Source organism: Limanda limanda, chromosome 16 (genome assembly GCF_963576545.1).
Source record: "Limanda limanda chromosome 16, fLimLim1.1, whole genome shotgun sequence".
Lineage (NCBI taxonomy): Eukaryota > Metazoa > Chordata > Actinopteri > Pleuronectiformes > Pleuronectidae > Limanda > Limanda limanda.
The window spans coordinates 12,755,877-12,886,216 of record NC_083651.1 but is presented as its reverse complement, the minus strand read 5'-3'; the positions used below and the strand labels follow the sequence as shown (position 1 = coordinate 12,886,216).

The following is a 130,340-nucleotide window of genomic DNA, read 5'->3' as shown; positions in this document are numbered from 1 at the left end:
AAGATTTCTGAGGTCATGGTTAAGGTATAAGGGAATGTGAATGATGGTTGGCTTAGGGTGAGACATGAATTGGTCATGGTTTAGGTTAAGGCTAAGGTTTTGGTTAAGCTGTCCACAATGGATGAAATTCTTTTTAAATTCCTATCAAGGATAACTGAGCAACAGGTGTGTGTGTGGTCCAGGTATTACTTATGTTGTGGAGACCTAACCTTTTAAAGTTTAGGTTAGGCTGAGGGGCTAGGGAATACAGGCCTATGAGTGTCCTCACAACTATAAGGAGACGAGTGTGTGGGTTATGTAATAATACCTTAGTTGCCACCTGACATTTAAATCCTTTTACAGTAAATGCAACATTGGTCACAGAGGTAAAGGCCATGTTATAGCCACCTTATTATACATAATGAGTCCACACTTTAATCTATCAGCTTTGGAAACATAGCAAGAACAAATGAAAGGCAATACAACTTTAGAGAGATTTGTTTGGGTCGTCTCAATTTAGAAAGGCTTTTTTTCCTCCTACTTTTAACTCTCCGAGTTTTTAAACACAAGGGACAAAATTCTCTCATCCCATGCTGACAGAGAGCACAGGCAACAACAGAAGAAACCCCAGTTTGAGTCATGCATTGACACGGCATTCAAATAATAATAATTTACCAGTGAGGTTATCTTGCTGGATAACATACTGTTCTGCTGCAGAAACAGAAGCCATGTTCTGTTTTATTTACAAATAAACAGAAAATAACGACAACAGTGTGTGACCTTCTCCGAGGGGGCCAATTTGCCTAAAGCGAAAATAAAGGACAAAATTAGATTAGATCAATACATGCCACCCCCCTGTCATGTATTGACTGCGCAATATATAAGCTCAGGCCTAACTGATCACAATTGATTATCCTTGATGATCATTTTGAATAAAAAATAAGTGTGCTTGTGGTAACTTTAAATAGGAATGTAATATGTTTGCTATTCCAAATCAACAGTGTTAGAAAATTTAAAGTATGCAAGCTCCACTTCCTTAAAGAAGCAGTATCTTTTGATGTTGAGGATCTCTCAAAGCACAATCTGAACATGTCTTAGCGAAGAATCCAGGTTAAGCACTACAGGGCAGGGATCAGCAACCTGGAGCTCCAGAAGCCGCATGTGGCTCTTCAGCCCCTCTGCAGTGGCTGCCTGTACAGTCTCAACAGGCTCATATTTTTCGTGAACGATGAACTGTTCATTTTTTTTAATCATTATCCTATCAGGCCATCATGTAAAATACCATTAGCACGAGGAAATGTGTGTGTGTGTGCTCCCAATCAGCGGACATTTTCACTGTTAAAATGAGCGGAGTGACAGGCAGACATGATCCGACACCCTCGATTAATAACTTAACACATGATCGTAAGTTTGTCACCTAAATCATCCCAATAAAAAATACAACAAATGAACGTGAACTAGTTCATTTTCATCTGCGTGAAGAAGGTGAGCTTTGTTCTCCCCCAATCGTAATGCAAGCTACATTTGAATCTTCAAACTAGTGTGTTGTTGTAGAACATTTCACATTATCACAGTTTTTTCATAACCCTTTGTTTTCTTCTTCTGACCTAGTTTACTCCAAAGGAAATTTACTCTATTCTGACATCACATCACTATGGAAGCCCCATTCCGCCCTGTGATGAAAAAAAATAGAAATCCTGTATCTCATTATTATGAGATAGTGTCTCATAATTATACTCTGTTATGGCTCCACCGACATACGGTTTTATTAAGATAAACAATAAAGGTTTGTTTTAAATTGATGACGTGTGAGTGAGACCTGTGCGAGACAATGGCTGACTTAGAGAAAAGATAAACCACAAAAAATAGTTGTATGATAGTGATCCAGCATCATACACCTGCTGGGGTGCCATCTCCATTGAGCTGAGGTCGGGTGATGACATCTTGGACGGTGGCTGAGAGAGCTCAAGCCTCTGCAAATTAAGAAAATGTACATATGCGAATAGAAAAAAACATGTGCAAAAACAGTTTGATGACACATTCAATTTACAAAAAGTCACAACACATGCTAATAGAGAAATGTTTATTCTGATATTGATCATGCTCCATATATATCGTCATCTGTGAGGATGCTTTTGTTTTATTCTTGTCTCTGTCATGTCTCTTGTCATTCTGTTTTCCTGCAGTCTAATCCGGTGTTTTTTTTCTAATTTGAGTCACTTTCTGTTTATTATGATAAAGAGCTACGTCTATTCCACACGTCTCTCAGGCCTAACAATGTCTTCATTCATTCTACACCTTTTTTTCGCAGCAAGAGAGATTTGGGTTGATTTTTACACATTTATCTAAACAAATGTGTGTGTTTTTTGCCTTACTGCACTGTTTTCACGTTTTTCTTTGCTTTTTCTCTGTCTCAACCCTCAAATATCATCATATTTACAAAAGTGAAAAATGTAAACAAAGATATTTTACAAAAGAATTTCAGAAATGAATCAAAATGAATCAAGATGCCCTGACTTGGCTCTTTATATAGTATCTACCTGACTCTATTTTTCAATTTGTGTAAATCAATTTTATTAATTTATTCAATATCTATCATTAATCCTGTTTCATTACAATACACATGGAGATCCCGTTGTTGATAATTGATTGATGTTCATTTATGCATTTTCACTCTCAGCAGTTGTCAGTTTAGTTCCCCACAGAAGCTCTGTGTTGTCTGTTTTCATGTTGTTACCCACAATTAACATGTCAGACGGTTCATTTAACACCTCTCCTGACAGACGGGTTATTCTGGAAATGCTTTAATGAAGGTAGATTGTTTTTATGTGCGCAACTTGTTATTCTGTTAATTTAGCTTGCAGTACGTCAGTGATGCAGGATTATTTCAGCTAGATCCAAGGAATAAGGTCTGATTTAGATGGTGGTAATTGTTTTACAGTGGATGGCATTTACTGAGCATGTTTACGTCTTCAAATGAAACAGTCAACTTGGAAACAACATGTTTCATCACTGCGAATATTGCTCTTTCATGTCTTCTCAGGGAGTTAAAGTGAGCAGCTGCAAACCAGATGAAATAGATCGATGAGCAATATGACATTATGGAATATTTCCAGCTGAGTGCTTCTGTACCTTCTTTTCAAGATTGAAGTACAAAGACAGAGCGGAAATTAACTTGAGTTCATTGCATTGTGATTATCCACAGGTCATATTTATATAGCTTCCCACCTATAATGCATCGACATAAGGCTCGTGGGACTGTTTGATACTGACGTCATTCTACTGACCATTAAACTGTCTGTCTCTGCTCATTGGCTGTGAAGACAATAATGTTGTATTTTATTTTTGGTGATGCAACCACTGCTCTGGTTTTATAAAATATGTAGTGTCCATCCATTCATTATCCATAACGCCTATCCTTTGAGAGTCAGGATGGGAAAGAAGAAAGAAACCATTATGTTGAAATAAAAATAAATCCAATCTTAAGAATGAATGATGCGGACGACCATGGGAAAATAATTATGGCATGTTGAATAATATTATCCGGTTATATCATATGTAAGAAGAATAAGCTGATAATATAAAATCACTTGAATATGGATTGGCTTTGTTTATTCCTCAGTTGTCTGCGTTATTCAATATCTATAGAGTCTTTGGATATTGTTTTGCTGTATTTACATCTGCCTCACTGACGACCATCTGCTGGATAAGCCAGAGCTTCTGTCCTCCATCGTAAAACAGGAAAGACAAACCTCATTTGGAACGAATCTTTCTATTGCTTCTTCAGGGTTGAGTGTTTTTTCTTGCAAGGTCTTTGTTAATTATAAATTGCACTCACTCCTGACAACGTGCATTTAAATGTGTGATGCTCTAGTCTCTGTCTCCAAGTTTCAGAATAAGCTGTCACCCCAATATGAAGAAAGTGAATGGAGTTTTTAATGTTGTTGTTGTATTATTGTTATGGGTTTGAATGAACAGCACAGAGGTACAATTAATGCTAAGTCAAGGCATCAGATATTACAGTTTCTCCAAAAGAAAACATTGATGCTTGTGCCAAATTTAACAGCAATTCATCCTACACTTCTCAAGACATAGATTAATCTGCCAGACAGCACTTGAAATCAATTATTATCATTTATATTTTTATTGTTATAAATAATTGGATTAATAAGTAGTTTTTGGCGTAACAGTGCAGTCGTCTCACAGTTAGAAGGCTCCCAGCTTGGTCGGGGTCTTTCTGTGTCGCGTTTGCATCTATCCGTGTCTACGTACATTCTCTACGGTTACTCCAGCTTCCTCTCACAGTCCAGAAAAATGCAGATTGCCATTAGGTTAGTTGGAGACTCTCAACTGTCCTGAATGTGAGTCTGAATAGTTGTTTGTCTCTATTTTCCAGCCCTGTGATACTCTGGCGGCCTTTCGTCTGGGAATTCTGGTCCTTCCTTACTCCTCTCTACACTCAATATGTTTACACATCACTATTTTTAATATTAAAACTATTAGAATTGTATCATTCTCTGTGCCTGTAACTTTGAAGCCAGATCTGGCAGAATTATTTTCTTCAGGATTAATAAATCTTTATCTTATTATATACTATTTGATTCTGGAGTCTGTGATAATTCTGAGAAGAGGGAAGTGAGGAAATGGACTGTCTTACTATCATGGCCACCAGGTGTGCTGTGCTTTGCAGTAATGTTTGAACGTCACATCTCACTTAATCTTAGGATTACACATTTATTTGCGTTAGTCACGTCACCATCGGATGAATTCACAGCCAGCTGGGAGTTAAACCGTAAGAATATTTACCAAGTGGGTTGATTGTCTTCATGTTTATTAGTTATTGTGTGTTGTCCTACAGTGGAGATTATACATTTACAGGAAAAACATTTGTTTGCTGCCTGACTACCCTCTTGCAAACTTCCCTCTAACTTCAGATAATGAAGCATGAAAATCTGAAAATGTTTAGTTCAACGTTTTGATTTATCAGCGAAACCCACACAGTCCCTTTCAGCATAAATGTGCCTGGTTCTCTTTGGTCCTAAAGCTGGTGATGAACTTGCCGTGCTGTTTAAAAGGAGTCTCAGAAGCCTCCAGCTCTAAACAAACATTTAATATCGCCCTTTGGATCAAATTTAATTTAATCAACACCTTGACAAAAAGGACACCGCAGCTTTAGAAGTAGATTTCAAGTCAAATCTCACCAGTGCTCACTAGCAGGTTATTAATAGGGCTCAAGATATGATAGGTCATCACCATAATAAACATCTGGGATATACCCTTTATAAGAAATTCAGATATCAGTTTGGACCATTTGAGCAGTTCGAAAAAAAAAAAATCTTGTAACCTTTCCATCCCTGTTTATCTTCCAGTCCGTGCGGTGTTTGTGATGATGTCTTTTTGAATTTGTTCACACAGTACCTTCAGAGTATATATGAAGATATTAACAATCTGAAAGGTGAATTATAGAACTGAAGTCAACAGCTATGCTAGAGTTCTAGCCACAACAATTTAGAATCAACAGTTCCTACTCTGGTTTAGTTATAAATTGTTTTATCGTGTATATAAAACATATAAATATGTTTTATTTTGTCGTCAATGCTGAGATTTTGGGTAAAATGCTGGTATAATCATCAAATCAGCTTTTAGTTTTTATATATAAAGTATTTCCCAATGAATGTTGAGCTGAAGTATAGGGTATAAAGACACATGCAAGTTGAGTACAATTAATTCAAAATTGTAGTGAAAGTATGGGATGAAATTAGGGTTGCTAATATTTGGTAGTTGTGAAATGATGTAGTTGTCCATCACCTTTTGTGTGAGTGTAAAAGTATTTTGTCGCTGTTTAGATATTTTGTGCATGTTTGACATTTTGGTGCTTATTTCTACACCTCCAATTAGTTTTACACATTTTTTCACGCACGTACAAAATGCCACTACTGCTAAAAAACACATTAAAAAAAGTATTTCTGCTGCTTAATTGTTTTTCCACATGCAAAAAAGCATTTTTTTACACATTTACAAAATATGTCTACAGCAACAATTTCGTTACACATGTACTAACTAGATATGTGTGCACAAAATCTTCACACATGCTGAAATATGTCCACAGCGTCAACTTTATTACATGCACAAAAAGGTTAATGTTCAAGAACAACATTATTTCACAGGCACAAAATACCAGTGACTATGATTTGATCCTATATTATGGAAGACAAACATGTTTGCGCTGAGATTCATCGAGAGGATCTGATTACTTTATCCTGAACATGAAGCCCTGCAGTCCAGATTCCTCTGGTTATAAATAATCTCAGCAGGAATAGAACATGCTGTGCACATTTAGCAAACACAAACACACTTCAGAAGACAAAGCGTTTACAGTGTCAGGCTGAAGTGGGAAAATCAACAAGGTGCGTTCACTGCACCGTGGAAAGTTTCGCTGCGCAGGAATGAATGAACCATTGTGTCAGTGTCGAAAATCCTTCTGGGACTTGAAGAAAAAAGAATATAGACGAAACAGAATGACTGCAACGTTATATCACCCTATTAAAACTACACGTGGCAATACGTTCGATGGTGGGTGGAATATAACTGTTAATATTATTATTACCATTATTATTATTGTTGTTAGAGGTTCGCCAAGGCGTCACAGCGGCGCTGCAGGAGAAGTCAGGCTGCTAAATCGAGCACTGACTCATCGCTCATGTGATGTTCCCCGGCCCGACACAGACCGGAGCAAACCCCGATATGCGTGTCGCTGACAGGCGAGATGTTTACGTGTTTCCCCTGAAGCTTCACTGGGTGTTTTTCCGCCTGACAGAATTAGCCTGTGTTCAGTTTCCAGCAGCCGCCATGAAGGGAAGAAGGACGCGGTTGTAGCCGCTCGCTAGCTGGCTCTAGCTACCTGCTAACGTGCTGCTAACGGCTTTGGGTTCCGCGGCGTCAACACGGTTTCCTAATGTGCCTTTCACATATCAATAAGAAAGAAGTGGTGTATTTTCAAGCTGTCTTCTCGGTGGGAGGAGGAGTGAAGCTGATAAGTACGTTCAGGAGCGGTTGTGAGTGTTGACGGTGACAGTGTAGCTCGCCAGCTGATAGTGTTTTGCTACCTGTGTGCGCCGCTAGCCACGTAAACTGCCCCTGCCGGTGTTGACGTAGCAGCAGCAGCAGCTAGCTCGTCTGTCCGGTGTGCCAGGTGAGCTAGCCGGGTCGGGACTGAGCTAGAACCACGCCGAGCTCCACGGAGTGGGGGGACATGAGCGGTGGCAGCTCAACATGCGTTAACTGGACCTGAACGTGTGGCTCGTTTGGTTTCCTGGATGATGAAGCGGGTCATCTGGCTCATATCAGGATTAAATCGAAGAATGATGAAGCTTCTCTTTGCCCTCGCCTTGATCGCCTACATTGCCTGTAAGTACATCGGTTTGTCCATGTGAGTGTATTTTAATTTGTTAAACTGTCACATTCCCTGTGACGTTATTATTATAAGTTCTAACACATCCAAACTGTGAACTCGTGATAGAATTTGGCTTTTAAAATCTTTACGTGAATCACAGTAAAACAGTTTATAAATCGGTAGATTCCTTATGTGCTGTGTTTGCACAATGCACAAGTTCAATATATTAGTCCTATTACTATTGATGAAAATTGTTCTAATACTATTTTACTAAATTATACTACTAATTGATATAGTTGTATGACCCACCAGTAACTTCTGAGTGAGTAGTTTAATGTGTTACTGGATAAAACATATTTTGTAGTTAAATCCTTGCAGTGTACCCTGCAAAACTGGTTGGGCATGAAATGATGGATGAGTCACTGCTGAAGGGAGCAGGCTGATGGTTTGAACAAAAATGTAAAAAGAAAACTGTGAAATCCACAGATGCAGGTTTCAGTTTCCCAAATAACAGCATTTGTTTATGTAAATTGAGTAAACTTAAATTTACGTTTAACCAGTGCTTCGCTCACTCTAACCTTTTATATGACTTAAAGGACCCCTCGTATGCCCATTTTACCACAGTCGATATGGTTCCTTGGGGTCTTAAGGAAATGTCTGTAACATATTTTGGTCAAAATACCACAATGATCATTTAAAACAGCACCCTTTTTACCCTGTCTAAAACAGCCCTCCTTAGATTGACCTGTTTTGAGTTTCACATTCCCTGTGACGTTATGACAGGGAGCCATCTGCCCCGGAGCTCACCCCGGAGCTCGCCATCATCACCATCATCTCACCAGCCCCGGGGAGTTGTCTCCCCGGAGCCCCCGGAGCTAGTGTTAGCTTGCGAGCTCCGCCATCATCTCACCGGTGGGGGGTCACCGGTGAGTTGATGGTGACCCCCACCATGATGACAATGGTGGTCCAAGGCCATGTAGCGAGACTCCCTAGTCCCTACATGGGCATGGTTGGAAAATGACGTACACAACGGTCGTAATCCAATTCGACGCACTCTGGCGTATCGTTTCTGACATAGAGGAACCACAACAAATCGCGGGAGTAGAAGCACTACAAAAATGGAATTTTCATAATATGTGCCCTTTAAGAACTCGACCAAAAGTGATACTGAATTTATGGAGTACATTTTTTTCAATATGTCCACCATTACTTATTTTACATCTGTGTGTTCATTGGACTGCAGACAGTGGAGTTGGAGAAGGCCCTGGTGGGCAAACTATGTGACCATCAACAGTTTAATCAAATTGTTTATTGCAGCTATGTTGTCAGTAGACGTGAAATAAAAGGACATCGCTATGCACTGCAAAATTATCAAACTACACATTGTCCATCCAAATGTTTTACTTCTCTGCTTTGCCGAAGAATGGTTGTATTGAGGACAATGCACAGTGAACATGTTGTCTGTTAAACCCATGTTGTCTTCAAAATGGCACAGTGGCAGGTTATTTGATCAAAAAGATAATCACAATTTGTGTGATTTGTATTTTACAAAGAATTGATGTTGAATGGACTTTCTAACTGTGGAAAAGTGGCTCATTTGTAAGAATAATACATTTATTTCACAGGACTGTCATCAATATCTGTACTTGGTATAAGACCAGTCAAATACAAGTTTAGGCCCTTTTACACTTTCGGGTTGTCTGAGAAACAAATTAGTGGTCGTCAATCTCAATCATTGGTATAAGATCACACTGTGAGTCCAATGGAGGCAGATTTGAAGGATTTGAAAAGAGCAATTTTGCATCCTGTGCTGCAGTGTCAGATATTACGGATTTCATTCTCAGTTACTGCTGCTGCAAAGACTCTTATCTAAAAACCAAGGCAACAGAATAAATCATGAAACGACACAGAGTAGAATTTTATCAGACAGTCTGGTATCGCTAGATGTCACACTGCTCTATACTTTGCATTTACTTTGTATTCACGATCCTGCCATTTTCATCACAAGGTTTCTCTTTCTCTCTTCCAGCTGTCTGGGGAACATACACAAACATGAGGTACAGTAATGAATTTCTCTATTACCTAATGCTTTTTTAGATATATAATTTTATTTAATTATGCCTAAGAGCTAAAGCTGATTGCTAGATTCTCATGATTAACTCTGACAGGGTCTCACTCTCTTCCTGACCAGGTACTCGCAAATGACTGGATTGTAATTACACATCCCCATCCATCCATTATATATAATAGGGGTTAGGCTAGGTTTATTCTTTAAGAGTCGGAGGGGCTGGAGCTTGTAACATACTGTACGTACAGTGTATACCTTATACAGCTCAGTGCAGTTGTACTCTCTGGGAAAGCTGAGCTGTGACAACCGTTGTGGCGTTGAAATCCGGAAAAAAAGCAACAAGTTGAAAAATTAGATTTTCAAAGATGACAAATGCACTTCAAAGTCACTACAATGAATAGGGTAAAAATTAAAAAGTATCTGTGAAACTTCCCCAGTAGATAACAGCAACTAATGTTCATGTAGATACATGCAAATTAATATATTTGTATTAAATATGTTTTTTCAATGCCTTTTATGAATGAAATTGTTGTCCCTTATATAGCCTGTTATTGAAAGTTACAAATCAGTGAGAATGTAGATATTTTATATTATCTAGCGTTACTGTTTTTCAGTAACTGAGTTAGCAAAAAGCAAACATTCCTCTCTGGTTATTTTATCCATTAACAGCAAACAGTAAATCAACTGTTGGGAGCCATAAGAAAATAAATATTGTGATGTAAAATTGTATCCATACATCCCTCTGGATTTCAAGTGGTGGGTCATTTGTTGCTACATAACGATGTTCTTGATGTTAAGTGCTGTTTTATTTCTTGCCTTGTGATAATGCCTGCCACCGCCACCATATTATAACCCTCTCCTTGTCTTTGCACTTCTCAGATCAATACAAGAACACGGAGAAATGAAGATTGAGCAGAGAATCGATGAGGTGAGTTTAACCAAGATAACAGTCGTCACCCTGTAAAGCTTTCTGAAGAGCCTTTGTAAAGACATGCATGTCAGGATATTTTGAAGCTGCAAAAACTAGGTTTTGGATTGGTTTTAAATGATCTGCTATAGGTTGCCCTAAATCGCTCTGTGGCCTATGTGTACTGTATGTGTTAACATTGCCATCAGAGACACTATAGGATCCATTTGATATTTTCTAAGCATGGACCTGTGTTCTTATCTTACATACAGTATCACCAACTTTTTATCTCCCTTTAGGCTGTGGCGCCTCTCAGAGAGAAGATTCGTGATCTTGAACAAAGGTGTGTACCTGTGTTTTATTCTTACATAGATGAACATTGATGGATTCATTTGCATGTCTTTTTTCCTTCTTTGTTGACAGATGTTTGAAAATCGATCTAATAAAACATACAGGTGTTTACATACAAATCACATGGTCCTTGTGATCGTTTGACAGTAAATGAAGCAAATAGTGACCTTTCCATTGCAGCTCCTGCTGAAACCTTGTGCTTTAAAATGTTAATTATGTCTGTAACCTTCTATGCCCTGAATGCTAATGAGGGATCAGTAGAAGGGCAGATGATTTCATCCAAGTGAGCATAGGGATGGGAATCAAAAACCTCTTCAGACGGAGAAGTGGTTTCAAAATTGTCAGAGCCTTCTGAATCATATACCTGGTATACACATCGGTGCCAGGATTGTTTTCTGACAATTACTTGTTACAAAAAGAAGTACTGGAATCTAGAACTCGACTGAGTCTTGGCAGAGAGGAAGAAATTGTGAGAAATGTCTTTATTTCAAGAAGAAAGATGATGACAGTGCTAGTTGTAATGCAGTGTTAAACTAATATCGTATTGCACTTTCTCAAGCAATTGTTTGTCCACAAAGCTGTCTGAGCTGCATATGTTGTAGCAACCGAGCTGGGACTGCAGCCTTCTCTTTGCACATCTGCCTAGCCAGTAGCCAGCATCTACCGATTGCCTGAATTTTGGGTGTTTTGCGAACAAGTGTAAAAACAAAGACAAATGTTCTTAATGTACACAAATAACTACACTCACCTCCCCCGCAGAATTAACCAGGTGATCTGACTACAAAAGCGAGTGATAAGAACAGGTGGTAATCCACCAAAAATGCAAAGACGCAGTGGTCTGGCCCAAAACAACAGACCTATCAGTTTGGTGTCTTCATTGTGGCCCAGGACCCATTTACGATAGTGATCGAGATCTCAAATATTTTCTCAGTGCATCTTGGTGGCATTCATACCTGAATTTAGAGCCTTCTAATTGTGATTTGATCACCGGGTTGATGCTGTAGACCTTCAGGCAGTTTAGTTTAGCTGTGATCAGATCACCAGAGACCGATGTTGATACCTGGTCTGACCAGGGCCTACCTTGCAACAAATAGCTTTCATGCTAAAACCTTTTTATGAACATGGAACATGCCACATACTCTTTTCAATGTCACTCTTCTGAAAAGCAACTGTGGAGAGTTAAAGGTGTATTCCGCGGAACATTGTGGATAGGCGTAGGCTTATTGCTGAATGAAGCCCTGGATTTTCTGTACTGAAACAGCTGCTGATGTTGCACAAATTTCCCTTTCAGAGGTTGAGACATGTTTGACCATTTGAATGCTGATGAGGCAAGAGTATAGTTATGATATTAGTGATTTAAAAAAACAAGTCTGGTTGAATACAACTTTATTTTCATAAGTTTAGCCATGCTTAATAATATTTTTCTCACAATTGTCCATTTCTGAAATGTATGTCTCTATATCATCCCTCAGTCCAAATCTTTAATTAGATTTTCTGATTGTATTCAAATAAAGTTAATTTCAATATATAGTTAGAAACACTTAATTCAGTAAGTCCATTTCTTTAAGTTAAACATAGATACAGTAAGAGACCATGTTTCCTCAGTGCATTTTAACCAGACTTAAGTTCTTAAAGACGTCGTAGACATAATTCTGTTCTGTTTTCATTTAGTATTTCCTCCAGATGTTCAACACTAAAGCATTCGTCTTCTCTCTCCCAGTTTTTCTCAGAAATACCCTCCTGTCAAATTCCTGTCAGAAAAGGATCGGAAGAGAATTCTGGTAAGAAACGTCTTATTTAAAATTCGTAGTCATTCAAGATAATCATGAAATCTTTCAGCTGAGGCCCTTTGGCCATATGTGCAGTTCACTTACCATTTAGACATTTTTTAAGTGAAGCACATCAAGTGGTACACTCAAAGGTAAAGGCTGCTGAGAGGGTCAGTTCTGGACTAGAAAGACCTTCAGGTATCCTTGAGACACTTTCCATTCTTTCACACAATTTAAAATCGAAATCAGGTTTTCTACAAACTGGATTTATTTTACCAATCATCTGACCATAGATGCACAGAACACTGCTCTGTCTGCCCATTACTGACAGTCTACATATTATTTGTTTTTACTTATTTTTTAATTGGTTTTCAACAACAAAACAACATGCCTTTTCAGACAGTTATTTTCTTTGTCCATTTTTCAACTGTATATAGTATTGCTATACATGATATTCAGGTGCAGTGTGCAATACCAATCTACATTTTGACATTTTGCGAAATCATCACATTGACAAACAGTAAGTATTCATATCCTTTCCTAAATGCGTAGTTGAACACATTTGGCATTGATCATAGCCTCAACTCTTGCTTTGTACGATGCAGCACATTATGCACACATTTATTTGTTGATTTTGTGTTATTCTTTTCTACGGATCCTCTAAGGCTCTATAGAGATTTTCAGTTGGGTTTAAGTCAGTGCTCTAGCTGGACATTCACACAGTGTTCTGTCAGCCATTTCCATGTCTGTCCTCCTTAACTCTCTTATATTGCTAAAAAACATGTGATCTCCCTCCAGATTACTGGAGGTGCTGGTTTTGTTGGTTCCCACCTGACTGACAAACTGATGATGGACGGCCATGAAGTGACTGTGGTGGACAACTTCTTCACAGGGAGGAAAAGAAATGTAGAGCACTGGATTGGCCATGAGAACTTTGAGCTCATCAATCATGATGTAGTGGAGCCTCTCTATATAGAAGGTGAGCAACAGAATAAGAATTGGGGTTGATGACATTTTTTTTTTATTAGTGTTAGAGTAGAGAGTGTCAAAGCACAGCCAGCCTGACCAGAGAACTGCATCACATTGTCTTTGTCAGAATCTAGCTTCTTATTGTTGGGCACAAGAACTGTACTCCAGAGTGTTAATCTTATCTAAGCACATTTGTCCTCAAAACTCATTTAGTTTACGGTTGATTTTCCAGCTTTAATTACACTAGAGTTTGCCCTTTTTCATCACAGTGAGCACTTCCTCAAAACTAGGCACACTGGTTTGTATTTTACCTCAATAAAAAAATGTGTTCTAGTCGTCTTGGAAAACACGCAATTCAACTTCTACTATCTTTCACACTTGTTCTGATGGATATCATCAATTAAATGTAACTACTTTCTTGCATGTTGACAGTTTTACAGCCAGAGGTAATAGTCTTTGAACTGTCTTGAGAATTTCTTTGGATTTCTGAAAAATTAGTTTTTTATTCATAAATTGCCCCATGGTATGGATCAAACCGTCTTGTTGGCCTCATATGGCCCAGAGGTTATATGTCTCCCACCTTTGCCATAGTTTGTAAGAATATTTTTTTTCAGCTCAGAAATAATCATCATTTAATCTGAATGTGATGAGTAACACACCATTGTTAAGCAAATTATGAGTCTCTGCTTGTGGAAAGTGTAGGACAAAGCAGTCATTGTACAAATTGCCATTCGGTGGATCTAATCTAGTTGCATGGGTCAGTAAATTAACATTTTTTGCTCAAGGAAACATTAGGTTATGGGTTGTTTGGCCTTTTTAATAGATATTAAATAAACTATATGGACAAAAGTATTGGGTCAAACCTCTTATTCTTCAAATTCAGGTGTTAAAGGGATAGTTCACCGAAATATTTTAATTCACTCATTATATACTCACCACTGGGCCGATGGAGTGGTGGGTTGAGTGTTTGAGTCCACAAAACACTTCTGGAGTCTAAGAGGTAAACTTTGTTGCAGCCAAATCCAAAACAATTTAAGTCAGTTGTGTCCTCCTTCAGACGTAGTAAAACAACAGAAAAAACACAACATGCCTCCCTACTGCTCGTGTGGTAGGAAGATATCGGAGGATAAATGGGTTTTTGAAAGGCGTACTTGTTAATATAGAAAATATTTCAGATTCACAAATTTACTCATCTTATAGTTAGAAGCTATTTTTGCTGCTCTTCCTCTACTTGCCTAATCTACTGGACAACAGGCTATTCTTGTATATGGTCATCTAATCGAATAATTTTCCAGCCGGTGCTCACAGTAAGTGTTTGCTCTGGAGCGGGCCCAATAATGCTCAGAATGTCATGGGCCAATTCCAGCATTTTTGTAATGGATGCATTTTAAAGCCTGATCCATTTCTGATCTTTTATATTTTCAAGTATTCAAGCTGTCAAAAACACCCTGTTGAGTTCAGTAAGAATTTGAAATTACATTATTATGAGGGGGTGGAAGTGTAGTTCCTAAAACACTGTATAAACAGCATTGGCAGAAATAATTACAGCAGAGTTTTCAGATCAGAAGCAGCAGGCACAGCAGACTAAAAGAGCCATGCACTTCCACCCCTCATCCACCTGCAGTGTTCACGTCTTAGAGAGCTCAAAGGGGTGCAATGTCTTGGTTTGTTGACATAATCAATCATCAATCAATTAAATTTTATTTGTATAGCCCATATTCACAAATCACAATTCGTTTCATAGGGCTTTAACATGGTGTGACATCCTCTGTCCTTAACCCTCAGCAAGAGTAAGGAAAAACTACTAAAAACCCTTTTAACTGGTAAAAATACGTAGAAACCTCAGCGAGAGCCACATGTGAGGGATCCCTCTCCCAGGACGGACAGAAGTGCAATAGATGTCAAGTGTAGGAAAACATCATCATGATAAAAGTTTTTAGCAGCATCGATGAGGGTAAACATTTTGTCAATACTATATGTCAAGCAGTCCTGCTGCAATCATAGTCTCTGGTCAGCAGCCAGCAAGATCATGATCCAGCATCAAGATCGGATCCAGCAATAACGGCTGTGTTGAATAAAGATGTTGTAGTAAGAACAAGACATTCACTTCACCCACCCAATAGTGATGAGATGAGAAAGATGGTGATGACGGCTATTTTTAGATGATTATTTAACAACCACAGGTAAATTGACCTCAATAGATTTCTGTATTTATTAGTAGGATGAAGTGCATGGACAATGCCAGAGATGCACTGATGTTATGTGATTGATTGGGATCATTCACCCATGTCCAGTTCACATTATTTTAAATCAAGTCACTGATGTAAAATTCGGTTTCAGATAATCTGAGATGCCAGCTGCATATTGATTCGCACAGACAGCGACAAGCTGTGAAAACCCAAGACCCTAGTGAACATGTGGCTCTTAAACATGTGCGTTTGTCAATAATGAGGATTTTGTAGTTTTGTGCATTGAAGAAGAATTAAGGTAAAAGTAGTCTCAATTTTATTTAAGTAACTGGCCACCGATGTTCCATGTCTGTCCTCAAGAGTTTTGTCCGTTAGGTTGTTAGACAAGACATTTTGAAATATAAAATTAAAAATGTGAATCACCACCAAACAAATGCTAGAATAGACACCAGACAAAACATTTAAGACAGCAGGAGATTTCCTGCTGTCTTGCTATTTCATGAGAACCTGACGTCAGTGTCTCTCAATTTCATGGCAGAAATTAGGCATTACAAAGAATAGAGAAAGGCTTCTTTTCAGAACACCTGGAAGGAGCCATGAATGTGACAATGTTTTGAGCCATGAGTCATGAGGTCAAGACTGCAAAAGCTCTCCTTGAAAAGATGAGAAATGAATTGAATGATTTAGAAAATGGGACAATAAAGAAGAGTTGCAGAGAATAAGTCACAGGTAGCGGAAGACAAAATTACTGATGACACGCAGTACTGTGAGATTTGACTTAGTTGAAGACGAGGTAAAAGCTTGTGAGCCTGACCCAAACTTTATTGTTAAAAAAAAAAGGTTCCTCAATCTAATGATTAGTTTTATCTGTGCTAAAAAATACATGATTTTTGGTAGTGTAGCGGAAGCCAGAGCCAGATAAATATCTGCAATTTGGCCATATTTAACTTTGAAAAGTCCAATAAGTAAAACAGTGATATTTACCATATGCACCACTTGTGTTGTGTATTCCTAGATTTAGTCATTGGTATTATTTTTTACTTATGACTTTCAAACTAGATAATAAAACAATTGTATGACATTAACTCTCTATATATTTGGTTGTCTATGGGTTTAGCCAGGGCATACAGCAATGATTGCAAAGCATCACTTCTATACAGAGTTAGTAGCATACAGCTATTTAATATATTAGATGAGTTATTTTTAAATATACTAGTATCGGATCAGTAATTGCTATTAGCCGATGCGCAAAGTCCAGCTATTGGAATCTGCAGCGGGAAGGTAGAAATGGTATTGGAACATCTCTTATTGAGTGTACAAGGAGAGAAGTTTCACATTTCTGAGCTACATTAAAGTGTAGATTAGTTGGCTCTGGCTTTTGACTTGACATGGGTCACAGTAGACAGGCACATCCTTCAGCTTGAATTTGCTCTATTCAACATTTCTATTTTAAATTTCAAATGTCTGTTCTCATTATGCTGCACTTTGCATCTCCAAGGCTGTTTATGAGCGATACAAGGCTAAGTGTCCAAAAAGCAGCAACATTGAGCAAATATAAACAAAGGAAATCAGTCAGTTGCACTGTCATTACATTCAATTATAGATATTTTTTCAAGGTAAGATGATTTATTTTTCTCCTGTTTTTTACACAGTGGACCAAATCTATCACCTGGCATCTCCAGCCTCTCCCCCAAACTACATGTACAATCCCATCAAAACCCTCAAGACCAACACCATCGGCACTCTGAACATGCTTGGTAAGTATGGAGGATCATATTAATTGATTTAGCAGTTTCTTTCGAGGTTTTTCGTGACCGACCAGTTAATCGCAGTTGACCTCTTGGTTACCTCTGAACTACAGGATAAATAAATTTGGCGTGGTTTATCAGATTTATAAACCACGACTTAATGTGAGTAAGTTGGTTTCAAGCACAGACTGTAAATAAAGTGAAGCCAATGTGTTTCGATCGCCATTTGGTGGCCGGCTGCAGTATAGACCATAAATCCTCCCCCATGTTAATGGATCGGATTGCGACCAAACTAAAAAGTCAGATGTGATGGAAATTCATCTTGAGTTTTGAAATAATGAAATTCTCAGACTGGAGTTGCTTTTGAGTCTTTATAATAATAAGCTCTGCAGAGTTCGTACAACAAGCACGGGTGCTCAAAATGGAACTGGCCGCAAGTTCACAAAAGCCAGAACTTATACAAAGAGGCGTTACATAAGACACAATATGAAAAAAAGAAAACATGAAAGACATGAGATCATCATCTGTGTCTTATCTGCTGTGTCCGTCCGTCCGCGGTACCAGTTGGAAGAAAAACATCACCATATACGGGTTCCATCCTGTCAGGTAGACCGTATCATAGCAGTGAGACACCTAGTCAGGGGATTTCCACTACTTAAGACACTGGTCAGTGGAATTTTCCTCCACACTGACTTGACATTAACCCCAAAAAATTCAAAGATGGTTTCTGTCATTTAAATATTTCTTATCACACTGATGTACTGCATGTCCAACTGATACATTTGGTTTAAATTTTTATTTGATGCTTTAGAAATCGAGTGAGACATCACTCCAAAAATGTATGATAGTGGCATTCGTATGCAGGATATTTTGACTTAATTTCTGGATACTCAGAGATATCCTTATATAATGTCTATGTCAATGAGATTATTTGGATCTTTTAGATTTGGTCTGTAAAGATTTTTAATCATTAATTGTTTTTCTTCACCTTGTCGTTTGGGGCAAGAAGAGTAGTAAAAGCGATTCTTAACAGACCATTTTTCTTCCCTTTTCCTCTCACTTGTCACATTTTCAGACAACTGTGTAAAGTGTAAAAACCCAGCAAAATATATTGTTGTTTTATCTTGGTGCTGGAAGAATATTCAGAGTTAGGCAGTAGAATCTTACTGAAATTGATGTGAGGATATAGTGATAAGCGAAAACATTCTTCCATCTCACTTAAAATGGTCATTAAGCTTTCAACAGCAAAACAATCTTTAAAATCTATAATTTATACCATCTGAGAAAATGGAAAACTCTCTGCTTCCTTTGTGTTTTTATTTTACAGCACCCCATTTTTTTAGGAGTGCTGTTGTGTTCCAGATAGAGCCATTGTCTAAGAGATCTGTTTAAAAAATAGTAATCCATAATACCAGATGGATGAAGCCAACAGCTTTAAAGATTCCATGTGTGAACTGCAGTGTTCATTAATTTCTTCAGTCAGTGATAACAATTTTAAAGTATTTCCAAACCACTGTGTGAATATTGACATAAATTAAGATTATATTCAGAGCATTATGTGATCGACAATACAATCAGGTGCACTGTTTGTATTTACAAAAGAGACACTATTTGTGGATTGTGTGAGCTCAGCAGTGGCTCAGTCTATTCCCAGGCAAGTTAGTGAACTTTGGGTAATTTATATAACAATAGAATCTAAGTTACATTTATGAACAAACACTATCCGATTATCTTACCTGAATCCTTGTGTTGTTCTTTTCCAATTCGAAAAAACATCACTCAAACATTCAGTCTCGGTTGGAAAAAGTATTTTAACTGTTCACCTTCCTTCCTCATTTCTTTTTGACTGTATAATTTGCTCAAAATATATTTTATCATGTAAAGGCCGCATGTCTCTGGAGGGGCACTGCAAAAATATATCTCTCCACAGTTTGACAAACTCCATAATGGAAACAAGACAATTTAGTCTTGTCAGACTCTCCCTAGACCAGGATGCCCAGCTTAGATGACTCCAAAGGCACACATTTAATTCTCAGTGAGGTTAAAAACAACCCAGTGAGAGGCTTAAAGGTATCTCTGCAGTATAGAAGCCTGTTTCCGCAACTGTGATGAAGAAAATAAAAATCCTCTTTCTCATTATTATGAGATGCTATCTCATTATATTGACGCAGTATCTCAATATTATGACTTAGTATCTCATTATACTCATCTCATTGACTGATACTTTGACAGCAACAGAGCAGGGAAGCCATGGCTGAGAGTCTTCCGTCAAGCAAGCCGCCTCTCATGTTTGCCTTTTTCCGGACAGCCGAAGCAGAAAACCTGGTAGTTTCACAGGGTTCACACTATGTGCTGTTTCACTTTCGTATGGGTGTATTTTCTCAGGTCTAAGGCCAAGGTTATTTTTTTGTTAAAAGAAGACTGATCTGATTGTGTTGTTTGGCTTTTAGGTCTTGCCAAACGTGTGGGCGCCAGACTTCTCCTTGCTTCGACCTCTGAGGTTTATGGAGGTAAGAAAGATGCCTCGCACTCATATCGAAGTGTTCTTTAAGTGAACAGATGACTTTCTGTGTAAAAGGTCAACTTTAAGAACGTCTTTGCAAATAGAACTCAATGGACGTGTGAACAGAAATATTTTTTATGATTTTATGATCCAGCAAGAAAATACAATCTTATTTTTTATAACACTGAGTATATATCATATGCCAAACCTTTCACAAACATGGCCTTCATTACATTTTTACACTATGTCTTTTAGAGCAAGCTGTCTGCTCCATTAAGCCCTGTTTTTTGTTTGTGTATTACTGGATCCAGTCACAACTGAATCTTATTTTAGCAGAAAAAACATTTCCGATTAAATTTTTTTAAGAGGTAGCATTTATGATCACTCAGTCCCTCTGAATAGTCTGACAATGCAAATTGAATATTTTTGCCAAGCAATCGCACACACAGAGTGTCAGAAATGACTAAAGAGAGCTGTTTCCTGAGAAACCAATTATGTGATTGAACTTAGCCCTGCAGCTTTGTATCGTACCAGCGGAGGAGTTGAAGTCACAGAAATCCAGTGAAGGTTTTAACTAAGCAAGATCGGAAGCATGCTATTCCAAATTAACCCTGCCTGATTTTCTTCGTTTTAAAAATGTGTCTGAAAGTTTACTGAAATCTTGGTTGTCTAGATCCAGAGGTGCATCCACAAAATGAGGAGTACTGGGGTCATGTCAACCCTATTGGTCCTCGAGCGTGCTACGATGAGGGGAAACGAGTAGCAGAGACCATGTGTTATGCCTACATGAAGCAGGTATTATCACTAAAACTCTACAGCACACACACTGACACACACACACACACACACACCTCCTTTGAGGGGGTGGAAATGTCTTACTCAACCTCGGGTCTGGGAGTTTGACGGTTCTGTGAAGTATCTTAGCTGTTCCTAGGACCACGCTCTTGACGCGCATGAAATTTGAACACATCCTACTTCATTATTCAGACCCAATAAACTGAATAAAAATGAGTCAGGGAAGAATTCATTACACTTTGGTGAGGATTTGCATCAGGAGGTGGAGGTAGGACGGTCTTTTCCGGTCCTACCTCCACCTCCTGATGCAAATCCTCACCGAAGTGTAATGAATTCTTCCCTGACTCATACAACATCCTTCCACCAAGCTTCATTGTACTGTGTTCAGTAGTTTTGTGTAATCCTTAATACAAACTAACAGACCGGGAAAAGGTTAATAAATCTATTGATGGGCCTTATTTTAGATTTGTCCAACATTATCAGTAAGAAGATGTGTTTATTGGGTCTGAATAATGAAGTAGGATGTGCTAACGTTTCCAGCTTTTCTCATCAGGTCTCTAACGGTATGGGTTCACATGCTGCTCAGTGACCTCCCCTGAGAGGATAATTTAGTATAAGACATAAGTCATGTCAGTGAATATTGTGTTGAGTCTGGGTTGAGTTTTGTGCTGGGATGTGAAGCCCTTGAAAATGTCACCCGTTTCCATTAATATCCAAATGATGTTTAGACTGTGATAATTCCCCCCCCCCGTTACGCTTTGATTGACACCAGCCTTTGATGATCAGATATGATTGACTCCTCTTGCCTTTCCTTCAGGCAGGTGATATTTATTTATCTGCCTCGTCCCCACAGCTGCCCATTATTTTTTTCACACTTACAGGGAGAATTCGGGGAAATGGCAGCCTTTCGATATCCAGCTGTCAGTTGTTTGTGCAGAGGAACAAAAATATCTCGTATTACATCTGTTGCCCAGTCATGTAATCAAATTTCATTAACCTTTAAAAAGTGATGAGTGGAGGTTATGCAGTGGATGAAAAAGCATTTCGTACCTACTTTTCAGACAGAGGGCAAACATTATAAACTGTGTATCAGTGGATTTCTGATGCATTGATTTACATGATGCTTTTAAGCATACATTTTATCTGATCTTGCTCATTTAAAAGATTAGCATGCTCCTCCATTTTATCATTAGGATGTATGTCATGTATGGGCAGTGTTGGGGAGTAACGGAATACATGTAACGGCGTTACGTATTTAGAATACAAATTATGAGTAACTGTATTCCGTTACAGTTACAAATTAAATAGATGGTATTCAGAATACAGTTACATTGTTGAAATCAGTGGATTACATGACGGTACTTCTCGAGTTTATTCACTCTCTCGTAAATCCACCGGAGGCAAAGCCCCCAGGAAGCAGCTGGAGACCAGGGCTGCCGTAAGAGCGCCCGGGCCCCCGGCGGCGTGAAGGAGCCTCACCGCTACCCGCTCGGGACCGTTACAGGCCCGGGACCGAGGCTCTGAGAGAGTTCCGTCGCTACCAGAAATCTACGGAGTTGCTGATTCGCAAGCTGCCCTTCCAGCGCCTGGTGAGAGAAGACCGACCTGCGCTTCCAGAGCTCCGCTGTCATGGCTCTGCAGGAGGCCAGCGAGGCACGCCGGGTTCACACCGGACGCTGAAGCGCCGGGCAGCTCTAATAATATCACCCGTTGACCCAGTTGTATAAAAGCATATGTTCACTTGTTGCTCCAACATTAACTGCAACAGCGTCCCAATTTAATGTCATCCATCTTCAAGAACTTCTCCGCTGTTTGCTCCGTTCAATGTCGGGTGTCGAGGGTAAATTACGTATTCTCCACTCAAGCCAATGGGGAGGCCCCCCCCCTCTCTTTTTATCTTTATGACTGCTTGTGTGTATGGAGGGGCAGAGGGGGGCATGTAATAATGTGATTGGTAATATTGGTAAAATTAAAACTCCAGGACAACAGAAGGGGAATTTAAACTATGGGATGCATACTTTATCATTTATATCATATAAAATATGTCATCAATATCGTTTAAAATCATTTTTCAGTGTGTTTCCTGGAGCGATACGGTCGCGTCAAGCGCAAACAAAAATAGACTCGACGCCGAAACGATCGCTGCACGACGCGAGGCAGCCTTGCTGTGGCGCTGCACTTCAGCCTCCTTTGGGACCGGCACAGAGGTGGGAGTGGATGGGAGCCGGACATCCAGCTCGCCCGCCGCATCGGCGGAGAGAGAGTTTAAACTGCTGCTGCTCCACTGACTATAACAACGCCGCAATCATACACTTAAAAAAATGCAATACAAACCGGAAGTATTCCAAGTATTCAGAATACGTTACTCAGATTAGTTAATGTAATGGAATACGTTACAGATTACATTTTTGGGCATGTATTCTGTATTCTGTAACGGAATACGTTTTGAAAGTATCCTTCCCAACACTGTGTATGGGTAAACGATTAAGTATTAGGATTTTATTTTATCTAATATTGACACTGTCTTTACTTATTGATATCAATAATGGGACTATAAATTATGTTATTTAGTGGTTTTGCTGTTAATCTATTGCAACTAGATTAAATCAAAATAAGACTATAGAGGAGCTGTTGCCAGTTCAAAGTGAAAGACAGTAAATAACTGGATATGTCACAAATTTTCTGGCCAATTTTAAATACAGCTGGACTAAAATGTAGATGTAATAATCATGATAATAATAACATAAATGAGTATAATACATAAATTAATGTGTCTATTTATTGTCCTATTATAAATCTTCACTCTTTCTTAAAAGGACATTAATTTTCAAACATTAAACATACAATATCCCCATGATGCAAGACTGATAAGTAAGTGATTATTTAGTAGAATTATTTAGTAGTTATGACTAAACAAAGAGATGCACCACTTTCACTAATCCAAATTTTTAAATGTGGATCTCCAGCAATGGCAAGTGTTAAATGTTTCCAGGCTGTGCAGTTTATTCTTTCCAATACAGCATTTACATCTACATATCGTATTTGTATCCACGTATTAAAACAGCAGCAGTGGCTTATTTACAGTTGTACACCTCATCTTCAAGAAGTCACATTGTTCTTTTCTCAAGTTTTTTACAGAATTACAGGTTAATTTACATATTTCTTTGACCTCATAGCAAAAAAATGTCCAGTTGTTTTGACAGAACTCAAGTCTCACATGCTGGTGAGCCTTAATTACTTTTCAGATTTCCACTTGCACATTAAAGCCCAGGGGTCTCATTTATAAAAGAGTGTGTAGGATTCATACTTAAAGTGTACGTACGTACAAAAGCCGGAAATGGCGTACGCAAAAGATAATTCCGATTTATAAAACCCTGCGCACGCTCACCTGAACGCAATGTTCACCGTCCACCTGGAAACGTTCGTACGTGGATCTGCCTCCAAATCCGCCCTCCACATGCCCTCTTTCAACCATAAATGGTCAATGCAAAGCACGGCGTGAATATGAAATGATGCTGCTGACCAATGGGTTTCCACCGTGAGTCCGGACGGAGTCACCGCATCAAGCGATGTGAAGAGGAAGTGAAACTTTCTGAGACTGACAGCGAGGTGTCTGTTAGTGAGGTGGAGGTGAAGAGCGACTTTATGGGACAGCAGTGATGTCTAGGGTTGGGTACCGAGAACCGGTTCCAATATGGAACCGGTTCCAATACAACCGGTACCTACCCGGACCGAAATGCAACGGAGATTTCGGTTCCTCATTTCGGTGCCTGAGCCAATGGAAGACTGAGGTCTCCGCTCGTCCCGCCTCCTCACACTTCCGCTCCTTCCTTCACGGGAAGCGGCGGCTCCCGCCGGGCCCCCGCAGGCGCGGCTGCCGGTGGACAGACTCCTGACAGGACAGGCTCCCGTGCAGGTGTGGGGGGGGGGATCTCCTCGTGAGACCTCTCCCCGGGACCGGCGGCTCCGGGACCGGCTCCGGGACCGGCGGCTCCGGGACCGGCTTGGAAAGGCTCGGGGCGGGAGGAACGAAGACCACGCCGAGAAATGTTTCATAAAAGCGACCGCATTTTAGGGGGACGAAGGCGGGGGGCCGAAGCCTGCCTGCGACAGCCCCAGCCGTGGAGACACGGGGGTCTCTGAGTGATGGAAAAGCGACCCTCAGTCTTCATTTGGCTCAGGCACCGAAGTCAGAGTCACGAGTCAGAGTGTGTGTGTTTTGAATTTATTTTTATTTATTTAAGTATAGTGTAAACTTTTGTTAACAGTTCGTATGTTATTCATAGTTTTAAGTTCAAAAGGGTTTTGTATTTATTCATATTTATAATCTACTTTATACAGTTAATATATTTGGCAATAAAAAAGCCTTTCTTAGTCAAGTATCGTTTTGTGCACTTTTTTGAAAAAAGTATCGGTTCAGGCACCGTTTAGGCACCGGTATCGTTTTAAAAGTATCGGTTAGGAACCGGTATCGGATAAAAACCAAACGATACCCATACCTAGTGATGTCACTAATAAAGAAAATATACTGAAACTCTGCTGCTGCTGTGGATAACACACTGTGTGAGATCAGAAATCGATGAACCCTCGCTTCCTCCTCGTTCTTCCATTCGCATGCACACATCGAGCAGATCCCTGCTCCACTGTCACGGCAGTATTTATTTATTTGAGCATCGGGTCGATTCCCTCCCATCAGTGGATCCTCACCTCCTATGGGATATTATTTGGAAAGTTTCTTCATTTATTATAAGTAATCTCCAGTGCGCTCTGTGCTCTGTGCACCTGATGGCTCAGTCCCGTTCACTGCAGTGATCTGATGATACACGCACAGTGTTAGACGATATAATTAAAACCTATTAATGACTCGGCTCCGTAACTCGGCTGTTAAATCGAATCGGAACCTAATTTGCTTTAAGTTGTTTTATATTTTTATATATTTAAATTAAAAGGCGTGTGAAGCAGATACGTCGGACCTGCAAAACTAAGCTGCTGGTTTCAAAGTAAAATTATAATCTGCTGCAGTTCACCACCTCACGTCTGTGTCGCCGTTTTCCCGTCTCCAAAACGTCGTAAGCATGGGTCTAAGTTTGCATAGAAATACGCACATTTTCCCGTCAAGTTTGTTTTTATAAATCCCAACGTTGGCGTGAGAGGTGGCGTACGCACGTTTCAGGCCCGTTTTGTGCGTACGCAACGGTTATAAATGAGACCCCTGACATGTTCATGGTTAAATGATGACACTAATGCTGGTTTAATCTGAACCTCAGCATGAAGAGCAGTGCACACTTGTGTTTTGTTGCGGCCTCACAGCAGGGAATGACTTCAGGCACTGCACTTTGTTTTCCCTTATAAATGCTGCTATAGATGGAGATATCAGGGAGATGTCAAGAAATGAGGGAGAAAGGCGACTTAGTTTCCTAAACAGATTCAAAGCGGGAACGCTGTGGCTCATGGTTGGAATCATAAGCTCTAAACCACAAGATTAGTCAACAAAGTGAAATTTGTCGATCATTCCAATGTGGTTGTATAAATATCCTCACACAAATCGGTTTTAAGTGTCCGCCTATGGGTGTAAATCTCTACTTCTACCTCCGTACACTAGATTTCCATTCTATTATTAAAATATCAGCACAACAAAAACACAAGTTGTTTTGTTGTCACATTTACACATGTATGGGTAAAAAACCATTACATCCATAATATTTTCCTTAATTTAGTCTAACACTTTTCTTATATTAAAAGTCCCATTTCGTGGTTATTAATCTAATTTATGATAGTTTGATTAATAATTTTATTATGACACATTAGTTAAGACTAAAGTGAGTGTAGAATGTGCATTCATTCAAACTGTTTTCAACATAGTGAATGAAGCTAATTCCTCTCAGCAGTAAAAAGTATCAGGGTCCAGCTCTGCGTAACCAAATATTTCCCGACCTAACTGTAAATCCACCCCACACACACACACATTTCCCAAGACCTCTTTTATCATTATGTCCTCAATGTGTCCTTGTGCCTCATTGTACTGAATACATTTGCAGGTAGTGTCAATTGAAATTCATGCTCCACATTTTCAACAGGACAGTCAACATAATTTCCATGTTTTTATTCATTTTATGCTTAAATGGGTCCACTTCCCATCCAAATAGTCTGTACTGACGCCTGATGCTGGTGTAAGAAGGCCATGGATTTTCAAAAAGCCGGAGAGTTTTTCTACCTCTGTGGGATCAGTGTGTGTTTCCATGATGTAGTTGGCCTCATTTATTAATTCTTTGTCAGAGAGTGTGTCTAAATTTATGTAAAGGGAGCTTTGTGTCATACTTGCCTGAAGAGTAATTTGACAGGACGTTAATTTAATTTGATCTGACACATTCTCATATAGTGCTGCTAATTATGTTTCACATGCAAACAGAACCTATTCATCAGCACTTGATGATCAACTGTGTGTAGGAAACGATTTCTAGAAAAGTGAACATGCATGATGCCGTATGTAGTAAATGCTCTACCATACAGAACAGTTCAGTCTGTAGATAAATGCACATTGATCTAAAGGGGGTAAATCTTTCAGATAGGCACTCTTTTAGCCAAATGTCTAACAATGTTCCCCTGTTGTCTTAGGCCACATATTAAAAAGAAATTTACAGATTAAATAAAAAATTTTACAGTATAGACTATAAACTGCATGGATGGTAAAAGTGGCAAATGGAAAATGTACTGTACTCTTCCAGCTCAGAGAGATACATTTTATTTTTGAGTCTTTTGGACAGATCAGAGATTGATTTTAATTAAGGGGTAGGTTTTACAGAAACTGGTTGTTGGGTGCTAGAGGCTGAACTCTATGATTTTACTGGAGTTATAATACAATATTGTCAGGGAATAAGTGACGTACACTCCATTTTAATTCCTTTTAATATTTTGCATGAGTTATACCATGGCAGGTACTGATTATGTTTTCACAGATGGTTGACCTAAAAGGTCGGACGGCCTCTGCAGTAACATTTAGATTAGATGTTTTATGTTGGGAGTTGACACGCTGTCTCTGGGGTTGTGATTAGTTGGACCTTGAGAATCTGTATCTCATGAGGATTATGGGCATCTTGACATGACATATGGTGACCTATACACTGCTCTCTGTTCCCTCCCATATCGTATAATACTGAAATGCTTCTATTGTACTTCAAGAGTTTTGGTTTGACTGTCGGTAAGAATCCTCTCTGTCGATGATCCATGTGGTAATAGACTCATATTCAAGAAAGGGCAATTCATTATTTTATTCACCACTGTGAACACTGTAATTCATCTAAGACATCTTTCATCAGACATCTGTGCAGAAGATTGTTCTTTATTATACTTGAAAATGGAATTTCAGTAAAAAGGTAATTGAAACATGGGCTTCAGTCTCGATTTAGCTTCCCCGGCAGATGATTAATAAATCTTTTTGCAAGTGCAGTTTAGATATTAAAGGCAACGAATCTTGTGAGTGACACATGCCGGAAGAATGTGTAGGTATGATGATGATTTTCATCTCCTTACTACACTTATGTGGTTTGAGACATTTGGAAAATCAGCTGATTTATTGCTACAGTCCATATGATTATATCTAAATGTTTCAACATGTGTGTGATAATTGAGCAGTCTAAACTTGTAGGTAGGGAAACTGGGAACATGTAGTACCTGTCAGGCTCTGTATGTTCCACAAAGATGAATTATTAAAGTACACTAGGTATTCAGTTTCTACAAAATCATCTATCACGAAGGCTCCGCAGGCAGTTTGAAAATCATTAATGCCTGATCCTCTTTCCTCACAGGAAGGAGTTGAGGTGCGAGTGGCGAGAATCTTCAACACGTTTGGGTCCCGGATGCACATGAATGATGGACGTGTTGTCAGCAACTTCATCCTGCAGGCTCTACAGGGAGAACCTCTCACTGTACGCATGTTAACATTACCACTGATCATGTGCTTTCACCTGCTTTATTAGACCGAACCCTCTGTACGCATCATCGTCTTGTTTGAATCTCTAGCATTTTCAGCATGTATATTCCAGGTAAGCATCAGGGAGGTAATGAGTGATTATTGCTGAAGTGTGCATCTTTAATTAATATTTCAGATACATCTCTACATTTTTGTATCTGTATCCAGGAGTTTTTCATTCTAATCATAATTGATTTGCAATTTGATTTAAAGCATTTGATTCTAAAACCTGACACTGAAAAGGGAAACAGGTAAACGAAGTACTGTGCATATCTTTTGATTGAGTTTAATATGAAAGCCACAAATTACAATAAACTTTGGAGCCCTAAAAATTTGAACATAATCGGGACAAAAATAATCAGCTCAAGTCTGTTGTTTTAGAAACATGTCTAAGACAGAAAAACACACATTCACTTTAGATATGAGTATTTTACAGGAATAAAAATCTGTTTCCTTTTGTTTTTGTCTTTGCTCCAGGTGTATGGTACTGGTTCTCAAACAAGAGCCTTTCAGTATGTAAGGTAAGACGACGGCCTGTTGTTTATACTTGTATTTTTATAGTTTTTTGCAAAGAATTGCTGTCTACCCCCCGATAAGGAAACTAAGACATAATTGATTACCTTCTCGTGCTCAGACATTGACAGGTTAAAAGAATATTTATTCGTTTTTGTGCATGTGATGAGATTAGTTTGATCAGTTTAGAGAAGAGACATCAGAGACTTTGAGCATTTGATGCTGTCATATCTCTATAAAGCACCTTCTGCCATGTGTGAGGTCAACAGAGGTAAACAGTTAAATGTCAAGGTCTTTGAGAAACATCTCCATTATGTGAAACTCAACGACTACATTATTTTCAGTTGTAGTGCATAATCTATATATATACTGAACAGTCTAATACCACAGGCCAGATTCTACCTTCTTGTGTTACTGGATTTTATGGTAATAATATGGTGCTGTTGATTTGTATAATCTCTGTTTAGTCTATTCCCCCTCATTTATTTAAATAAGATGAACAAAATAGATGAATACGTGTATGTGCATGAATTTGACATATGGGAGGAAGAAGAGCTATATAACACATGGATGTGGTGCAGTGATGGAAATTACATTTTTATAGAAACGCAGCATTTTCCCTTCTCTGACCTCTGCCACCTGGCATATCATTATCTCTGTTTGCATGGGCCTGAGAATGTTGAGGTCTGATTCCTATTGAGAGAACTGTACAAGGTTTTTATGCTTGTGAGCATGTGGTGCTGAAGCTAAATGGACTGTTGTTCTTATTTTGATTCTGCTCCAGGGTTAGATTCATGCAGTATATGTGATCAATACATATGAATTGAGTTGGATTTCAATCATAAATCGTGTGAAATGTTTTCTTTTCTGGACAAAATGTTTAAACTAGAATGTCACGTACCTCCACCAAAGCCCTGCAGTCTCCTTCAATTCAATCAACCCAATTTCATGTAATTCTGTTAACAGACAAACAAAGGGACAGGAGCGAGGATTTTTTTTTTTTTTAAGTTTTAAATTCTGTTTGATTCTATTTGAAAATTAACATGAATTATTCCTGGCGAAAACTGTAAAAATCTAAAATGTCCTATCTCACAATGTCCAAGGAAATGGTAAAAGATTCCTGGATTTGTCCCATGATATGGTTCTGCAGTAAAATGTAATTGGTTCCTCCCTGACTCATATACCACAATCTTCTTCCCAAGTTTCCTGGCATTCCGTCCAATAGTTTTTACGTAATCCTGCTAGCTAACTTGTGGTTGAAATCCACTTTGTGTACCACCCAATCCATTAACAAAAGAGAAAAGCTATATTAAAACAATTGCCTGCCCGCTGAGAAACTAATGTTACATTACACACAAAATAAACACAATGTTCTTCAGGAACAATGCACATGGGGTTCAATAGAGAATCCACTAGAAGAGAATCCATTTTTAATCTCTGGTTCTGTTTTTCATTCGTTCTGCAGCGATCTGGTGAACGGCCTGGTTCTGTTGATGAACAGCAACATCAGCAGTCCCGTCAATCTGGTGAGTTCTTCTTGCTTGTCTGCGTTTCACAAATTAAAATAGAAAATTAAGTAAACACAAGCAGACAATTTACCCACGAGTCTGTGTTTTCTGTCTCTTGCTGGTACTGATGTGTTGGGCTTGTATGACATCTGTTTTTAGGGGAACCCAGAGGAACACACCATATTGGAGTTTGCTCGTCTCATTAAAAGTCTTGTCGGTAAGTTAAATCGATCGACAGTTATTATTTAATGTTGCGGGAAATTCTTACCTAAAAAGGTCAGTTCCAGTTGTAGTAAATCGCTAAATGATGCATGTAGTTTACTCATTATTGTGGCTTCATGGACAAATTACAACCTGCCCATGTCCTCATTATAACTGAACATTAACATACTCTCCCAGTGAGCCGGAGTCAGATCCAGTTCCTTCCTGAGGCCCAAGACGACCCACAGAGGCGAAGACCAGACATCCGAAAAGCCAAGATGATGCTGGGCTGGGAGCCGGTGGTACGTTCAACACAAGAAAGGCTCAAACTCCCACATACTGTTCTACCAGAATCTCAAATGGTTATTCCTTGGATTTTTTGGGAGATACAGTCTGACACAAAACATTTTCTTCTCTGCTATTAATTGTTATCGCATTGTGAAACTAAAATACCTGTTCCAAAATACCAGTTCTTTGCTTCCGTGGCTAAAGTTTAGACAGTATTTTGTCTACTTTGTGTTCTTAAGTTCCTATAGAATGTATAACATCTAATGTATATATTTTAACATCTATAGAGCAGATGAATTAACCTAAAAATATCACAAATATATTTAATATTTTGAGATGTTTCCAAAAATACATATCAATGCTAAAAGATGACAAATATGAATTAGTAACAGTATGATAACCATCACCATCTAAACATATATTGATGATTTAGTTTGGTCACATATTTTGAGGTGAATCTGTATCATCAAGGCTGGTTTATTTACATCAGTGAGTTAATGGTAGAAGAAACTGTATTAGATCATCAGTAGACGATCAGTGGTAAACTAAGTGTGACCGTCTTATTTATAGCCAATAATTTAGGTTATATTGTCTCCATCTCAATTTTTATGGGTGTAGTTGTAATTGGTAGTTTATTTTTGAGGTGGCGCTGAGTTGATGTTGTGTGTCTTTCGGACCAGGTGCCGCTGGAGGAGGGCTTGAACAAAACCATCCATTACTTCAGCAAAGAACTGGAGCATCAGGCCAACAACCAGTACATCCCCAAACCCAAAGCTGCACGCATGAAGAAAGGACGGCCCAGACACAACTGAGCTGGTGTCTCCCACCACAGACTCTCCCAGAAGGATGTGAACACTCCTCAGAGGACAACTCCGTAAACGACACTGCTGGCCACAGCACTCTGGGATATGGATTCTTGTTTTTGAGAAGCAGAGACATGTTGTGAGTCTCTTAAAAACAATAGCGTTGCCTTGTGTTGGAGCTGCAGCTGCACTGCGTGTGTGGGTTTCCTCACCTCACCCGAGTCTGCGTGTTTGGATGGACAAGCCTGAATCAAAAACAGCTATTTCAGACAAGCAAATCTGATACTCAGCCTATTTTTTCTTTGTGAATTTGTGCTTTTGATATTTAAATTGCAGACATGAGAATCTCTCAGTGCTTTGTGTTAATCAGTTTCATGGCGTTTTGGCTCCAGAGCTTGGTTGCCTGACTTTTCTTTTTTCTGTCCTGGATGTTTTGTAGTATCAGTGGCGTGCCGGCTGCCTGTTGGCTGCTCGGGCGGCGCGCTGCAGGACTGTTCAAATGTTCCAGAAAGACTGTTGCGGCATCTTTATTCATTGTGTTTATCAGGACTTCAGTGTGATCTACTTTGTGAAATCTCATTTCAGGATGTGCATTATCAATTTCAGGTGAAGATGCTATTTTAATAAAATATTTTCAATATTTTGCGTATGAGATCTTAAGGGTCGAAGATATAGTGTCTGTCTGTCTGTCTGTATGTCTGTCTGCATGTGTGTGTGCACTCATTTTCTGTTACCTTCAGACCTTTTCCCGTTCATCCACTTTGTGGACTCATCGGGACCAAAGCTCAGTTCTAAAGGGGCAAAATGGTATTTCTGAGGTTGTGTTGATGTGTGTGTGTGAGACGATTCTACAATCATTTTTAGTGGAAGGAAAAAAAGCAGGAGATTAATTTAGTGCGGAGCAACATATTTATTTACAAAAAGCCGAGACTTTGTCCATCTTTATTTCTAATATGTGTTGATAGTACGAGAACAGGTTACACTGAAGGGTGCACTGAATATCAGGTTATGACTTAACAAACGATCACAGACGAGGCTGAGGACTAACATGCATGAAGAAACAAACCCCTCACACAGGCTGTGGCCTGTGTTGTGTGCGACTGGAGTTAATAGTAGTCGTAGTTGACATTGGCTCCGTGTCTGTAAGAGCTCTGGTCACGGGGGCCAATGGGGGCGTTTTCATCGTATTGATGCTGACGCCCTTGATCTCTGGAGCGTGCCTGGTCCATCCAGTACGACAGGTCAGCCTCCAGCCTCTGGGGATGGAAAAACACAACAGACGTGACTCGTTAGGAGAGTCGGCCTCAACATATCTCAAGCTTATAGATTTAGAGCAGCTGATAAGGTTCCCACTGTGACTGTCAGCAGGCACAGCTGTGCCAAATAGACGTGCGTGAAAGGCAAATATTGAAAAGGCCATTGCTTTGACAGCTTTGGCCTTTTAAGGAAGCAACAGAGAATGGTGTAGGCCTGAGGTGTCATGCATGGGGCTGAAAAATACTGCCTTACTGGCTGAAACGCATATGCTGTCGACTGTCAATTACAGTGGGGACAGGGAGTTGTTTTGTGCACTCTGCTCCCTCTTTTCTGTCTTGTTATCTGTTCCCTCCTGTCCCTGGTGAATTCTGCATGACTGTCAATGACCTGAAAGAAAATTGTAACTGGGTGTGTGGGTGGGCTTATATTTGTGCATGAGCGAGGGAGTTCATGAATTGTCATGTACTTACTTCGCTGTATTTATTTATTCGGTCTGACAGCAACATTTTTGAGGATAAGTGTGCCACTTATCTTGTCACACCACATATTTGTCCCCGGCGCACTGAACGATCTACGCTGCTCTAGTATTTAAAGTTAAAAAGAGATATATTTTCTTTGTTGACGATTCAAACCCCCTGAAAGTCGATTATAGTAAGATCAAATTAAATGTTTTTAATTAAATACTGAGAAAACTAAAAAAACTAATTTGATGGACTGTGTGGGTGCGGCCTGATAAACGACCTGTCAGCTGTTATCAGCGTGATGCAGATGTGTGCTTCAGGGTGTGTGCAACACAGCGCCTCTTCTCACCACATCTGTCGCATCTGTGTTTCTGAGTGGAAATCTAACACTGCTCCTCAGCCTGGTGTGACGCTTCAGTCCTGATTAGTGCACAGACTTACAGTGCATAACATCCACTTTTGACAAGCTTACACCCTGCTCACTTCAACCCAGAGAGAACAGCATGGCCGGAAACACGGATACAGATCCCTCTCAGTTCAAATCATCCAGTGTGTTCTTGTTTCAAGCATTCTGTGTTTGCATGACTTCACTGTTGTTCATATAAGAAGCTGTGAATAAGTGCAGGAGTTTTTAAGCATTTCCAATTTCAAAAATATTGCACAGACGCCACCAGTTGTCCTAAAAAAGTAAATCCTCCTGAAATTGGAGGAGGAATTTCATTAACTGACATTATCAGAGTATCAGTTTGACAAAGAAGGGCATAGGTATTTTAAAGACACTTGCTTTTACAAGGCAGCAGGGGAATATTATTCAACACAACTTGCCTTGTGGGAGGTGAAGGATCAAGAGTCTTTGCAGTTTGACCCACATATGGGATATTTCAGCATTCAAAGTTTCCATTTTGTACTTTACAGAAGTGTAAAGCTAAATTTCTGTCATTGTCCCCTGTGACAACATCCAACTAGATATTTTCCACATTTTCTTCAACACACAATCTGAACATTTTTGTGGTTGAAAAGAGAGAACCTAAGCATATATTCGACTAGGTAGTTGGAATAGGTTTTTCTGGGCTTAGTGTTGTTGTCAAAACTCTTTGTCTTGCAGGAGACCTGTAAAGTGGCTCCACTGTTTTTTTAAATTCTGTTTAATTCTGATTCCTGGAACAGACTACACTCACCTGCTCATCATAACCCATGTACATAAACTGCATGATCCACTGCTGCACGTCGGGTCTGCTGCGATCCCAGATGTTCCTCTTGCTTCTGCTCAGCTTGGCCAGGAACTCCTGAGCCTTGGAGGGAGGGACGGCAACCGAGGCCTTTGACAGGGTAGTACCAGCTCCTGCCACTGGGTGGAAGCGCAACAGGAGACAAACGATGAAAGAGTCATTTTAACACACACTGCGGTGGAGCTTTATTATCTTCATGACAACACTGTTTGTTAAGGAGGTTACCGTCTCTTTTCCTCAAGACCTTGAACAAGCTGCTCTCACCGGTTACATCTGTAAATGTGAGACAACAGAGAACTGATGAGCTGCAGATTTAATTCGTCACATTGCAGAAGATAATCAGCTGTTACTCATTTCTAAAACGCAGTCAGTTGAATTGCAGGTTTTTCCTCAATTATGGAAAAACGGAATACAACCAAAGTTTATTTTAAATGAAAGATCCTCTCAACTTGAAATCAGACAATTCCAGTGTCAAACCAGGGCCGGGTCTAGGCAGGGGCAAGAGGGGGCCTGGCCCCCTCAAATAAATGTTGTGCCCCCTCAAACTAAATCCCAATTTATAATAATAATAATATAATAAAGCACAATACCCCCTCAAGATTTGTGGCTGCCCCCTCATACATGCCTGTCTAGACCCGGCCCTGTGTCAAACTATAACAGAAATTATATAATGATATCATTTTCTGATTACTAAACAAACCAGTTTCCTGGGTGATTTTGATCTCAAATGTCAAAGTGGAACCATGAGTGGAGTTAAAGGAGAAGTTATCGACTTAAATTCAGGGATTTTTTATTTAAAATATATTTACTACAACAGGCTCATAAATATGAAGTACGTTAATGAAGTATCTTGCTCTTTTCAGATCACCACTAATGTCTGCTCTTTAAAAACTCTCCAGTCCCTTGTATCTGGGCCACATTTCCTTTAGTCAAATATTGGTTTATTTGTACACTTGTTGGAGTACGAGATGCAGTATCTGCTCAGGAATGCAGTCCACATCTTCAGGTCGACTCTGTCTTAGTTTGAGTGGCTGGAGGCGGACGGATACAGTTTGAGAAAATTGCTTGCATGTGTTTTTTCTTCACGCTTGTTTTCCAAATAAGCTCTGATCAGCAGATTCCTGCAGAACTTTACAGTCTGAGTTAAAAATGTGTTCTATAAATCATTCTCAGCTTTTGCATGGTGTCTTTAACCATTGTTAGAAAGGAGTGAACTTCCTGAAGTCTGTAAGAGCGCATTTATCATCTTGTCTGTGCATTTTAATGGCGGAATAATAACTTATAGAAAGAAAAAATCATAGAATGATTAAGGGATTGAAATATTAAGTGTAATATCAACAGTCTATTTTCATTATTATCCATGGATCAGACCTTAATGGTCCCCAGATGTTATGTCCTCTTTTGGTGATCCCTGACTTTCCCTCGAAAGCTCCATCAAATTCAAATTTCAATTTATTCTTCATATGTAAGTAAAAATCCCTGCAACACCAACAACATCACAAATAACCTGACATGTACTTTGTGTTAAGCTAAAGTTTCCCTCTAAATTAGATGGAATAGTGTTTGATGACTGCATGTTATGTTGGTAAACGCATTTCCGTATATCCTAGAGTGAAAAGCAGACACGGAAATTGCAATTCAGTTAAAGTCAATGGGGGATAAACAGTTATGACTATAAATGGATCTTTTTAGGATCAGGTCTCTCGTCTATTGATGAGTCAATATTTACTCTGTGCTGTTTCCATTAATCTCATCCTAGTTTCTGTGTATGTGTGTGTATGCAACAGTTAAAAAAGAAGATGATGGCGACACAGAAAATCATCAGTTTTCAAACATTCTTTTAGAAAATCTCTCTCTCTCCCTCTCTCCCTTCCTTCCTCACATTCTGAAATGCAGTAGTTCATCTTTTGTACCTGTGAATGGTCAAATCTCCCACAGACACTTATATCTACATGCAAGGCCAGCAGGTGAAGGACAGACTAATGTGTGAACTAGAATGCATGCTATTAAAAAGGCAAAGCAGAAGTGAAGCAGCAGACGAGTGAAAGAGATCCATTTGATTGAGCTCACCTCTCAGGGCCAAAAGCGTCACCACCACAGCCAGCCCTGTTAACCTCAGATAGAGCTGCTGGGATGCCATCTTTGTCCCCGCTCTGAGTCTTTGTAAAGCAGCTAAATGGGGAGAACTGTGCAGAAACTCTGAGGAAAAGTGGGCGGCAACATACATTTTCCAAGTGGAAACTTCCCTGTGGTATAGGAATGTCTTTTTACCTCCCCGCCTGCAGAAACAAGACCTGCAACCTGGGGCTTCTGTGCTCTGAAGTGAATCTTCTCTGTACTTTTCCATTCCTCATTCAGAAGAAAAAGTTCCATTTTTCTTTTCAAAGAATCGCTGTCGTAGAAATGTGATTGAGGCGACTGGCTATTCTAAATAATATATACACTGTGAGGATTTTTATGCATGTTGAAGTTTCCTTGTAATATTTATGACAGGATCGTGCGTCTCATGCGATTCTGAAATTCCTGAGGAGGAAAGTGAGCAGAGACGAGAGCCACTTGAAATTAATTGCAACAGTAAATCAGCGGCCAGCAGTGAAATACCTGAGGACGTCTCTGCTCCTTGTATAAGTCATCAATCGCTCAGCCTGAGTGAATGTGTGTCTCCTGATATAACAAAACCTAATTCATTTCAATGCTGAAGTGAGAAATGGGAGGAATGCAGATACAGTAAGAATCTGAATTTAAATCTTTCAACCAGTGAGATACAACCCACTTCCCCCAGTATTTCATTTGTTCCTATTGTTTATTCCCTCTTTATCATTAGATGGTCGTTGGAGCTCGGACTTGACAAAACAAACTCTTATCTCATGTTTACAACTTTGTTTCCCGGTAACGATAGTTCCCTTTCGCTTGAGTGAGAATTGTTCAGTGAGCAGATAATCCAAAAAGCCTTTCTGACGTCCCATGTCTGACTCCATGTTGTGTGGCTCCTGGCTGCATGTGCTTTAGTGATTTTTCCGCTGGCTCCCCCCTCGTGTTCCTGCTTGGCACAAACTTTACACTGGGATTCCGTCACGCACGTCTTGATAAAACTAACTTTTCTAAACTCCGGGAGTTTTATGAGTTGACCTTTACATGATTCGAAAATTCATAATAAGAACCATTACATTTGTCCTTATTTGGGGTTTCCTGCCAATAGTTTTGTAGATAACTTATTTATTATGACGGTATATATGGAAAATACTACAGTAGCTGAGAGAGCTCAATGCACTGCAAATTAAGAAAACACGGCAAATTAAGAAAACACGTGACATTGTTTGTAAGTGAGATTGAACAAAAACAACTTGATGGATTTTCAGGAAACTGGGTGGAAGGATGCGGTACGGGTCATGGACGAACCCATTACAGCAGGGCTGGTAAGCCTGGAAAAGCCAGGAGCAGATTATACTTGCAATCAATATACCCCCCCACCCTAAGACCTCTCCTCAAAGCTACCCCCGGCAAAACACATCAACGTGCACTTCCTGACACCTGCTGGAAGCCGGCTTTTCCATGACTTGCTCGCTTCTGAGCTAATTTCTGACCATCTCCTTCGCTTTGGGGGTGTCTGTCGGGTTTACTATAGTCCTGCAAGAAAGTCTTAAAGGGGACATATTATGCCCATTTCACCACAGTTGATATGGTTCCTTGGGGTCTTAATGAAATGTCTGTAACATGTTTTGGTCAAAATACCACAAGGATCATTTAAAACAGCAGCCTTTTTACCCTGTCTAAAACAGCCCTCCTCACGCCGGGTTTACACCGGGCGCTGAAGCGTCGCGTAAGCGCTAATTCCTAGCGCGCCGGCGCTAGGCTGGTCACACAGGACGCTGAAGCCTCGCATAAGCGTCGCGTAGATCCCTAGTGCGCAGGCGCCAGGCTGGTCACAACAGACACGCTTTTCTCCGCGGCGGTCATCCTGCGATTCCTCTCCGTGATCACACATAGAGCTGATATTTGTCATTAACTGCAACGGCGTCCCAGCATTTGTCCTTTTTGGTGTTGTCTTTATACAACATGTGCCGAGGATCATACAGCTCACTGTACTTCTCCATATCAATTATTAATTTAATGTCATCCATCTTCAATAACTTCTATGCTGTTTACTCCATTCAATGTCGGGTGTCGAGGGTAAATTACATATTATCCACTCAAGCCTATGGGGAGAGTACGTAGACCCCCCTCCCCTCTCTCTTTTTATCTTTACGACTGTTTGTGTGTCTGTATGGATGAGCAGAGGGGGGCATTTAATGATGTGACTGGTAAAATTGGTAAAATTAAAACTCCAGGACAACAGAAGGGGAATACAAACTATGGGATGCATATTTTATCATTTATATCATATAAAATATGTCATCAATATCATTTAAAATCATTTTTCAGTGTGTTTCCTGGAGCGATACGCTCGCGTCAAGCGCAAAAAATAGACTCGACGCCGAAACGATCGCTGCACGGCGCTCGGCAGCCTTGGCGCAGCGCTGCACTCCAGCCTCTGGTGGGACCGGCACAGAGGATTAACATGGGAGTGGATGAGAGTCAGCTGTTATTTAAGGCATGGCGCTGCGCTTACGCGACGCTTCAGCGCCCGGTGTAAACCGAGCGTCAGATTGTCCTGTTTTGAGTGCTTTTTTTTTCAAGAGTTTTTGGGACGGCAGACATGCCAGATACCCATGTTAACGTGTAGAAGCACTACAAAAGTGGAAATGTCATAATATGTCCCCTTTAAGGAGACTGTTGGGCCTTCTTGGAGGTATCTGCTCTATTGTATCTATTATTTACTCTATATCCATCGACAATATTTGCCAACAGGATCATGCTATAACTACCAACCCGATTTTCACCACACTTGGTGGAGCGAAGGGTCGTGGGCCTGAAAAGATCCTGTATGATTTAAATGTGGATGTGAATAAACTGTGTCTTATGACAAATCATTCAGGTTATCAGACCACTTCATTTTTTTTATATATCTACTATAGGAACTTGACGGCCTTGGCAGAGGTGTGCGCTCTACAGAGTGCCACTAGTTTCTTATGAATTCAACTTTTCATCTGTGAGTGGAAGATTGTGCTTTGTAAAGTATCTGTAATGACTGTGTCACTGAAACTGTGATTCACCAGTGGACTACAACTCAAGGATAAATTGCCAGTTTGTAGAGATTTAATACAGAAATTCTATTTAGACTGGCTTGAACTTGTGTGTGTGTGTGTGTGTCAGTGTGTGTGTGTGTGTGTGTGTCAGTGTTTGGTTTGGAACAAGGAACAGTCTCTCAGACTCTCACGAGCTGAGCTGGAATGCAGGAAACCAAAAGCTGGCTGACGACTGAACTGCTTTTCACGACGGGCTTTTAATAAGAAGCGAGAGTGAGGAACAAAATCCAGAGAGAGGAGAGAGATGATCACAGCCTAGCATGAGTGGGATGAGTATCTGCTTTGAACCTCTCTCTTTCCTTCTCATTCGGGCTCTGAAGAGTGGCTCCTTGCGCTTTATGAAACATGCATTTCACCAGCTGTGCACCCCCTCACCGACAATTAGGATTCCCATATACGCACTCACTGCTGCGACTGGAACACGGCAGGCGTACCTACAGATAATGTAGATTTCCCAGAAGCATGAGGGTGAATCCCTAATGCCTCCTTACGCTGAGTCTTATCGGAGGGCCACCGTCCTCAGGCACATATTTCCATTGCAGATGGAAAAGGAATGACTCGGAGGGAAACAGATGTGTGTGGTTTCTCAGATTCACACACATTAGGCCGCAGCTGAGGAGGTTGAGGAGGTTCAATCTACATGTCAAAGCAAGATCCTGATTCCCAAATTGCCCCCTGATGATACACAATTGCTTTGTCAAGCACTCTTATATACGTCACTGGGAAGGGGATGTATAAATGAATGTACCACTGTTTCTTGCAGAGAAAACCACTTCGAGCTGTCATAAAGACAAAATATGTGGCATATAAATGCAGACACCGATTTTCTTGAAAGTCTATGAACACATTGTGACTCGCAATCATTGCTCACATCACCTGTTTCCCTAAGGAGCAATTTGTAATTTAGTTCTCAGCCATGGAGCAAGAGAGGGATATGGGAACTAGGGATGAAAGACGCAAAAGAGCAAAGAGAATATGGCGTTTCGAACAGGATGAGGAATTTCCGGTTTGATCTCCCCCATCCAAACGTACCACACACTGAGCCCACTGAGCCGGAAGGAACTGAGAAGCGTTTGGGATTTGTGAGCATTATGACTCAGTTCCAGGTACAAAGCTCGCTCTTTTAATTTGCCCGCAAATCTGTGAAATGAGCACAGCAGCATCAGAGCGCTGTTGGACAAAGATAAAGCAGAATGAAGGAGGAATGTTGGAAGATCAGAAAAATATGTTGAACTTTGCTCCAAAACACAATTTACTCTTTTACTTCAATCACTCCCGGATAACTCTACAGTTATCTTTTCTTCACACTTGACTTGTCTGTTGTTATGTCCATCAGTGAATTCACACCTGCGTAGAACATCTTAGCAACACTTGCACCTAAAGATCACAATACAGAGCCGAGATGTCAGACCACAACACATGTGTCAATAAGAAGAAAAAGCCTCCATGTGTTAATATCAGCTCTGCTCCATCAAAGATGTCCTGCCCGGTCAGCAGCGAATGAGTTTCTCCTCATGCTTCTTTATTTGGATGGAACACACTCATGGATATCAGTCACCTAAATATGCCTGATATTTTCCGTCAAGATCCATGAGTTATTCTCTGAGAAATTTATGAAAATGTTAGATTTTTTGCAATGTTAAGGAAAGAAGAGAAAAAATCATCCTGGGTCCACCCATCTGGAGCCAGTTGTTCTCCTCTCGTTCGCCCTGAAGCTGTCTGTGCTCCCTTCAGACGGATACAGCTGTCGTCTTCCCATCCTGTGCTGGAGCTCGGCTATATGGCCCAAAGAATTCAATCAAGATAAACATTTTCAAATCAGCCCATATTGAAAAGTATCACAACAAATGTCACAGACTAATATTACTTAAGTTTAAAGATTGATTTTTGCTCATGTGTGAAGGCTTTAAATTTGTATTGATAACAAATATCAAGTGGATTCGTTATGTTATACCTTGTCTCTGTCTTGTATTATTGGGATATATATTGGACTTATGTTCTTGTTATATTGCTACTGATGAAATTATACTGAGATAGTATTTGAATTGTTTAATTTTCCTGCCTAATCCAGTGCCCATATTGTTTAAATGAATAATGCACTTGCACCCGTCCCCTGCAGAGCATTGTTTTCTTTCACTATACGACAAATCCACCATTCCAAAAACATCTGTCACTGTACAGCCGTAATGACTTTTAATGGGAAAGGGAGATGACACTCTGAATGGTTTATTTCATGTTATGCTCAATGTTCAACCATAATTGTGTGCCTCCATGTGCATTAGACCTATTTGCTTAGGGCGTTAAAACAGAGCTTATTATTTCACAACTCTACACCTTACTGTGGATTTTCTTTTCATGCTGAACGGAGTGAGAAAAGCAAAGGAGAAATGGAAGAAAAGAAAGACACCATGGGATGTTCGCACCTGGTATCCAGACAGACAGTAACAACATTCGAACATCCATTAGTTGTCCCTCTCGATGTTTGTTTTGCTTTGAAGACAGAGAGTGAGGCAATCATGACCACTGCTGTTCAGAGAAAGGTGCAGCCTTCTCAATTAGGTTTTCTGGTCTTCCTTATTTTCTGTTGTACCGAAAACAACGCATGTTTTATTCCTGCTGAATTTAAAACTTAAAATTTAAAACTTAAAAGCCCTTGAAGCGACTGTTATTTAGTGAAAAAGCAGTAATGACACTAAAATTATCTTTCATGAAAGTCCCGGTTGAAATAAATGCAGCAAACAAACCTTGAAATTGATGAAATAAACCAAACAAACCTTAATTAGAAAGGATGTCTGATCCTGAGTATTTTGCTCTGTAATTCCCATAACCCTGTGATGTATAGTAACACTCAGGGGCAAATCAATGGGGAATCGAACCTGGTCATCTTATAGAGAAGATAGTTAAACAGCCACTGAGCCATCCACTCAACAACGCAGAACTAAACCTAACCCCTAACCCTTACTCCAAAAAACACAATGACTTATAGAAACAGACAAAGGCATTCATATCAGCCTCCGATAGACATCCCAGATAATCTGTCGGGGGCGAAGCGCATGGCCCCCGACAAAAACAAAATCAATAATAATAAAACCAGCGGACAAAGGCTCCAAAACTGTCATCATTAACAGAAAGCAATATCTGGTCGAAGCACACAGACAGCTCTACCTAAACACCCACCACTTTAGACCAATCCCGGACAGTATACAACCCAACACACAGATCCAACTCAGAAACATCATTCAAACACTCTACAAAAAATAAATAAAAATTCCGCCAAACAAAGAGACATTTTACTCCGGCCCAACACCCCACGTTCAAAACAGCTGCTACCGAAAATACAGAAAGACCAACAGACATGGACCATTCCCTTTGAGGATCCTCGAGGTCGACCAATCGTTTCTGATTGCATCAGTGTTTCATACAATATATCACAATACATAGACCACTTCCTTGGCCCCCTCTCCAACAGACACCCCAGCTACCTCAAGGACCCATGGCTGTCCCAACCCACTCCATCCTTTTCACAATTGATGTAGGCAGTTTATACACTAATATTCCAACAAAAGCCGGACTCAAGGACATCACATCTGTTTTGACAAAATACCCGGAGGGGAAAAAGACCATACCTATACATTTTACAATTATTAAAGGTCAAAGGTCAAAGGTCAATTTATTGTCATATGCACAGAGTACAAGTACAGAGGCAATGAAATTCCAGAACGGCTACAGAAAGATTACAGCATAACATGAGGGAAGAGAGGAGAGAAAAAAACCCAGCCCGCAGACTCTGAACAGTGTGGGAACAGGAAAAAAACACCTCAGCACATAAGCACATACAGCACAGCACATACATTTTAAACATGACTGGTGGAGGTAAGCCAGTGACTGGGTGCTCTGTACCCAGCCAGTTGGGAGATGGTGGTGAGCCAGCCTGACAAGCAGCCATCCGGTCCTGCAGCCATCTTTGACGGCGCGGGTCGCAGACCCGCCTGTCACGCTGGGGGTACGAGCAGACTCTGCCTAGAACTCTGCCTCAACATTAATGACCTCATACTGAATAACAGTCAATTCATACTTTTGATTTCCACGCTGTTCTCCTAGGTTTTCAATTTCCCCGATGTTTGCCCCCTTATGATGAAATTTCCCCATCTTTAATTATGTACTTTTTCCACACATTTGTCAGTTGTGTCTAAACAGACACACACAAGCACACAATCTGTTCAGGGGGGGGTCGCATCTATAGGCTTGCGTAGGTCAGCCAGACGGCTGCTTGCACAAGAATTGCACATCATTAATGTTGATTTTTTTTCGACATGAATAGCTATCAGCTGTCAGTACAGCAGATTTCAGACTCTTTTTAATATTTTTTATTATATATTTTAATAATTTCATTTGAAAGCATGTGATGTAAATAATGGATAGCATTTCCTCACGTTTTACATATCCAGATGTCAAACCTGGTTCATATTGCATTAAAATGCAAACATTTAGTGGATTCCATCGTGCATTTTACACACATCCAGTAATTCATTTTTTATATAATTTGTTAAGTTGCTTTATTAACTAATGAATGAAACCCCCTGGGGTGAAAGAAGGAATTTGCATTTGTGTGTGTGTGTGTGTGTGTGTGTGTGTGTTTGTGTGTGTGTGTGTATGTGGGGGGCGCCAATCAGAGGGCAGAAATGGCTTTTACCTCCGTAGGAACCCGAGCCGAGGACCAACTCATACATTCCAAATTCAGAGATCACAGAGCCCCACCTCAGTTACAACTAACCAACCACTACAGAAACAGAAAATTCATACACAGCTCGCACAGCGGCACAGCCTTCCCCTCCCTAGGCTCATTTTCTCTCAACATTAAAAACATCATCTACATTATAACATGCTCCCTCTGCAAGATTCATTATATAGGTGAAACCCAACATACAATACTCACCAGATTAGAACAACACTTGTACAACATAGGCAAAGGTCAATTACAAATCCCCTTAGTCAAGCATTTCCAACCACACTCATCCAATCTAACCTTTTAATCTCTTTTAATTTTGGCCTGTTTTAATATATATTTCTAATATTAGATAGGGAGCACTTGTTTGATTGTACAATTTTGTTTTGTGGTACATATTTTAGCTATTTGATTTTACAAATTCTGGCCTTAGTTTATCTGGCCCCAACCCCAATCCTAACCCTAACCCCTAACCCTAACCCATTTATTCTATTCCTAACCCTAACCAGTTTATACTAATTGAGATAATTGAGATAATTCAATAAATCCTAACCCTAATTGATTATGATCAGGATCAATACTGTTTATAAAATATCAGAGAACATTATTTCTACATTGATTTAGAAAACAACAGCAGGATAAGTTCTTTCCAACACATTCATGTCAGTGTAATTATAGATTTCTAACTTTACAAAGTCAGAACTAAATATCTGTGAAAAAGGAAGGTCAGTGTTTGATTGACAGCTGATCTCTGTGCGTAGCAGAAACTTTGAGCAACAAACATGGAGACAAAAAAAGTAAAAGATCCACACAGAATCCAAAACACTGCTTTTATTGACTCAAGTCTATTTGAGTTTGCAGAACTCTGTTGTGGATTCAAAAAAAACATATACTCCAGCATAGAGAGGCTGAGTGAACGTGGTCTGGACTCTGTGGAGGAGAGTCATTGTGTCAGAGACGCTGTAGAAGGACAGAACACCTGCACTGTGATCCATACATTCGTATTCTGGAGGATGGAGGACCTGACACTGGAGTCATGAGGCCGTTGCAGAAAAACCTATAACTGTTTCCAACACAATTTAACGACCAAGATTTATCATTGAATCCAAATCCACATTTATTTGACCACAATGCTCTGCTAATATCCTTGTATGCGACTGCTACATAAATACTCCTCCTCTCCTCTTCACCTGCACCTCCCAGTAAAAACGTCCAGTCAGACTCTCTCTACTCAGGACCTGAGGCCAAACCATGAATCTGTCTGGGTGATTAAAATAAGACTGTTCTTCTCTCACGAATGTTACTTTTCTGTTTCCCTCAGATAATAACCGATGTTTTTTTTATGTGTTTGGATCCAATGCAATTTCCTGTGAATATTTTCGGTAGTCAGCTCTGGTCTTGGGCTCTGGATGTGACAGTAAAACATCCACATGAAACACAATCTGTAAAATCTTTGTCACTGTCTCACTCAGAATGTCCTGTATTCGGGCTCTGACCTGTGACACAGCTGCTGTCACGTCCTCAAAGTACCTCAGAGGACGGACACTGATGCTGAATGAGGGTGTTGTTTCACTGAGTGGTGACAGGGAGGGGTCGTTTTGTAGAAACTGGTTGGGATCCTCAGTTTGTGGGAGCTGCTTCAGTTCATCGTCTTTCCTCTTCAGGTCTGTGATGTTCTCCTACAGTCTCTCCTGAAGCTCTTTGACTTGACTCACTTCAGTTTCCTGCTGGGATCTGATCTGCTGCTTCACATTAGAGCTTCTTTTCTCCAGTAGACAGATCAGATCAGTGAAGATCTTCTCACTGTCCTCCACTGCTTTATCAGCAGAGCTATTGACGGCCTCCACCTCCTGTTGAAGCAGCTTCACATCTATCTCTCCGTCCTGGACTCTCTGTTGGATTGTTTGTCTCCTAAGCCCAAGCACACTCTGCCCCTCTCTTTCTGCTGCAGCTTTATGTTCCTCCACAGAGCAGAGATAACAGAGAGCAGATGTTCTGGATCTTCTCGGAGGGCTCCACACCTTGTGCTCCTTAAATGGAGGTGATTGAAAATGAGGCTGGAGGTGTTTTTCACAATAAGAGGCCAAACAAACCAAATAGGACTTCTCCCACTACAGAAATCACCAGCCACATCTTCAGGATCAGCATAGCAGTGATCAGCAGGAGCAGCTTGGAGTCCATTTTTCTTCAGCTCCTCCAGTAAATCAGCAATCCCGTAGCTTTTCACCAGGACAGGCCTTGGTGTGAAGGTCTTTCTACACTGGGGGCGTCTGTAGTTTCCTGTCTCATCCTCATTGTCCCAGTGGGTTTTAATACAGCCCATACAGTAGCTGTGTCCACAGAGAATAGTCACCGGATCCTTAAGTAGATCCAGACAGATCGAACAGCAGAATCTTGCTCTGTCCAGTTGATTTTTCTTGCTGCGCCATTTCAGCTGGTGCCAGTGACTGTAAAAAAGTTACACTTCCACTGAACAGAAACTCTCTGCATGTTTTAACACTATGAAGAAAAGAGCAACAGTATGGTCTTAACACACCTTAACAGTATTGCCACGCTGTTTAGAGGCAGCTGCCCTTGATCCAACACTGTTGTTTTGATAACCAATATTACCAAACACAACAAATAAACAGCTGATTAATAACAATTAATAATAACAGCTTGGAAACACGACTCAGGGCTGAAAAAAACAAAACTTGTGAAAACTCACCTGTCGGACAGACATCCGTCTTTCCGCCACCACAGACAGCGAGCAGGACACCACAAACTTAAATGACTGAAAAATAATCAGTGATGTATTTACCCAATACTGAACCGTGAATTCCCCTTCATAGTAAGAAAAGTGCTGCCTATAGATGCATCATCATAATATATATCATAATATACACTGCTCAAAAAAATTAAAGGAACACTTTGAAAACCCATCAGATCTCATTGTGAAAAAAAATTATGTTGGATATTTATACCTATATGGACAGTTTAATGTCTTAGGAACAAAAGGATGCCACATCTTTGATGGAAATAAAAGTTTTCAGCCTACAGAGGGCTCAATTTTATAGACACCCCGAATATCATAGTGAAAAAGTGATGTGGCAGGCTTGTCCATTTTGCCAAAATTCAATTTCTGCAACTCAAAATGCTTCTCAATATCTTGTGTGGCCCCCACGGCTTGTATGCATGCGTGACAACGTCGCGGCATGCTCTAATGAGAAAACGGATGGTGTCTTCTGGGATGTCCTCCCAGATCTGTCTAAGGTTATCAGTGAGCTCCTGTAAAGTCTGAGGAGCAACCTGGCGACGTCTGATGGACCGAAACATAATGTCCCAGAGGTGTTCTATCGGGTTTAGGTCAGGTGATCGTGAGGGCCATTCAATTGCAACAATTTCTTCATCCTCCAGGTACTGCCTGCATACCCTTGCCACATGAGGCCGGGCATTATCGTGCATCAGGAGGAACCCAGGACCTACTTCACCTTGAAGGTGAAGGAGAATTTTAGATTCTATTCTAGATTTAACTGGAAGCCATTGTAGCGAAGCTTATACAGTAGAAAAGTGGTCCCTTTTCTTGTTTCTTGTCAGGACACGTGCTGCAGCAGTTTGGCCAAGCTGCAGATCACTCCCAAGTTCCTGACTGTTTCTTTGGAAGCAAGGGCAATGTGGTCTAGCGCAGTCGTCCCCAACCTTTTTTGCGCTACGGACAGGTTGGATGTCAGACAATATTTTCACGGACCGGCCGTTGAGGGTTGGCTGAGAAAATGTCATGAAACCACATTTCAGTCTGAAAACCAGCTAATTTTATTGAATGACTGAAGCAAAGTGCAAACAATGTTTAAATTGTTTTGATCTGGTTAATATCGTTTTATTACTGCTTTGAGGTAATTTGATAGAAATTCCAAAAGTGATCCAGGTTTTATGAAATTTAAATTGAGAAGCCTTTTATATAAAGTTATTTACATATAGTGCGGGTAAACATATACCATATAACTATACTGCAACTAGTAATGTTATCAAAGAGACTAACTTGTACTAAGATAGGTCATTCATCCCATCTCATTTTCTTTCTGATGCTGTTATTTAGTTGTAACAAACAGAGGAAACACATAAGCATCCCTAGGGATATTTCTTCAAGTAAAAAAAGTAATGGGATGATTATATAAAACATGCTGTTCTATATGTCCCTTAAATCATGTGTTTGTCAAAGTTCCCAAAGATTAAAAAATTCCACTTCAATCTTCTCCGATCCAAGAAGAAGTTACACAATAAATATTAGGGGTTGCGAATTGGCAAAAATGTGACGATTCAATAGTATTGCGATACTTGGGCCACGATTCAATAGTATTGCGATTCTGCGATATATTGCGATACTGCAAGTATTGCGATTCGATTCTGCGATATATTGCGATTCATCTCCCCCATATTATTCAAAGGCATTACAAAAAATGAGGAAAATAAGACTGCTCAACTCACTTCAAATGTCACATTTAATTCTGTGAACAACATTGTCTTCTACACATTAACTGAAGTGCAAAAACTAGGAAAGGGTAGTGCAAAAAGTTTGTCCTTGAACATTCAGGACACAGGACCTTTGTAATTATTTTTTGAATAGGAGACCTCTCACATGAACACTGAGCTCAATCATATAAATAAGAGTAACCTAGAGCTTCAATCAAATTAAGACCGGCAAGGTCATGATCCAAAATGTTAAATTCATTTGGGAATATTGACATTTTTGTTCAGAAAAAGGAGTTGGTCAACATGCTCATATGTTAAAGTGCTCCTCTGGGCCGTTACTATATCTCCTGCAGTAGAGAACATCCTTTCCGCATACACACTAGGTATCTTTTAAACTCTGAAACTCTCCTCGTCATGCTTTGCCAGCCAGGGGCTGTTACATATATAATTGTAAATAAATATTTTAAATTTTTTTTTTTAAATATTGCAATACTTTGTGCTACAGTATCGATATAATCGTGGGCGCAAAATATCGCAATAGTGAACAGAATCGATTTTTTCCCCCACCACTAATAAATATCCATCAAAAGGACATAGCTGTACACTGTAGATCACCCCCTGGTGATTCCCAATCCTACTGTGGCTCTCTTGGTTGCATTCCTTCATGTGACCAAATGCAGAAGACATAATAAAAGACACATTTCTGTGCCTTTAAATATGTACGGTCGTCTCTATGGTGGCTACCAATGCAGAAAGGCCAAAATATCACAAGCAGGTACTCTGTTTAGAGGCTGCTTGGGTCTGAAAACCTTGAATTGGTGAGACGTTCATTGAATTATCCCCCACCAGAAATTAATAATTTACATTTGCTTTCAGTCGGTTACTACTTGGTGTTTGAGGATTTGTATTTTATCATATTCAGCCAAATATAATATTTGAGATTTCCCTTATGGACCATAAACTGTTAAACTTGAACTGGCAGCTATTTATGTGATGGGATATCAGTGGACAGGAATGTTTCTGTGTGCAGATGAGGTTTGTTGATTATGGGGTTTTGTTTTGTGGAGCCAGCGGACTTTGGGCAGAAAGAATCTTTACTGATCAGGATACGCTGTCAAAAGAGCCTGCAAAAGAAACAAGATTCAACCATATTTAAGATTAACATTTTCTTATCCGGGATCATTGCTTCAGTTTCGCCAGCACTATGTTTTCGGTGTTTCAAAAAGCCTTGCTGATGGTTCTGGTGTGTGCACGTGCCGACTCAACTGTGATGGATGGTAAGAAAACATACATTTTCTAAAAATGAAAACACAGTTAAAATTTTTATATGTATCAACATTCTATGTGAATATATCATGTATATGATTTATGATATACTAAATGGTGTTGATTAATAGAGCTGAAAAGATTGGCTCTAAGCTCTAAGACTCATGGTTTAAAAAAACTAGCCAATTTAATTTGGGCATTTCACGGACCAACACGTTTTTATTTTAGAAAAAAAAAAAAGTAAGTTACTGGCTACATTTCTGGATATTGGGAGGAGTGGAGACATGTCGTCCTTCTTTATATACAGTCTATAGGATCTGTAGCTTAAACGATGAACCCAGTTCATGGAAGCTGCGTTTGTTGCTTTCAACTCAGTGGCTGGTTGAACAGAAATCTGCAAATACACAAGAAGATCGATGATTTAACAACTTTAAATAAATGTATATATTCCTCTCATCATATCTGTCAATGAAAAAAATGACCTTTTAAATAGACCAAATTGCAAGGAACCATTTGGCAACTGCCTGATATTCCTTTCTCCTTCAGAAGAACCTGAGGACCTTGGACCCAGAGTTGCTGAAGGAGTTCCTGAGAGCAGCGAAGGGCATGGAGGCCTTCTGTAACCCCCCACAGCTCAGAGACATGGAGTTCTTCACCCGGTCCGTCAGATCTCACTGGGAGGTGGGACACAAACTCTGTTAATGCGTGAAATGTTAGTGTGTTCACATGTGTTGTAGTTACAATGAGGCTTCACTCAGCTGCTGGTCAGTGTGAGATGCACTTAAGATCCCGATTAGACAAAGAAATCCAGGTAGTTGGTTTACTAGAACTAAGGTGGAGGTGTGCGTCGGTGGATAGGTGTTCTGCAAACTTACCTGACCTACCTGCCTAACTTTTCTTTCCTGCTCCTTCTTTGTTTGCCGCCGAGGAGAGTGACGGTGAGACTTGGTGACTTTGTTCTGGTTCCTCTTTAAGAGACTGCTGCTTTTCTTGGGGTTTGTCGAGAATAACTTACAACACGATTCTGTATCTTGGGTGTTGACAAGAAACCTTTTCGTAGTTATATGAGAAAAATAAGAATAGTAGACGTGCTTGATTCCCTCCTCAGTCCATTTTCAGTGTGACCTGTGATATCACAAACCCTGTTTCTTTGTCAATCACTCGCTGACATTCAAAGTGCAATTGCATGTTAAAATAATAATAACCAGAATTGCTCAACCCTGGAAAGTACCAACTATAAAATACAATTTCTAAAATGTATAGTACTGAAAAGCAGCACTGATCGGGCTAGAGCACATGCATTTTGAAGTGCTGCATGCGTTTTGCCTGAAAAAAAAAAAATAATGACTGAGGAAATATTGACACATAGAGCTGTTCAGTCTTGGACTCTGATCATGAGAAAGAAGTTTGGTGGTGATAGGACAATGCACAGTGGAGTTATGACAACATCATCTCCTTTGGCGAAGGATGAACCTTCGCCGTATCTCAATGTTTACACGGTTTGAGGAAATGTCCCAATTCTGGGAGAGAGAGAGAGACATCACCTTTGCAAGACATACAGATTCCTTTGATCTTTGACCACTGAACTGTCACTGCAGGAGTGGAGTTGTTTGTTTACGGGTTTACATCGTGTTTTAATGGCATGTAATCAAATTTTGACGCCACGCCACGGTCACACCGTGTGATGAAAGATCAATCTTTCAGTTTGTATCTCCATCTTGTTGTGATGACACTCATCTCAATTTGAAGTTGACCTGATGTAAACCCTGGTACAAGTACCTCAAGTAAAAATGTGGAATATGGCCAAAATGGACACTAAATGCAAAATAGCAGGCTCCTGTTTCGTTTTTCCAATTGCACCTAGACTTGTTTGTCTGGTCATGATACACCTGTGTATCGATTTTTGTGACGATCGGTCAATGTGAACAAGTTCCGGGGGTCTCGGGGGCACCGTTGAGCCATTTTGCGGCGCCCATTGAAAATTCCTCCAGAAAACATACATTTTCACCACTTTCTAACTTTCAGCCAATTCATTTGCCTGACAAAAAATAATAATAATAATAATCCTTACAATTTTAAATAGGGCCTCACTGTCTGTCAGTGCCTGTCAGTGCTCGGGCCCTAATAATGGACATATTAATCACAATTAAAATAGTCTATGAACTGAATGTTTTCCTAATTGGTTGATTTACAGATATCAATTTTAATTAATTATTTTATTAATTAAATATAATCAAGTTGCAACATCATACCAGATATTACAAACCTTCCTAGACCTTTGAGTTTACAACAAAAATGAGAAAGAGGCAACTCCATATTTGAGAGGTTGACAAAGTAAAAACAAATAAGAGATTATATTCTGAATTGACAGTTTGAACTATAACTTGTTATTAAATGTTTTTAAAAAATGCCCATCAAAAATTTTTAATTCCCTAATTGACATGATGTAAAATGTCTTAGTTTGATAATCAGATTACAGTACAGTAAATTATTGGCATTTAACCGAAAAAACTAAATTAATTGATTCTCAATCAAACTAGTTGCCGATGCTGATAATCTATTGGAGAAGTAAACAACCAATCATTTCAGTTCTAGAATATTTATCATAAGATCATAAGATCTGTCAACACCTTGATTAAAAAATCTTTGTCTATATCTGGGATCCGCTGACTCTTTTTCTCTCTTTCCCTCTTTTCTATTTACAGTGGAAACGCATGGAATTCCTTCTGTAGCATGTCCTATGTTCCCAGCAGTTACAACTCCAGATATATTGATGCATAATGAAACCAACATCAACGGAACGGGGGCGCTGAATGTAACCAGCACCAAGGGGGTGGAAGTCTCAGAAGAAGCGCTGTTGTTTCTCAAAGGGTCTGTGTCCACCATCCTCATCCCTTCCTTCTACACACTGGTCTGCCTCCTCAGCTTGCCGATCAACATCTGTGCAGTGGTGGCCTTCACTCTGAGGATCAAACCCAAGAAGCCGGCTGCCATCTACATGTTGAATCTGGCCTGTGCCGATCTGCTCTTTGCTGTGCTGCTCCCCTTCAAGATCTCCTACCACTTTGGAGGCAACAACTGGATATTCGGCTCGCTCATGTGCCGTGTGGTCACCGCAGCCTTCAACTGGAACATGTACTGCTCTGTTCTGCTCATAACTTGCATCAGTGTGGACCGTCTCCTTGCTGTAGTCTATCCTCTTGACTCTCTGCCTTGGAGGACACCAGGGAACGCAATCATGGCCTGCGTCGCCATGTGGGTATTATCCTTCGCTGGCACTGTGCCCCTTGTCGTCTACGACCAGACTATTCCCCTCAGTCAGCTGAACATCACCACCTGCCACGACGTCGTTATTGAGGACGAGAGAGTCTTGTACTACAAGATCTGCTACATCGCCCTGTGCTGTGCCTTCTTCTTCCTGCCTCTGCTCATCACAGTGGTGTCCTACACTTGTGTGATCTGGGCACTGAGCAGAGTCCCACGCGGCATTCTAGGACATTCAAGCAGGAGAACAAGAGCAGTGTTGATGGCTGGAACAGTGTTGGTGATATTTGTGCTGTGTTTCACACCCACAAACTGTCTACTGATGGCCCACTATCTACAATTAAACGGAGGTGCTGAGGCGATCGAAGAGAGCACTGGTGGCTCTTATGTAGCCTATCTCGTGTTAATGTGTTTGGGAAGTCTAAACTGCCTCCTGGATCCCCTGGTCTACTACTTTGGCTCATCCCAGTGCCAGAAACAACTAGCCAGCACACTGAGGTGTGAGAAGATGTTGGAAGGCTGTAGTGGACTTTCCTTTTCTGGCCTCAGTAGTCGCTGAACTAGGATGAGAACAACCTGATCCTGTGACCTGCAGGTTGACCTCCACCCAGTCTTCATACCATAAAAACTCCATTTTGAAGACAAAATTAAACCAGGTTTTTCTTCCAATTCACATGCTTTCAATCAGATCAAATAGATATACTTTATGACCAAAACTGCAGAATAGTCGGATGGCTCTGTCTGGTTGACAGTGGTCAACAAGCTATGACGCCCTGAACCTATGCTCAATTCAATAACAATGCTTCCTCTGCCTCTCTGTCTTCCCAGAGGTGGGGCGATCACAGACGTATGTCATGAAACCACATTTCAGTCTGAAAACCAGCTCATTTTATTGAATGTCTGAAGAAAAGTGCAAACAATGTTTAAGCTGTCTTGATCTGGTTACTATTGTTTTATTACTGCTTTGAGGTAATTTGATAGAAATTCCAAAAGTGGCCCAGTATGAACTTTAAATTGTGAAGCCTATTATATAAAGTTATTTACCTATAGAATGCAGCTAAACATACACCATATAACTCTACTGCAACTAGTAATGCTATCTTGTATTCAATTCATATAAGAGTTAGATATATTAAGTTATGATAGTTGATAACACTGTTGTGATGATTTGTTATAATCTATATTTGTGTAATACACCTTCTGCTTTACACACATTTATAAATTATTTTACAGAATATAACCTCACCAAATATTAGTAGAGCTGCATGATTTGGCACAAATTACTGAGCATTATTTAAAATATATTTCTTGAACATGCTTCTCTTAAACTTGAAAATTCATAAGCAACATGAAAAATGTAAGAAACCTGAACACGGACCTCTCCCGTATGGGTGCGTTCTGTTTAACGTACAGATCTGATCTGGCCTGATTGATGAGAATGAAAAGAATAATACATTTTAGACATGGTATAGTAAGATCCCTGCTCCCTCCTACTGGTGATAGATGTGCTGTACCGAATGTGTTCTAGTAAAGCTGTAACTTGACACCACTTTAAAGGCAGTTTTCTACACCAGATGGCGCAACACTAAAATAATTGGAAATACTGAATTTTATGACACCACACACACACACAGACACACAGACACACAGACATTGGTGATGTGCGGAGGTGAGAGTCTTCTGAGGGTGTGGAGAAACTACTGAGGAAAGGCCCTAACCACTTTATTTTTAATTCATTTGCTTTACTATGTTAATCATATTCAGATTTTACAAGCGTGTAAAAGGAATGAGATGACAATCAACAAGAAACTGCTTCACACACTTAACTCACACCAGTGGATTTAAGGCTACTAAAATAATGTCTTCTGATAACTGACACTTATATGAGATATTATCAGATATATCATCAAGATTCAGGGCTTCTTTTTTTCCCGTCCAGATAACTGTGGCGGATGTAGGTTTTTTATTATGGACATAATTATTCATGTACAAACTTTGATGACAGATTTCAATAATTTTGATAATATTAAAATCAAAACAAAAAATAGTCAATAATGTGTGATTGCCTTTTTCAAACAGCATGAACGAGGAAGGAAGGTATATCAATTTGTGTGTGTGTGTGAGTGTGTGTGTGTGTGAAATCCTGACTCAGTGAAATCACACAGGTTGTGGTTCATGCATGGACGTAAATGGTCAGTGGGTGTTCATTGAAAGCTACACTCTGTACCAAAGGCCAGTGAGATAAGAATTGCTGAGCTATTATAAAAGATTGATAAATCCACCATGTCTTTATTCCCTTCTGCAAAAGTCACCAACACAGCACAAACGCCAATGTAGACTCATCCTCACCCAACAAGTTTTCTTTGAAGCACATAGTTTTAGTGCCAGTACAAATAATTTTGTACTTACTTTCACATGTAATTGAATATTGTTACAACGTCGTGTTGCATCTTTTTCTAAATGCAAGGATCCTCACCAACTGCAGAAAAGCGTTTAGTGAACAATCTTCCGCTGACGGCTGCATTATCTCTCCAAAGACCACACACTGACCGCAGAATTTAGATCTTGGAGACTGATATCTGATTTTGTGCAATATGGTGCAGCTTGAAATTAAAACAGCACCATGTTGTTGTTTTTTACCTCAAAATAACAGATAAAGGCTAATTTCGATGGTACATAATCTTAAAATAGGAATAACCAGAACACTCCCAGAATGTCTGACATAATGAACATTTGGGGACGTGCTTTACAGTATATGTCCAACACCAACATCCAGTGCCGTAAATAGCAGCTTTCAATAAGACAAATCTAACTCAGTGTTGTCAGTATGGCCTTCGTGGCAGAGCAATCACTGAAAACAAAGGAGGAGATGGCTGAGGTCTCTCACAGTCTGTATCCAGGAACACCATACCTCAACAGGCTGTGAGAGTAGCCCGACCTCAGCAGTGGATACCATGACCAGCTGCACTTTCTCTCATAAAAAATGGAACCTGCAATAATCAGTGTATTACAGAGGTCTTCAACAGGTATTTTTTTTTTCACGAAATTTAAATGTCTTTCAATACACATTAACATGCATCCAACATATTGTGAGGCTGATTTGACCCTCTGTCTGACAACCTCCATCCATCCAAGATTAGATAAGTTGTGTGCTACCCATCAGAGTCTGACATCTCACTAATAAGTATGTGTGCCATCCACAGATAGCTTGAGGATTCACTGTCTCTTCTACATGTATGTTTAAAATAAAAACATGAATCTGTGAATTACTTTAATAGCTCAGTGTTGTATGCATGATGTATGTTTATAAATGGCAGTGGCATGGCCAACCTGTACCTTGCACATGTTTAAATTAAAAACATGAATATATGAACCCGTGTAATATTTTAATAGCTTAGTATTGAATGCACAATATCAGGGTAGTTATGTTTATACATGGCACTAGGCCCAGTTTAATATAAAACACAATTTTATACAATATACAGTATACAAAGTATTCACCCCCCTTTGACTTTTCTACATTTTGTCATGGCATAACCACAGATTATAATTTATTTCATTGTGATTTTATGTAATGGACCAACACAAAATAGTCCATCATTTGGAAGTGGGGGGAAATATGACATGGATTTCAAAATTATTTACAAATAAAAATCTGAAAAGTGTTGAGTGCATATGTATTCACCCCCTTTACTGTGAAACCCCTAACAAAGATCTGGTGCGACCAATTGCCTTCACAAGTCACATTTGCAAGTCACAAAATTAGTACATAGGGTCTGCAATTTAATCTCGGTATAAATACACCTGTTCTGTGAAGGACTCAGAGTTTGTTGGAGATCATTACTGAACAAACAGCATCATGAAGACCAAGGAGCTCACCAAACAGGTCAGGGATAAAGTTGTTGAGAAGTATAAGGCAGGGTTAGATTTTTAAAAAATATCCCAAGCTTTGAACATCTCACGAAGCACCATAAAATCCATCATCAGAAAATGGAAAGAATGTTGCACAACCGCAAACCTACCAAGACAAGGCCGTCCACCCAAACTGACAAGCCACACAAGGAGAAAATTATTCAGAGGAGCAACCAAGAGGCCCATGGTAACTCTGGAGGAGCTGCAAAGATCCACAGCTGAGGTGGGAGAATCTGTCCACAGGACAACTATTAGTCGTGTACTCTACAAACCTGGCCTTTATGGAGGAGTGGCAAGAAGAAAGTCGTTGTTGAAAGGGAACCATGAGAAATCCCATTTGGAGTTTGCCACAAGCCATGTGGGAGACACAGTAAACATGTGGAAGATGGTTCTCTGGTCAGATGAGACCAAAATTAAACTTTTTGGCCTCAATGCAAAACTAAACTGGCCCAGTCAAAGCACAGACCTAAATCAAATTGAGAATCTATGTCAAGACTTGAAAATTGCTGTTCACAGACGGTGTCCATCCATCTGACTGAGCTTCAGCTTTTTTGACAAGAAGAATGGACAAACATTTCCATCTCTAGATGTGCAAAGCTGGTAGAGACATATCCCAAAAGACTTGCAGCTGTAATTGCAGCGAAAGGAGGTTCTACCAAGTATTGACTCAGGGGGTGGAATACTTATGCACCCAACAGATGTCAACTTTTTTGTTCTCATTACTGTTTGTGTCACAATTAAAGATATTTTGCACCTTCAAAGTACTATGCATATTGTGTTGATCAAATGGTAAAAAGTCTGTTTAAGTCTATTTGAATTCCATTTAGTAACAGTACAAAATGGAAAAAAGTCCAAGGGGGGTGAATACTTATGCAAGGCACTGTATATAGTAGGGGGTCCCTTCTCCATCTCTCTACCTGTTTGGGGGTCCTTGGCCTGAAAAACGTTGAAGACCCCTGCTGTAGAGGTCTGTGCGTCCCTCCATGGATATGCCTCCCCAGACCATCACTGACCCACCGATGTTGCAGGCAGCTTCTCCTTGGCTTCTCCAGACCCTTTCACGTCTATCACAGGTGCTCAGGGTGAACCTGCTCTCATCTGTGAAAAGCACAGGGCGCCAGTGGCGGACATGCCAATTCTGGTGTTCTCTAGCAAATGCCAATCGAGCTCCACGGTGCTGGGCAGTGAGCACAGGGCACACTACAGGACGTCGCGCCCTGAGGCCACCCTCATGAAGTCTGTTTCTGACTGTTTGGGCAGAGACATTCACACCAGTGGCCTGCTGGAGGTCATTCTGTAAGGCTCGGACAGTGCTCAACCTGTTCCTCCTTGCACAAAGCAGCAGATATCGGTCCTGCTGATGGGTTGAGGACCTTCTACGGCCCTGTCCAGCTCACCTAGAGTAACTGCCTGTCTCCTGGAATCTCCTCCATGCTCTGGAGATTATGCTGGGAGACACATCAAATCTCCTTGCAACGGCACGCATGGATGTGCCATCCTGGAGGAGTTTGACAACCTGTGCAACTTCTGTAGGGCTAAGAAATCGCCTCATGCTCCCAGTAGAGATAATGACTCTAGCTAAAGCCAACACTAATGGAAAACCAGTCGAAGTGATCAAGAGGGAGAAACTTGAAATGGCCTCCACATGCAAAACCACTCCTATTTTGGGGGTCATCTCATTGTTGCCCCTCTAGAACAACCCCCCTGCTACTTAACGGACCAGATAATTATCAAAAAAGTGCAATTGAATACATGCAATACCCTGATAAAAAAGTGTTCCTTTAATTTTTTTGAGCAGTGTATAATATTTTGCCCGCTGTTTTGTAAAGCAATGTCCTAGACCAGTGGGGTCTCCCACACACAGCCAGAGACAAAACTGTTGCTTTTCAGCATCTGTTTATTCTTTAATCAAGAGATATAAATCACACTCAACTCAACTTAAAGGGTCCAGCTATATGTGCTATTTCTGCTGTTTCTCTCACGTGTCCCTTGTGTGTCTCTCTCTTGTGGCCGCTCCTTTTGAATCTAGGGAGAGTGGATTGGCCCACTATAGGCCTGGTTCACCTGGAGAAGCTCCCTGAGGCTCCTCCACAGCATAAATGAAACATGATAAATAATTTAAATGTATAAAAATTATTTTCATCATTAACATTACTATATTACGATTATTATTATCATCATTATTTGGTTAAGTCAAGTCTCTCGTCTTCATGCGTAAAGGATAAATCTATGTAGGCCAAAAAATGGCTTAAGAATAAATAAATAAAAGAATAAATAAATTGATAAAAGCTGAAATAAATACGGAAATAAACAAATGAATGCATGAAAAATAGACAAATGCTGAAATAAATGCTGAAATAAATGAACTAATGTTTAAATTAACACAAAAGTAAAAAATTTATTTATTAAATTTATTTCCACATTTATTTATTTCGATATTTCTGTGTCCATATGTAAATGAGGTAGGAGGTCTCGAGCCGGATTGGTCAACTGAGCAATCCAGACAGAAGCAAGCTATTCCTAGCTGTTGAAAAACAGTGAAAACACCTAGATGCTCTGGTCCCAGCTGCTCAGTGATCAGAGCAGAGGCTGCAGGTGGTTGCGACCGAGCTGGAGTTTCAGTTTCCTCCTCCACTCTGACCTGCTCTCACTTTAACTAATAAAACAAATCATCAGTTATCAGGACCCTTATTAGGACCCTGATCAGTACATGAAGAAACTAAGAGTTGGTTCGATTCTCTCCAGAATTTATGAAACTGCATTTAAACAGCATGAAAAAGGACTCGTCAACATTTTGTGCTCAGACCAACACTGACCTCTGCTGGACAGAAATCATAACGAGTCAAATACATGAGAGAGAAAGACTAACTGATTGTCTTTATATACAGCTACTGATCCTCTGAGTCCACAGTCACTGAGAAACCCTGCCTGAGCCGATAGTAACCTTGGATGGTATTAGTTTGGCCCCTGGCCCGAGTTATGTTTGACCAGGACACGTTATTTGACCCACATATATATGAAAGCTTTCTTCCACTTGATCAATATTATGAACATTAGGAATATGCTGTCTCAGAAGGATGCTAAGAAACTCGTCCAATTGTTACCTCTAGACTGGATGACTGTAATTCACAGTCTGTAAAAAAGCAGCACGAGTGGTGACAGGAACTAGAAGGAGATTTCATTTGACTTCTGTCTTAGCTTCTCTGCATTGGCTCCCTGTAAAATCCAGCATGGATTTAAGATCCTGCGCCTAACATTAATTTAATTAAGCTTAAATAGTTTCTCTTTGATAAAGACTAACGTTCTGGATCAGGTGAGTCCTGAACCAGCCCTTAGTAATGCTTCTATAGGTCTAGACTGCTGGGAGAATTCCCATCATGCACTGTTGGAGAACTCTCATGCACTGAGCACTTCTCCCCTTCTCTCTCTGCCCCCATATTTATTTATTTTACTATACGTCAGTGTTTCCCCCCCCTCCCATACTTTATCTCTCTCTCTCTGCAGATATGGCCGACTCCTAAATAATAACAATTTAAAAAAAAAAAAAGATTTAAATATATATTTTTTATATATATATTTTTTAACTCTCATATTACCAAAAAAAATCAAAATAAACTTGATGGAAGGATACAGAATAGGTCCAGGAAGAACCCGTTCAATTTTGGTGGGGATTGAAATCTTGTATCAAAAACACTGGTTTAAATCCCACATTACATATATATTAATTGAAAAGGTCAGGCTTGTGTGTGTTTGGGTTGAATACCTCACAAGTAATCATATTCACATTAAACCCTACGCAGAAACCGGGATTCGATCTAGGGAACCTTGTTGCCGTGAGTTAACAGTTACAAACACTGTCCCACCATGCCGCATCACACACTTCACTAGGGGTCCTTTTTAGTATTCTTCAAAAATTCTTTATTGAACAAAAGTATTTCAATTCTCATCACGTTGTCGGTGATACAGTACCATAGTTGGATCATAGTGATTCGTATATGCACCTCCTCTTAATTTGAATATATACATACAGTGGAGACAAGAATTAAATAACAATGCTCAATAACATTCAGATATACGGTATAAAAGCTGAGTACCCCATGATCAACACTTCCATCGGTAAACAAATGCAAATAGCAAAAATAAACAGGAAAATGTTTGGTAGGACTATAGAGTTATTTTAATTCCGACCCAGATGACAGTATATTTGGTTTGTCAACAGTGGAACGATGGTCGTTATTTAAAAAACTCAGTTACTGTTGCTGTGCCTGTCCCACGTCTCATTCTCTCAAAGCAAATGCAGTTGGAACTTGATCATAGTAGCAGATTTACCAATTTTTGAGAATATTTTTGATTTCAGACTAAAAAGCAGGTTTTGGAAAAGCTTGTGAAAAGAACACAATCCCTCAAAAATCCTTTATCTTCAAACACCATGAACTGTTTGGCGCTAATTAGTGTTTAGCTGGACAGACCTGCAGCGTCCACTCACCTGCCCAGCTACCAATGGACCATCGCTGTTCGGGAGAGGAGGGGCTTAGCAAACGCTCAATAGCTGCTGTTGCACTGGCTTCATGTACGAATACCTCATTTCCAAATAATCTGTGAGTGAAAAATAAAGAGCTTCAGGGTGCCCTTCAACTGTAACTGTGCTTTTATGGTCTTATTATTAAACGTTTTTTGTAAAATGACACTTTCTTCCTGCAAAATTCTCTGTTGACACAAGATATTATTATCTTTATGTGGTGTATGAGAAGTACTTTTTCTGACTCTGTTCACTCACAGGAGCAGATGGAGTGTTTTAACAAAGACGTTTTTTCTTTTTTTCATTGCTATTCTTCAGTCAGCATCCTTGTTAAACTACAGACACAAACTGCAGAACAATGTGACATGGTATAAAGCATGAGGGCGATGAATGAATGTATGGTGAGTGCAGTGCAGACCTGGAGCCAGTACGGGTACAGGGTGGCACATTCGGTTACATTGATAAACATTCAAACTCTACAGGAATTCAGAGTTCTCCCCCATTTTATTCTTTCCCCCGCCGCTGCCTCATAGAAGTATTACAGGAAGGACTGTATTCAGATTTTTCTATAACATCGCTAATAATGAAAGAGACGGAAGCAGGGAGGAAGTTGTCATAGTAACGCAAGACAAAAATTCAAATGGGGAGTCATGTAGAGGAATGGTTAAAATAAGGACAAAAAGGCAAGAGAGTGATTCTGGTCACTTTGTGAAGTCGCTGTCCGAGAGGACCTCCAGAGAGGAAATTAAATATGCTTTGAAAAAATAAAAGACAAACATTTAAGAGACAAACTAAAACAATGGCCAGCGACGACAGAACGACACCGGAGCAAGGTCCCTCAGAGTCCTCTCTGAACTGATGACGTCCGTCTTCTGTGTGTGGATTAAGAGCAATAATGGTTTTAACCTACAATGTGCGTGGAAGTTAATGTATCATGTGTGACATCAGAAGGAGAGCTCGACCCCCGACCAAGGCCTCAGGCGCTCTGGTAGCAGCAGGTGTGTCACTGCATCTTCGCACGTCCAGACCGGAGAAGTATTTATATTCCTACGCACTGAGCTGCACGTGAAGGATGCAGCTGGGGAAGTGCGGTCACAGACTCGGGCGTTCAGAGCTAGAAAGACTTTCACCTCGGTCGCCTCAGGAAGGTGACGGATAAAACTCAAGGGAGAGACTGAGTGTCTGGTAGAGACGCCACAGCGGGAGGGTTCAGAGCTAAGGCTTGAGTTGAGACAGTTAGGGAGAGGTGTTAGTATTACTTGTGTGTTTGTGTGAGATCCAGTGTAGATGTGAGGGTGAGGGAATCACAGCAGTGCTTTGACCAGGTAGAGCTTCTCTCCCTGTTCACTGGTAAAGATGGGGGCCTTCTTGTAGTGCTCCACGAGTTCCTCGATGGAGTTGAACCTGCGCTGGCCGATACAGAACACTCCCTCCGCGAGCCGCACCTTGAAGTGCTTATTCTTACCAGCTGCTTTTAGAGACACCGAGAAATCACTGGGCTGCAAAACAAAGAAAGAGAGAGGAGTTGATATGGTTCAATAAACGAGTGTGACACAAAAACACATGCAGCCAGCAGGTGGCAGTATATTCTCACATTTAAACACGTGGGCCCACATTAATCAAGCTACTGCATTTTCCTACAGTTGTTTCCTTTTTGTTTCCATTACAGACAGTTTTCTATTATTTCATCATAATTCATGTACAATTGTTGTTTCTGTATGATTAAGATGTCACAGAAATTATAATCTGAGCTACATAAAACGATTCAGCAGCTATTTGTGTCACTGAATTTTCCAGACCAGCTTCAGGTGCAATTTAAATGTATGTGTTGGTATTGTCTTCTGATGTTTTTGTTACGCTCGTCTGTGGAAAACATCTTATGAGTATCGCTGCAAACCAATTTCTGCAAAAATAATCAATCTGATCTTTTCTGAATATTTGCTGCTTTCCTGTTTTCTATTATTGTAGAGTTAATATTTGGGTTTGAGACAGTTGGTCTGATGTAACAAGTAATATGGAGAACGATTTATAGAGACCATTCATTGATGAATGAAAATAATGAAATTAATATCTACTTAGGAATTTCTAAAGGAGCGATCTCTGGGTTAAATCCTTGCGTCTGATTGGCTAATCTTGGTCCGAGTATACATGTGAATAATCATGTGATCACTAAAACATTGCCCTTAAAGGTTAGTCCCACAGCACAAACACGTTAATCCTATTCAGATAATTTTTTTTTTATATTTCTTATTAAATGAATACAAAAACAGTACGCACAAACTTAGTGTTTCCCTTTAATCATCTAGACTGTGGCAGTCTGCTAAATTCCAATTTCACCTGCCACCGTTTCATACTGAACCACAATGTCTTTACACCTCTCATAAAAACATCTGTAACCCAGTGTTTTGCACTGTACAGCTGTGGAGATGAATGTATGATATCTTCATTTACATTTAACTATGCAGTCAGACCTCAGTTTTAGCTGCAGTTGTGTGTATACACACACACAAAGTGGTATGCAAAGCAGTTCTCTCTCATGCGAGAACTTGTCTTTCACTCTTAAATCTACATTCAACTCTGAATCTGGATGCATGTGCACCCCAGTTACCGCTATAGATAGACTTAATCCTGCGGGAAACATTGTAAACTAATTTCCAAATTTGGAAATAGATTTCCAAACGCCACCTCTCTTCCTCTATCTTTCTGATATATCCTCTTTCTTTTTTTTCCTCCCAGCCCTGAGATGACTTCACCCCACACACTCACCGATGACTCGCTGTCTCGTATGAGGAAGTCCCCCTCCTCTCCTCTATCGTTGAGTATCGCCTCAGCCTGGTGTCTGGAGACGCCGCCGTAGTACCAGTCCTTCCCGGCGAACTTCCCTGAGCGTGCCGGCGCCACGACCCGGTTCTGCGGGGAGCTCGGCTTAGAGGAAGGCAGGCCGGGCTGCTCATCCAGAATCATCACATAGTTTTTAGGTACCAGGCCGACAATGCCACGCGAGTTCTTACACTTCCACCACTCGGGGTCGTTCTCGGGCTTCTCCACCACCTCCATGACCTCTCCCTTGTCAAAGTTCAGCTCCTCCTCTGTCACCGAGTTGAAGGGGTAGAGCGTTTGAACAAGGTGGAGCACCTCATCGTAACCACCAGCGCACCCATTGGCCATCAAAGTCCCTTGAGACACTGCATGGTAACCCCTCGAGGAATCCCCCTCGCCTCCGTCTTCAGCACCTCCGAGCTCCTCCTGGACGTAGTTAGAAGGAAACCAGCCCACGTGGCCTCCCTGGCTGCCCCGCCACCAGCCGTCACTGCACTTCTCCATTACCATGACCTGGGATGCCTTGACCAGGGTCAGCTCGTCTTCCCTCTCTGACATGTAGGCAAACTTGACGACGGCCGGGATGTTGAGGTCGTAGATTCTCTCAGCGGCTCCTCCTCCACCCCTGCTGCCATTGGAGGGGTACTCTGTATCTGAGCTTGGTGTTGGAGAAGCATCGCGGGCGCTCGTCTTCCTCCTAGTTTTTCCCAAACCTGCAGCAATAGAATCAGAAAAGATTATGACGGCTGGAAACAGATCAGTTTAAACTGTTGACATCTTTTTTTCTGTCTTTGGTGCAAAATGAACACAGAAATTTTTCATGTTTTTTGATTTCTTTTACATATTTCCACCTTATTGTTATAGGTGATAATGTGAAAACAAACATTTGCATTCACGTCCAGCACAAGGTCAGGCTTATTTGAAGCCATGTGTGAAGACCTGATAAGCCAAAATTCGCCCTCAGCTTTATTTCGGAAAATATCTATTTTTCTAGCTGTTAAATGTTCCGTGTTCACCAGGTAGGTTTGTGTGTGGTGAACAGCCGACTGCTCTCATCTGGAATGACAACAACGGTGAGAGTGAAACAAAATCAAACACAAACAAATGAGCCAAAAGATCTAACTGCAGAGAGAAAGTAGATATATTTGATTCAGTATTGATAAAAAACTGAGATTATGGCCAATATAATCATTAGACTGAATCCAAACACGTTTGAATGCTGCAGCAGCGAGAGGCTGTGATGAGAGAAAGCAGGTTTTAAGATGCAGGGAAAGCCTGGGCTCCATAGGGAGTGGAGGCAGTTGAGGTCAGCAGGACGCTAATTGAGGCTGCAGATTACTCTCGTGGACCCAGAGAAGCAAAGAAAACTACTTTGGAAGTAAAGGATACATAATATATCTCAGGAGAAACCTCAGTGGCTGAGGACAGATCGATACTTCTGATAATAGAATTAACACCGGTGCAAACATCGACTCGTACTGGGGCCCCCCAGGTCCCTTTACACACAAACCAGTGGAATCAAAGCTCGTTATCTACTTGGTATTCAGTCGGCACCATCTATACTGCATACACACACGATACTAATCAGAAAAGTGAAATTAGGTGGAGTAGACAGGGAAATGAAAAGTGGAGCAGGCACCATGGGCTTGATGATGACAGGCACATCGTGGATCAAAGTCAGCCGCTGTCTTACCTGTCTCTGACTTTTCCATTCATGACTTTCAAAGTACGAGTCTTTAAACATTTGTCTGCCAGCTTCAATGAGATCGTAACTTCCTAAAGTATCTCAGCTGAGCACAACCGAGGAGGTCTCACCTTCAAGTTCCTGTTAGAATAATAATGATACACCGTGCATTTGACAACGTTTATACTGTTTACTTGACAGCTGAGGCTGGAGTCAGCATGTGTTCATGTGTGCTGCTAATGACTGAAGAGAGTTTCCTGACAGCTAATCAGCCGGTCTGTGCCACAGAGCCCGCTGAAATGCCACAGAAATGTCACCGCTCAACAGCACGCTCCCATTGTTTGGGGAAAGATTGCTGGGTTCATCCCGGGTAGCATGAAACTTGTTGGCAGGAAGAAAAAGGAGAGCGGGGAAGAAAGACGAGGGGTCCCCTGGCAGCTGTTTCTCTCACAAACAGCAGACCGAGCACATCAGAGGCCACGGCTGACAAAAACGCAAAGACGAGGGATGAGACGGGAATAACAAGCAGATCATGTTTATGGATAGCAGCGTGTATCCCACATTTCTGATTGCTTCGAGCATGCGTGAGAAGATTCTGTATCTGTTGGCCGTGAGCCAGAGACAAAGGGTGACTCCTGGGGCCGACTTCAGGTGCTCCCTAAGGGGGGGGGGGAAACTCACTGTCGCTGGCATGGGGTAGACAAGACAGAAACACACACTCATACTTCCCTTGAGCAAAAACACTTCAACACACACACACACACACAGACACACCTTTCTTCTTTACTCATTTCCACTTCAAGGCACTGGCCTGCTGGTTAGAGCAGCAGCAGGCTCTATTCTCTCCTCCCACACGTTCACTCCCTAACTTCACCTGGCTCTTCATCTATTCTAGGAGAAGGAGACCAGACTTTGGAGCCCATAAGACTCGGGCTCAGGGGGAAGTGATTTGATAAAACCTTGATGACTGCATGTTGCAGCATATCGCTTCACTCTGGGATCACAGTGGAGGGTAGTGTGGAAGTTACTGTACTGAATGCACTCTGCACAATACCACACCACCCATCAGATGAAAAGATGTGAGCAAGTGCAGGGACGTAAATCTATAACTTGACCCTTAAACGGAGCATTAGCACCACAGATCAGCTGGGAAGTGACCTTTTAAATACCAGAGAATAAAATAAGGAGTTGGTGCACAACACCAGCAGCCTACATACATCACATGAAAATCCGCATGCAGCATTTGCAGAAAACCTGTGCTGTGCCCGTTGTTTGGCCTGTGGTGATGCTGGTTGCAGTTTTCTTTCTGAAACTGTAAAGGTGACCTACAGTAATTGAGCTGCAGAGAGTAAAGAGCGACTGCAGGACTCAGTCCACAGTACCCCGAAGCTGCACCACCGCTGCTGCAGAGCTGAACTGGAGAATCAGTTGCCGTTGTCATGTAGCGGCTGTTGTTGTGATTGATAACATCACTTACGGTCATGAGTCGTGAGTCGTTCATGAGCCGCTGCTGCTACAGAGCACTTATCGCCTCTTTGTTCGAAGCGTATTAATACTGAAAACCTACCAAATTCGACACTGCACTTCCTCGGGACCTGAACAATACACACCAAGTGTGAAGATAAGATGAACAGCTCAGTTAAAAGCCGTTTACAGATATGAACTCCAGAAAATGCCCCGATAGTCGGGTTAGGGGAATTGTCAGGGTCAGACGTGGTCACAACAACAGGGAAAATGACCGATGACTCCACTGCAGAAACGGGTTGTTATTGTAGGTTCACCCAAAAAGTATTTTGCTGAACTCTTGCATTCAAACAGTACAGAGATAAAGGGACAAATGAAAATGTTGACACGAGCAACAGGACTTCACACAGCCTCACATTCACCTACATGCACTCTGCCATGTGAAAACTACAGTGGACAGATATCTAGCTCTGCCATTATGTTACAGCAGCGAGCACTGTCCCAGTTTCAGCAACGAGTGGGACCTATCGCTGAATTATTTTGCCCCATCATTGTTTGTATTTCCTGCGCGGGGGAAACTAGGACAGAAAGCAGCATGCAGCCCTTTACAATTCAATTCTGCCTGCATGAATGTCGATGGTACAACTGCATTTAAGCACGGTAAAATAAGGATGAAAAGCCGGAGATAATGGAAATCACACAGTATCTGCAAAGGTCCATAATCGCAATGTTGACTCACTGAAGAGCTGGAAAAGAGAGAGAAGGAGCCAGGATGAAGTAATCACACTTTGAGCCAATCAGATCCTCTGTTGGAGTGTGTGAGTTCCATTAGCCACTGACCTCACCTATTGCTCACCGCCTCATCATGAAAATGTTCAAGCCGATTGGATTTACTCAGGCTTTTAACACTGAAGAGCTACTCGCTGGTAGCACACTACTTAGACTGAAATGGAAGTAGGCCATAATGTTGTAGTCAATATGTAACATAGTCAGGGACAGGGAGATAATCCATCACTGCAGCACACGCTGCTGATTTCTCCACTAATCAATCTACTGATCATAGAAAAGCCTGGCGAGCTGCATTAGCTGTCTTTTCACCTTGTTTGTTGGAAATATCTCATCATCTTATCTCACAAATCTTATCTATCATTACTTTCAAAGGATGTATTATTTTATTCGCTTTCTGGGATTGTAAATTTCGTATTATATCACTGGTTGGATTTGATGATGTATTATGACAGTTGGCAAACAACTTGTTTTGTTTCCAGTTTTGTCTCCAACCCTACGTCTCCTACTTTTTATCACTGTGCAGCTTATACAAGTGTTTCCCCGGAATAGTACAGAGAACGGGAACAGACACCAGGCCAAGAAAAGTTTGTTTAAAAGACAAAATGAAAAGTAATGCCAGTTAAAGAACAAGCAATAAATTCTCTATATCACAATGCCATGGTGAACCTTTCTCCAAGCCAAGGAAGAGAAACTGCAGCAATGAATCATGCTCACTGTTACTGATCTCCGATTTTTGCAAAGGTTATGCGTTACTCAGCTTATTTTTATGGAAAATACAATATTTCTGTAACAGTTTTTGATGACGGGGTGTTTTTTGCTTGCCACTTTTGACCTGAAAATAAAAATCATAGAGAAATGCTGTATTTTCTTCATACCAGTCAATGGAAACAGTCCTAATGTACACCGCAATACTTTTTTCAACTTTTTTGTGACATTTTAAAAGTTTGCTTTTTTAAAAATGTTATTTGGTGACGATTACATGGAAACGCGGCTGGTGGAATCAAATGGTGTGATGGGAACTGGATTGGAAAAGGGGAGTGAAGTGCAGATACATGTTGTCTCTGCACACAATGAGCTCTGCTGAGGGTGACAGTGGCAGGCTGTGCCATGCTGGCCCATATAAAGCCACAGTTTCCCCCCGGGGTTGGTTTCCACAGAGCGGAGAGGAATCCACATATCAGACCCGACTCTCCTCATCTCTTTCTATTTTCATCATTCTCAGATAAATTCCTACATTCTCGTCTTGAGCTGTTCACCAACAAACCCAAGTTAAGTCATTACTCTACAAAGGCAGCCTTCCTGCTGTCACATCTGGGGCATCTGTGCGCTGCAGAAAGCCACCAGATCTGTGAGCGTGATTAGGAAACTTCAACAGCCCCAATAATGTTCTGCCCACATCTCCATGTTCGAAAAGAAGTACAGAAAAGAATTGGCTCACGTGCAGTTTGAAAGTCTGATTTCTGTTAGAAGATAATTTGTCTGACAATGATGAAAAAACATTAAACCAATTTCATGATGCCTGAAGTTAATAACTAAACCAAATTGTTGAAACATTTTCCATCTGTGCAAAATTATAAAATAAAATGTAAAAATTATTCGACAAGGGAAAGGTTAAACCCGCTGCTCAATGACATGTGGGAGAGCTTGTGCATCACACACACACTCACATTTTGAGTCGTTGATTAAGAGAAAATGTTGTGTACGATTTGAGTCTTTCACATGCATATCAGTCTCTAGATATACATATATATTTGCAGATATGAAAACTTTTATTTTACAGAACAATCCAAAAAACATGTTAGATTCATTTATGTTTTAATTTTACAATAAAAATATACGTTTAAATAGTTGGGTGTAGGTGTGTTTTAATATTTATTTATTTATGATTAATATGTCAATTATCAAGCCTCAATTACATTTCTTTGTTGACAGGTTTGATAACAACAACTTAGGAGTCATTGAAAAAATAATTTTCTAATAAATGCATATGTCTATATGACATTATTAAATCATATTCTATTGTACATTTATTTCTCTTGAATATCAGTTTGAGCACCCGAAAAATCCTTATCAGCTGTGCTCTAGTTTAGTGTTTTTGGTGTTGCAGAATATGAGGAACTTATAAATAACTTTTTGGCCTTATCCACTACCAAATGTTGGTAGCTATGACTACACACAGTGTAATATATCTGAGTCGTAACTGCAGACTGAGGGACCCTGTGCAGACAGCTGAGAACAACGGCCAACTCCACAGGTTCCCTGGAGTGCACAGTGACAACTCCTGGTGAGGCAACAGACACAATGAGGGTATCACTTCACTTCTGAGAAGACTTCTCAGAAACTCTCCTTTCCAGACATGACCTGCCTAACAGCAGCAGATTCACCGCATTATTTAGGGGAGAGGTGGAGCAGCCGGGTGCAGCAGACAGAGGCAGGAAGTGTCAACAAACCCCCACTTGCTAGCGGTGAATGGAGTGGGGATTCCCTGCTGTGTTCACACATCGGATTCTCTTTTCTACAGACTGTATACTACGTGGCCAGGTAGGGAAAGTCCGCAGGGACTCTCTCGAAACTCAAACAACTGAAAAGAGAGGTGCAGCGATTATCCACCTTCACAGAAAAGAATCTTCTGACAGTGTTAACAAACAGGCGACATTTCACTGGTACGCAGAGTGAGACACAATCCTCCTTACCCAGCGTATCTTTGATGTTCTTCACCAGCGAGCCTTTCTTCAGGCTGTTCTTGCGTTCTACGTAGTTGGATGGCACATAACCCGTTTGGTTTGTAGCGTTGCGAACACGCCACCAGGTCTTTGAGTCGTCCAGGAGGTAGAGACGCTCATTTTTACGGATGTCAAGTTCCTGGTCCTGCTGGGCCGTGTAGTCCCACTTGGCTACAACAATCACCTCCTCTGTCATCTTTCATGGAGTCCCCCTGTGGAGAGGAAGGAGAGTGGGGTGAGCCGAGGAGTACGCCACACATAGACACACACACACCCCCACACACACAAATGTCCAGACAATAGGGTCAGAACTTTCACACTTGAACAAGAGACACATTTAACACAACAGGGGAAATCTTCTCAGTGTCCAGGCGAGGGGTGGTGTCTGAGTAGAGCGTGCCGGAGGCAGGACATAATGTAGGAATTCTGCTGCTGAAATCATATTATTACTTACAGCACATTGCCATGACCGATTGATATTATCACCAGACACTCTCTGATGTCAGGGTCTTTCCAATTTGTCATCTTCATCTGCGTCTTCTATGTGTATCTCACCTCTTTTTCATTTGAAATCAGTTTTGCGTCCATCACGTTTCAGAAACGTCAGCAACATGAATTTTCAGTCTAAATTTCGAGACATTTTCCTACTGTATAATGTCACAGTGGCTGACTCAGACATTTTACCGACATTTCAACAGGGCGCTGGCAGGAAAGATTCTAGAGAATGTCCTGAGAAATGGACTGGGACCACACCATCAAACAGCCGCATCATTACTAATAGAAATATGTATTGTATCAATATTTTTCTGGCACAGGGCAATTTTTGTGTTTGTGTGTGTGCGTGAGGATCAGTATTACTGTGACAAATGACAAGTCATTACAAAATAATCCACATCTATTCAGGCACACAATTTTTAAACCGCTTATCCCGGCTCACATTGGGCATTAGACAGGATGCATCCTGGAGAGGTTGCCAGTTCATCACAAGGCTAAATTACACAACCGAGCCAAATATGAAGTTAAGGTTCGTGATAATATCCAGTGTGCCTGGACTGGCACTGACGCTGATAATTCCTTAGATGAAAATTAAGGCAGAATCTCACATTGCTGACCACATGATCACCGTGGAAGGACACAGCTGCAAATATGAGGACGCAAACTGGGTTTCAAGACAGCAGCGAACGCAAGATTCAGCCCAAAATAGGCAAATGAGACTTTTTTTTTTGTTAGAGAGCAGCACAAACACACAAAATCAATTTACACACAGACACACACACGCACAGAGCCTGTGAGCAATTGCATGCTCTATTTCACCCGGCTTTAGGTGAGGTGATTTGACGTGGGTCTGCTGGGGTCACCTCAACTTCTGAGAAATAACATGTATCTGTTCGGGAGGAAGCCAATTGGAAAACTTGACTATTCTGGGAAAATGTATGAAGAGATTTGGGGGAAGTTGGATTTGGTTTATTCCTGTTCTGTAAAAAACCTGTTCTTTGATAAAAGCGGTCTCAAGGTATGAGAACCATGCGAGCAATCCAGTTTAAATTTAGCCTACTTCCAAGTTCCCAGTCTGCAGCTGGAAATCAGCTCAGTGGAATAAGTGAAGGAAGAAAGAATATTGGTGCAGATAAAACATTACAGGCTTTCTCCATCGCTTAAATCTCATGCACATCTATCAGTGGTTATGGTGGGACAGTGTTTTACAGCAGTGATGCCACTCAGGAGCCAAACCCGACATTTAAAAGATCCTCCACATTACAGTTACACATAACACTTATTATAGAGCTGTTCAATAATGGTGACAGGTCATTATTAATAACATGTAATGTGTTTCCAAATAAAACCCCTGCTGAGTCAAGCTGGAAAAAACACACTTTTAACTGCATGTGGGTGAGTGTAGCCATAGTCAGAAATGTTTCCACAGAATAAACACAAGGGAAAAGACACTGTAGCTCAGACTTCTGACGAATGTATAATTCTCCTACTCATATCGTGGTTTAGGTTTTATTCTTTGAGAGGGAAAAGCACAGAAGAGATGTATGGCTGAATATAGGCTCCCTCTGTAGGTGGAATGTGTAATTCACTGACGTAAATTCGGAGAAAAGCCACAGAAACCTTGACGGCTGACAAGGTGCGATTTTACACAAATATGACTGGTTCCTTACAACTGCTGTGACATTTGAGATGAAAACTAACAGCATTTTAGTCACGCTGAAATACTGCTCATGGTTAGTTATGAATTACTTCAAATAACAACAACACCAGGGCATCTATGGTCCGATATTCATGGTTTCTTACTCGACCACCGTCTCTTTGGTTTCCTCCAACAGGGTATTTTCTCCTGTTTCTTTGTCGGCTCTGCCATGATGTCCACACTGGGATACAGTACTGTGTACTTCAAGAATCATTGAATCATTGGAAGTGCAGTTGCACAAATGAGAGAAAATAAGCAAAGATTACGATTGATATCTTCAGTGTGTCGGCTCTATTTCACGACATACAAATGGGAACCCTCTAAAGCGCTGGTTGTTTTTCAGCTGCAGACGTTTAATTCCACTTCAATAAGACCACAACAACAGAGACAGCTCAGTCTGAGCACATTCTTAGATTTACTGTCACAACCACAAGCAAGGCCGTGGCAACTTCCTATTGTCACCATAAGTAGAAAATTCATGCGCAACAGTTTCTGCAAAAAACTATTGCGCTTGTGAATGTGCCTCTGCTTGCCGTCACTGAAGTCGTCAAACTGGATTTCTACACAGGCCAGGACAGGGACAGTCGAGGCGGAGGAACAGGGGCTTGTGCAACAGCAGGCGAAATTATGTCAAGTCCACTGTAAGTGAAGTCGCTCTAATTTCTGAGATGTGACAGAGGCAGCAGGAGGGAGAAGATGGAGGGGTCAGTCTGACATTCAGGGAGGGACAGAGCCGCAGCAGCTGTGACTCTCGGGGGAGTGCAGGCGATAGAAATGGAAGGGCAGATTTATGACAAGATGAGGGACGGTGACGTCAATGCTTCCTGGAGACAGGAGGTATGTGGTAGTCTCTATCTGCCCCAGGCTACAGCTGCTGGATTACACCAGGCTACTCCTTCCCTTTTCATTTTATTACATTTATTTCTTCTGTGGCAGATGAGTGGATGAGAAAATCTGGTGAAGCCTGTTGGGAACATGCACCATGGTATTTGACATATTGAAATATAAAGCAGCTCAGAAGTGCTCAGTGGTATTAATCTGACCCTGTTTGGGGGATTCCTTCCCTTTTCATTTTCCTCCTCTGCACAGCGGTGATTCTTGCTGTCACACAGGCCTCCGAGCTCAGGGTCACTTTCACACCTGAAGTGTGATTCAGTTGGTCTGAACCAAGTAAAAACAATCATGTTGGTACCTTGTAGTTCTGGTGTTTATGCTCACACAGTTCAAACAAAGACGTGTTAACATGAGGTCATATGGACACACAGGGAACTCTTTGATTGGACAGAAGAAGAGACCTGATGACAAATCTTGCTCTAATTAACTGAACCTTATGTGCTTATGCATCTCGCTTATAAAATGTAATATATTTTACTGTGATATTAAGGGGAGATTGTTCTTAGAGCTGCACAGACATAAGATGTAGATCAGCTGAAATCACATATCTAGCTACAACTTTTGGCCGATTGACAGAAAATAAAGCAGCAATCATTTTGATAACTAATTCATCGTTTCAGTTATTATACAGTTTCTCTAATGTGAGGATTCTTTGTCATTTAATCACATGAATATCTCTGAGACTGTTGGTCAAACAAAACAGAAGATTGTTAATGCATCTTTTTCGGCTGTGGGATATTATGAGAGATATTTTTTTTTTTTTCTCATAGTTTATGAACAAAAATCGATTAATTTAATCATAAATTAATTTTTGATTAACTTTTCTGCAAGCCAGCTAAAATGTCTGAATGACCCCATGTGACAAAACAGCAGGAAATGTGTGAATTTTCCTGTTGTCATGAATGAGTCGGACAAGTCCGATCTCGCTTTGCGTTCTTCTTTTGTGAAACGCTTATTCCAGGAAATGTCTGCACCAAATAATCCAAAAACTTCGTATTTAATGCTTAACTGAACCAAACAGCCAAATGCAGCAGACGCTATTTAAACCAATAAAACACTTTAAAAACCACCTAAAAATAATGTCACTACACTTTCCCCTTGTGACCCTATGTAAATTGTCTTTTCTCCCATCATAGCATGATACCGTGCCTCCCCTCATCCACGGTATCAATTTCTCCGTCTCCTTGACGACCTTGCTCATTAGGCAGACTGATGGGATTGCCACTCCAAGTCAAGTAATATTTTCCATTGTGGGCAATCATGTGTGTCAACGTGGCAGCTTTACCAATGCTCATTCAGACGCCTACAAATGTGTGTTGACATTAAATCCATGAGTCCAGCTTATAAAGAAATCAATCCAGCAGTCTTCTTTTAAACTATGCTTCAATCAGCTGAGTAATTAGTAAAAAAAAGAAAGAAAATATAATGATGTACTTTACTCATGTAATCAGAGCCATTATCTCACCTTCCTTGAAATATTTAAAAAATAATCAGGTGGTTTAACAAAAGCAGCTTTTCCCATGAAGCTGCACACAACACACGAGAGTTGGGTTTAAAAAGGGAAAAGCCTGAGAGCTCACGCACCTCATGACCTCCCCATTCCTCTGCTGAGAGAGTTAAAAGAGGAAAGATGAGTGACAGACTGCTGAGCTGGGCTTCACCAGCACTTCACAACTCCCTTCAGTGAGGGGGGGGACGCTCAGAGGCTCTTTCAACACCACACAAAGAGAAAAGGAAAGTAAAAGAGGATTATAAAAAAGAGGGGATGTTTAAAGAAAAAAGAAAACGTCTGGCAGAGCTTTCTGTGTTTGGCATTCAGGTCAAAGACATCCAGGATTCAGCCAATAGGAAAACATTTCCACCTCCCCCCGCCACTTCACACTATTTGCAGTAGTTACTTCTCACAGGAAGGACGACTACTTTACTCCCAACTGGCTGTCAGTGTCTGAGGCATTTGGAGTGAATGACAAAGAGTGAAACACGAGGAAGTCAGACTCAGTGTTACAGCCACAGTGCACAAGCTTGAGTTTTAAGAGGCTCAATGTGCTCGAACAAAGAAACGCACACCACAGCAGAATCGGGATGCTTTAAAAGTCAGTGCTAACAATGTTTCAGCCACATCTCCCGCAATTTTACTAACAAAGAAAAGAACAGCTATAGTGAGGCAAGTATTATTTTGCAACTCAAAGAAGTTCACATGCTTCACGTTTTCTGCGAAATGTTTCGGAGTTTGTCTTTCACGTATGTAGATTGCAACAAGAGCTTGTCCAGGTCAGACACAAACCAGGAACATTTCCAGAACAGTCAGGCGAGGGATGGTGCCTGGGTAGAGCATGCAGGGGCAGGAGGTGACCTAAACTCCGCAAGTTGACATCTTCTACTTATTTTTTCTTATGAGATATATGTATTCTTCCAGTTACACATTCCTCAAATGCAAGAATCGTCTCTCGCTACTTATAACATTTCCCTGTTGCATTCTCGTAATGGCTAACAGACATTTTCGGGACATTTAACTTTGGGACTGGCAGGACAAGTTGTGGAAAATGTTCGCGCAAGGACTCAGAAAGCAGACTCAATTAAAACAGAGGAGAATCAACTCAAACCCTAAACCAGAGAGCAAACATGTCCATGTACAGTAATAATATCCCTAAAAGAGACTCAGCTGTTTTACGATGATTACATTCAGTCTGACCAGCAGACTGACATAATAACATATAAACTTAAGTGTACAAATATAATAGCAAAAAAATTATGGTCTGGGTCTGAGGTTTTAAAGAGGCACTCCAGCGAGTGATATTCCATTTCCTTTAAGCTGGGAGACATATTAAAACTCAATCAGTCAGTACCCTGACTTCTAGCAACTAGAACTCTCATAAACACTGAACCCTGTAATTCCAAATATCTGGAGACCCAAGTGAACCTCAAGATAACAATGATGACATCATCAGGGTTATTTACCCAAACTTAAAGTTGATGCCTCCAGAGACAGAGGACATTATCCATCTTGGTTCACAGACTGAATGGTACCAATGCTGCATTCCATTAAACCTCGGAGAATTACCGACCCCAGAGTCAGAAGTTGCAACTGGAACGTCCCCTCAAATCAGAATTTTGACTGGGCCATCCTTACCCGCGAACCATCTCTTTATAAGCCATTTTTTACATCACCATCATTTTCTGTCATTACTTCTGCCTCCTCTCTGGAGAAGGGTCCACATTGTTGAGTGAGTCTCCATGACAACAGTCGCTGGGTGGTCCCATTCACACTGACAGGGGCGTTGCCCAAATAATCTGAATTTTATCCCCCCACTCATCAATTTTCTGGATTTCTTTACAAAGGACGAACCCTCAGTCGAAACAAAGGTGGATGTAAACTCTGTACCTACACGCTTGTGATTTAAACAAAGGTTTTATTCCCCCCCCTCATGAATTCACAGAGAAAAGGAAAAGAAAGACTAGAAAGAGAGAGATAAAGGGTATTATTCTCCTTGGTATGATATTAATTTAATTGTAAAAAAGGTGTTAGATGTTATATTTTATATATTGAATGTAAAAATTACATATTATGTTTTTAAACTGTGTTTTGACGACAGAAGATGATGGAACTACTGTGGGGAATAATTGTGCAGCATCCTTGTTATTTAATCCCTGCTTCACACACTATCTGTGCAGACAGATGGTCTGTGTTTTTTCAACCGAAGCATCAAACTCCAGTCCCTTATCTGTTAGAGATCACATTATTTAGTTCTGTTTTAATTAGTATCTGCTTAATGAGGATACAGGAAGTGTATTGTGTTTATTTCCCTCCTGCATTCAGTTCTTAAGGCTCACTTATATTTTACGTACGTAAAGGCTTTTGTCTTTTTCAACAATGTAAACGTCATTGCCCACTTCCATGCGTCCTTTACATTGCCATCGTTGCTAATCAATAATTCCACTAAAGCGCTTGACTCTGCAAAGAGTTTCTGACAACAACAATCATAGCGATGGTGGAGTTTGTAATAATGAAGCTCTTACAAAAAGGCAGAAGCATTGTAAATGGTGCGGGTCCAATTTATCCAACTCAAAAAGGCTCTCTTCAAAAATTGATGCCATTATTGAAATTTCTTTCCTTGTATCCTACAATTTTCTCACTTGAACTATTTGCTACACGGCCCCCGCATGATTTCCAGTGGTGCTGCTTTGTTTTGTCCGTTTTAATAAATGTAAAGAGGGAGTGAAAAATACCGACAAAAAAAATCCTGAGTCCTGACAGAAGGCTGTGGCCGTACTCGTATCCAACTGTGAGCATATTACAGCCAAAACAATATTTTTCTTTTTCTCTTCAGCCGTAAATAGCTGAGTTGAAACTTGTGTTGGTTGTTTTCTCCCTCGTGTCCACTTTACCTCATTCCACGACTGTGCAATGTTTATTCACTTTCTACATCTCCCTGCACACTACGCACTCAATGAGAAGCCTCTTCTGAGTTCTCTCCAAGTTTCATAACTCAACCCTCTGTGCACAACCTCTCTCTGCAGCAGGCCATTACCTATTAGCATAGTTTTCCTACCATCTTTTCTTAATCCGTTTTTCGCAGATCTTGTTCAAAAAGTAAGAAGGAAAATACTGCCTCTATTTTTAACTCTGTATGTGACAGTCTGGTATCCATGTCCCCTGGCAGAACAACAAAAGGCAAGCGCTGTAAAGCACAGAGAGGCAAATGTAGTGAACACAGCTTTGATGTACAACGCTGCTCTTTTTCTTTCGACTGGAAGAGACAGAAAAACCTGAGGTGATGGTGTGTTTGTGTTTTCCACACACAGAGAGGGAGGGGAGGGAGAGAGCCCTAGTGCGGATGAATATGGATAATGAGTCACTCTCAGGTCAAACAACAAAGATGCAGCAGTGGCTAAAAGCTATAACGTGTTTTTATTCTGAACTGTAAATAAAAATGCCTTTTTCTAAATCCTCAACATACAACGTCTCTCTGAGGGCCTTTTCTTTGTTTCTGTTGCCTGAAAACTGAGATTTTTTAAGTCAGAAAAGCTATGTGTGATTGCGTGGGGAATAGGAGAGCAGAGCGTTAGAAAAAATGTATACGTTTAGTTTGCTTGGAGTCAGAAAACTAGGGAGATAAATGTCTGTCCTTTTGAGGGACCAGACCTTTAACATGTAATTATTCTGTGTGCATGTTGACCTGGAAGGTTCATTCTTGACCTCTGTAAAGTCGGCAACATTAGGTCAATCTTGCGAGTTGTTTTCGAAGCTCTCTTCCACATTGAGGCCGTTCTCATTGAGTGAAGCTGCTTTGTTTTAGTTTGATGACTTAATTAAAGGATTTTAATCACTTGAAAACAGCTGGTTGTATATGAAAAAGCCCCAAGACACTCAAAGCTAAAGAAACAAGCAAATTGGACCAGGTGTTGTTTTTTTCCTGTTTGACTGCATCTCTGTTGATTTTGTCAGCTCAGTTCTCGGTCATCATAAAATAAGGATTTGATTGACGCATCAAAAGAGCAGTTCAGGAAATACTGTCTCTTTAGCAGGTAGTATTGAATCATTCAGTTGTCTGACAACAGAAATCAATAAAGTCAGCTGTATTTAAACACATTATAGAGGAGGATGGAAACAGAGGCAGTTGTGATAAGCAGGTTCATATTTGGCTTGTGTGGACAAAAACACGCTTAAAACACCAATGTGGACAACTGTTCATTTGCCAATAAACCCCATTTTCAGAAGTAGCTTGCCTGTTTCTCTTTCAACAAATGCATTATTGCCACCATTAGTTGTGTCAAAATAAAAAATAGTGATGCAGGATGTGCAGAGAACAAGTGATGCACTGTGCTACATTGGGACACTTGGAGACTGGAGGTGAGAAACATTTCCACACTGCAGTGGATTATTGGCTTGCAAAGTTTACTTTGTTGGAATTGAGCAGCTTGCGGAAGCAAATAGACAAAATGTCCTGAGCCAAACAAGCTGGTTAGTTCAGCTTGACACTCCATGTAGTCAACACTTGATATAGTCAACCAGAAACACAGAGTAAATGAAAGAAGAGAGCTCAGTAGCAGGGATGTTAGAAATATGAGTATTACTGTCATTTTACAAAATTATGACTAATGATGCCATAATATTGTCCTTCTGGAGATGTACCTGAATATATAGCTATTGCCATTTTTTAGGGGCTTGCCAATTTGTATTTACATTCCTTAAAAAATACATACCCTTTGATGTTAAATTTTTACTAATACCCAATGACTGGTATCTGTATCTGCTGCAGAATGCATGTTGGGGTTAAGTATGGAGATGCAGAAGAGTGTCCATCTCTCTCGGTAATTGTCGAGAAATGTCTGTGGTATGTGCACTTGCCTTGATCTGTTCTGCTCATTAAGTAAGACTTACTGATACAATGAAAAGTGCAATAACCCTTTGCCAACTGACAGGGGAACAAGCAAGGTAGTTTGCAATACATACGTAACCATTAGGCTAACCCTAGCGTAACACACACTCAACTTTAACATCTAAGCCAGTTTTCCTTTTAGTAGCTCAAAGAAGGATATTCACTTGAAAAACCAGGGGGACAGAGACAAAATCAAATTCAGAAGAGTTTTTGCAAATCCTGATAACTTTCTCTTAAAATTATATTAGACATTTATCAATCATCCCTGCTAGCAAATGTTTTCTTATCTATGTGGGTCAAGGCAAGGGGAATAATTCAAACAAGAGGTCCATTGACGAAGACTAGAGTATACTGCACAACTGGTCAAACAGAAGGTGTCACCTGCTTTATGGGTGCTCAGATGGCCAAATTGCATTTGCTATTTAAAGAATGTGGGCGCTGGGATGGGAAAATGACAACTGCGTAGGTCTGAAACTAGCAAAGAGCACTTGACACCTTCGTGTAGGCTGCAAGATAGAAATGGTTTAGAACCCAACTGCCCCAAGTATAAATGTTTCATCTATAGAAGCAATTGTACAAAAGTATGCAGCATTCACAACAACATACGCAACAGTGTAAAGGAAGCCAAATCAACTCACTTCAACTCATCAGGATGCCACCTCACTACAGGAAAATTAAGAAAAGGTTTCTTGTTTTATTAGTCTGAACTGCTCCCTTATTCAACTTTCAAATACTGGGTGGCTGTTGTAACATGAATAAATAGGTTATTTAGCTGTAAGTTTAATAAGAAGTTGGGGTTTAGCTCATGTGGAATCACAGGAACAGTTCCCTGAAACACTTTCTTCTTCCCAGTATAACATAAAACCACTGTTGACTCTACAGCGGCTTGAGCTTTACCTTCTCTTTTTCTACCTTCTGCTCCATCGTTCTTCTCTCTTGGCTATGGACCTGAATTATTCTCTTTGATCAGATGCTACCCTGAGGCTCCCACGAGAGGGCACATGCAGCAAGAGCAATGTAGAAAGACTGGTGCCACACAATGCAGACCTGTTGAACGCCTTAAAACGTCCCCTGTGCAAATGTGCAGAATTTTATTCAGGCCATTTACTTGACGTCAAGTAAGTTGAGTGGACAGTCACAGTAAATATTTCCACAGTCTTTGCAGTTAAAGAGGATTATACAAACCGAATCGGGTATATCATTTCCCAATAAAGGTGATAACAATGCAGATATAACATAGCTACATATTCTTACCCAAACTCTTATGTTCAGCTTTTTCCTCACACCTCTGAGGAGCTTGCTCAAAAGCTGTCCTGGATATGTGTCCACGCTAATACAATGGTATTGTCCCAAAAGACTACAAATCAGTAAATGAAACTCAAGGAGAAATCAGTATCCCGAAGGTGAAAATTAATCAAATACTTCCAAGGAAGACCAAACATTTTCTGGGACATTGGTCCCTGTTATTTATTTTCCAGTAATGAGTGTTATTTTCCATGAGAAACATTCTAAATTTATCCAGGTTTTCCAAGACACATGGGAACTCTCTCTAAGGAACCCGAGCAGGGAGTTGTTACTGGTGCGCTGCTTGTCTTTCTTGCACATGTTTGTTTGTCTGTGTTATTTAACCCGATGTTGACGTCAAATCCGTTCGGGGACCAGAGCAGTATGTTCAAAATGGAAAGGATAAGTAAATCCTACATCTCTTTTTCTTAAATTCATGGACGACAAACATGTCAACTGGGAGCCAAGTTTCAACCTAAGCTAACAAAGGCACTGCATTCAATCACGTTCTGTTTGCATTCATACACAGTATCAGAATTGGCCTTGTCTCTGGAGAGTCTCTGGAGAAGACACTGACCTTGAAATGACATTCTCACAGTAGAGAAAAGTTATGGGAATGAGAACAGGAAACAACTACCCAAAGAGAGGAACAGCAGAGTCTTACGCTAATTAACTGTATAACTTTCCACGCTCCTCTGTTCACCTTTTCTTGTGAGCATATTTTTAATAAGGACAAGTTGGTGCTTGATAATCTAAAAGATCGAATATGTATTAAGGACCAAGACACAGATAACCTGGTTTTGTACAAAGTAAAAAAAAAAAGTCTACCAGCATCTCTCTAAGTATCTTTACTACCTTACAACCCCCATAGGTCAGGCTCTAGTTTAAGCTATAAGTTAGCCCATCCGTCCAGGCTCTTCCGCCTATTCGAGATCAAGTCATGCTGGCAGAAGGCTGAGCAGGATGTCCTTTCCCCAGCCTCTCTTTACAAGCTTCTCCAGGGGATCCCGAGGCGTTCCCAGGCCAGATGGGATATGGATGGGATGGGATATGTCCCTTCAGTGAGTTCTTGGTCTACCCTGGGTCTCCTCCTATATAGGCTTATCCAAAGGGCCTCTTCCGAGCTCCCTCCAGATGTCCGAACCCCTTGTCCTATCTCTAAGGCTGAGCCATGCAGGCACGCAATGGAGAAGCTACTCTCTGCTGCTAAATCTTTTGGTTACTACCAAGAGACAAAAGTTGAGGGTCGTAACTAAGACCAACTGTTAAATCCAAACCTTTGACTTTCGGCTCAGCTCTTTCTTCACCACAATGGGCTGGTACCACATTGCTGCTGATGCCGCACGAATCTGCCTGTCCATCTCCCACTCCATCTTCCACACATTCAAGAACAAGTCCCCTTTAACTCTTTCCTTTGGGGCGGATACTCATCCACCCTGGAGAGAGCAATCCACCAAACGTGTTTAATTCAAACATGGTTAATATTAATTAAGCCTATGGTGTTAACACAAGGCATGTAACATCCAAACTACATGTCCCCTGTGGTGGACAGAAGAAACCATTATCAAGACCTCTCTAAATCATATGAACAACTTTGGTTTGGGCCAAAAAAGGTTGCACTTGAACCGTTTAAATACAGAATTCCCTTCTACTTTTTCTATCACCGGTTGAGATTTTAAGATATACACTTGAATGCTGCTGGTGATTTGGTGTGACCTCAGCACGGCATTGCCTTTCTGCATCTTTGACGTGCATGATGATATCACTCCTTCCACTGAACTGCTGCCACATGAAACAGTGAAGCACCACACTCAGCAAGCATTTGCCAGCGGGCCCCCACGCACTGCTGAGGCAGAAGAAGGCCATAATAAAACAACTGTGGCTCCGCCGGGGCAAAACAGCAGAGAGCGTAAACAGATGTCTTGCAGCAAGTGTATATGACTGTGTGAGAGAGAGAGAGCAGGAAATAAAGACTCCACAGGCCAAATATTGTGTATGTGTGCAGTCTTGAATTCTCAGGAGGGTCCTGTGGCACTTGGAGCCATACATCTCATAAATAACGCAGGATTTCCTCTGGCTGCAGTCATGTGTGCCTGTGTGTGTGTGTGTGTGTTAGAGAGAGAGAATGAGAGCGCGAGAGAGACAGGGTGCAAATGGATTAGAAGGGGCCTATCATGTTGCTCCATTCAGCAACTAACTCAACTCCAATGCACGCAACACCAGCAGGTTTCAGGACAAATTAGCCTAAGAAATTATGTCCTTTCAGCCTATCTCATGAAAATTACATTAGCTGCTTATTTCACTTGATTTTCCTTAAAATATTTAGAGCAGAAAAATCCAACTTGAGCTGCTGTTTTCCAACCATCAATCTGTCCTCGTACAAAATTCATGAGCTGTGAATTATCATTGATGATTAGCCACCCACTTGTCCAGATGGTCGGTGCGAGTGATTTTGACTGAACTTCACAGAGGCTTGTCACATGACTATATGAACTATATGAACAGTTAGAGTAGCTCTTTCATTTGATGACTGCTGCCAGATTTAGTTGTGATATGAGATGAGAGTTCAGGAAAAGACATTGAGGATTTAAAATAATACAAAGACTATTTACAGGGACTACAACAGATGTAACCAAATTATTTCACAGGTCAATATTTAGTAGCATCAAAATCAGCCCGGTGTTAAGATGTGTAAAAACCCAATACAAAATTAAAACTGAAAGATAATAGAAAACCAGAATCACAAAAGATACAATTCATGCAAATTGAAGAACGGCCCTTAATTTCCGTGGATCATGTCACTTGACAGTCTCATCAATATTTAACAACAATACAATCAGCTAAGGACTTCGTAAATGAATCACAGCTGCAGATTGAGGCCAATAAAATGCAGCGGAGTGTTCAACCCTGCGTTAACGCAAATGTGAGCCCCCTCCTGCCTGTGCCATCATTTAGCTTGTTTACACTGAAGCAAACAAGCCAACACAATGTTGCCCCGGTGTGTGATTTGAGATTAGCACGATTGAGTTCCACAATCAGAGACTTGGCGGGTAACACAACACTGTCGTGGTCTGTCCCTGGTGTACCACGGTCCCTTTTACACAGATATTGATCTGGCTCTGTCACTACCACTGCTGCCGGATTAACGCCGGAACAACAATGTCCCTCTTTCTGTGTTTGTAACTTATATACAGCGAGGCAGAATAAAGATACAAGATTCTGAGTGTAAACAGGCTTTCAAAACAGGCGAATGAAATATGATCAACAGGGTCTGGTTTTTGTGATTTTCTGTCATTTTCAAAATGGTAAACAATGCTGCACAAGTCCCTACTTTACTGTAATAAAAGATGCAGTGGTAATGATTGTCACAATGATCACAACTTAAACAGTTGTGTTTTTCATATGTCAGTCTGACAGCAGCCTTACACAGTTAGTCACGCTCCTGAAGCAGAATCACATCAGAGAAGCTGAGTACTTGTTGATAGATGTCAGGAAGGCTGGCTGTTCACATGTCATCTCTCTGATTCAGATATGTAGCCAGTAGCTGTTCTCTGTTGTGTCTTGTCTTGCTCGTTGTGTAATTTTGTCCACATTGTTCATCTACTGCATCATGGAAGCAGCGGAGCTGGTGGCAGGTTTTCACTAGTTAAATTCCACGCGAACAATCCCTCCCATAACTCATGTCCTAGCAAAAAGTCTATTAATAAGCCTTGAGAAGTTGTTCGTTACTCGGTGTTGTGCAGCATTTTCCCTGAACCACATTCTCAAATTTTATTAGAAAATTTTGCTAATTTGCAATTTCAAAATTTTCTATTGAAGGTTAAAGGGATTGTTCACTAAAAAATTCACGCATTATCTATACTCGCCATACTATACTCTATGCAGAGAAATCCAATACAATTGAAGTAAATGGCAAGCACGTAAAAAAATTAAATTAAGTGTAAAATTACACATTACATTAGCCAACAGTGCATATGTAAGTGGCCATTGTGGAGGGGAAATAAGAAAATACAGGAGATTCATTATTTTGCTGGGTTTTCTTAAGATCTATGACAATAGAATATGTTTTATTATGCAGGGAACATGGAATTTTGCCAGTTGAAGGTTTCATAGGAATACAGTGAAACCAGTGTATGTGCTCATCACATAAAGTGAGCAGTATGTTGAGAGATTCAGTCTTTCGGTCAAAAGAGAAAACACTTAACCAATGCAAATCATTAAAGCTGTGGTGCCCTGTGGAGCGTACACAGGAATTGGTAGAGATTGTTCTGAGGCTGGACCTCTGAGGCATTGCTGTAACGTGGGCTGTCTTAAGCCTCAGTTATACTGCATAGCGGCATTCACTGACAGCTGCAGACACCAGGGACGTGTGGTTGTTTGTATTATACTCCACTTGGAGGACTGGTTCCTCACATGTACAGTAGATTGCCGTCTATATATTGAGCATGTGCAAAACAAATTCAAAACAGAAAAAGCAACATTGTCTTCCGTTATCTTTCTATTCTTTGAATTGTCGAGGTGAGGATGGAGTCGGACCTTCTCACACAACCGCTCTTCAAATTTAGCTTCCGTTTTTGTTTTTCAGCCCATGCCTAGTTGGGTGCCAGTGACACAACAAATTGGTAGTTCCGAAAAAAGACTCTCGCACACAAACCCTGCGATGACAAATGTACTCCACGCAGTCCTTCGTGTACCATCGCGTCCTCACTGGTGCATAAAGCTTACGGGGAACGCGGATCATTCTGTGAAATACAGATAAGCACAGCTCTTGCGCTCCGGGCGAGATACTCAATGTTTGTGTACATACTGACATTTTGTGCATCAGTAAAGCCAAAGGGGAAAACGTCCACTTAATTAAATCAATTAGAGCATGAAGGGCTTGTCAAACTCTCCGCAGAAATCACCATGATGAAACAAACTCACCCACAGCTCAACTCTCCTCATGAGTCGGAGCATCTGCTGATGTACGAGCTGCAGCCCTCTCTCCAATCCACAACTTTTACGATTCTACATTCAAAGACTGCATATATTGCTATTAACGTATTTTCCTACTATAACTATTGTTTATGACAAATTAAACTAATGATTATTGATGCACCAATGCCAATGCAACCCTGACCTTATCAAACAAAGCATGTGGTCAAATAATCAAAACATCACCCATCCACATTATCACTTACATTGGTGTGGTTACTAGTTAATCACTGCATTTGAATTAGAATGTAGTGTTATCTTTCGTTGTTTACCCAGAAACTCTTTCTGAAACATATATTTACTCTCTAGTAGCAGCTCAGTGCTATTGGTCAGGTCTAAATCTGGTCACAATGCTGTACATCACATAACAAATTGATCTTTATTTTATCAACATTTTAAATTTGATTAATTAGGTGAAAAAACATCACAAATAACAGTACTCAGTATTCGCAGTTTCAGTATTAGAAAAGATGACAGGCGAAAAAGGTCATTGTATTATTTTTCTGTCATACAAAAATGTATTGGCAATCGTCTTAATTGAAACGCTGGGGCAGGTGAATATACGAGTTTGGAATCTAGTTTCTTATTTTCTCTGTTTACGCAGCATCGTTTCAGGTCTAATACTTTATTTCTGTGTGTGTTGCTGTGTGTGTGCGTGTGTGTGTGTGTGTGTGTGTGTGTGTGCAGAGGCACCCAAGATCCTCAGATTATGTACTACTTTTACACTCTGCTGAGAAGTGTTGGGTTTCACCCCTCACTCCGCATCTCTTAATGGTCCAAAGTAACAACTTTCTGCTATGTAATATGAACCCAGGCCAGTACACACTAGAGGACTGTGTGGGGGAGCTGCACCTCCTTGATTACAATTTAATGAGCCGTTTTCAGCCTGTTTATAAATTGATGGACCGGTTTGTCTGAGGAAGGAGGAATCGAAATTTACAATCTCCACAGTGAAGTACCTGAAAACCTCAGGAAGGCTGACTGAAATCTTATCTTTGGCATCATCCTGTGAATTAGGAAATACTGACAGTCGTAGAGAGGGAAATTCAAAGCTGACTGCCACTCCTTCGGTTTTTAAATGAATATAGCTTTTACTACAACATTCTTGTTTCCTACACCATCATATTTCATACTCTGGAACACAGCTCTGTCAGTAATCGCCTCTCGTGCCTTGACAAAACCACGTACCATCCACAGGCGAGTCCTCAGCTGTGGTTATAGGGCTGTGACGGTAACCGCATTACGACAATACCATGGGGGGAGGTAGAGTGTGTGTGTGTTGCCAGGGCTGGTTAGCTCCAGCCTAGGGACAATCCATGAAATGATCATTAGTGTTAATAATCAGAGTTGATGATCACAGTTATAAGAACTGCGAGCAGTGAAGCCCTGAGGAATAAGGCTAAGTACGTTTGCCGCAGTCCTGCATAAAGGAAAGGCAGCAAGACTGTTTAATGTTACCACCAACAAGCCATGGCTAAAATAAGTAAGATATCGTAATACCAGCGGCATCCTTCCTTGGTTCAAAGCCACGAGGTAGTTTGATAGGAAACAAGGGTTTCCCCTACGTGCATTTAGCAGCAGCGCTACTTGTTTCAATCTGGCCGTCGATTGGATCTCAGTTGTCAAACCAGCCACCTCCAACTTTGTGGAGTGCGTCGGCATTCAGGAATGAAACGGTCCAGAGCAGCTGAGGAGAGCAACTTTCATTTCTCCCACTCACTAAAGACAAGTGCTACATTATCAGAGACCTTCGTGAAAAAATGACATGAAATCTTTACGATTTCCAAACACAAACAATACAAATTTAATGAATTATGAGTCAGATTTAGCGTGAGGGTAAGCAAGTGACTGCTTCCTGTTTTAAGAATGAACGATTTTGATGGGGTTAATATGTCGCATTATTATCGCAGTGAGATAAAAATCCAACCGTCACGGCTTTTGCTGTGGCTTTGTTGACAGAGTGACTGTAAAGGTGAGATACTGTAACAATGTGCTGTAGCCAGCTCTACTTGCTCCTAGTTCCCTCCCTCAGTCTCACCCCTTCCCTTCCCGGTCTTCCCCTCAGCGTCCCAGAGAGGGATTAGGCCTGGAGCCCAGTGGTGACACAGGGACACTGAGGCCAACAGACAGTTAGTTCAGTTGTTGGCCATGACATGGGAACACTCAAGCTGGGTGGCAGAGAAGTGATATGACGATAGGTCAAAACAGAAAGGAGGCAAAGTGAAGGAAGGAGATGCCCGAAACTGACAACTGATACCTGAACTACTGATAAGAGGAAGAAAACAAAGTACTAAGGTGTGAAATTACAGCCAAAAGAGAAAGATGTTTTGTGAATAGATTTTGGAAAATAAGAGTCAGCTGTTATTCAACAGGCTCTGTGAGGTTGTACTTACATCAGCCAACATCAACAAGCAAACATGCTTACGATAACAATGATGTTAAATACCAGGTTTGCCAGAGCCACCATCTTACTTCAGGATGTTGACATGGTAACAAATACGCAAAGTACAGCTGAGGTTGATGGGATTTGGAACATGGTTCATTAGCTTTTTACTGAAGCTCAATCCTTATCCAAATTTTTCAAATTGAGCCCAACCAATGTGGAGTTTCAGTGGCCAATGCTGAAGATCATACGACTAAAAAAAATTCAATACCGATATTGTTTTTTAAATTGCAATGATTTCCAGGAAAAGCGACTTGAGGCTTGATATTTTACAGTTTAACCACATATCTATTTAAATTAAAAAAAACTAAACACCAGATATGCATTCCTTGAATCAAGAAAATAATATTAAATGGATTTGATGTGGCTGTGGGTGTTTTGCATGCACAATCCAAACTTGTTGCATGACAGGTGACAGAATCTGATGGGTCACAGAACAAAATGTAATAATCGGCTGAAGCTGGGAGTCCTCAAGTTCTCCAAAATGCCTCAAGTTCTTACTTTAACTGCCTACCTCACGTTAATAAATACTCGAACTTGTCCTTCCCCCTCATTCTTGAGTTAGTTATTGCGTGTTCATAAAAGTCGTCAGTCTTTCTATTGCACAATCTAACCTCATTTTGAGGTCTATGTATCAGACAATAGTGAGTACCTATCCCACATCACTGTTTAATCATTAAGCTGTGTCTCTCACATTGTGAAAGAGACTGGGATCATGCTTTTATTTGGACTTCACTACCAATGAGATTCTATTCAGGACTATTTCTCTTTTGCTGCTTTCAGACATCCACTGACCTCCGGAGATTCTCTTGATGCAAGATAAAAAAAGTTTGGGAAATACAGGCCCGGCAGTCTCTTAGTGCACTTGCCTTCCACATACCTGTCATGCTGAGCGAACCTTGTCCCACACTCTGTTACCATGGTTCCCTTAACAGAGGGAGTGTCTGCAGCATAGGTGTGCCATGGAAGTGTGCCTTCCAGTAACCTCGATCGGTGAGGGAGATCTGAGCAACACAATGAAACTTTTCTACGATACTATCTACCAACTTTTGATCTGTGTACGTTTGTTGAGTGGGTGCGACCTCCTTTGAGAAAGTGTGTAACTGAGCTCAAAGTGTCACAATCAGGCCCAGCAAGTCTTTGGCATCACTTCCTGGAGCAGTCATGTCTCCCATTTTTAAACACATACTTTGGACACTGAACCCAAAATAATTTAATCCCCACATGTGGCTGCAGAGGGCAATATACATGTAACATGGGGTTGCTTTAAAACCAGAAAAACACATGCATGCCACTCCCCTCTGTTCAACATCCTTATTTTTAGAACAATCCTTGTATTACCACATCAGACAAGCAAGACAAACCAATGACTAAGTGATGAGAGGAATATACGGTGCAGTTACCATGAGCAGCCACTAGGAGCATTGACAACCTCTGCTGCATGTGGCACCAGTCGCCAATCTGTGGTGTTTCGGCAAATGTGGTTCATTGTGCGAACCACTGCGTTTAAAACAGAAGCTTTAACGTACGACATTCACTCTGTTACTGATAACTCGACTGAATATGATTCATAAAACAAATTCTCAAAGACGAGAAATGTATAAAAAACTCCAGAAAACAGGAGATGTGTTGGAAATCAGATTCAGAGCTGAGCTCACAGGCCTTTCTGAGGAGCTGCTGGAGAAATGTTGCAAAAACAGACGAGTGGACACATCAAAACTACGTGTTTCAGTTCGGAGAATTGGTAAATAAACCACGCAGATTTGGTATTTTATCCCCGCGGAGATCGAACTCAACGCAAACCGGGCGCAGTGTGTTTTAGTTGTAGACAAAGAGGCAGCGTCACGTCCACAAAGTGACACGCGATTCCCGTCGCAACTTTCCCCGGTGCTAGCGGAGACATCACGATGCGTAAATAACACTTTAAACTGAAAGAACGCGAAAAAAAAACCCGGCGCTCCAACTTAACCCAGTGGATGTTGCGGTCTTACCTTCGTGTTCACTCCGGAGAGAAAACCGCGACAACACGCAGGAAAAGGGGAAAAGCTGCGTGAGAACTGCGGGTGAGTGGAGCCACGCAAATGACGTTTAGATCCACAGGTGCTCCGGTTCGGTGCGTGTTGATGGTCTGTGGAATCAGGAGCTGGACGCGAGGTCGACTTGGGCTCGATTGTTTTTCTGTCGCAGCCTCACATCCTCTCCCCCTCAATCACTGCTAACAAGGTGGACGCGAGGAGCACAGCACTTCCTGTCGAGTCTGTCAAAACAAAACATCACATTTCAGTCAGTAGAGAAGAGTTTATAACTCAGGCAAAGGGCCAACAGACCCTTCCATGAAACAACATTTAAATTCATTAGATACAGATGGGTTTTTTTTGGATCAGCACCAAATTGCACACACTCAGTCCTTGAAACATGCCTGATTTTTTTAAAATCAAAATCCATGAATTACTGATCCGTACCAATATGAGTTCTTCGCTGACCCGTACCTGAACCTTCCATCAAGTTAAATGGAAATCCCTCCAGTAGTTTTTATGTAATCCTACTTACAAACAACCAAATAAAAAAACATGTAAACGTAACCTTGGTGTAGGTATTAAAGTTATACTGGCTTTCTTATATATATATACTTTTTTGCTCAAAAAGAAATTCAAACATGCAGATTATCTGCTTCCAAAATTAGCATTCTAATTACAATTCATAACATCGAGCATTTATAATTGAGTAATTAATATAATAAGCAAAAGAATTCCAAAAGTATTTTACCTTAATTATCACAAAAGCATATCAAAAGAGCAAACAAGGGGCAGGGGAATACAGACATATCACAATAAAAATATGTTACTGGGCCTCTATTGACCCTTGACTGTATGTGGTGGTTTTCTCCCCAGGTATCCAGGTATCTAAGAGCAGAATTTAAACAATAACTTCACTCATCAAATAGCAGAAAATTAATTAGAGGCAATTTTCAAGCCGGCATTACTAATATCAATCATTTTTAAGAAGCAATTTTAAAAGAGATTTAAAATTCTGCATGAATGATTTCTTTGGTTTTTATACTACTATCAATATTTATTGTCTTTTCTGATTTTATTTACAAACGCATTAAACACGTAATTCTTTCAGCTGTTTGAAGTTGAGGTGACTTGAATATATTTCTTACTAGTATATTCAATACAGAAATATTGAGTTGTATTGGTAAAGTATTCATGTTATGAATATGTACACGTGTAGCTCTCAAACTATAACAGATAAAATTCAAAACTAAGTGTCATCAATATTTAATTTACTATAACTACATTGTACAGGCAAACATTTAAAATTCATGTACAAAATCTCTCTTTGTTAAATTTTTCATAAAAAAATCAAAGCAGCACTAAAAAATAATTAAATTTTAAACTAATAGGGAAGCTGTGAGGCCATATGTTAAAGCCTTGGTTATGAAATATTTATTTGCAGAAACGTTATTTATAATTAACTGTATTTCACTTTCCTAGCCATATCTATCAGACCCCCATATTATTATTATTATTATGGTTATGCATGTTCTTTTTCTTTGTCCTGACTTTACTCAGGATCAGGATCATGTGTCAGTTCACTCAACAATGAGCCACTGAGAAGAAAATACTTTAAATTTGTAGGAGGATATCATTTCCGGTTTTATCCTGCTCTCTTCTTCCACCTTGATCGCCTGTCTGGTTGGTGACGTCACTAACGCCGGGACCAGGACAACGCCAGAGGAGAAAGACACATTCAGGGGAGTATGGTGCCTCTTGCTGACCATAATGGGAATTACACCCAAATTATTTACTTTAACTTTGTTGTATCAAGGTGATCATTTGTTAAACCTGTGTCATTTATACCCATTCGTGAGTTCAATGAATAGCAGACATGAGTAATACAGTGATGCATAAACCTCATTCATCTACAGACAGTTTCTATTTTATTAATCATAGGGGGATGACAAAAAGACAAATGCACAACTCAAAAGATTTATTTAAGGTCGTCAGAAATGAGATGATCAATTTATTGTTAGTTAGATATAAGTGATTGGATTTCATAGATTTATGAGTATTCATGGCTATGGCAGGATTAATTTTTAATTCATTTTAATTCATTTTGTCCATCAAAGCAAATAGATAAAAGTTTAAAAAGTCATTTAAAATGACAAACGTTGAATCCTAAAATCAACAAAAACAGTAGAAACTCCCTCTATCGCGGCAGAATCCTCCTCTCCATAGTCCATCCATCTTTTCATCCATCCATTCATCCATCCTTCAATTCATCCTTCCATCCTACCATACGTCCACCCATTATCCACCCTTCCATTCATCCATCCATCCTTCCATCCATAGTAGGATTTTTACAACAAGATCCCAGATGACACACCAAACCATCTCATTAAGACATTTTACTCTCAACCAAACCTCTAAAATGATGAAGCTATTGGTAGAAAGTTTGGTGCATGTGGCCTTGTTGCCATGGCGTCGTAGTCTCCTGTTTATAGACTACTGACAAATTTGAGTGGATTCTTTCTAAATGGTTGTTTAAACAGTTTTCCTAGAACAATTGCGTTTAACTTACTTGTCCCTTATTCCACGTCTGTTTTTTAAATTAATGTATCTATTGATTTTTTCTAACACTGGAAAGAGAAGTAAAAGTATAAGTCTCTTCATGCTAATCCCAGAGTCCTACTAAAGCAAATGAAGATGGTTTGAGGGTAAACTACACAAATCCCACCCTGTGGACGTTTGGCTGTTGAAGTGATGGGTTTTCTGTCACAAGGGGGCAGAGCGTCCCTGACAGAAAAGCAAAACAAAAGTGCACGTCACACATACCAATGTTCCCAGCTCGATATCACAAAGTCCGGATGTCACGGTAACCAACCCACTGGTGCCTCTCATTCAGTGCATACAATGACATTCATACACCAAAAAACAGTTTGATTAGAATGCAATTAGACGACTAAGTACAAGCACACGCTTGTTTGTTTGAGATGTACTTTTGACAATAGGCCCTTTTGACACAGCCAGCTCCAGCATAATTGGAAAGAGCTGAGGTGCGTGTTGACACAACAAGACGTAAAGCTGGTTTCACTAGATTTCATGGTCGGATTTGATTTGACATGACAAAGTAGAATGCTGGTGGTCTGTGACTGAGATAATATTATAGGAGGAGATATTTCATCCGGGCAGGGAATTCCAAGCTCCTGTTGAAAGTGCAGAATGACAGGAATTACACTTCATCTTGATTTTTTGAATCGAGACTTAGTAACACTCCTCAACACTTTACCGTTACTGTTGCAACCAGGATGTCTTCCATCTCAGATCCACGCGCCTTCATATTCTCACCAGCCGCTCCACATCATTTTGCTGAGTGACCACTGAGAGCCAAGCTACAGTTATAGCCCTGATGAGACTGGGTGTTTATTTTGGCAGAACGGCGCCCGTCTTTATGTCCCACGACTGCAAGTGATGATGTACGCGATAAGGCAGCGGCTCCTTTGCTATGCCTGCCATTCTGCGGCCTGCGGGCCCAGGGAAACAGTGGTTGTGTGTGTTTCTGATGTGGCAGCAAGAGAAAGACTTTACTTTGTCCATTAGTACAAATAATAGACCCATAATAACAAGTGATTCACATCAGGTTCAGGCATTCAATTAAAACATTAAAGATGTTAAGATAAACAAATTCTTGGAAAAAGAGAGTTAATCTAGTTGTGGTTTTTTCTACCGCTTTTGTTGTACAATAGGTCAATACAATTTTCATTTCCAGTTAGCCATTGGTGGAGCTGTAAGACACAGGGGGAACTTTGTCAGTTCAGAGAATCTTAAAAGATTTTTGTGTACTTTGTGTATTTCACTCTGTGTGTACTTTGAAAGGCATGTACAGTATATGCACTGTTCAGAGATATCCTTTCAGACTCTTAATGAAAATCACACAGAGCAGCCTCACATGACCATGAGCACAGTAAGCTTCTTTTAAAGCATCCAAACATGCCCTGTGTGAAAACCTAGTGTTTACTTTGAATAACAAATAGCTCTAACATGTAATTTCAAGGTTTCAGGGATGTTGAGTGATTTATGTATTTGCCCATAAGCCTTTAAACCAAATCACAAACAAATCTGCAAACCAGTTAAATACAAATACTGTTTGGTCCCACTGGCAAATACCAACGCAAATTATATCAGGGTTGTTCTTTAAGGAACCGCAGGGTTGCATCATATTATATCTAACCAGTAGAAAAAAGGGGAAGCACATGAGTAAAGCAGATTGAAACACGAGTTGTGTATTGTAGCTCTAGTTTTTTTTTATCAGATTCCGACTGTTTATTAGATCAACAGATTATGAATTATAATTGTTGAGTATTGACTTTAGATAAAGATGGACGACAAGACTTCTCCCCAAAAGTGAATCCAGAGCATCTCGCTGCAGTAAAGGTCATGAACCCAGCCTCCTCAGTGTTGGTGAATGGGTAATGGATCAGAACTAAAAAGTCAAAATACACATTAAAATAATTTCCTCAAAGATGGTTTCTGGTGGTTCTCATAACACTGGTATTGATTCAAGTTCATGGGTTTGGTAAGTTTGGTCTTAACAACGCTTCAAAAATGGGGACAAACCTCCTGATTGACAGCTGAGACTGACTCTTGATTGGTAGAGTGCATGTATCCGCAGGACATCGCTACCACGGCACTGTCCTTGACGTCATTGGTGCAATATGGCAGCGCCTTATATCCAACTGGCAGAAATCTCGTCTAATTATGGCAGACGTATGAATATTTCCTATGTCAACAAAGCTTATTCGGATACATCAACTAAATGGAGGATAAATAGCTGCTTTAAAAGATCCAGTGTGAAGGATTGAAGGATATTTTGACATTAATGTAATATAATGTTCATAATTGTGTGTTTTTGTATTTGTGTCAAATTACCTGAAACTAAGAATAGTTGCAGTTTAAATATTTACATCATGAGTAGTTCCTCTTTCGTGGAGTCCACCATATTGGACCACCATGTTTCTACAGTAGCCCAGACCGGACAAAGCAAAGTTTAGATCTAAAGAGGGCCTTTCTTTATAAGTGACCTGAAGGCGGATGCAAGATGCAACTTCACCAGTAGGTGCCGCTAAATCCTACCCACTTAACCTTTAACCACTGGGTATGAACACCTACGCACTCGTCCTTTTCGTCTTTACAAATTGTCAACAGGCCTTTCAGTTTCAACTTTTCACCAAACCACACAGTCAAATAACTGTAAACCTAACACCATTACAAAGTGGGGATCGGTGTGCACAGCTGCCACCAAACCTCCATGCAGCCTCGATCTTTCCTCTCGCCCCCCAAGATCTTTTGGGAACTGTATTCTGAGATATGGGGTCCTCGCTGCCAGAGTGCCACCATGACAGCTGTCGTTGCTTTGCAGCAGACAGAATTAGCAAGATAAACAGAGACAGAGACAGAGGGGCCCAGTTGTTGTCCAGATAAGTGAGATCAGATAAGACTGCTCCCGTCTTTTACCCTCTAGTAAATCAGAGAATACGAAGAATAACCAACCAACAAAAGGTCAGGTTCAGTGAAAGGTATTTAGGAAAAACAGATTTTATACTGAGGCAGCATCAGAAGGATGGTGGAGGTGGTAGTTGACTTTATGGAGGAAGCCAGACAAATCCACACAGATCCAGTCCATACATCAGATGGCAATGAAAACCAACTTAAATCATCTTATCTGCCTGATGTGTACATAGGCTAACAAAGTAACCTGAGATCTTAGTCTTGGAAAACATTTTTCCACATTTAAATATTAACACAAGGATCCCTCCCTCCCTTCTTATTCACAGAATCTCCATAAACGCCTGCCTCAACCTGATGCATGTCAAACTAACATCAAGATGATCCTGGAGGCAGACGAGTCATTGCAGTTCTGCGTCGGCTTCAAGTTGACCGTGTCCATCAATGCAGAAAGAACAAAGAGGAGAGAAAGAAACCCCAGCGTCTAAATAAAGTGCCCAGCGACTGCATTGGGTCGAAACATCCCACCGATCCCTGCAGGGATTTAGCAGCCTGGGAACACAACACCAGCCTAAATGGTTGAGGCTTTGCCGGGTCATTTATAGACGGCACCAAGCGAAGAAAGAGCGAGAATGAGCACAGGAGGCTTTTAATCATCATCATAAATTCAATGTTAGGTGTCGAAGGAACCGCATGAATACTTTTAGTTTTTATTTTAAAGGTTTGTTTCATCCAAATGGAAAATATTGTTGTTTTGATAATAATTGCATATCATTATGGACATCAGTTTTTAGGCTTGTTTCCCTTTTCTATTCTCTCTATTAGCAGCACCAACAAGGACACACTTCTCCTCTAAGCTTGTCAGATAGATTCACAAAGATCTGAAGAACCTACATCATGGACTGATTCATTATTTCACAAAATATTTGACAAAAAGTCGAAAAAGAATAAAAGATTTTGCTGCACATCTTTGTGTTTTTTCCACTCTCCTCTTCCTTCAATCATCTCACAACCTCTCATCTCTATCTGGTGACCCTTCAGAGGGGCCTGACCCTGACTGCAGGACTCTATTCTCACCATATACAGAGCAGTTAAAAGTAGCTCCAGCTCCAGCAGCTTTAACAGTAAAACCCTACTTATGAACTGATGCATCGGTAACCATCTAATAATACGTTATGCAGTAATACAGCAGACACTTTGGGAGTTTTACATCTAGAACAATTATTTTTACTTTGGTACTTAAAGTGCATTTTATTGACAATGCTTACAGTAGGGTCCGAAAGTCTGACCCCTACTGTAAAGTCCAGGTATTATTCAGACATCCCTACATTGCCGTCAATTTGTAGAAAATTCAACAAAACGTGGCCACACACCTGTTTTAGCCTGGCTGCATTGGCTTCCTGTTTGGTTTCGTATTAATTTAAACAGTTTATTGATAACGGCACACCATCTTAGATCAGCCGATAGTCTCCTGGTAGTTCTCAGAGACTGTTTGATTACTGAAGACCATCTTCCTTTTGCCGTTTTGGCCCCAAATCCCTGGAAAGACTTAACCAGCTGAGATCAGAAATGCTACTGTTGCTGCTTTTATATAGCTTTGAAATGTTTTTAAAGCTTTAAAGGGAATTTTAGTTTATTTAATTTTTCTGATTTATATTTTTTTTATTGTTGTGCTACCCTCTTGTGAGCACACAGAAAAAGTATATATATATATATATATATAAAGCTTCGTATAAATAAAATATTTAACATTCAAGAATGTATTATTATTATAATATTGTTATTGTTATTATTATTATTATTATTATTATTATTATTATTATTAGTAGTAGTAGTATTACACATAGTAGTAGTAGTATTTGAAGTATTTCTACTTATAAATTTAAAGTGCCAGTTTCAGACTCTGACATTGGTTCTTTTACTAAAGTAAAATAAGTAAGTGCTTTATCTACTTCTGGATTTTTTCACACGTATTTATATACAAGGATAATTGGGTTTGGATTTAAAATCATCCTGTCACCGCACAGTGGTGAGATATCATGCAAAGTGACTCATCTGTGTCTGGCTTCAATATGAATACTCGGAACTTAAGTGCTCTCTTCTCCCAGCAATTGAAGTACATTTGCAGCTCCTGCATTCCCCGTGTCTCAGGACACTCACAAGGTACAAAATGCACCATTAACCTGGATTTAATCCATATGACTAGTTGGTGTCAACAGTGTCCTGACACCAGAATTGGATTACTCAAGACAAGTAATGCCATTATCACAGTTGTGAATTATGTCTGGTACTTATAATACCAGAACATCGTGTTATTCAATTCATTCCGTTAATTATATGTAAGGCTAGAGATAGCAGACAATTAGTTTAGCACCGATACCGACGGAAACAAGTAAGCAAGCAAAGCTATATAGCTAATTTCCTTCCAGGTGGATGCACAGTATGCTGCTCAAAGAAGTTGTGACCACACAACTATGTAGAAACTTTGTTAAGATAAGCATTAGACACCGATGAGAAACACACCAATTAGAATTTGTGAATAAAATATGATTAAATAAAATAATAATTACACCAATCAAATAATAAGGTACTTAAAACCAATAAAAGCAATTAATATAAAGTGTTTCAAAAAACTTTTCACCAGACGACTGAAAGATGCAGCGGAAAATTACAGTTTTCAGATTGGTTTGATGGTTGATAAGAGTTGTAGCATGTCTAATGTGATTATATCAGTGAGTCTGACTCTGTCCAAGGACACAAATCTGCCATTAAACATCAATTATTAATTATTGTATTGTAATGTATTTTTATTAAAAAATGAGGAAAACGATTTAATTGGGATTTATGGGGGACTTTTTCCCAGCTGGGAGCAGAAACCTCTTGAAGACTCTCCTTTCTCCATACAGTCTGGTTTAAGTGTCCGGTGAGGAGTTTCATCTGTTCTGCAGTTCCAAAGCTAAACTAACTAGCTATGTTGAACGTATGTGTCGAGGGATGTAATAATGATCCTCTCCTCTTTATCCCAGCAGGACAGCAAATATTCTCCACAAATTTCCCTTTCAGAAGGTAATCTAGTCAAGTGGGTAGTAAACATATGATGAAAGCAGGATGGAGGTCTCAAAGTCTCTCCGGTCGTCCACTTGTTAAGCTGCAGTCCATCTTATACCCGCTGTGGGAGTCCAAAACGATTCTGTCCCTCTTCATCGGTTAATTGCCAATTTGAGATCTTCATTATGACACAGCACATTCCTTAAAATCAGTGGCTGGGATCCATTTCAATCCATTTGACCGGCAGTGCAGTGAAGTTCTTCCAGAGGATCACATGGATCTTGGACGACTCAGAGAAATTCAAGTTCAAGTGGTTGCTGTGGTTCTAATGATTAACGGTTTACTGGTGATGATGGGGTCTGCCTGGCTTGACCTTTACACACGGCTGTATTTGCAACAGAAGTAAGCGCCAGGCTTTAGCATCACGATAGTCGTGCGGTGCCCAGACAGCTGCAGCTTTATCCGTTGGCTTTAGCAGCTGAGTTGGAGGCCTGGATCCAGAGGGTGGGGTGGGGGAGGGAGGACTGAGTGCCAGCTGAAGGCGGAAAGACACCAGAGGCTGGGGGGGCAGAGACTGAGGGAATATCTTATGCAGTCTTTCAATTGGTCATAGAACAGATTTGTCCCTTGAGGTTTAAATTAGAGCAGATGTCTGAAATTAAGGGAACTTAGCTGAATAGTTCATTTCCCACACTTAGGGCTGGGTAGTTATAGATTACATGTTATTATGATTATAATCAGATTACAAAAATGAATTCAGAGCTTAATACATTTTAAAATAGTAATTAAGTCACATATTTTAAATACGTTCTTTTTAAAATGATTTTTTAAAAAATCCCCAATGCTCTGAACCAATGGGAACATGCTTCTGACATAACGGTTTTAGGAATAATTAGCTCGGCTCTCTGAATGACGTCACATAAGAGTAACCTAAGTTAATCTGCTTCAGTAGTACAAGAACAATGTTTACATTAGGCAGTTAGCCATTGTTAGCAAAAAACTGTTCATACTAGCGCATTACACTGCATTTCACGCATGCTTACACTGTAGAAAAACGTCAGACAGTAATTGGACAGTACTGTGTGTACAATACATTTAATGTAAGATTAAACAGCAAAAACAACAACTTCCACTATTGTTGATAAACGGAGGGGCCATCTTGGATTTCGAAGTCGGGAGTTGTGAGATTCCTCCGACATTCCAAGTCGAAATTCTGACTTGAGGGGGCGTTCCAGTGCCACTCCAAGGTTAATGGAACGTGGCATAAATGCTCCACTTTGTTTTGAGAGGTTACAACAGCAACAGTCAAAATAACTTTCTGTTCCAGGCATCATTTACATTTACATTTTTACATTTACTTCAACATCAAAAATATGCAACATATGGAAGTCTAAGTGCAATTCTATACGACCAAGATGAAGATAAATTGGCCGTGAACACCACTTCTTCAGATTTAAAGAAAATAATTGCAATACAATGCTGCAAAAGCGTCCTGGGTTCAGCTTTTTTCTTTTAGCTTGAATTTAGTTTGAACCTTTATCACCACAGTGCTTATCAGCTCATTTGAGTCTGCCACAGTAGTATGTGTGATACTTTAAACAATGGCTTAGCTGATTAGCTGACATACAAATGCTGAATATGCTAAATGAATTATACTTGTATTGAAAATATATTGAGACATTGAAATAGAAATAAAAGAATATATGTGGACTATTTTTTTCACTCGTTCTTTTTGTGGCCTTTTTTTTAGAAGGTGCAATATTTCCCAAAAGTGTTCAGATCACATTACATTTAATGCAATCCAAATTACACGTTTTCCATGTAATTTATTTCACTAACTAACTAACCCACTAATTGACTATATACCATTACATCTCACCCTACCCAAGCATGTGTTAAATATTATCATATTAATGTAATTACTCGTAATGGCAATAAATGAGGAACGTGGTGAACGCATGTGAATTATATATGGGCTAGAGTTTCATGTGATAAAGGTCTTTTAGCAAAAGCACATTGGATGCATGAAGGGGAAGATGCAGCATGTCTGTTACAGGCAAACTAATCTAATCTATTTCCAGTCTCGTCCTCTGGAACTAGTACAACATCTTCTTCTGTCCTCTTACTGCAAACTGTCACCTGACATCAATTTGGCCCAAAGCTTCCTGTTTGTCCCAGCTGACCATTTTAAATCTGTTTAGAGTGGTATTCATGAAAACATTGGTGAGCTATTATCTACAGTTAAACAGAAACAGAGTATATTTCATGGGAATCAAGTATCTGTACTTGCAGTTTTATATTATGCCAAACTAAAAAGACAGACTGATGGCCATGCCTCTATATAGTTCTTATATACATGTATACACATTAAAGGCCAATAAAGAACCATAGATACATACTGTATAGCTTCTGTTTACACACACAGAATTACTGAGTCAACACTTAACAAATAACTAATGTCTTTATGGCCTGTTACAAATAGCACACTTCAGTCTTAATGGAACACTGCTGACGCATTTTCTCTTTGGAGAGAGTCCAGGGACCACCGGGTCAGGAAAACCTGCCTCAGAGAGACAGAGACAGAGAGAGAGTGGGATGAGTAGAGAGAGAGAAGTGGGAGGAGAAGAGAGAGAGATGAGAGGAGCAGTGGGGGTGATGGAGGGTGGTGTTCCAGCGTGAACAAGTGAGAGTGGGGTTGCAAAAAAGAGTGCTTTTTTTCTTAGAAACCATGTGCGTGCCTGTGTCTACTAGACCCAGATACCATATCCAACACTTTGGACGTTGGGGAGTGAATCTGTTAGGGAGGTAGAGACAGATGAGACACATGAGTAGGGGACAAACGTCACAGGGGAGCAGATCTTTGCCAATGACCCTTGGCATCCTTTCCAGCTGTATCAAAGGCTATAGGAATATTGTGTATTATGTAACGAAGTGTGTGTGTGTCTGTGTGTGTGCGCGTGCAGTATTTTGATGATGATCACAAATGATGAAAAGAAAGACACCAGATGAGAGGAATGGATGGCCACTCTCCATGAGATAAGGCGGTAAGGAAGATAAAAAAGAAATGGAAACAAGAAGTACAATCTGAGAAAGAAAGTGTAGAAAAGGTATCACGGAGGAAGTATGTGAGCAAATGAACTACAACTGAGTGACCTTAAAAGGCCACACGGTCAGACTGAATGAGTGGGTGAAAGCCATGGGGCCTTGGGGTTATCTCTGTGAGGCACGGCCGTATTTATAGATCAGTTGAAAAAAGATATCCTGCGCTCTTTGAACCGCTCCCTCCCCATGGCGCCTCCCCCGTTTTCAATTAGCCCCTGATGGGTGGAGTAATGCAATCAGGAGTAACTACAGTGCCGACGGAGCGCCCTCCCTCAGTCTGCCACAGACTCCGCACAGGGCACACACTCCTCAGACAGGAAGGTAAGACCCAAGCTCTGTTCAGCTGCTCCGCTCTCCATCCATTCACCCATCCATCTTCTTCCCATCCATCCTTTCCACTGGTCTTCATCCACCATGTCATCCATTCCCTGCATGGGACACAGCTGCTCACTGTGTACCTGGCCTCCTCCTGTTCCCTGCCTCCCCACCCACCTGCTCATGTTCTCCCTCCTTCCACCTGCACAGTCTCCTCACTATTTTACCACCTCCTCTCACTTTCTCTTCTCCCATCTGTCTCTGAGACGGCCACCCTTTTCATTTTCATCTATTTCTGTCCAGATAAAAATGCACAGCCCCCCTTGTCGACCCCCTGTTAGCAGAGAACATTCCAGCCTCCTCTCATCTCTCTTCATCACCCTCACACTTCCCTTTAGCAAAACTGTGTTTATGGAGGTGTTAGCTCATTATTAGGTCATGTATTACATAGTGGTAAATTGTATTCTGGCAAACTGGTTTGTTCTTTTTCCAAGTGCACAAAAAGGTGCCTGTTAATCCAGCTGGTAAAAAAGGGAATGGATGTTGTATAGTTTAACTTTTTTTGATTAGGATTTCCTATAGAATTGTTGCCATTTATTATTATTATTCTTAAAAGTGGTTGATCTGTCGTAGAAAGCAATAACAATTTTAAGTTCTCGATATTGTTGGTTCACATTTTGAAGATTATCTTGTCGATTTTCAATATTGTATTGTTTATGACAATTACATTTTTAAAATAGTAGAATTCTTTTCATATTTTCACCAAAACTTTGCTAAAAATAAATTTAACTCAAAATCCAAAGCTATAAATGCACAAAGAGTTGGTTTTCCATGTGAGAGCAGTATTTCTTTCGAAGGTCAGGGTGCACAGGGGTCTTCACTTACCATGTTATTCACTTATGCTCTGTTATGAGAAACTCGTGGATGGAAAGCATCAAAGACCCCAGGAGCAGGGGAGACAGCTGCATGGCATGTCCGCATAGCAAGAGGTTTTATTTGTGGCCATCCTATTATCCTTTTTTATTTTTAGGAGTCAGATAAATCCTTGTATAAGTGAGGTGAGTCATTGTGGGGAGCAACAGACAATGAGGGAATGTGGGAGGGGTTGACCACGCTCAGAGCAGAGAAGACATGCACAGATTAAAACTTTTGAACTGTACTACCCTTTTGAATGCGAGCAACATCACAAATCACTCACAGATCTCATGCTGAACCAGTGAAAGGGGGTAACAAAGTGATCCCACACAGGGGAAGAGCTTCTGACAGATAAAACACAATAAAACAACCCGAATTAAAACCAGAAATCATCGAAATAGAGAAAAGCTGTGATAAAAGAAGAAGGAAGGAAGGAATTTACAAATGGGAATAATTTTCCTGGCCCCTTTGCTGAGGATTCAGTGGCCGTATCACATGAATAGTAGAGTAAGTGAGTTAGTTAGGAAGAAAAAAAGCCTTGGGTGCTATAAAAAGATTAGTGTATGGGAACAATTGACAACTGCACCTTTTCCCCCTGTTTTTTCCCCTCATCTATATCACGACAAAGGAAAGTGGAAACCTGTAGCCGACACTATACTTGGTCAATGGAGAGTAAGAGTATTTAAACACAGGTGGGATAACCCAGGGGCTTAACAGCCAGACCACAGACAGCTGCAGATTGTGAGTAGTCATTATAACAAGTGCCATTCAAACCTATACTTATGCACAGACACATACACACTCGCTCTGCTCGCATGATGACAAGGGACACGGTGATCTGGTGCTGACAACTGGAGGTGAGGTGACGGATGGGTCAGCGTACTGTGCCATGGTGGGTGTTGGAATGCGTCGGGTCAAAAGTTGATCGCCTCTAAGCAGGACTGATAGCGGTTATTTATATCCTCGTCATCTGTCACCTTCTGCTTCTCAAAGGAGAACAAAATGAAGGGGCCGCTGAGAGATGGGACAGGGAGATGAAAGGGAAAAATGCATCGTGGAAAGTGATCCTGTTTCCTGGAAAATTGTTATTCGGAGGAATTTAGAATCTCTATGAAAGTGTGTCAGTGTCACTACAGAGTTTCATTCAGTAATCATCCATATGAAAATGATCTGTATGTGAAATAGTCTCACCTGCTTATGTTCTTCCATTTCCATAAAGTCACACATTTTGACAGAGTATTATCTCCTCACCATCTACTGTCTCTGTGTTCTTCCCTCGCTCTCTCTCAGGTTTTAGCGACCCTGCGTCAAAATGACTGAGCGCTACGACTGCCACTACTGCAAGGAGTCCCTGTTTGGGAAGAAGTACGTTCTGAGGGAGGAGAATCCCTACTGTGTGAAATGTTACGAGAGCCTGTACTCCAACACCTGTGAGGAGTGCAAGAAGCCCATCGGCTGCAACACCAGGGTGGGAGAATTCACCAGATATACTGTGACACTAACACACTCGCTCTCTCTCTCTGCGTGTCTCTGTTTTGAAATCTAATCGGCAACATTTGGCCTTCTTCTAGGATCTGTCCTACAAGGACCGCCACTGGCACGAGGACTGTTTTAAGTGCTTCCAGTGCAAACGCTCGCTGGTGGACAAGCCCTTCTCCACCAAGGATGATCAGCTTCTCTGCACTGAGTGCTACTCCAATGAGTACTCCTCCAAGTGCCACGAGTGCAAGAAGACCATCATGCCAGGTGAGGAGGACACAAAGAGAGATACCAGCTCAAGTTTGCCTATAGTAACACAAAATAATACAACTAATCACACATTGTGAAAAAGAGTGTATACTGCAGTGGAAATACTGTTACCATACATAATTATATGGAATCTCTGAAGAACTATAAAATAGTTAAATGTTACAAGAACATCAAATCTTATGATAAATAATAATAATAATATACCTATAATATAAGTGCTTCACAAACATAGAAACAGAAAAATTACAAAGACATAAGATATCAAGGTAAAAGCCATATTATAAAAATGAGTCTTTAAACAAAATGCCTTATTTTTCTGAAGGCTCCAGGAAAATGGAGCACAAGGGCAACAGCTGGCACGAGACCTGCTTCACCTGCCAGAGATGCCAGCAGCCCATCGGAACCAAGAGCTTCATCCCGAAGGACACCAGCAACTTCTGTGTGCCCTGCTACGAGAAGCAGTTTGCAATGCAGTGTGTGCACTGCAAGAAGGTACGACGTCTGATCGCACACATCGTAATATTCAGGGTTAATGAGTTTTCAAAGCTCCACAGTCACTCGGAGAAATCATGCTTACTTCTGAATCTCCTACCAGCCCATCACCACCGGTGGGGTGACCTACCATGACCAGCCCTGGCACAAGGACTGCTTCCTGTGCACCAGCTGCAAGCAGCAGCTGTCTGGCCAGAGGTTCACCTCCAGAGACGACTTCGCTTATTGTCTCAACTGCTTCTGCAACCTTTATGCCAAGAAGTGTGCCTCCTGCACCACACCCATCAGCGGTAATAACTGATCTCCTTGATTCTTAAAACTCCCTCTCGTGTTCCTCAGACATCTTGACTCAGACTTGATTCCCTCTTTCAGGTCTTGGAGGCAGCAAGTACATTTCCTTTGAGGAGCGCCAGTGGCACAACGACTGCTTCAACTGCAAGAAGTGCTCTGTGTCCCTGGTGGGACGCGGCTTCCTCACCGAACGCGATGACATCCTGTGCCCAGAGTGCGGCAAGGACATCTAAAACAACCCGAGGGATGACGGCAACTGGAGACACCTGATTGGATGCGAATTTGACGCTGCAGGAATGAGAAACATGCAATAAATAGTATCTGAGCACAGAGCATAGCATCTTTACCACTTAGCCTTACTGAATGTTCATTGTTCTATGACATGAGATAAAAACTACTAACAGTGGTATTTGGGGAGTTTAATTTAATTAAGTTAAATGTTCCCTCTGCGAGAGTAATTACTAACAAAGCAGCTGTTGACATGAATGTAAATACATCTGCTCATGCAATAGCAACATGTCTGCAGACACTGTATGAAGCATTGTGAAATGTATCTATAAATTGAATGCAGACTTTGACTTTCATTTATAATAAATACTGCTTTGTGCATGGATAAGCTTGATGCTGTAATTAGTTTGAGGTTTTTTGAATGGGTTCTGCTATTACAAATAAAATATATTTCTTTGCTCTTATAAATGCTAGGTGCTGCAGTGCATGTTCGTAAACTTTAAAACAGAACACATATTTAATATATAAAATTTATGAATGAAAATATATATTACAGAATGCTGTGTCTAAGTCCCTTAAAAGCTATTTAGATTTTTTAAATGTATTACCACAACAGTCATTCAGTATTTGAATATATCAAATAATGCATGTTAAAATACCAGCTTATAAAACATAAATCATAAAACTGCTGACTTATCTACTATAATTAAATCGACAAATATATTCATTGTATTGGACAATTTATTTGAAAACGTTGTTACAAACATGAAACTTGATCTGACAGTAATCTTGTTACCATGTGTTTTTGATCAACTCTGGCTACAATTATTATCCACAATATCAAATAAACCTGCTTTATTCTCCATTTCGTCCATATTCCCTTTTCTCCTAAATCACTAAAAGCTGAAATTGATAAACCAAAGTTCGCTGCTTCGTCTGCGCAACAACAATAAGTAGTGGATTACGTGGAAGCTTTCTGATACCAGCATGGACAATGCTTGATACTGCCGAAAATCCTGGATTCAAAACAGCAGATGTGCTTTACTGCCACTAGCAAGTACTGTATTTTAGAGCAGAGAAGAAGTGATTTCCAGCAGTGTGGCATTAGCCAGAGCCACATACATTCTCAGCAATACCACGCTGGAAGTATTTAAAGGAAGCAATTGTTCTTTTTCACTTGACTGTCATTCTAGATGATAAAATAAGTTTTATGGTATTCATTCTCTGTATATGTTTGGCCATAAAACAATGGTAGAAACCATAACTTCCAAGCAAGGTTAGTAGCACACAGCTGTAACATTACATATAAGTTATTTTTTTGTATTATTGCAGTGTTGTCGGAACAGTACTTGTTATCAGTCCAGGTATCGAAATCGGGAAGGGAAAAATGTCACTGGAACATCTCTAGGATTAGGATTCCGAATACAACTTGGAAAGCAATTTTTCTCTGTGACTACACTAATATAAAATAAAAGTAACTCAAAGCACACAAACACTTTCTAAAATGCCCTGCATGTTCAATGTGGATGTAGTGTTTCATTTAATGTGTACACCAACCAAATAAAACACGACTTTTTTTAAAAATACTTCAACAAAATATCTTCACAATGCCTCCTGGCTATCGCACACTTTGCCGCTCTGTGTCTCAGACTGTGAGAAGAGTTTAGCCTCCGTTTGACTCTTTTCAAAAACACCAATCCAATAATCTCACCTTTACATCAGTGCAAACCAATACTCAAGGCCCTATAACCAAAACCGACTCATCCAGAGAAACATAATGTGAGTATTTCATTTCTCCTGAAAGGCGTTCTGGAGTCGCCGATCGTTTAGGGTAAGGGCACTTGAGGTTGAGGAAAGCTACACTGCTCCATTTTGTCAGCTCTCAGAACTGATCGAGAGCAGGGAGGACACCTGGACACACAAGGGTTTTCGCCTCCTTCCCTGATGCAATTAGTGAGAGGACTGTGATGGGGAGAACAAATAGGGAGTGAGCAACCTCAGCTGGGTGTTCAGTGACGGGAGGGGAGCAATTTTGTCCTCCAGAGCCCGAGCTCTCGTCAGGTTTGAGCGAAGAGGGGTCAGAGGTCAGGGCCACGTCACATGCTGGATCTTTTTCTTCGACTCTGGAGACTCGAGTGGAACCTGAAGTGATGGAAGATGAAAAGGTGTTAGAGAAAGTGGTTAAACAAATAATTGAGGCATCAGATTATACAATGTGTTATTGATCCATTGAGGATCTTATTTTAATGATTTTTTAATGACTTAATTATAAGATTTTTTTTTTTAATTTTCATATTGAACAAAGTCTAAAGATACAAGTTGCAAATTCATTTTTTTTCTTTCTGGCAGTTCAAGCTTTTTGTTTGGTTTCGGTTGTCCACATTTTTTTAACTAATAGCACATTATAAAGCAGTACATCATTACAGTGGGCCACCTTTTTGCTATTGTTTGTCACTATATGTGTCTATATCATATGTCAGAGAATCCCCCGATATAATCAAAATATGCTTTTATCATTTGCCTTATGTGATTTCCAACTCTAATATCAATACAATCAATTTAAGCCACACAGAAGAATATAAACAAGTATACAATAAGAAAAGCACATTTCCATTTGGTTTCTAACTGAGGTGTGAAACAAAAGTTCCTACCGAGCTGTTTGCTTCTCGTTTGAGGTTTGCCGTGTCAGTGCTGCAATGAATGGACGAGGAAGAGGTGTTGCCTGATAGTTTGCGGATGGGATTGGACCGGTTTGCAGCTGGAGGAGGTTTTAACCTGTCAGTGATCCCTGTTGACGCGGTGGTTCCCTCTGGTTTCCTCACTTTCAGGGCGCCGGAATGAGAGGAGCTGCTGTCGAACACGATCAGAGGCCTTTTCCTCTTGTGGTCATTACTGGAGCTACAAAATTACCAGATAATAATGACAATAATCAGATCCAATCCTGTCGAGCTGTTTTCAGACCTGACCTGCAGAGGAACTACAGAGGATTCGGTCTGGACTTTCTACGCAGTTTGTCTTTCACAGATAGGATAGATGCAGCAATATCAGCTGTTAGCTCCAACAAGTAGGTTCTGTTTCATTTACACTTTCTTGTTTGTGGCTTGTCTGTCACCAGGATTTCTCAAAAGCTACAGCAAAGATTTCCATGAAATGTTGTGGTGGGTCATGACCCAACGAAGAACCTATTCAATTCGGGAGCAGATAGAATAAACAGGCAGATCCAGGATCTCCACTTTTCTTTCTTTCTTTAAGGTGTTTGTTTTGGCAGATGTATGTGTATCCATTTATCATCAAGTGTCAATAAGTTTCTTTCTAAACCGTAAGTTGCATCACATGGAAACTACCAGACATTTCTACTCGGTGATATAACTCCATGTATGCGTGGTGGCTGTCACTGGACTGACCTGTCAGCGTCCGGCGCTCCCCGGCTCCTCTGCACCCTCCTGCCCCAGCGGCTGTCGGGCAGAGTCCGCTGCGGCAGCGGGATGACATGCCGGAGGTAGAGCTCCGTGAGCCGGTCCCGACTCCCGCAGTCTCTGGTGCTGACACGTTTCTGATTCAGACATTAAAAACACCGTCATCTTACTGCTCCCATTCACCGATACCACAGACTCAACAGCCTGTTAGCCAGCATGCTAACGCGACAGTATTTCTGATTTATATCCAAATGAAATGGCACTTTCCAAGATTCTCTGCCAACATTCACTCACCTCAGTTAAAATGAGCTGCATGAAGTCTTGAGACAGCAGCTCAGGGTGTAATAACAGATCCACATCCGAGCTGCCATCAGCCTTTCTGCCGTGTTGTATGGAGGCCGCCATATTGGATGCTCATCTGTTCCCAGCATGCACCGCGTCAAGTAACAACAATACATCTGGAGAGAGACTCAAAGTTCTACAACAAATCATGTTAATAGTATTTAGGGCCCGAGCACCTCCGGGGGGAGGCCCTATTGTATTTCGAAGGATTTTTATTTCCCTTTTGGACTTTTTCAGGCCAAGACACTCAAATTCTTACCAAACTTTGCAGGAAATTCAAAACCCTATAAATGAATTGTATTCTGGAGTAATTTGAAATGGGCATGGCAAAATGGCTCAACAGCGCCATCTAAGGAAAATACCCTCAGAGGGCTTTCACCGATTTTCAAAAAAATCGTAGCCCAAGTGTATCATGATTAGACAAAAAAAAGTACAAAGGTGCAATGGGAAAAACCTGACAGGAAGCCAGCCATTTTGGATTTAGTGGCCATTTTGGCCGTTTTCTAAATTTTTTTTTGACGTACTTGTCCCAGGGTTTTCATCAGATCAACTTCATACGGAGATGAGTGTCATCACAACAAGATGGAGATATAAACTACCTCGAATTTTGAGTTTTCTTCACACGGTGTGATCGTGGCGTTAAAGTTTGATTACACGCCATCAAAACACGATGTTCTGTATCTCAGACACACATGGTGCAATCGAGTCCAAACTAGACTTGTAAGACAAGAGTCCCGGCCTGATGACATCTACAGATAAATTATGAATTAAAATCCCAGCGCCACCTGGTGGCAACAGGAAATGTCTTGTTTTTGGAACATCTAACACTTGGAAGTATTCCTCCTCATCACTGACTGCAACCATGTCAAACTGTATCAAAAGTGTCTGAAGACATTGATAATGGCATAACATTACTGTGACTTTTCATCAAACACCATATTAGTGGCGTGGCGTCAAAGTTCATCAATTCGTCGTTAAACATGAAATTGCTGTAACTTCAGTGTTCATGCTTCAGTCTCCCTCAAAATACATTTGTGTAACAACAGCCCCCCCCCCCCCCCCCCCCCCCCGAAGATTTTAATATGGTTTTAAGGAATGGGCGTGACAAAATGACTGACTGGCGCCCCCTAAAGGGCAGCCCCGGCACTAAGATTGGCCCACATTTACAAAAATCGATAGGGACACTTGTCTTTTCATGACAAACAAATAAGTCTGAGGAACTTGTCCTTGGGCTTTCATTAGATCAACTTCATGTTCTGTGAATGATGTGAAAACTTCTTCGGTATGATTTCATCACACGGTGTGACCGTGGCGTGGCGTGACATTTTGATGATTCGCCAAAAAAAAGGGATTTATTATAACTCCTCTTAGCATTGTTCTTTCAGCCTCAAACCTCATTCACACATTCACAGTCCCGCCCTGATCAGATCCATATCAATATTGACTCATTATTACAGCGCCACCTGCTGGCTACAGGAAGTGACATGTTTTCAACTTTGATGAACTGCTCTTGGCTGCTTTACAATATACAGCTCAAATGAGCTGTATATATATATAAAAGAAGACTTCAAAGGATTCATTAAGCAAATCATTATTTGTTGACAGTTTGCTTTAATGTCACAGTGTCAGTGATGTTAGAATCCTTTGATGTCTTAGATGCAAAGATGAATGATTTATACGATCTGAAGAGAGAAAAGAGTGTTTTTGACCTGAACAGATCTATTAGTCTAGTAAAGTGATAGCGATAGCACCACCTACTACCAAAAGGAGGTAAGCCTAGTTTTTAAACTAAATTTGATTAAGAATAAGGAGCAGAGATCTGTTACTGTTCTGAGGAAGTGCAACTATTCTACAGTCTCTGGCAGCAGCTTAAATGGAGCAGCAAGAAAATCACCTGAACAGAGAAAGATTCTCCTGTTTGATCTGTGTGGATCTACTGAAGGATCCGGTGACTACTGGCTGTGGACACAGCTACTGTAAGAGCTGTGTTAACACCCACTGGGACAAAGAGGAGGAGAGAGGAAGCTACAGCTGTCCTCAGTGTAGACAGACCTTCACATCGAGGCCTGTCCTAGAGACAAGCACCATGTTAGCTGCTGCACTGGAGGAGCTGAAGAAGACTGGACTCCAAGCTGCTCCTGCTGATCACTGCTATGCTGGACTTGAAGATGTGGCCTGTGATGTCTGCACTGGGAGAAAACGGAAATCTCACCTCCAGCCTCATCTTCAGTCAGCTGCATTTAAGAAGCACAAGCTGGTGGAGCCCTCAGGGAAGCTCCAGGAGAACATCTGCTCTCGTCACGACGAGGTGATGAAGATGTTCTGCCTCACTGATCAGCAGTGTATCTGTTATGTCTGCTCTGTGGTGGAACATAAAGACCACGACACAGTGTCAGCTGCAGCAGAAAGGACTGAGAGGCAGAGAGAGCTCGGGCTGAGGAGACAAACAATCCAGCAGAGAGTCCAGGACACAGAGAAAGACGTGAAGCTGCTTCAACAGGAGGAGGAGGCCGTCAATGGCTCTGCTGATAAAGCAGTGGAGGACAGTGAGGAGATCTTCACTGATCTGATCCGTCTGCTGGAGAAAAGAAGCTCTGATGTGGAGCAGCAGATCAGATCCCAGCAGGAAACTGAAGTGAGTCGAGTCAGAGAGCTTCAGGAGAGACTGGAGCAGGAGATCTCTGAGCTGAAGAGGAAAGACCATGAACTGAAGCAGCTCTCAGACACAGAGGATCACAACCAGCTTCTACACAACTATCTCTCACTGTCAGCACTCAGTGAATCTACACACTCATCCAGCATCAGGATCCGTCCTCTGAGGAACTTTGAGGACGTGACAGCAGCTGTGTCACAGGTCGAAGGTCGACTACAGGACATTCTGAGTGAGACAGAGACACAGATTTTACAGATTGTGTCTCAAGTGGATGTTTTACTGCGACAACCAGAGCCAGAGACCAGAGCTGACTTCTTAAAATATTCACAGGAAATCACACTGGATCCAAACACAGCATACAGAGGTCTGTTATTATCTAAGGGAAACAGAAAAGTAACAAGTTTGAGAGAACATCAGTCTTATTCTATTAACCCAGACAGATTCACTGTTTGGGCTCTGGTCCTGAGTAGAGAGAGTCTGACTGGACGTTGTTACTGGGAGGTGGAGGTGGGGGGGGGAGGAGTTGAGGTAGCAGTCACATACAAGAATATCAGAAGAGCAGGACGCTCACCTCAATGTCAATTTGGATCAAATAATAATTCTTGGTCATTATATTGTGGTAGATACAGTTATTACTTTCATTACAAAAGCATCCAGACTCGCGTGTCAGGTCCTGTGTCCTCCAGAGTAGGAGTGTACCTGGATCACAGAGCAGGTGTTCTGTCCTTCTACAGCATCTCTGACACCATGACTCGCCTCCTCCACAGAGTCCAGACCACATTCACTCAGCCTCTCTATTCTGGAGTTTGGGTTTATAATTATGGATCTACAGCTGAGTTGTGTAAACTCAAATAGACTTGAGTCCTTAAAAGCAGTGATTTAGATTCTGTGTGTAAATCTTTAACTTCTTTTGTCTCCATGTTTGTTGATCAAAGTTCGTTGTGGTGACGTTTCTGCTCCGCACAGAGATCAGCTGTCAATCAAACACTGACCTTCCTTTATCACACATATTTAGTTCTCTCTTTGTAAAGACAGAAATCTATAATTACACTGACATGAATGTGTTTGAAAGAACCTGAGCACCGAGCGGTGGGAGGACCTATTGTATTTCGAAGGATTTGCATTTGCATTTTGGGCTTTTTCAGGGCGAAATTGCTGTAACTTCGGTGTTCGATGTTCAACCTCCCTCAAGCTACATTTGTGTATCAACAGCCCCGGTTCATCCTTCGCTGCACATCAATGACAACATTGTCTCCTTTGGCGAAGGACACTATGTTGTCATAACTCCAGTGTGCATTGTCCTATCACCACCAAACTTCCGTCTCCTGATCAGAGTCCAAGCCTGAACAGTTCTATGTGTCAATATTTCCTCAGTGTCATTGCGCCACCGACAGATTCGCCATGAAACAGGAAGTACTTTGTAAATCCACTCTGCATTAGCAAACCGGCTCCGAACTACTGACCTATGATCACAATCGTGACCTGAACAGCTCCATATATAAATATTAGTTCAGGGTCATAGCGCCACCTACTGATCAGTGTGAAAATTAAGTTGTTGTAACATTGTCCAATTGACCCAAAATTTCTCACGCTACTTTAGAGTGCCTACTTGAAAGAGATATTAGTCTGTACGTAATTATAGGGATGGCGCCACCTACTGGCAACAGGAAGTAAGCTTTTTTTTATAACTACCATTCGATTTACATAAAATCTTCCCAGTGTGATGTGCTATTTGATAGCGTGGACCGTAATGAGCAATTAGCAGGCAAGGATCGACATTGTGTGACAGACGCAGGAAGTGAGGCATTTATCTTTGCCGCAGAGCGGAAAACGCATGCAACGCGGAGAGGTGCGCTTGGTCATCGATCGCTGTCTCCACCGACCGCAACAGGCTTCAACGTGCGGGTGCTCGGTCCCGTTAGTGCTACAATGTAGCCCTAGTTATAATTATAATTATAAATAATAATAATGATACTACTAATAATAATGATAATATCATCAGTCTTACTGACATGAATGTAACTCCTTAGAGTTCTCCTATGATCAAATAATACAACTTTCCCTTTTGTGAGTGTTATGACCTGACACACAGAAACATTGAATTTTTATATTCGTATATTTCTCTTCAGGCTCATATTGAATTTCATCAATCGTACACAGACAAAGACAATATATGCTATATCCTAGTGTATGACATTATTTATTTAAACTGTTTACTCATTAAGACATGCTCAGTAGAAATGCACAGGACAGAATTCAGAACTGCAGGTCCACCGGATTCAAATATGTATATTTGAATAGAGGGCATATTTACCAATTCTTGGTTGTTTGTGGCAGGTGGTGGGAAAAACAAATGTGTCCTGGTCTGGCTGAATGACGGAGGTGGAATGGGTTGTGGAGGAGGTGTGGACGGCCTTGTGTGATGAGAGTTGTTTGAGTGTAGTTGTGTGTCTGCGTGTAGACATGTGATAGTCGGGAGGTGCCAGTTATTTTACTTACATCTCTTGCATTATCTGAAAAAGTGCTTGTTGCTCAGGAAAGCACAGGGTTCAGTTTGTTGAGGTATCTGAAGACCCCAACTTCTTAAAAACATCCATCACTACCACTTCTCCTCAAGGGTCACGGGAGGCCTGGACCCAGCTGACATTGGGTGAGAGATGGGGAACACCCAGGTTGCTATCACAGAGCTAACACTGTGGTAACGGAAAAAAACTCCTCGCCTGACGTATCTGCAATCAAGTGACTTGTTTGATCCAGCTCTAAGTAAAGGGATTGAGTTAACATGGTAATGTGATAGAAGCAAACATGAGAATTAAATTAAGATAAGAGACCATGGGTTGCTTGTCATGCTGCTGATAAATGTAAATGGACAAGGCACACACTCATTTAAATTCAAATCTTTGGCCTCTTTCATATCTTGTGGAAATAATTTTTTTGTCCAGATACTTCTCTTATATATAGGCAAATAATCATGGTGTCTGCTGAATATTCCCCGAGCAGGAAGAGTATCGACAGCTCAAACTGAAATATGTTAGTCTTCATAGAATATTTGATTAATACTGTTGGTTTCCTCTCTGCAGTCCATAAATTGGAGAAATTCCTGCACTGCCCTCTAATCTACTTAATCAAATGATTCATGTTCATTAAACCAGTCTCTTTTGTGGAAACAACTGAAAGTGTTTTTTCTTTGGTGTTTAATACAACATTATGACCTTCAAATTAATAGTTTTCTTTAACCTATAGTCTAATCTCTCATTTTTTAATCAATTCAAACAGAATGAATCCCTCCAATGCAACAAATTGCAATCTGAAGTCAGTGACAATGGAGCTAACTTGATTTGCAATGACAGAACAGCGCCATCTTCCTGCTTTGTGGTGAACAGCACCTCTGTTTACCTGGATGAGGCTGCAGCTGTGGCTGCAGATGTTGAATAGGTCACGTGCTTACCAATAGCCAACAGCTTCTGTCATTCCAGCAATTTGCATTGTATGTGAGTGTGTGTATTATATATTTGCAGATGTCATGCAGTGAATACAGGTCTTTATTAACTCATATATTTCCTTTATGATCCTGTGTACCTTGCGATCTGCATTCAAACAATCCATCTCCTGAGTCCATCAATTTGAAAACTATATTTATTGACGTACTTCCATCAATTAAACAATCAGAGCTCAGTCATTCATCCTGAAGAAGTTCTCAAATGACAAGTTTATTATTCTGCACAATTAAAAAAGCTTTCATACTTTTCTCTGAGAAATAAAACCATAAATGTTTTTATTACATAATCAAAAACTGAAGCATTATCACCAACACTACTCATACAATGAATACTGAGTTTAGTCTGAAGCAAGAGAAGAACAACGATGAAACACTTGAGGGCGAAAATATGAAACAGGGAAATAAATGAAAAGTGGAGGATATGATTCTTTTTAATAGCAGTAAGCTTCAGAAGAATAACGACCATGACTTAAAGCCAACCAGTATATTGTACTGAAATTTCAATATTTATATTTAACACAAAGTTCTCCAACCAATAGGTCTTTTATATGCATTATCATTGAACATTAGAAGTTAATAATAATAATAAATGAATACCTTTCTGGCAGGAAAGTTTTGCAAAAAGTGCTTCAAGTAGATATTCACTTTAAACTGGTGACCTTTTACATGGGTGCTCTGCCTTCAGGATATATTTCCTCTCATGTTGGACATTTGTTTTTGATTTTTACCCACACCTGGCAGGCAGGACAGACATTACTATAAAGTGGTCAAAACCAGATACAGCTGTCGACTGGATTGACATTATTTATGACATATATAGGATGGAATCGCTTTTTGTGTCAGACTGCAGCAAAGCAAGGTTTTGAAAATACTGTAATTTTGGATTGGATACATAACAACTGTACCATCATTCATTAAAAGCCATTTTCTTGCTTTTGTTTTACTTATTACATTTTTATATCCATTTTCTCTTTGTAACACAATTTGAGTATGAAGGCCCACTCTTATATATTTATAGTTTTATTATTAGATTTTTGTGTGTGTTTTTTAATTTTTACCCACATTGTTTTTTGCTACAAGTCTTACATAAGGCTCAAGGAGATTTAACTTTCACTGTAAGTACCGTAGGATCACTTTCATTGTTTATATGGACCACGAGAAACCCAATTAAATAAATAATTTATCAAAAAGAAGTTGAAATTTACATGTTTCTGACCACTCTGAGCATAAATTCAACAAAGGTGTACCATGTATTTACCATAAAGTGCATTGAAGTTGAGAAGATAAATCCATTTTTGAGGTGAGAATATTTGGTTAACAACCAGTAAATTCTCTTTAATGTACTTTAGTGGCCTCTCATTGTTTATCATGAGGAAAATTAGGAGTTAAAAACAGTTGATAGGAAAAGCTTCTGGTTCGAGCATCTATCACTGGTCCTCCTCACACGGCTGACTGAGTCTCGCTGCACACATAAATGTTACTGGGCCTCACTCTCCTTCGGCTCCTGCCCGGCACTTTGGGACACAGTCTGCAGCTTTTGGGAATGAACTCCTGACACGCCTCCCTGAACTTCCTGATCCTCCAGCAGTAGATGACAGGGTTAAAAACCGTCTTCAGGTAGCTGAGCCACAGCGCGCCGATGCTCATTGGGTAGAAGACCGGGCTGTAGTAAAACTCTCGGCTGAACACGGCCAGCAGGCTGACCACGGTGTGCGGCAACCAGCACACTGAGAAGCCCACAAAGAGGATGAGGATGGTGGTGAAGGCTCGGGTCTTGAAGCTCATGTCCACTTTGACCTGAGGGGGGCGCTGCAGCCCACTGAGTCTCATCTTGCTGACTTGATTGAGTGCTGGCAGACAGGAGTGCTCACCGGTGTGGTTGTGGATGCGCAGGGTGTTGTGGCGTACCGTGTTGAGGATGCACATGTAAGAGTACAGCATGACGGTGAATGGCACGAAGAATACTGCGACTGCCAACAGCACCGTGTACCCACGGTCTGCCACAGACTCGCTGTATCCCAGAACACACTGTGGTGCCCAGGCACCCCCAATACCTGCTGCGCCCGTCCTCCACCCGACCACAGACGGCAGGGACACACACAGGCTCAACACCCATGAACCCGCGATCAGCAGTTTAGCTCTGTGTGGAGTCAGTTTGTCCTGCCGCTGTACAATGATGAGGAATCGGTCCACACTGATGATGAGGAGGATGGACACTCCCTCCAGGACAAACAGCCAGTACAGCATGATGGAGGCTCGGCAGAACCCGCTCCCAAAGCTCCAGTCGGCAGTGGCGACCGTCACTGCAGTGAAGGGCATGCAGAGCAGAGAGAGCATAATGTCGGAAAAGGCCAAAGTAGCGAGGAGGAGGTTGATGGCGGAGCGCATGGCGGGTTTCTGGTACACAATCAGACACACGATGGCATTTCCGAGGAAACCGATGGTAATCATGAAGATCATTATGGCCGCCAGAGTCACACGCAGAGTGACTGATATCAGTGGGGTAGCGGCTTCCTCCGGCAAACCTTCCTCCGGCTCCATGAAGTCACAATTCTCCAGCAGGCTTTCATTACAGAAAGCCATAGCAGCTATTATCAGTAGTTATCAACCCAGAGGAAGGTTTTCATGGTTGAGCGTATGTCAAATACACATTAAGTTGTTTTTGAGCAGCTGGTCTTCCATGGGGATACCTGTGAAAAAGAAACAGGAGAATATCCATCTTTAACAATATTTTGTGAAAACACCTTAACTGTAGGAAGTTCAGAGTCGCTATTAGTGGCAGATCTAGGACTTTTCTACATCGAGGGCCATAAAGGGGCCACAAGCGAATTGTGTTTCCAATATTCATTCACATCATGGAATATTAGGGCTGTCAGTTTTGCCAACATGTCAAGTTTGAACAAAGAGTGACGAGGTTGAACACTTAACATTGCTCTGCTCGTCTGTGGTTCAACCTCACCTGTGATTGTTACTTTGCTATCTAAGGTGTAGATGACACTTCGACTCGCTGCTCCTCACATACTCTGATTTTGTAACGTATGATAAGTCGGCTCAGGACGGCTTATCATAGCAGATCAACGCAACATTACTGGTTTATTCTACTGATAGGTCAAAAGGGCAGGGATCGCCCTCTGCTGGACCAGGAGAAAAGGTGGATGGAGGAAAACTACACCAGAAGTTCTAAAACACTACTACACTGTATATTTTGAACATGACTGTATTGAATATCTTATGAAAATGTTTCTTGTTCAAGAAATTACCAAAAAAAGTAGCACATCTTTATATTTATTATTAGTATTGATAATACGTTTTAGTAAGATTAGTTTTTTAAGGCTACTGACAGAAAAGGGGCACTACAGGGGCTGATCAGATTTCAGCTATAGGGCAAGTACACCCCTGGATCCCCTGGTCATTACGTAAAAATCTATTTGACAATTAATGGATATCATCATGAAAAACCATCGTCATTGATATACTGCGTGAATGTGTCTCATTAGATAATCAGTTGAGCTGCTCAATGATCTATTTCTCAGTGACACTTATAAATATGAAACATTGAGAGGAGGAATGACATACCCATGATGCTGAGGGAGTTTTATAAGACATACGTCCGTCCCACAGATGCACCACACTGATATATATATATATATAATCACAAAGGACAATGATGTGCTGCTCACCAACCAGCATGAGATTAATAATTAACAGCGGAGCTGTGATGTTTCACACATGAACAGAAACACACACATTTGCACAACACACGGACAGTGGAGTATGAGTACACGTACAGTGGAGTATGAGTACACACCCATGGTACAGCTGCCTGTTTTTTCTTGACTTCAGACTCTGATGCAACCTGGATTAAGCGGAGCAGCATCTTCAGGACACAAACACAGGACACGTCTGTTGCTATGGTTTCCACCTGCAGCTCCTACAATGCCGTGGGACAGTGCAAATGTTGACAATGTGTTGAGCTGGTTGTGGTGTTGAGGTATCAGATCGTTATGTTGCCAGCTGCGTGTAGTAGGCAGACATTTTGACTTTTTGCATAAAAAAGATAAACAGCAGACGCAAAGACATCAAAAATTGCTCAGTTCTTTCAATGGACCATGACAGTGTGAGACTGAGCCGACATGAAGTTCGCCAATGGCCCTCAAAATGTAACGGGAAAACCAAAATCCAGACACCCAAGGTTTTCTTACTCTGAACAAGTCCAAATGTCTGCCATTAAATGTTTTTCTCTCCTGTGATCATAGTTACATTCTTGCACAAAATCCAGGCCACTGGATAGCATTGCTGGTTGTTGCCAAGGTAACAAGGTCACCAGCACCATGGTAACAAGCAGCATAGCTCTCATCCCCTAAAGAAGTGTCTATACCAAAATATTTCCCATATCATATAATTTGAACACGCACGACTCCACAAAAGAATCAAACTTATTCAGAACAGGACTTTAAAATGTTTTTTATCAGATGAGAGCAAAGATGACTTGTCAGAAATAAGGGGATAAACATGGGGCAGTGCCTGCTTCTCCTTTCATGTCATTTTAATCTGGAATAAGCAATACAACTATGAGTTAATGTCAGAATAAACCAACAAAAATAAAATTAAGATAAATAAATTTGAAATAAATCCAAAATCAATGGATTCATGTTGCCTACTACGTGATAATGAGATAACACTATGTTTGGTTCTTAGATGATTATTTCCACAAAACCCAGTGGCTTCAGGCGGCTTAGCTGCAGCTCAGCTGGGGGACTGATCAGGCGATAAGAAACTGTGACACTACAAAAATAGAAATACAATATCAAAATAATAATCCTTACAATTTCAGTAGGGCCTCACCTGTCAGGTCAGTGCTCGGGCCCTAAATATGATTAATTTAGACAGGCCTGTATCATTTTAGAGATTTAGAAATTTAGTTTAAGTGTAGCCTCACAGCTCCTGAATGCAGGTCCCTACTTTTCCCCATTGATCCATATGTATGATGCCATAACCTGTTTTCGTGTATGGATAAGCGAGGGTTTAAATTCAGTGAGGAATTTTACACAGCCTCAGCACAAATGATGAACACGGTCTGTTCTCACATCTGCATCACATGAGCCTGTTTCTCTCACATACCTGTGTTTGCTCTGCGCTCTGCAGGAAAAACAGGAAACACAAAAAACGCAAAAAGCCAGATTTCTCTGTAAACACCGAGCAGAGGATTAGAGGAATAAATCAATGCACATCTGAGCATGCACCAGACACGAGGAGGCCTGCCTACCTGAACGGTTTCATCTGAGAGCGGGTTTTATGTTCAGTGTCTTTCGTCGAGACGGTCGGTGCGCTTCTCCCAGCCGAGCTTTTCCCAAAATATTCCATTTTAAAGGTTTCACTGGCGGATCGATCGCCATCGGGCCGCCTGCGGAAGATGCTGACGCCACAGCAGCAGGTTGGTCACTGATTTAAAGGAGCAGTGTGACTCAGAAATAAAAAGTCATGAGATACTTCATGTGGCGCCAAAAATATGCCCAAATATCTTCTGCGTAAAAACCGCCCCCCCCCCCTCCCCCCTGACAACAAAACTTGTTTGATTGACATAGGGTTGGCATATATGCATTAAATATTTTATCCAGGAGATGGCAGCATTATACCTGAGATCCACTTGGCCTCTATTTGGTGAGCCCCTATGTTTTGGTATTTATAGGTTTTTATATGTGTGTTTGAGTATCTTCTTTTTCTTATATATATTTATTTCTATTTTAATTTAGACTTTATAAAGTTGATATGGCTCCTTTTTTAAAGGATGAGATATTCAAGAATATTATTAATCAAGTATCACATGCTAAGTCGGGACAATCAAAATAACATGCCAACCTATTTTTTTTTTTTTATTTTACAGTTAATTCAATTGTAATGAATTTGTATTGAAAATCTGTTATCATCTGTATATTCTGAGTCTTGACACACTTACAACTCGTTCACACTTAGTATGCAGCTGGAGCTTCTTTTCGTGGGCATGCTTGTCTAAATTGGCATCATGCCAATGTGTTGAACATGCCCATCAAAACAGTTCCACTCCGCCGGTCTGGCACATGCATGCTCGTCACGTTCAGTGGCACCCACACACAAAAAAGGCTCGCTGGTGAGAGAAATCATTTCCCTGTCCATTATTCCACAGATGTTTGCTTTAATTTCCTCCTAATGGAGAGACTTTTGGAACTCCATCTTCACCGAAAAAAGAGCAAACACTGGCAAAGTGAAACATGTTAACCACTAAATCATAATATTCAGATGAGAGGAGAGAACCCACACCTGTATGAATAATAACTGAGCCATGTGCATACAACTGTCTTAATACACTCACATGGAAATAAAACATTAAATCCACTTAAACGCACCTATTGGCTGTTTCATTCATGCACAACGCTGCTTCTGACTTCACGTAAGAGTCACACTGAGTCACACTGAGGAAGCCATGATGTGTTAATCAGTGTTAGACTTTAGCCATTAACCAACATAGAAAATAATTAACACCAGAAACTGGGAACTGATCATATGCAAACCACAATGAAAAGAGTTGCAGGTGAAAACTTTGCCGTTGTTAAATAATTTGTGGAACAGGTGCAGGTGTGAGTCTGCGCGTGCACGTCACTGCGTCTGAACTTTGAGACACAAACAGCAATCATTAAGGAAGGGATTATCGAGCAGTAATTGCTTTGTGTAAAGTACTTATGTAAAAGGCTTTAAGAGCAATTACGAACAAATATATTAGCAGTTGTTATGGGAGGAGGTATAATGGCATCTTTAGTGTCTAAGCTGCAAACAGCCACTGTTCCAGTGATGCAAGAAACAATTAGCACTAAATGTTAATTGTGCATTCTTACTGTACATGCACGAGCAGAGGCTACATTTGATGTGATGACAAGAACAGATGCATAATGGACATGTGAGGTGGTGCTAAGTCCATCACTTGCTGAATGGACCCAGACTGCCCTTATGTTAGGGAGAGAGCTTCTGGTCAAAGATTGGAAATCTGCAGTCACCATCAGTGTTGCACATCTCTCTTGGTCACCTGGCTGCCATAGAACTATTATCATAATGGCTGATAAGGACTGGAGGACTGTGACTTGACATAGGGGATGTACCACTCTTCTATATCAGGCAATTATGGAACCTTCACCTCATAAGAATAACCTTTAATTAATAGATAAATGGACGGATAGATAAACCTAATTGATACCAAATTGGGAAATTATTGCGCTACAGCTACATGTCAAGAGACTAAAGATGACAAAAAAGAGACAAGCAGGCAAAATTGCAGAATTTGTTTTCAAAGATAAAGGTAGGAACATGACTAATATACATAAATATGAATATAAGATGTGAAGTTAAATATGAATATGAATTCAAGAATTGTTCCAAATGCACAGTTATTGCAGGAGTAGTCAGGGAGTTTTGGTGTGTACAGAAACTATAGGGATCATGGTTTTGAGAGTTCGCCTTTTGACAGAGGTGAGGATTTGTACTGTCCTATTACATATTCAATTATTATCTGATATGCATCTACTCATGAGATATATTTTGCATTTCTGGTTGTATGGCTGTAAACTTCTGACCGTTTGATGCAACAATGTTTTAATGTAAATATGGGTTTTTCCTTTGTCTTTGCCTATTATGTTAGTTTATATGTACATGTTTTAATCTGCAATTGGTTTATCCTTTTCTAGGTTTGAATCTTATTATTCATTCTTCACTATTCCAGGTCAATTTGATGCATATCTTGTGATTAAACATTTGTGAATATTTTGTCTGAGGAAATAATGAAACTTTGTCCCATGTGTTGTGGAGGTTCAGATTCAGATACTTTGAGTACTGTAACATCACAGGCTTGTACACCCTCCAGATCCTAGCATTGATATTCAGACACGACATCCGGCATCATGTGAGGACAAAACCCCTTTAAGGGCTTTTTATCCCCCCTCAATTCCAGCCTTATCTCCAATCTTTACTTCACTAAGCTTTGAGGGGATCACAGTGCAATCCTAGAGGCTTAGATTTTGCCTTTCTCCTTATTTTTGTTGCAGCGAGCTTCAACTTCTGCATCTCGATGGGAATACATCAAGTTAAGAGCCATGGATGACAGTGAGCAGCGGAGCCACCTGTCCACCTCTGTGTGATACAACTGCACAAGCATGCAGACGACTTCAACTTCAATAACATTGTGTGTTTGAGATCGTGATTCCTGGCTCATGACAGAATACAGTGTCTCTCTTTTATCTTGTATCAAATAATTCAATTAATTTTATTTGTAAAGCGCCAAATCCCAACACACATAATATCAAGCCACTTTACATAGTAAGATCGCAAACTTACAATATTATAGAGAAACCCAACAGTTTCAAAAACGAGCAAACACGAGCAGAGCCAACCTCAAAGTGGACACCCATCTGCCTCGACCGATTTGGGTGAATGGACAAAAATGGGGGAAGAGAGAGAGAGAGAGAGAGAGAGAGAGAGAGAGAGTTTTAAATTATGGCAGCACCAGTTCATAATAATAAAAATAAGTCAACAAAAGTGAGTAAAAGTTTTTTATATTTTGCAATCTGATCTAGTCTCGTTATAACATTGTTTCTGTAAAAACCTAAATTTGTCCAAAGCTAAAAAATGAATCTAAACTTTTCAGCAGACAACAGCTGAATCCTCTCAAACTTCACACAAGCACCATCGACATGTCCACATCATACTTGTTTCCTCTGAGCCTCTTCACAGATTAAAAATTGACCTGCAGTGACGACGGTTGTTCAGGCTGATGTGTAAAAGACCGATTGCAACTGCCCATTCATACAGGACGACTGCTATTTATAACCACAAGGCCCAAGTTTCCCCTAAATCCTGCCAATGTTCAGCTAAGAGACGCACACAAAACACACACAGGGGCATATACACACCTCACACACATCTTTACATGTTTGCGTGAAGGCGTACCTGTTTTTTAATGAAACCATAAAAACCTGAATCACAGTAAAAGTTACCAAAAAATGTGTGTGTGCCGCTCACCCATGTATTTTCATTAGATCCAATGCAAAAAAAGACACAAACAGATTCTAATTTGAAGTGTTAGATTTCCAGTTATGTATTAACTTCCGAGTTTGTGTTTATTCACTTTCCGTCTGGTTTGCTGCGCAGCTACTGTAGCCGACCAGCCGACCTTTGACCTCCCTCCCACCTTCACTGTAACAGCAGCTCCTCACCGACTCGTTCTCTGACACCTTGCATTGTCACCAATAAGAGTTTTGACTTGTACCATCAGCACATGTGTGTGTATGTTACTGCACGTGTTTTTTTTAATGTATGTTGTTGTGTGTTTGTGTGCATGAATTAGAAACAGAAAGAAGAAACGTTGATTTTTTTTTCTCAGAGCCGGCGTCCCGAGTCAAACCCATCATCTGTGGCAAAAGATCTGCTGCCTTGTGTCACTCCAGCTCGCCGTAACCTTGGCAACCGCTGCCGAGGTGAACTGCCGACTGGGATAGCCGACCTCTCTTGGCTGCGTTCCACAGAGCTACAGTACATAGCGCTGCCACAGGACTTATATGAGGCTGCACTGATATACAGTATCACACAAAAATGTATAATTTGATTTCAAGTACGGGGTTCCGTGATGTGTCCGGGTCAACATGGCATCATACAAAATGGTGTAGGATAAGGACAAATACTTTTGGTTTATGTTACGGAGGAGACAACATAATGAAACACCCAGTGCTGCAACTACAGTTAACATTTTAAACATCAACAAATCTGACAGTTATTTTGTCCACGAGATGTTTTCTCCATAAAATACCAGAAACTGTGAAATTACAGAAAGAGACACAAAAACTAGATTTTTCTACTACAACTCTCTTAATAACCTATAAGATGTAGAGTTAAAGAAAATCTTCTAATCTGGAAATGGAACAAGCAAAAGTTTGACATTTTTAATGAACTAATTGATCAATTGCTGGAATTATAACAGAGGAATTTCAAACTACTTTCAGCTCACATGAATATAAATATTAGGCTTATATGTTATGACTTTATACAATTCATGAGATAATGATGTATATTGTGTTTGAGTTTGTCTTTGATTCTCATGAAAGACACAAGAAGTATGAATTAACCTTTTTGACAGGTAGAGACTTATAAAACCTTATAAAACCTGAAGTGTGTGTGTGTGTGTGTGTGTGTGTGTGTGTGTGTGTGCGTGCGTTTGGGCCACCTCAAGTATTTTAACACAATTTCCCTCATGTAAGATTTATTAAATTATTTGTCTGTTCAGTGAAAGTAAACACAAGAGGAAGAAATAAATAATCACAAGAAATGCACAACAGACATACTTGTACATTAACTTAAGGGCATGTTTGCTAGTTTCCAGAAAGAAAGAAAAAAGTTTCCTATGAAGGAGAAACTGGAATAATTTCTACTTTTTGTCCATTTTAAACTGTGGCACAACATAAAACCACTGACACAACACAAAAGTGAGAAACACCTTTTAACACCTGATAAATTATTGCTTATCATAAAAACAACTAAATGCTGAATAAAATGCCTTTCAATTCAAAAACCAAAAAGGTAAGAGTGGGGCATTGAAATCTGCAGCATTACAAGGGAACCTATTTATATTATTAACTGCACAAAGAGCTTTTTTTCTGAACTTGAGCCTTAAAGTCTCTGGAAAATTGAATGTAAAAGACACAAAACTTGTTTTCTTCTCAGATTTCCGTTTAACATTTGGTTTTCTGTCCCAAAGGTTGATCCATTGTGCAGGAAAATACTCGACGAAGCGTAAAAGGACATCTGTCCTGCTCTGAAATTAACGCAGACTGGATACTAACTGGACATATTTAGTGTACGAAAAGTTAAGCATACTTGAGTCTTTCGGGGGGAAACGTTTCTCTAAATATCGAATCAAACACAGTTATTTTCACGTGTCGCTGTACATCCTCTTGCAGTCTATGGAGGGGGACGGAGTGTCGGGACCCATGCTGCCCACCTGCGAGTACGCGTCCTCCGGGGTGCGCGGGAGTCCAGGTGGCGTCATGCGCTTCTCTTTCTGCCTGCGGTTGCAGAACCAGACCCGGACCACCTCCTTCTCCAGCTGCAGAGAGTCCGCCAGGGAGGTGATCTCCTGCGCGGAGGGTTTGGGACTCTTGAGGAAGTGGCTCTCCAGCGCGCCTTTTACGCTCACCTCGATGGACGTGCGCTTTTTCCTCTTCCTGCCCTGCGTGGCGATCTTATCGATGCTGGTCGGGCTCCCGGTCGTGGAGTCGGCCTCCTCCAGCCATTTGTTGAGCAGAGGCTTCAGCTTGCACATGTTCTTGAAGCTCAGCTGCAGCGCCTCGAACCTGCAGATGGTGGTCTGGGAGAACACGTTGCCGTACAAGGTGCCCAGCGCCAAGCCCACGTCCGCCTGCGTAAAACCGAGCTTGATCCGTCGCTGTTTGAACTGTTTGGCGAAATGCTCCAAGTCGTCCGACGTCGGCGTGTCCTCGTCTGAGTGCGGCTCGTGGTTCACACCGTGATGCTGGTGGTGGTGTGTGTGGTGATTGTGGTGGTGATGCTGGTGGTGGTGCTGGCTGCCGTGGTCCAGCTCCGGGGACTGGCCGCGCACCAGCCCCGGGTGCATGAGGCTCTGCCCGGCGTGTGAGCCGAGCATCCCGTTGACAGTGAACCCGCCGGGCTGGGAGTAGATGAGGGACTGCTGCTGCTGCTGCTGACCCTCGGAGAGGCCGATGTGCGCCGCGGAGGAGCCCCCCCAACTTCCCGGGTGCGTCTGATGGGGACCCAGATGTGGGGACCTGTGGTGCAGAGCGGAGCCCGGGTGGAGGTCCTCCCTGCCGCCGTTTCTCTTCACCTCCTGCGCCTGGGAGCTGGGCGGCCACGGGGAGCCGGCCTCGACTGCTGCCACCGCGGCTGCGGCTGCTGCGGCTGCGGCGTGCGGCAGCGACGTGACCCACTGGTGAGCGTGGCTGAGCATGTGGCCCCCGTTGCTCGCCACCATGGCTCCCTGCATGAAGTCACTCTGCACCATCTTCACCGACGGGTCCCCTCTGTATCCACTGGAAACCGTGGTCCCGGCGGTGCTGCCCGGCTGCATGCCACCACCCCTCCGGTCAGAGTGAAGGACCGGGCCGGATAGAATCCTGCTGTTGGCTAGATAGGGACTGGAGGTGGCTGTTGCCATCCCACAAAGCATAAATCTGGATATGTATTGATCAAAGTCCCACTGTTCCTAATCCATAAATTCAGTCTAGATCACCATTGGTTATCTTTGTGCAACTCGCAAATTAAAATCACTCCATTGAGGCTTAGATCGTAATTTGAGTTGATGACTTCTTGGTGGAAAACGCGCTTCGTTACGCAAAACTTTTCTGTCCCTTGAGCTGCGCCGTGCGTAATCCACAGACCCGACGATATGGCAGAAGACCTTCTCTGCGCCCAAACCGATGAGCTGTTCAATTCTCTCTATATTTACAATCTGGATGCAAGTAATTGATAACGACAAAAAAAAAAAAAGAAAAAGAAACTTTAAAGCCTCTAAAGCGGTGTGGTCCTCTCAGGTCCCTCCAGCTGCTCTAACCGGTGCGTCCTCTGCGCAGCGAGGGAGACGGGCATGTGTTTACGTTGTGCCAGGGCTGCGGATTCCTCTTCCACCTCCGTCCAATTACAACTGGAAGAGTCTGCGAAGCTCCCGCTGATTGGACGCGCAGTCAGAGAAAGGAGCTGGTGCATCTCAGAGTCAAACCTCGGGTGCACTAAGTTCTTGTAGCAGGAAAATGCAACAATGCAAACGAAAGATGATCTATTGCAATAAGGGGGGGAAGGACACTGAGGGATCCGTGTGTGTTTTTAAGCAGCTTGTGCACGAATAACGCTGAAGAAGAAAACCC

At 40.8% G+C, this 130,340-nt stretch overlaps 9 protein-coding genes and 1 pseudogene across 10 annotated transcripts; 4 read left to right on the top strand and 6 right to left on the bottom strand.

Annotated features, from left to right (window-relative positions):
• The first annotated feature begins 6,682 nt into the window (after window positions 1-6,682).
• On the top strand, window positions 6,683-32,602 carry uxs1 (UDP-glucuronate decarboxylase 1). The gene is made up of 15 exons (XM_061088548.1): window positions 6,683-7,386; window positions 9,402-9,429; window positions 10,320-10,368; window positions 10,647-10,690; window positions 12,419-12,479; window positions 13,266-13,446; window positions 17,278-17,382; window positions 19,824-19,883; window positions 20,550-20,671; window positions 28,477-28,596; window positions 29,118-29,161; window positions 30,619-30,679; window positions 30,821-30,878; window positions 31,061-31,164; window positions 31,831-32,602. Exons 1-15 carry the CDS (start codon window positions 7,296-7,298, stop codon window positions 31,960-31,962), a joined length of 1,260 nt encoding a protein of 419 aa, XP_060944531.1. The 5' UTR covers window positions 6,683-7,295; the 3' UTR covers window positions 31,963-32,602.
• Window positions 32,603-33,059: 457 nt separating this feature from the next.
• Window positions 33,060-37,061, bottom strand: ecrg4a (ECRG4 augurin precursor a). Its single transcript, XM_061088565.1, has 4 exons — window positions 36,971-37,061; window positions 35,126-35,173; window positions 34,850-35,019; window positions 33,060-33,209 (listed from the first exon to the last, which is right to left on the bottom strand). Exons 1-4 carry the CDS (start codon window positions 37,038-37,040, stop codon window positions 33,060-33,062), a joined length of 438 nt encoding a protein of 145 aa, XP_060944548.1. The 5' UTR covers window positions 37,041-37,061.
• Window positions 37,062-46,198: 9,137 nt separating this feature from the next.
• LOC133022104 (E3 ubiquitin/ISG15 ligase TRIM25-like) lies at window positions 46,199-47,198 on the bottom strand (annotated as a pseudogene).
• A 6,102-nt stretch (window positions 47,199-53,300) lies between these two features.
• Window positions 53,301-54,350, top strand: LOC133022103 (proteinase-activated receptor 1-like). Its single transcript, XM_061089114.1, has one exon. It carries the CDS (start codon window positions 53,301-53,303, stop codon window positions 54,348-54,350), a length of 1,050 nt encoding a protein of 349 aa, XP_060945097.1.
• Window positions 54,351-62,950: 8,600 nt separating this feature from the next.
• On the bottom strand, window positions 62,951-91,926 carry nck2a (NCK adaptor protein 2a). The gene is made up of 4 exons (XM_061088550.1): window positions 91,863-91,926; window positions 71,673-71,914; window positions 64,989-65,755; window positions 62,951-63,721 (listed from the first exon to the last, which is right to left on the bottom strand). The coding sequence occupies exons 2-4, from the start codon at window positions 71,896-71,898 to the stop codon at window positions 63,527-63,529; spliced, it is 1,188 nt and encodes a 395-aa protein (XP_060944533.1). The 5' UTR covers window positions 71,899-71,914; window positions 91,863-91,926; the 3' UTR covers window positions 62,951-63,526.
• Window positions 91,927-106,071: 14,145 nt separating this feature from the next.
• Window positions 106,072-107,524, top strand: fhl2a (four and a half LIM domains 2a). Of its 2 annotated transcripts, none has more exons than XM_061088557.1 (5): window positions 106,072-106,227; window positions 106,331-106,505; window positions 106,831-107,000; window positions 107,104-107,290; window positions 107,373-107,524. In XM_061088557.1, exons 1-5 carry the CDS (start codon window positions 106,072-106,074, stop codon window positions 107,522-107,524), a joined length of 840 nt encoding a protein of 279 aa, XP_060944540.1. The 2 variants fall into 2 exon arrangements, with proteins under 2 accessions (XP_060944540.1, XP_060944539.1); XM_061088556.1 differs by having other exon boundaries at window positions 106,331-106,506; window positions 106,826-107,000.
• A 718-nt stretch (window positions 107,525-108,242) lies between these two features.
• c16h2orf49 (chromosome 16 C2orf49 homolog) lies at window positions 108,243-111,340 on the bottom strand. Its single transcript, XM_061088561.1, has 4 exons — window positions 111,230-111,340; window positions 110,924-111,072; window positions 110,171-110,417; window positions 108,243-109,661 (listed from the first exon to the last, which is right to left on the bottom strand). The coding sequence occupies exons 1-4, from the start codon at window positions 111,338-111,340 to the stop codon at window positions 109,605-109,607; spliced, it is 564 nt and encodes a 187-aa protein (XP_060944544.1). The 3' UTR covers window positions 108,243-109,604.
• A 1,810-nt stretch (window positions 111,341-113,150) lies between these two features.
• On the top strand, window positions 113,151-114,785 carry LOC133021619 (tripartite motif-containing protein 16-like). The gene has a single exon (XM_061088541.1). The coding sequence runs from the start codon at window positions 113,151-113,153 to the stop codon at window positions 114,783-114,785; it is 1,635 nt and encodes a 544-aa protein (XP_060944524.1).
• A 4,084-nt stretch (window positions 114,786-118,869) lies between these two features.
• Window positions 118,870-120,018, bottom strand: gpr45 (G protein-coupled receptor 45). Its single transcript, XM_061089280.1, has one exon. It carries the CDS (start codon window positions 120,010-120,012, stop codon window positions 118,870-118,872), a length of 1,143 nt encoding a protein of 380 aa, XP_060945263.1. The 5' UTR covers window positions 120,013-120,018.
• Window positions 120,019-128,374: 8,356 nt separating this feature from the next.
• pou3f3a (POU class 3 homeobox 3a) lies at window positions 128,375-129,646 on the bottom strand. Its single transcript, XM_061088968.1, has one exon. The coding sequence runs from the start codon at window positions 129,644-129,646 to the stop codon at window positions 128,375-128,377; it is 1,272 nt and encodes a 423-aa protein (XP_060944951.1).
• Between the last annotated feature and the right edge of the window lie 694 nt (window positions 129,647-130,340).

Coding starts and splice junctions, on each gene's coding strand:
- uxs1 (XM_061088548.1), top strand. CDS start 7,296: ATGATGAAGCGGGTCATCTGGCTCATATCAGGATTAAATCGAAGAATG. Junction 10,691..12,418: donor ATTCGTGATCTTGAACAAAG/GTGTGTACCTGT, acceptor TCTCTCTCCCAG/TTTTTCTCAGAAATACCCTC. Junction 28,597..29,117: donor TACAGGGAGAACCTCTCACT/GTACGCATGTTA, acceptor TCTTTGCTCCAG/GTGTATGGTACTGGTTCTCA.
- gpr45 (XM_061089280.1), bottom strand. CDS start 120,012: ATGGCTTTCTGTAATGAAAGCCTGCTGGAGAATTGTGACTTCATGGAG.
- fhl2a (XM_061088556.1), top strand. CDS start 106,072: ATGACTGAGCGCTACGACTGCCACTACTGCAAGGAGTCCCTGTTTGGG. Junction 106,228..106,330: donor CCATCGGCTGCAACACCAGG/GTGGGAGAATTC, acceptor GCCTTCTTCTAG/GATCTGTCCTACAAGGACCG. Junction 107,291..107,372: donor CTGCACCACACCCATCAGCG/GTAATAACTGAT, acceptor TCCCTCTTTCAG/GTCTTGGAGGCAGCAAGTAC.
- LOC133021619 (XM_061088541.1), top strand. CDS start 113,151: ATGGAGCAGCAAGAAAATCACCTGAACAGAGAAAGATTCTCCTGTTTG.
- LOC133022103 (XM_061089114.1), top strand. CDS start 53,301: ATGCATAATGAAACCAACATCAACGGAACGGGGGCGCTGAATGTAACC.
- pou3f3a (XM_061088968.1), bottom strand. CDS start 129,646: ATGCTTTGTGGGATGGCAACAGCCACCTCCAGTCCCTATCTAGCCAAC.
- nck2a (XM_061088550.1), bottom strand. CDS start 71,898: ATGACAGAGGAGGTGATTGTTGTAGCCAAGTGGGACTACACGGCCCAG. Junction 65,756..71,672: donor GAACATCAAAGATACGCTGG/GTAAGGAGGATT, acceptor CTATTGCTGCAG/GTTTGGGAAAAACTAGGAGG. Junction 63,722..64,988: donor TACGAGACAGCGAGTCATCG/GTGAGTGTGTGG, acceptor TTTGTTTTGCAG/CCCAGTGATTTCTCGGTGTC.
- c16h2orf49 (XM_061088561.1), bottom strand. CDS start 111,340: ATGGCGGCCTCCATACAACACGGCAGAAAGGCTGATGGCAGCTCGGAT. Junction 111,073..111,229: donor TGCAGCTCATTTTAACTGAG/GTGAGTGAATGT, acceptor TGTCTGAATCAG/AAACGTGTCAGCACCAGAGA. Junction 110,418..110,923: donor GGAGCGCCGGACGCTGACAG/GTCAGTCCAGTG, acceptor GTAATTTTGTAG/CTCCAGTAATGACCACAAGA.
- ecrg4a (XM_061088565.1), bottom strand. CDS start 37,040: ATGGCATCCCAGCAGCTCTATCTGAGGTTAACAGGGCTGGCTGTGGTG. Junction 35,020..35,125: donor GGTCTTGAGGAAAAGAGACG/GTAACCTCCTTA, acceptor GCTTCCACCCAG/TGGCAGGAGCTGGTACTACC. Junction 33,210..34,849: donor ACATGGGTTATGATGAGCAG/GTGAGTGTAGTC, acceptor TTCCATCCCCAG/AGGCTGGAGGCTGACCTGTC.